Here is a 144,179-nt window from a genome sequence, read left to right on the forward strand (position 1 = left end):
AAGCAGCTTACAGCAAACACTACAGACAATGCCAAGTACATTTAGAGTATAAAGAGAGGAAACAACTAGCAGAAACAAAACCACAAAAACCTTTGCAAGGTTACTTTTTACTAATTTCTCATCTGCTTTTAACTGTATTCAACCACATATTTGGGCTAAGAAATTACATGGTTTTTAATGGTACTGACTCTGGCCTCAGGCAGACAGACTTTTTAACTGCATGTTCTCAGAGGGTGAGGGTCAATGGGCTTCTTTCCAATGTTCTCTTTTCCTCTTTTTCTCAGGGCTGTGTTCTTCTACCTCTTTTCTTTATTTTACATACCAATGACTGTCGCAGTGATTGTCCGCAGCACCACGTTTTAAAATTTGCTGATGGCTCTGTTATTCTGTCCCTCCTCAGCAGTGATGATCCAGATCACAGGCAAGTGGTCAGGGATTTCACTGACTGGTGTTAGTCCTCTTTTTCAAAAGAAAAATGTTTCTAAAACAAAGGAGATGGTTGTTGATTTTTAGAAAAGACAGTGTAGTCAGTGTCTGTGGTTACTTCTGGTGAAGATGTCAAGGTCATGAACCAGCACAAACGAACCTGGGAACGATCCTGGACAACACGCTGACTTTGAAGCCCTCATAGACTCACTTTGTAAAAAGGCTCGTCATCAGAGGATGTATTTTTATTGGAAGCTTCCTGGTTTTAAGGTGGACTCTACTTTTATGAGAATGTTTTACTGAGTCTGTTCTTACTTTTAACTCCATCTTCAATCGAACTGAATTGCATTGCTGCAGGTTTCTTCATTTATTTCTTGTTCATGGCTTTTTCTGCCGTCACTTTTGTTGTCAACAGATAAGACGGAGTTCAGCCGAGGTGAGATAAGTTCACTGTGTCAGCCTCTGCAGGATACTTCAGTACCTTCAAAAACTCCTGGGTTTCCTTTGCCATGTGTTTTTGATCATTATTCATCTGTGCTGTGAGACACTGACCAATCAGCTTTGCTGTATTTGACTAAAAGTATACAACAAGCATGGTCACATCACAAACAAACATCAGTGACCCAGTGCATGAGACTGAATTCACTGTTTTGAAGAGGATGTTGAACTTGTCAGATTATGAGCTGTTCCAATGCCACCCCCATTATTTTGCTTCCACCATTCAAAATCCATTCTCTTGTTACTGAGCAAACTAGTGTCAGTGTACCAAATGTAGGCAAATGGACACCACCAGATGTACCAAATCTCTTGATATAGCCACTCCCAGTTTTCTCGTTCTCTCTCTGATTAACGAGCTTTGATTTTGCAGCATATGTACAACCTGTTTAACTTGCATTGAAACCTCCTCTGACTACATGTGGTCCTAACTGGACCATTATTGCACAATGTAAATATTATAATTTATAAAAGTGTGTATAGTGTATAGTATATAGAGTATAGTGTATAGTGTGAATTACTTTTTTTTATTTTTATTCTTCTTATTTATATGTGTGTGTATATATGGTTGCAGGTACAAAATACATTTCACTGTGCATTGTACTGTGTATAACTGTGCATGTGACAAATAAACACTATCACTATCACAGAAAATGGCTTCCAGGCTGCAAATGCCACACTTATTCCTCTCTATATTTTTAACCTATTTCATTTATAGAACAGGCCACATGCTTCTGTAGCAGTTTTTGAGGGAAATTTTTGAGCTCATAAAAATGTAGTTGGTCAGTGAGAAATGTGTACAGCACAGTGCAAATGTTTTAAGCAGTGTGTGTGTGTGTGTGTGTGTGTGTGTGTGTGTGGGGGGGGGGGGGGGGGGGGGGGGGGGGGGGGGGGGCAATTGGTTCTTTAGGGTAACCTTGCACACAGTTTTTGGAGGAATTCAGCTGGTAGGTTGTTCCAAACAACCAGATCAGGTTGTCGGCTTCCTCAAATCCTTCTGTCTTGCCATGTAATCTCAGATAGACTCAGGGCCTCGCTATAATCCTACAAAATCCCTGACTTTGTAGATGTATACCTAAAAGAAATGATGCCAGTTTGAAGGCAAAGGGTAGTAACACCAAATATTGATTTGATTTTTCTTTTGTTCACTCACTTTGCATTTAGTAAAATTGATTAAAAAAAATTATGATTTATATTTTTGAAAGCATTCTTAGTTTACAGCATTTTTTCACACACTTGCCTAAAACATTTGCTCAAAACTGTATATTAAATAAAGTTTTCTTGTCATATAAGAGCTGTGTGGCAGGAAGGACGGAGGACCCCAATGCAGGCTATGCCAGGCAGGGATTAGACTTAAAACCCACTTTATTTACAGGAGCAGAACAAAAGGCCAGACTAGTGATTAAAAATCACTGTGCTAAATACAATAGACTGAAAAAGCTGAGGGAACCCAGGATACACACAGCAGGGAACAACACGACAACAGGCAGAGAAAACACGGAACATAAATACACAGGAAGATAACGAGGGGGAGTGGGAACAACTGGGAACACAGGTGACGCTAATTACTATGACAAGCCCAGGGGAAGCAAAACTGAACACAGACAGGGACTGGACGACTATCAAAATAAAAGAGGAAGTAAGACGAGGGAACAGAGACGCAGACCTGACACAGAATCCAGGGAGCACACAAGGAACTAGAAATCACCTGGCCTGCGAGCTGAGGCTCAACATGAAATGTACAGAGAGGGCAGAAAAATGAGTTTTGCCAAACTTCAAATGATTTTCAGTTATTAGGTTTTTTGTGTTAGTCATTTTCACTGTTCACACGAATGTTGTATTCTTTCATTTGAATCTAAAGCCTACAAGTCTTTACATGTTCTTTTTACGTGAAGACAAAAAAGTTTTAGTGAGGTTTCGTCTTGTATGAGCAGAGCCCACAGACACACAGTACTGCATGGGCTCCGTGCTCAGAGTCTCCTACAGCAGCCTGTAACTTGAGCTTAAAATGATGAGCATTTTTTTTTTTTTTTAATGATTTAATTCTCTTCTGTGGAGCATTGATGTGAGGTTTCAGTAGGCGGCGGGTCAACAGCATCAAGTTCTGATACGATCAATAAAACCTCTCAGTTTCAGCTCTAGCTCTCAGCTGTGTCACATGATTTACTCCAGCAGAAAGAGCTTGTTTTAGTTTTAGAGCCACTAAAAATGAAAAAAAAAAATGTATTTGTAACTCCACTGTTGTTTTATGACCGTGATAATGCATTTGTTACTAACTTTAAAATCATCAAGAGCCAAAGCTTAAAGGCTGAAGATATTTATAAAGCATTACAGAATCACCTATATTAACACATTTATATGAATGCTGTTCTTACAAATGTGAGTTTCCTTTGCTTATTTCTATTTTATGCTGCTGTATTTTGCAGTTGTACTTGACTGCAGTGGAAATGTGCTCTTGCACTCTCTCCTCCAAAAATTGCTCTACATTCAAATGTTTATTTATTTCACATTTTTATTTATTAGAATTTTTACATTGTTGTTGTTTGTTTGAACTTTAATCTTATTGTTTGATTTTAGATATCAGTATTTCATTTAATTATGCCCTAACATTCAAACACGCACACACCATGGAAATAACAGGTAATAGTGTACCTCAGAACCAGCTGACCAGGTCATTGTTAGTACCTATTTTTATAACCATGGAAAAGTTCCACTGGTTATTTGTATTCATAGCTGCCTGACACGTCACCTACTGTTTTGGTTTCATGAGTATTCAAGTGAGACAATCTGTTAACAGTCTTTTCACTGTCTGCTGAGCTGAAACAGCCTGCACTTTCCTCCAGAGTTCACAGGCACCCAAAATAACAAACTTCTGTTTTAATCTGCACCAATCAGATCTGTTTTCTGTCCTACAGCAGACAGAAAACAGGAATACTTGCTTCAGAACCCTTAGAAAAAAAATCTGCTGTTACCTATCACTGATCACTTTGGCACGAGTTAATGAGGAAATGTGAGGAAATGATCCGGTTAGAAATAAGTCACATATTTTTTTCTTTTCTTTGTGGTTTTGGTCAGCTGAACCTGCGCTGCGCTTTGCAGATTTAACCAAACAATAGTCTACAATATAAAAACATACTACAGTTATTGTGGTTAGTTTACAACTATACAGTGTAAATGTAATAAATGTTAATGTGCATTATCACAATAAATTTAAATTGTTGCTTTTATTTTGCTTTCTATCAGATGTAATTTTACATTAATTGGGAGTGTTCCTCTTGGTCACAGCAATAGGCATGTTTACTGACTGTGGCCAATTTATCAGCAGAAAACCTCACACATGAGCAAATCACAGGATCAAATGTAATAGTTTGCAACATCTCTGCATTTTACTTATACACATAGGAAATGCCTCAGTTATTCCAACATCCAATCAGAGGACTAGATTCATCTGACTAATGAACATCTTTGCAGTATGAGTTCTGTACCTTTGAGTTTCGTGTCAGGGTTTTATTTGTAGTTTCAGACCTCCTTAGTTTAGTTATTCTTGGTTACAGTTTAATGCATTCCCTGAGTCCTGGTGTTTTAGCTCGCCAAGTATGCATCTGTCATGTCTAGTCACATTTCCTGCTTTAATTTGCTCGCCCTCGTCTCGTGTGCATTGTGTTCTGTTTTGAAATGTGATTTATGAACGACCTATTTTGTTACTGAAATGACTGCATACAGAGTAAGGCAGAATAGGCACAGCTTTCCAAAGTTTCCACAGGAGTGATGATGGCTTAAAAAGAGAAAGTGAAATAACAGAAGCTGAATATCATTTCCCCTGAAACGCTTACTTTGGCTCAAGTTAAAAAAAGATTTGGAAATCAAAGTTGATATGACTAAAGTAAGAAAGCATGTGGAGGACAAGAAGTAGTATTTTGTTTTCTTTACTTGAACTTTGTGAGCATTTTGTGGCTTATGATGTGTAGTAGCAGTAGTAGGGTTAAATTTCCTGACACAGCCAGGCCTTCACTTGTGTAGTTATTCAGATGGACTCTGAGGTTACAAAACGTGTTATGCACCGTTTTCAACCCTCCAAAAAAAAGACACTCGCTTCTATCTGTACTCAAAGAAATCCCATATGAGATTCTGCTGCTTTCTCCCAACTTTTGCTGTAGTCATTATTTTGCAGACTGCCGTGGTGAGCAAACACACACACACACAGTGAGATGCCATATGGCACTCCCAGCTAAAACTAATAGAGTGGTTAAAAAAAAAAGTGATATTTATTTATTTATTTTTATATCAATCCACAAGGTATGTGCTATATTTTTACTACTCTTTTGTTAGTTTTGTAAACACAATACAGTTCCAGTTCAGTTAATGTTTTTTTTTTCTTTGAATTGCATCTTTAGTCAAGTTTTTTTTTTTTTTTTTCCAAATTTGTTTTCGTTATTTCGTTTAACAATAATAACCTTGCTCCAAACTTCATGTTGCCTTCATATTCACTCATTAACAGTGAGTAGAGAGCTTCATGGAATGGGTTTCCATGGCCGAGCAGCTGCATCCAAGCCTTACATCACCAAGTACAATGCAAAGTGTCCGATGCAGTGGTGTAAAACACACCACTGGATTCTAGAGCAGTGAGACGTGTTCTTTGGAGTGAAGACGCACGCTACTACCTACTGTCACTCCACGCGTGCGCGTCTTACATAAACAAACTTTGCAAAGAGAAAACCAACGCCAACTTGTGGCCTGGCATGGGAACTACATCGTTTTCATCGTTTCCATCGTTTCGCATGTCCTCGTGTAAACTTGGATCGTTTCTGAAACGCCATCGTGTAAACGAAAGGCTGAAACGCATCAAAACGACACAGTTTCCAGTGAAAACGGCTTCGTGTAAACGGCATCTTAGTTCCAGTGAAAGGAACTCTTAAATGATTCAGTGACATTTTAACAATTTGATGCTCTGAACTTTGGGAACAGTTTGGGGATGGCCCCTTCCTGTTCCAACATGACTGCACACCAGTGCACAAACAAGGTCCATAAAGACATAGATGAGAGAGTTTGATGTAAAAGAATTTGGCTGACTTCAATGTTAGCAGTGCATTAGAGTAGAAGCAGGCCTGCTTGGCCAGCATCAGTGTCTGACTTCACACTTTGTTAGAATAATCAGAAATTCCCCCAAAACACACTCCTAAACCTTGTGGGAAGCCTTTTCAAAAAGAGTTGAAGCTGTTACAGCTGCAAAGGGTGGGCTGACATCATATTAAACCCTATAAATTAAGCATTGAATGTGTGAGGGCAGATGAGTGAACACTTGGCAATACAGTGTGCATAGTGTCATGGCAGGCAAACCCATAAATCTTGGTTATTTTTCATTTAGTTTAAAGGAGTGACCCTTTTCCACACATTCAAGATTGTCACTGGCTCACTTTCAATCACCTTCAGATGAAAAAAATAAAAGCAAACATCACATTCCTTGGTGTTTTAGGGAAATTTCATCAGGAAGAGAACATCAAAATAACTCAAATAAAAATAAATAAACCAATAGTGGAGGAGCCAATTTTCACTTTCAAAATGACTTTTTCTTATAGTTCAACCTACAAACTTCCTCATTTCCCATGCACTGCAGGGATAAAATCAGCTCACAGTGTCATGCCCTGTGAGGGCGGTCCCTCCATGGAGCTGCTCCACACCTGTTCTCCATTGAGGCAATCAGCACAGCCTTCTTAAGATGACAGCAGACCTCGACTCATTGCTGGATCATTGACAGAGTTACAGTCAGTGTCGGCTCAGTATCAGGCTAATGACTTACCTGTTCCATTTGTCTTATCTAACTCCTCGTCTCTCGCCTCAGGTCAGCTGTGGATTCCTGCCCGCGCTCCATCGCCGCCACCGTCTTGCCCCCCCGCTCCTGCGGACCCTTGGGACCACCGTCACTCGTATTCCTCGTCGGAGGCAGCCTCTCCTCTCCCTCAACAACTCTCGCCCCTGCTCACTTCCCTTCGCACATTCTATTGTTAATAAACCTGTTAACGCTCACCCTCCTTGTGTCTTTTCGTTCTGTGGACGTGACACACAGTCTGGTCTGAGAGAGGTTTTGCTTTGCAAAGGGTCAGCAACAGTCCTCTGCAGGATGGGCTGTGTGACTCAAAATGCAACTGCTTGGTACTCGGGGGTGAAGGTCTGCTGAGAGAACTACTACAATTACTAAACAAGAAAAAAAAAAAAGAAGAGATACATTATTAAAATATCTCCATAATTCATATATAGACCTACACCACAGAAAGTGAAGAAAAGTTTCATCCAGATTTGTTCCTCATTTTAGCTTAACCTTTGGTTTACTCCTCTTGTATTACTGAGTGACACAACTAGGAGACAAAGTCATGAGAGCAGGGATAATGTCCCAATACTGTACAAAGAGGCGAAAATGGACTGCAGAGGAAAAAAACTAAAACGTATCAACTCTTAAACCTGTTGTAGAACGTATTTAGAAAGACACTGCGAGAGTTAAAACACACAAATAAGTCAACGTGCAAGCAGTTTGGTAAAAGTAAACAATCAGAATATGTTAAACAAAACTTTTTTTTTTTTTATACCAGTCAGTTTCTGAGGTATCTCAGTCTTCTGATTTCCACTGGGAAACAAGGTGAAGATGCACGTGCAGCTGCCTTCATCCTTCAGGGTAACATTGATAACTGGAGAGCTCCATTTTTGGCATTAAAACTCCCAATATATTTAAATCCTTCATCACCTCCATTGACAAACAATAAAACTGTCACTGTGTAGTTTTTCTCTAGTCCACTTCTGCCAGGTAATCTGTGTCACGACATCACTGGTATCAATGACACAGTAAGAAAGCGGTACCTCCTTGAACCACTGTCACACTTCCACCAATCATATGGAGAGCAATGCATATTAGATCATGGGTGGGCAAATAATTGTGGAGATAAGGACACGCACAATCCAAAAATGTAACAAACATGTAAAAAAAAAGTAAAATCAATATTAATTTACAAAAATTCACTTCTTGTTCTGCTTTTAGTTTTATTTCATTTGCAGGTTTTCAGTTCATTTTTTTTCTTGTTCAGTGAGAGAAATCTAGTCTGTTTTCAGTTCAGTGTCTGAGGTGGGAATATGAAGCACAGTGGACAGATGATCAGCACTGAGAGTGAGTCTGTGTCTGGATTTGTTAAATTTCATCACTCAGTATGTTTGTTCACATATGAGGATCCAAAAAGAACCAACGCCTTCTGAGCAGTCATGCTGACTTGAAGCGTTCTGCCAGTGATGAAATAAAGTGCAACAAACTGTCTGTGATTCAGTGCTCTTGCCCTGATGAAGTAAACTACTGTAGTTACAGCATGGTTTATTTTAGCACCGACTCCCACAACACCTCCTGGTGTCTAATATAAAAGAGCAATTTCACTTCTGGGTTCATTTCAATCACTTAATGACCAGCAGATGGAGACAGTTTCTCTGTTATGCCACCTTTAGCGTAATTGATAACTTGTGTAGCTCTAACTGATTAAGTTTGAAATAAAAGGTTTATTATTGTTGGTTGTTGACATCACAAATAAATGTAAAAACTGAGTTCAGACAATCTGAGGAAGTTTTAAAGGATGAAAACATGTTTTTCTATTTATTAAGCTTGATTTTCAGATATTGCTCATTTGCTGTATAGTTCTTCTTTTAGGCCTACCACTTCTTCATTTGTCCTGCACTTGTCCAGTTTCCTCAGGTTTTTTTAAGGGTACTGCACACCATGCTGAGGTATGCCAATGTCTGCAGTTAATACCTCTTAGGGAATCACATTGCTGGTTCATAAATTGTATGCCTGTCAAACTGTTATCACTGGCATTTTTGTAGATTCAAAGAAAGAAACTGGTAACTATTATAAAGTGCCAGTAAGTTTTCTGTTATGTGAATCCACAAAACCGATTCATTCCTTCAGTTAGGTGTCTTTTTTTTTTTATGCTCAAATGATTCATAGGTCAGTGTTAAGTGGCTTAACAAACAAAAAAACTCTGGAATTGTTCAGGTAATGGGACTGGGAAGACGCTGCACTTCTGCCTGAGACTGACATTATGTCTTTACACAGACAAAGCACTACCCCTTCAGAAATATCAGCATTTACACAGAAGGGACTGAGGGAGAAACCTTGATTTTTGAACCTGACTTTAAAAAAGAAATGCTTTGCAGTAAAATAGGATAAACCTCCATTCCTCCAGCTTTTCCCAGGTGCTCCAAAGTACTTTTCACACACCGACTCTGGGTGGATGCAACCCAACCACCCTCTGACCAGCAGGTGGAATATCAATAAAAGAATCAGTTGTTCATGTCCAGCATTCAGCAACCCAGAAGTCTAGGTCTAGAGAAGATTGCAGTCATGTAACCATAACCATCTACAACCCCAAGACAGCTGATGCTGGCACTTCTCAGAAGATATCAGAATCAATTGTCATTACATGTCAGACATGTAACAAAAAGAAGCTGTTGACGAGTAGGCAGGTTTACTGTCGAGGTGACTCGGCTCTCTCTTGACTAAACAGTCCTGATAGAGATATAATGTTCATCAGCAAGGTTGCGAGGCATATAAGTTCACACAGATCACAAGACAGGACAAGGTGGGGGCGTAGAGCATCCGTTTACATAACATCTCCTGGAGATGATTTAGATATGTGGCCACCATCCAAGGTCATCTGGAGAACAAATTCCAAATACCACAATTGTTTTGGTACAGGCTGTCATAACTGATCGCTGACAGACCTTACAGATTTTCTGGTTACCTCTCAGTGGCGAAAAATCCAATTATCTGAATTTTTTGGTTCTACTCCACCGCGCAGAAACAGACACTCAAACACTCCTACAGATCTAATCCATTTCGATTCAGCTCTACTGAGTCTGAGTTCGTTCAGCTTCTGCATCCCTCACAGGCAGCCTTACTAAGCTGCCCAGGATAAACCGGGTATCCCCACGTCCAATCAGGAGAAAAACCTGGTATCAATATATGCCACGTCCACAACTGACAGTACAGCCAGGCACTTCCATCCTCCACGGGAATCCATAATGTAGCCAGCCGGGTATGTCAGTCGGACCAAAGGAAAGAGGTGTTTCTCCTTTTCCCAATCTCCTCATGGTGAGAATTTGATCAACAATAGTGTTGAGAGACCAGCTGACCAGATCCATTATTTAATTTCCAGTTCGGGGACGTGTGAAGAGACGCTCTACGCAGCAAAAAGCAGCAGCAGGGTAGATAACGAGGGAAGGAGAGAGAGAGGAAAAGAAAGCGTCCGTCTCCACCGAGGGCAGGAAGAAATAATACATAATAGGGTTAGACATGAGTGGAGCTCATATTAATCTACTTTTTGTTTGTATTACTCAGTATTTTAGTCATTGTCCTGATAGTACACATCTATTGATTTGAAAAACTGGGTAAGTCTAACTTTAACTCACTGTTAACTCAGTGTGTTACAGATCATCACTCATACTGTACATACCCTCATGAATTCAGCTTCGTTATTTTTTAAAATGGAAACACTGATGAATAATCACCAAGAACCTTCAGTGTTTGAGTTGGTTTATTTTACAGTCTCCAAAACACCACTGAAGTGCAAGGTTACATTACGAAATGTTGTGTGTCACAGTGTGGCAGGCAGGGTTGGGTCTGAATGCAGGACACATGAGAACTAAGCTGAACTCAAATAAGCTTTATTGCTGAAGGCTTCACATACAAAGTCAAAAAAACAAACAAACAAAAAAACATGAATTACAAAAACACTACATTTCTAAGTCTTGGCAGAGCTGGAGGCAGCTACTCTATTGCAAAAACTTACAAACAAAAGAGAGAAAAACTTACAAACAAAAGTGCACACACAGGTTACTTGGACATATATGACGACGCAACAATGAACTAAGGAATACTGAGACCTTAAATACACACACACGCTAGGTAATCAGGGAGACAGAGGGAGAGAGACAGCTGGGGACGTCGAGGCACAGGTGAATAGAATTACACCAATGAGACAAGGGGACACAAAGCAGGACACAAGACGGGCAAAAGAAGACAGGAAGAGAGAACAAAACAGACACAAAAACACAGAGACACAGCGAAAATAAGAACAAAGGGAAACCAGAATGAAATACAATAACTAACTAATAACAGGATTCAGAATCTATAAAACTAGGAATCTAAACTATAAAATGTCACACCACAGCAGAAATACAACAAAAATCACACCGAAACTCAGGAAAAAAAACACAAAACACTGGTTAACCAGCTCAGGACCATGACACTGTCTAAAAGGCTTTTGTTTGCTCTGCAGTCTTCACTGGAACATTGTATTATGTTACACTTCTGTCTGCAGCACCCCTGAGAAATTTTATTTGACACATACAGTCAAAGTATCAGTTTAATCATTCTTCTGGTCAAACTCATGTATAAACCAAACCCACAAAGAGGCTGTGAAGTTAATGAGGAATTTAGTTAGCCAAAATCAACCAGTGTAGAAATGAATATAATCAAAATACCTCTATATCACAAGATTTGAAAATGAATAACCTCTTCATAAGAAATAGCCCTCATTTCTCTTGTGACAAAGCCATCCACATAATTACATGACTCAGATGAGTTATAAAGCTTTGGTCCAACTATAATTCAATATCATGGATCATTGGTGTGCTATACTGAGGAGGAGGCAGTTGTAATATGTATGTATGTTTATTTACATTTCAAGAAAAATGAAAATAAAAAAAAAAAAAAAAAAACAACTCAGTGATGTAAAACATTATGAAAAAAAATTCAGCAAACAAAAACCCATAAAAATATAAATCAAACAGTAAATGGTCTAAAACCTGTAAACACACTTTAATGGTTTGTTTTCACAAAAGCTGCCACATGAAAAAATGAAATGAATTCAAAACATTTGAGACACTAGTGTATATCATAAAGCACCATTGTAAAATAAAGTTTAAGCCACACACTATGCAGTTTTTTGCCTTTCCAACAATCAACAAGACGTAGTTTCACCTCAGTTTTTCTAGACTAGTTTCACTAAGAAAAAAATACAAACACAATGTAACTAATGCTAAGAAGGATTAGGATAACTTGAGCTAAATTTAACAGATTCAAAAACACACAAGTACCCCCCCCCCCAAAAAAAACAAAAAACAAAAAACAAAACAAAACAAAACAAAAACAAAAAAAAACCTTCTCAACAGATTTAACAACATCGACTTGATTAGTCAGATAGTCAGATAGTAGTCAGATATTTGGTCATGCTCCCCAGAGGAAGAATCAGAATCATGCTTCTATCCTCCTCTGCTGTAAAGGGTGGCTGTAACTCAGAGGTAGAGCAGGTCACCTACCGATCAGAAGGTCAGCTGTTTGATTCCTGGCTACTCCAGGCTGCATGCCAATGTATCCTTGGGCAAGATATTTAACCCCAAGTTGCTCTCCGATGCAAGTGCTGGAGTGTGAATGTTAGATAATAAAAGCACTTTGCTTAGTTAATCATGGAAGTGCTTGTGTGAATGGGGTAAATGTAAACATGTTGTATAAGCGCTTTGAGTGCTCAGACAGAGGAGAAAAGCGCTATATAAGAACTAGTCCATTTAAAGTGTAGTTTTCAATAGTGGCTGTGGTACCATTGTGGATATAAAAGGTACTGCAGGGGGGTAGCTTATACAAATATCCACAGTATTCCTGACTTCGCGCCATTACCCCTAATTCATAGCGGAAGCCAGTATTTTGCTTCTGCTTGCGCTGTTGTTTATGGTTGCGGGGTTACACACTTGCCGTTCATTTAAACATTTTGACACCGCAGTTTCTTTTACCTGGCGTAAATGGTACCACATCGGAGGTGGATACATTGCAAGAATGTTTTAAAAAGCAGCGAGGACAATTCAGCAACAGTGTCTCACCCGTCACTTCTCACTGACTGGGTAAATGACATGAAATTATGGCCCGAAGTCAGCTACATCGAAGGTGTTGGCGAGGAATCACATAATTATAAGAGCACCAGATTAATTTAAAAAAAAAAAAAAACATTGATATTATTAGTGAATCTGACATGAAAGTGTTTTATTTTATGCCAGTAGATGTTTAAAATGATTTAGTCCATCCATCCATCCATCCATTCACTGGGGGCTGGAGCCTATCCCAGCTGTCATAGGGCGAGAGGCAGGGTACACCCTGTACAGGTCCCCAGCCTGTCACAGGGCCAACACAAAGACAGACAACCATCCACACTCACATTCACGCTCTCATTCACACCTATGGGCAATTTAGAGTGGCCAATTAACCTAACCCCAGTAAGTGCAGCATAGTCCAAAGATATGGACTTATTGGGGTTAGGTTAGGTTAAAATGATTAGGGATAGATTTATTTAATGTTCTGTGGAGACCTTTTGTTGAATGAAGTTATATAGAAGATGATGTAGTTGTAATTTCAGAGCTGTGTGCAATAAGGAATTTATTGTCACACAGGCTGGGTTTTATTTTCCTGTTGGAAGTGTTCTATGGATTTTTTTTCCCGATTCCTGAACCGGAATCCATGACTTCCTCCGTGAAATGGAGGTGGTGAGCCACCCATGGATTGAACAATTGGGATACTGACGGAAAGCATCGTTCGTTCCTGCCCTGGTACTGGTGAACCAGTTGCCTGCGGTAGGACTGAAATGAAAACACTCAGACACTGAATGTCTCACACCAACCATGTGAGGAAATGGAAAGAAGAGATGCCAGACTCAGTTTACTATTCTTCAGACGTGGCGGTCTACATACCACCGTGCTCTAACGCTAAGTTAGCTTTAGAGGAGTTATACGGCCTGATTAGCGGGCAGATGAATGCCAACCCGGTGGCGGCCGTGATTGTGGCGGGGGACTTTAACCATGTTGAACTGAAGGCTGTGTTTCCCAAATTTCACAAGTCCATAAACTTTCCCACCACAGACATTAACATTTTGGACCAGGTATACTGTAAAATCCGTGGTGCTTACAAGTCTGCAGCAGCTCCAAACCTGGGCATGTCTGACCACATCTCAGTGGAACTGATTCCTGATTACAACCCTCTGGCCTGCAGAACAAAGCTGACCACTACAACAGTGCAGGTTTGGACTGAGGAGGCCTCCTCTGCACTTCAGGACTGCTTTGAACACAGACTGTATTGTGTTCAGGGTAAGGGCAGACCTGGAGGAGTATACATCGTCTGTACTCTTATATTCAGTTCTACACTGATGATGTTCTCCCTGTCAAGGCCATCAAGGAGTTTCTCAACCAGAAACAGCACAGTACGGTCCCTGCTGAAAGCCCGGGATACTGCCTATAGGTCTGGAGATTGGGCCCTGCTATAAGCCAGCCTATCAGAACTGAAGAAAGGAATTAAGCAGGCCAAGCTCCGATACAAGCAGCGCATCAAGAACACTTTAATGGCAACAACCCCTGGAATATGTGGAGGGGCATCAGGACCTTGACGGATTATAAAAACAGCAGTCAACTGGCCAGTCATCACCCCACCTTGCCCGGCACCTTAAACAGCTTCTTTGCACGCTTCAACAAGTTGGGCAGCAGAGAGGCTACGCATCTCCCCCAGCTGGAGGAGCAGCACCAACCCCTTGTCCTGCAGCAGCACCGGGTGAAGTCCACCCTGAGGAGGATCAACACCCGCAAGACTTCAGGACCGGACACTGTGTTAGGTCAGACTCTGAGAACGTGCACTGACCAGCTATCAGGAGTGTTCCAATCTGTCCCTGCGCCTGGCCATGGTTCCTGAGTGCCTCAAGTCCTCAATTATCATACCGGTACCGAAGAAGACGTCCATCACCTGCCTGAACGATTACTGGCCTGTCGCTTTGACCCCGGTAATCATAAAGTGCTTCGAGCGGATTCTTCTGAGGTATATTAGAGACTCCATCCCTGCAGACCTGGACAGCTTTCAGTTCGCCTACCAAGGGAATCGGTCAACAGAGGACGCTGTCTCCATCACCCAGCACACAGCCCTGACCCACCTGCAGCATCCCAACACCTGGAGAGGAAACAACTGGCCTGGGTGGTAAGAACAGCACAGGGCATTTTAGGCTGCCCCCTCCCAGACCTTGACTCTATATATGCAGGCCGGGTCAAACAGAGAGCCAGAGCCATTGTCATGGACCCCAGCAATCTGGGCCACACTGTTTGCACCACTACTTGGTCATTCTCTGAATTCGGTGCAATTTGTCCCCACTGATCAACATTATTCTTTCACTGAATATAAAACAAATGAAAATAGCCACTAACCGCAAGTTATTTCTACTAATATAAAAATTTGCCGGTATTCTTTAACCTAAAAAAAAGAAATATGAGAAAAATATATGAATTATTTATAAAATAGTACTTTTTAATCATGTCCGCCAGTTTTGTTCAAGCCCGTAACGGCATACCAATTCCCCCCCCTTTTAAAAATAATGGTTCAGCTCAACTTCCTCAGTATCCAGGAAGTGACATCGTTCAAGTCTTTTCCCGCTCACACTGTAACAACTGGTAAGTGTTAGCATACTATTTTACCTATATTTCATTGTTTTTATCCACAGACTAACATCGTCAAGTTCAACCTTTCAACACTGTAACATGCATAAATTATATTTACTATTTTTTGGGGGGGGGGGAGCAAAGAGTTGTTTTGGAAAAATACATTAATTTCTTGTTTTCCTCATGCCATATGCTGCTTCATACTCTAGCTAATGTGGACTTATGGATATTTTTTAGCCAAAATCTTCAACCCCATAACATTCAACCCCGTAACAAACTCCACTGTTACGGGGTCGAATTGTTATGGGGTTGAGGGGTCAGGTAGTCAAGCAGCCCCTTTCCTCTGAAGGTTATTTCATGATTATTATTTTTAGATTGCGGCTATCGGATGGCTAAATCAAATGCAGAGAGGCAAAAAGAGTTCAGGGCAAGAAGAAATGCAGATACACAGAAAAGGGAAGAATACCTTAACACCAGCCACATTTCCTCGGTCTCATTTTGCCAGCTACAACCCTTTTGGGTTGTCCCCCCCCCCCCCCCCTTTCAGACTGTGACACATGTCAGTGCAGGTTACATGAAAACCTGAGCTTTCTGGCTGAAAAGCTTTGTCAGCTTAAGCTTATTGAATCTTCAGATTTAGAGAGCTTCAGAACTTGTGTGCTATGACATTGGCAGCAAGGCTTGCATGTATGGAGAATGTGAAGACTGCAAAAACAGAATCATTCCCCTCTCAAGCTCAGGTAGTGGTGCACAGAAGGTGACCAATATGCAGTGGGTTACAGAAGACAAAGCAAAATCAAATAATGAAGAGAGTTGGGTCGCTAAAATAACAGTTAAAAAAAAAATTGAGCATTCAAGAGGAGCTTGCAGAGAGGTTTCACACAAACCTCACTAAGTTTAAGAGGCATCTCTTCAACGTCAGGCATCAGTATGCCTACTAATGTGGACTGCGCAGCTGCATGGCAAATGATGAATGCCTTATCCACAGTGACTTCTCTGAGAACTTTTCCTGTAAGTACAGCACTGAAATACAGTCAGCGCACTTTGGATCATCCCACCAACAGGCCACACTTCATACAGGGTTCATTTATGTTGGCGGAGCTCAAGAACCAACCTGCTTTACCTTCATTTCACCATCCAGACATAAGAGTCCAGGTGCCATATGGGAACATTTGAAACCTGCACTGGACTATGTGCAGACCACACACCCAAAGGTGTCTGTTGTGCACTTTTTTAGTGATGGGCCCTGTACACAGTACAGGCAGAAAGGAAACTTTTTTCTCTTCAGTACAGAGCTTGACAAGCGAGGACTGAGAGGGACCTGGAATTTTTTCGAGTCCACCAGATGGTGTTGGTGCTGCCTTTAAGAGATCAGCAGATGACCTCTTCAACCATGGCCGGGACATCAACAATACCTATGAGCTTTTCAAGGCCCTGTCTGAGATGGACAGTTCAATCAAACTGTTTTATATTGAAGATGAAGCTGGCACTGCAAAGAATGCCGTCCACCATTCCACCAGTCCCCAGAACCATGCACATCCATCAGGTAGTTACTCTTGCTCGAGGGGAGATAACATTGCAAGATGTTAGCTGCATGTGTTCCACTTATGGAAAGCTTGAATGTGAATGCTGGAACAAACAGCATTTCAGCTTTCTCAGGAAAGTCCCAGCTACTGCATCACAAGGGCAGAAACAAATCAATTGGGATGACCCAGAGGTAATAGGGGAGTGGTGTGTGCTCACTTATGATAAAGCATTGTATCCAGGAATAATCCTTTCCATAGACGAAACAGCGTTCAAGTCAAATGCATGCACCATGCCGGGATAACCAAAAACAGATTTTTTTGGCCTCTACGAGAGGATGTACTGTGGTATCCATTCGATGATGTTCTTGAGCTCATCCCGTCGCCTCAACCCGTGGCAGGATGTGATTCACGTCACATGCAAATTCAGAGAGATCTGGGACAGACTGTCTGACTAAAGAATCATAAATAGGAACAACAGATCAGATAAGAAAATAAACCATCCACATTCACTTTCATTCATCAAACTTATTAGTTCAGAGTTTAGTTAATGCTCAGAGTTAAGCACATAAAATTATTTTAATATTACCAGTTAAAGGTGTAACTGTGTTGTGATGTCAGTAGTTACATTGTTAAACTGATTCTAGTGAAACAGATTTTGTATACAGCATTCAGTCTATGCTGTCCTTCATTTTTTTTCTTCTCACAAGACAGATCCGTTCAATCTAAATGTGATGTTATTTTTAAACAATGATTTAATAAGTTAGTTTACACAAGGGACAGGTGATGACAAAGGAACTGGAAGAATTAGTTGATGATGTTTTAGAGTTATACTCACACAGGAATGAAATTGTCCCCTTACGGGGAGAAATTAAAACAACGTAAGGAACAAAGAAATAACTAATAATTTTTGGGATTTCATTTGTAAGGTGGGAAAACATCTTTTCTCAGAGGTTCAAATAGTTCTTCAGTAGTTGCAATGTTCAGAAACAATATTTTTTGAGGTATATTTTTCAGTAACCTGAGAACCCAAAGTGCACCAAATTCTGAGAATCACCATCAGGAAAGCGGTACAGGAGCATACAGACCGAGGAACAGTTTCTTCGCCAGAGCTGTCAAAGCCATCACCCCACACAGCCCCACACACAAACCTCACACACCTCATCACCCTGCAGTTACTCACACTCTGACATCTCCCCCAACAGCAACACCCACACACTCACCCCCCCACTGCAGACCCCCATGGCACTCAACCCCCCCCACCCCCACCCCCCCACGGCACTCAACCCCCCCACCCCCACACCCCCAAACTGCCACACACCTACTTATCTCCAGCTGCACACATAATCCCTCCCACCTAATAAGGGTGAGGCTGGAAATGACTTTTCTTCCTGCACTATTCTGCACATTTTATTCTAACTTTAACTTATTGTGTATTTTACTGTTGTTTATGTATAGTGTATACACATCTCTTTAAATGGTGGAAATGGAATTTCAATGGAAATTTCGCTGAACGCTCAGTGACAATAAAGTAATCTTAATCTTTGGAGATTTGAGTAATGGTCTGAACTTGAGTGCAAGAAAGGACTTGTGATTTTGACATTGGGTTTGTTATATTGTGTTCATTATGGAAATTGTTTATGCTGGTGATTTTTGTTTTTTTTCCACTCTTCTTTAGGTTTTCCTTGGAGTGTAATACTGCTGTTCTGTGAACTACTGTTTTTGCAACCCTGGGGTGGAATGTATTGAGGTTACCAGTGTGGGAAGTATTTTGAGTTTTTCTTTTCTCATTGTTATTGTTATTGTTATTTGTATTTGTTCAATAAGGTTATTAAATTTTCCTTATATCTCCAACTGTTTCATTGGGCAACACGCCTATTCTGGTTCTCCCAATATGAACCTAGATACCGGTCAAACTATCACGTTCAGGCATGAGTGGTACTGGCTACATAATTTATCACTATTAAATATTTGCAATTACTTTGTAAGATCCGCACAGTACTCAGACCTTAAAAAGAACAAAGCTGAGGGATCTATGTTGATATAAACAATAAGCAGTAAATCAACAGATATGTGAAAACAACATGAAATAAATAATTTGTCTTCCTCTGATCTGTTCTGAACGGAGTTGTCATTAGTCGAGGAGGTCAGAGTGCCTTTTGGAAGTTGAAGTTGAGTTTTTCTGAAGCGCTTCTAACACAGGATGTGAGTTTGACCTTTGGAACTGAACATGTCTGTTCCTGCTGACTTTGTTGTCTGTCTTAAGCTTGTATACACATAACAAAACAACACATAATGGATGATCAGAGGATTTGACTGACACAACCTTTGAAGCTTGTGTATACACAGCAGTGAAATATGCTTGTTAGCCTTTAACGTTTTGGAAAGTGAAGCACCTTACAACAAACGCTGCAGGCAATGTCAGAGTACCTTTAGAGTATAAACAGAGTTTTTTTTTTTTTAAATAAAGATTTATAGATGTTCATGTTAATTGCAGAAGTAATGTCTTCTAGGCTGGTCCAAAACTATGTAAGATCACAAACACTGAAAGTAGACTCCAATCTCATTGTATATACTGTATAATGACAATAAAGGCATTCTATTCTGTTATACTGAACAGTCACATGACTGTCGTCACAACCAATATGAAAAATTCAGGAACTGTTTTGGGCTTCTGCAGTGTACTGATAATCCATCTGTTGTTTCAGATAAAAACACTGTGCCTTGAATCGTCTGCGGTTTAACGGTTCACATTTATCAGTAAAGAACAAAAAAAACTGCCATCATCATCAGCCATAACTTCACTGTGTAGCCAGATGGATCAGCTGCAGCTTGGAGCGCACAATAACTGTCGTGGTGCATTTCAAAGGTACAGTGAGCAATAAAGGACAAAATGTAAAAAGTATATGAATAGGTGATGTGTCCAAATTTCCCTGCTAATGTATATTATAAACTAAAAACTCCCACTGTTACCCCTTAAGGAAAAAAAAGAGCTGAATTTCAGTAACCACCTGTTCAAGATGTTGGCAGCAAGGAAGGAACAGGCACTTAAAGCCACATCCTAAATGCTGTTGCAATGAGGGGAAATAAGTTAACGTGCCTGTTTCAAAATACACTGCCTGGCCAAAAAAAAGTCACCATCAAGAAAAAAGGTCACACACTAATATTTCGTTGGACGGCCTTTAGCTTTGATTAAGGCATGCATTCACTGTGGCACTGTTTCGGTAAGCTTCTGCAATGTCAATGCAATGTTGCATTAATTTTTCACCAAGATCTTGCAGCGATGATGGCAGATTCTGACCACTGTGCAAAGTCTTCTCCAACACATCCCAAAGATTCTCAATGGGGTTCAGGTCTGGACTCTGTGGTGGCCAATCCATGTGTGAAAATGATGTCTCATGCTTCCAGAACCACTCTTTCACAATTCGAGCCCGATGAATCCTGGCATTGTCAATCTTGGAACATGCCCGTGCCATCAGGGAAGAAAAAATCCATTGATGGAATAACCTGGTCATTCAGTATATTTAGGTGGTCAGCTGACCTCATTCTTAATGTTGCTGAACCCAGATCTGACGAACTGCAGCAACCCCAGATCATAATCCAGTTAGCGACTTTTTTTTTTGGCCAGGCAGTGTATTAAAATCATATTTCCCACAACAAGCAGGCATCAGTACATATTACTGTAATTTTAACATAAGGCATGGTAATTTCAATTGATGTATGATAAATAAAATTGAGACACAGATATAAAGGGACGGCAGCAACCTCACAGTTAGAATAACATCTGAAAGGTCTGGGTTCGATTCCACCTTGGCCCAGGCCTCTCCCTCTCTCTGTGTGGAGTTTGCATGTTCTCCCCGTGCTTGCTTGGGTTTGCTCCAGGTACTCCGGTTATTTAAGTAGCCAATTAACCTACTGGGGTTAGGTTAATTGGCTACTCTAAATTGCATGAGTGTGAAAGGTTGTCTGTCACTCTGTGTTGGCCCTGCAACAGGCTGGCGACCTGTTCAGGGTGTACCCTGCCTCTCGCCCTATGACAGCTGGGATAGGCTCCAGCCCCCCCGCGACCCTGAACAGGATGTGCGGAAGTGGATGGATGGATATAAAGGAACACCAAGTACCTCCACCTATAGTTCATCTGTTTAACCAGCTGACTCTTGAATGATGTTGTTGGAGCCTTCAGTCCAGATGTTGTCCATCTTCTTCCACAGCTGTCACACAGGTTCCTGATGCAGACAATTCAGAGCATTTGTTTAAAATTGTATTTAAATTCCAAAGAACATTCAAAGACTTTTAGTGTATCTGCAGATTTTAGAAAGAACATTTAAACTTCCATAATATTCAACATACATTGAAAGAAAGAAATATTTTACTGCTATCAGTATCACTTCTTTCAAGAAGGGCAGATTTAATAAAAGAACTTGTATATAACTAAATGATAAATATACTTACAATAACTTCATAGCAGAGTTTTAATTTAAATTAAGTCATTATTACCAAAATATTTTGAGGGACATATTTAACTTTAGATGAAACAAAAAAAGAGCTATGACTCATTTCAGCACATTAACAGTTACTGACCTCTGGCTCTCCCTGCAGTTCTTCTTGCTCTTGTCCACCATCACCTTCAGCTCTCCTGGTTGATTGAGGTTCTCTGTCACCATGTGTGGGGAAAAACCTAATGCCACACGAAAGAATGACACAGTATGCACAGTTTACAGTTAGGCCTCGAAATGTTTGCACAGCAACAGTTTTCACAGTTTTCCCTCCGTTACACCATCGCAATAGATTTGAAATAAAACAATAAAGGTATAATTCAAGTGCAGACTTATTTTTAATTCAAGGCTTTTAACAAAAATACTGCATTACCTGCAGCTGACATATAACTGGACAAATGAACATAATCATAAACAGACTGTCCAATTCAAATACTTTATGGAATCCATGAGTGAAGCCTTGAACTGTTGGGCATCACCAAAGAGTTTCCTCCTTTGTGATTCTTCACTGCAGACGTCTTTTATTTCTTGTTCGTGGCTCTTTCTGCCTTTACTTTTGTCTTCAGCAGCTAACATGCAGCACAGTCAGGGTGAGATCAGGTGACTCACTCAGTCACTGCAGAATCCTCCACTACCTTCAAAAACTCAACCACATGTTGTAGGTTCAAAGAAATGGCTTCCAAATTGCAAATGCCACGCCATACTTTTTACCTGTTTAATTAATGAAGAAATCGTGAATAAGCAATCTACACAGCTTTTGAAGAAATCATCCAATGAATTCTGAATCCCTTAAAATATGGACTGTGTATAAAAAGACATTTTTATTCAACACCTTTGAATTATAGAGTCTGCACTTCAGTTTAAACCTTAAACACAGTCTTTAAAATGAAAATTGCTATATATTATGTTACATATTAGGTACACGCAGGATAATGTTTTGAAGTACCTTTGAAAATTTCCATATTTATAAAAGCACCATGCTGCAGCCCCAACACCATTCAGGGACAGCAAAACACCAAATAAGGCCCATGCAGCAGAGCATGCTTCTACAGGGAGACAAGAATGGAGAATACCATGAGAATGAGATGATATATTGTTCTTTATTCACAGAACTTTAGTTTTATATTTCAAATCATGTATGCAACATATTCATAAAACTTTATTGTTTCAGGTTCTGAGGCATAAAAGTAAATGAGACAAACTTGATATGACTGTGAACAGAACCTATCACATGATGATATCATGTATCATGTATTGCACTGGGTGGCGCATCAGTCATCCATTTGTTTACTTGGCTCTATGATAAAGGATAATGTCACAATGAGAATATCCACAATAAGCTCAAATCCAAAAATCAGAAACAAAATTTAAAAAAAGAGTTGGAAAGCTGCACAGCTAACTCCAAACTGTCCTCACCTGATGCCACATGCACATAGAGCTGACTGTGTTTTCTTCCATATGTGTTAGATGCTTCACACTGATAGAGGCCATTTAGATCAGAGGTCGGACTCAGCAGTTGTAGCTTTGCTCCCTCTACTTTGACAGCAGACTCTGGCAAAGACTGGCCAGCTCTGGAAAAATATGAACAATAATTTAATTAGGTCTTTGTGTTAGTCATTTTCCTTACTCACACAAATGTATTCTTTAAATTTAATCTCACTTTGATTGTTTTTATTAAAAAAAAATCCTATAGTTTTAATAAAGTTTTGTACAGTCTGCAAGTTAAGCAAAATTTTGAGCGATTTCATCCACATTTATATATTTTTTTTAACATCTTCTGTGGAGCATTGATATAAAGATTGAGTAGGCTGTGGCTAAATAGCAGGAAGTTCTGATAGCAAATAGCAAAAAAAACTTTCAGTCACCACAGCATCTACCTTTTATGTTACATCATTTACACAACACCGGTAGCTGGAAAAGATCAAGTTTTCAGATCCGAACATTTGCAAAGAAAATGTTGACCTTGATTGGCTCCAAATGTTTGTGTGTGCAGATTTTCTCTGATCTGAACTTAAACAAGAACTGCTTGAGATCCAGACTAAGTGACTCCCACTTATCTGACATTTTGCACTGCTCTGGAGCCACCTGCCATGTGTACCTTTGTGCCCTTCACATTAGTGTCAGTAGCTTACCCGTTGCCCTGTTATCACAATTACACAGCAGTATTTTACAGTTAATCTGTTTTAAGCTTCTGCTGGAAATTCAGAGAGCTTTTATGCTCTACATTTGGCTACTTCATGTTTGTTTGCTGCATGGAAATGAAAGTATTAAATAAAATTTATATGCATCTTTTATGCTTTTAAATAATGGAAGTTCTGAAGTCAAAATTAGTGTACACATTTTTTAGTAAGCCTTTTATTTTATGTTAAATAAATTAACATTATGACAATGATATGACCACCTGAAGGAACTATCAAAATGATCAAAGAAGCACATAAAATGCAAAATGGTAAGTTATTAAATTTTTTGTCATACACAAAAGCGTATACATGCTACATCCATGTGCTGCAGATTATTTTCTTAGCACACACAATTATGCATCTATGAGAACGGGGGTGGGGGTGGAGGGTGAACACTTTTTGAGTGTTCACACTAAACTTTCATCTAATATTGTAGTCTGCACTTTATTTTCTTAAATTCACTCCGAACGCCACTAAAATATTCGACTAGTGTGTGCTACGTGTTCATCTAGCTGTAAATACACTACCTCTCTTTGGTGCCGTTTACACGAAGCCGTTTTCACTGGAAACGGTGTCGTTTTGATGCGTGTCAGACTTTCATTTACACGATGGCGTTTCAGAAACGATCCGTGTTTACACGAGGACACGTGAAACGCTGGAAACGATGAAAACGATGTAGTTCCCATGCCAGGCCACAAGTTGGCGTTGGTTTTCTCTTTGCAAAGTTTGTTTATGCAAGACGCGCATGCGTGGAGTGACATAGTAGGTAGTGCGGCAAATTGTTCATTACTTACAAAACAGCCAATGTGAGAGGTTTTGTGTGGACTGACAATGAGGTTGGATCGCTGCTGCACACAACGCTGAATTACAAAACGGTAAAAACACAGGAAAAGCAAAAGAAGCACTCGTGAATCCGCGAGTACTGTTTATCAATTTGCGCGTGCACAAAAAACTGTGGCCGTCGCAACCATAATGCGCATGTGCGAGTCGAGCGTTTTCAAATCACCCCGGTTTGAAGTGTTTACACGAGAACGCAAGCCGGTGCGTTTCTGAAATGCTCCACTCTGGACCCCGTTTCCGAAACACATCGTTTTCACTCTGTTGTCGTGTAAACGCAAGGCCGAAACGCATCAAAACGACGCCGTTTCAAAATGAAAACGGTCTCGTGTAAACGGCACCTTTGTCTCTCAGGCTTTTTAATCAGACATAAAATTCAAATAGCAGGAGTCTCATTCAAATGGCCAACGGCACACCTCTTTCAGAGCAGGTTACTTAAGACAAACAAAAAGAAGCCTTGAGAACTTAATTAAATATTTCAGCTGACACCAACATTCAAAAGTACTTTACCTGCTCCAGATAAATTCTGCATTTGGGTTGGCTTCTGTCACACATTCAAATGAATCCTGTGAAATCGCTCTAATGTTCACTTCTGTGGGAGAGACTGCAAAAAACAGAGAGAGAGAGCTGTGTTAAGCTTGAACTGAGGAAGACAAAGCCATAAATCGTTACTTTTCATTGAGTTTAATGGCAAAAAGGTTGTCACTTATATTATTTTTTAGTCTAAGGAGATTGTAAGTTTTGTGGGAATTTCAGAAGAAACACACCACAGATGTACCATATCACTAAAGAATTGTGAATGAGTCTTCTTTATCTTCCAAAATAACTTTGCTTTTGCACATAGTTTGACCCACAAACCTCCTCCTCTGTCATTTCCTACTATAAACAAGTCTGAGACACCTTTTACATTGTGGCATGGTGTCTTGTGTCTTGTCATGCCGGAAGTAGTAGGCCATAAATTGATGCACATGATCACTTCCCCACCAGTAATCCGACTGCCTTAAGAGGTTTTTGCTGTTGTCAGTTCAGTAGCTTCACCTTCTGTGGAGTTTAATCCTGGCTTTGTCTGTGTACTGCTTAAATATTTAATTAGATAATTAAAATTGTTAAGTCAACAGTGACACAAAAGAAGACGACAAATAAACTACATGAGCAGCTGATACCTACAGTAGACCTGTATGGTGAAGGGCAGGGTTACTTCTGTAGACAGGGAGTCACCGCTGATGACACACTGGACCAGGTGACGGTTAATCTCTCTCGTAGGTACGCCAAACAGAGAGCTGACTGTGGTGGTCGTACCGTTGTCATACTGGGTGGAGTTTGTTGTCGTTCTCACTTTTTCTGCCAAAGTACCAGTGAGCCACCTCACCTCTGCAGGAGGCCTCGAACCAGCAGCCGTGCAGGTAGCAAATAAAACCTCTTCTGTACCCAAAGTGGGAAGATTGTCCTCGACGCTTGTGGAAGGAGGCACTGGGAGAGTTACAACACAGAAACAAGTCAACATGCAAGCAGTATGTTGAAAGTAATTATATCAATGTCTTACATACACCCAAAAAATGTTTTTTTAAAAGGTGGGGTTTTTTTTACCGAGCAAGTTTAGAGGAATCTCAGTCTTCTGATTTCCACTGGGAAACAAGGTGAAGATGCACATGTAGATGCCTTCATCCTTCAGGGCAACATTGGATAACTGGAGGGTTCCGTTTTTGTCATTAAAATTTCCAATATATTTAAATCGATCATCACCTCCATTGACAAACAATGGTCCATCTTTGGGTATGATAGTAAGAAAATTGTCATTGTCAGGTTTTTCTCTAGTCCTCCTCTGCCAGGTAATCTGTGTCAGGTCATCATTGGTATCAATGACGTGGCACGGTAAGATAGCGGTACCTCCTTGAACCACTGTCGCATTTCCACCAATCACCCGGAGAGCTGAAAAGAGCATGAGATACCGTTAAATGTCAGAGCACAGCTGAAAAAGTAGAAACAGAAGAACAACCAAGAGGAATACACACTTAAAACCCTTTGACGACGAACGTGTCAAATGTGACGTCAGGACGCGTCTTTTTCTAATTACCGTAACTTTGCGAATACATGAGGTATCTCAAAAATTCGAACGGTTCTGGAAACCTGAGAAACTCCCCTTTGCGCCAAACTTAGAGTCATTATGGTAAACTCAGTTCCGCGTTCACAGGAAGCCCGCCTAACAGCCAGTCTGTTCAGGCATTCACTAGCGTGCACCCCCCACAGATCGGTCACAGAAAAACCCAGCGAAGAGCCGAAAAACGGAGAGGAGAAGCAAAAATATATCAAAAACATACTTTGAAAACGGTTCTCGTGAGTTATTACAGCAGCACGGAGGGTCAGAGATGGATTGGAGACCTGAAGACCAGCTGGCTGTATTCTGACACCTTTTTCTCCCGACCCGACTTAGCTTTTATTGTGCAGTGACTTTAGTGTAATCTTCAATTTTAGACGCGTTTCTGCAGTGCGACGCGCACAAGAGAGCACATACTCACAGGACATTTTAAGGCCTTTTTATAGTACAATAAGTAAAAAAAAGTCCAGGCGGACAATTTGAGGCCTAGGTGTGAAAAGCGTGTTATCACACTACAAACACTGAATCATCGAGATATGTCTGTGAGACAAACAACGTTAAAATCAGATAAAACATCTGTCAGGGCGGAGTTTGTTGTGCCCAACACCACTTGTTTTTTGCACTCATGATGATTTCATGTACTAAACCTATCTGGTCCTGTGCCAAAAAATACTTTCTCCCTAAACCTAAAACTGGAAGTGTCACCTTCAACAGCAAGAACTGCAGTCAAGCGCTTGTGCTAACTGTCATTGAGTCTTTCCCCTAACTGGGGATGAATTTGGCCCACACTTCTTTACAGAACCGTTTTAATTCAGCCACTTTGGAGGATTTTCAAACACAAACAGCCTGTCTTAGGTCACCCCAAAGGATCTCAATCAGATTAAGTCAGGACTTTAGCATTAAGAAGTGGACTTGCTGGTGTGTTTCATCACTGTATAAACCACGTGAGGATGACCTTCAGGCAACATTTTGATAAAGAGCAGAATTCATGGTTCCATCAGTTATGGAAAGTCATCTATATCCCGAAGCAGCAAAGCAGTCCCAGACCATCACACTACCAACACTGTTGGTTGTGTTACAGGCAGAGCCTTCCCCTTTGGGATTGCAGCCTTGCGGGGGATGTATTCCAAGTGAGAGGTGCCATGTGGTAGGCTTAGAGGGACCGCCCAGGTGTTAGTTGTCCTCCGCGCCGCCCTGTGTTGTGTGTTGCGGGCAAGCGCAGGAGAGGGAAAGAAAAAGGGTGTTCGGTGGCGGATGAAAAGAAATAAAGTTTTGTTGCTGAAATCTTGGGAGTTGCTGTCTTTCTACGCCTGGCGGAAGCTGACCCGCTGTGAAGAAGCAGGCTTGTTACCCATACAAGCCGAGTGCAGAATACGCCAGAGGTCTCCTTACTACGGTTGGGAGCCGCGATCTGGTCTGGCAACAGTTGGCAAACCCTGCAGCCTCTGTGAAAAAGGTCCAGAAGCGACTGAACTTCCATCAATGGACACAATTTACACACAACAATGCAAAAAGAAGGCACAGCACATCAACAGAGACCCACAGCATACAGGTTGAGGAAAAGTGGAGTATCCTCACACACAGGATCACTATATATATATATAGTATATATAGTATATATATATATAGTATATATACTATATATATATATATATATATATATATATATATATATATATATATATATATATATATATATAAAATAAGAGTATATGCTACAATTAGGGATTAAAAATGTGAAATTGGTAAAGTAAAAACCTATTCAAGCATGAACAACTTTCTACATACCGTCAGCTTCTCTGGTGAACAGGAGCGCAGATATTAGCACCAAACCACAGGGTATCACTGAGAAATGATGTGGCGTTAAATGATCTCGGTAATTACCCATGAAAAAACAAACAAAACGACGCTCGATACGCTTCGACAGCGTGTGGAGCTTCCGATGCACAGATGTTTCCAAAAACTGCTCCGAGATGTGATTCAAAGTAGTGGTTGACGGATCGATCCAAATATCAATATCGATACCAACGTTGGTATTGATATTAATCAATGTCAGTGTAATGAGATCTCCTATATGCAGCGCTGCGGTTTCGTCAACGATGCGAGACGACTAAGTACTGCTTCTGTCACAGCACAGAGCAGGTACACTTTGCTCCTCACCTCCCCGCCGTTTTTGGCGTTATACCGTCATGTGACACGTAACATATTTTACTTAAAGGAAAAAAATAATTAATTGAAATCAGTCTGTTTTTATGTGTAATGTCTTTGCTTATATTGGTAAACAGACTGTAGTCAGCAGGATTTATGAAGGGTTTATGTATAAAATGAAGAAATGGACTATTTTGCAATTTTATGTTTATAGAACTGTGATGTTATATTTATTGTAAGTTCTGCTGTCCTCTTAGCCAGATGTCTCTTAAAAGACATTTTTAATGTCGATGACAGTTTTTACCCTGATTACTAAAGATTATAAAGGTCACTTTGCCAAAGCCCCCGTTTGACCATCACTAGTCCAGGTGTGGTTCAAAGCAGCGAGGAATGTTGATACAGGTGGCTGCTGACCTGCTGGGAGAGGGCAGGAGCAGCTCTCTTTACCTGTTGGGGGAATACAGGTTTCTTTGTGTCTTTTTAAAGCAGCTAGAAAAGAACGAACATTAACATAAATAAATAATAATAAACCTATGATTGAATGTAAAAACCTGAAAAGAAAAGAAAATGATCTGGACTACAGATTTGTTTAATATGTTGCCATGAAGAGACCATAGCATTTAAATTTTTAGATAGTATTATTCCAAGTTCACACAACACCAATGACATTCATACTAAAACTCTTTATGACTTAGATGGGTAGTAAAGAAGACGTGAGAGACACGAGGTTTTCCTCCAGAATTCTAAAAATAAATGAATAAACAAATTCTTCTAATAAACCTTTATTCAATAGATATGAACAAATAAAACTGGCTGATCAAAGAGAAAATATTAACTAATATTAGCCAAGCTCGCTCCTTATAGGAAAATGCTCATTTTTACTCAATCTGTTTTTTGTTTATATAGGTCACAGGCGGAGTTCTTTTTCCTGTTTAAAATCCATTTCACCAAAATGAGAGAGTACAGTAGAGCTTACACTTTCCTGCTCCAGAAAATCAGCATCAATAGTAACATCTCTCACTTTTCAAAATACTAGGATCTGTGTCAACTAATACTCTTTGCTGCACTAACTGGGCTTTTAAAGCACTAAGCATGCCTTTGTTAGGGCCTGTTTTGTTGCATTTCCTTCTAAATGTTCTGTCATTTTCTAACACAAAACACCCTTCCCCAGCAATGACGTTCCTCACAGGCGATGTCAGAAAGTCTCTTTATATTTCAGTTCTATTGTTAAGGTTGTGGCGGTGATGCCCGTATTGTTTAGGTTCCAAGTTGCTCTTCTCCTTTGGCCGTAAGTGAGGGGGTCGCAGGTCTTTACGACAGTGCCTCACGTGATGAATGCTGCTGCCATTAGGCACATTACTCCGTTAGTGATGGGAATTCCGGCTCTTTTCAGAGAACCGGCTCTTTAGGCTCGGCTCCCAAAGAAGAGCCGGCTCTTTCGGCTCCCAAGTGGTTCCTTAGATTTTAATTATAAAAAGTGTAAAATTAATTACTAATGTAAAAACATACATACATACATTATATCAAATGTTTCTTTATATACTCTACATATAATAGAGTGCTCCAAATACAAATTATAAAACAAAACTCAAGGAAAATCAAGGGCCTTTGAGGAGTCTATCCTGTTTCTCCTACTTGATATGACCTGCCCTGTTTTGTTCTTTTAATTGCACTGATGGATGAACTATTCGTATACATCTGTGCAGATTGTTGTGGAGCCTGCTTGATATTAACTGTTTGTCCTATCGAAGAAATTCAAACGGTTCCGGAAAGCCCAGAATTTGCTCTTCACAGCCATATAGGAGTATTACAGTATTTGTTGCCTAATGTCTGCAAAAGGCGGCACTTTTTAAGTACACTGTGTCTCGTTCGACAGGTTTGTTTAGTCTGGCCAAAATGGCGTTAATGTCCATTGTCATTGCCTGGGTCATATAGATGTCCTTATTTTTGCCATGTTCAAACTAGCACTGTTAGTTTTATGTAACCAAATTATTTAGTTAATTATTAGACAGGATGATTTTGCTTTCCCACATTGGAAATTTATATGTATATTTTTCTTTTCCTGTTCCATTTAGAACCACACCCTACACCCACACTACCATGCCTGCATACTCTTTGGACCCCACTCCTGTGTGCCATGCCATGCAACTTGTATGTGAGCCATCCCTTGGACAAACATTAAAGTTTATCTGGAACTAAGCTCTCTGTGCCCTACTCTCTGACTGGAGTCCCTGTCCTGAGAGGAGCTATCAAACCAGCCTCCTAGAGAAACCTCTCCAACAGGCAGGCATTTAAAATGTGTGTTATCTTGTTCTGCACAAAATAAACTAACAATGAACCAATCAGCCCACAAATGGACTGTATTACTTATAGAGAAAGGTCTTTCTCTTCTTTCAGTTCCAGCCACTTCTATTAGGGATTGTCACAGTGGATATTCTGCCTCCATCTCACCCTATCCCTAGCATCCTCCTTCCATGAACCTCCTCTGAGTTCTGTCTCTTTTCCTCCTGCCTGGCAGCTCCATATTCAACATCCTTTGCCCAGTATATCCACTACCCTCCTCTGCACATGTCTATCATCTCAGCCTTGTCTCTCTAACTTTGTCTCCAAACCGCTCAGCCTGAGCTGTCCCTCTGATGTATTCATTTCTAATCCTGTCCATTCTGAGCAGTCCCAATAAAGATTTTAGCATCTTCAGCTCTGCCACCTCCAGCTCCGCTTCCTGTCTCTTTGTCAGTGATACCATCAATACATCATAACAGGTAACACTACAACAACCGACAGCTGGGTGGTTGGCTCAGCTGCCTCTGTGTCCCACAGTGTATGGAGGTGTGAGGAAGCACAAGACAAACATCAACTCAATCCTTTTACTACCAAAAAACAAACCAACTAACCCTAACCCAACAAACCCTAATAACACTACACTGGAATTCAAAGATTTAGTAGATTGTGTAGAATTGGAATTATGTTATAGAGCATATAATATTTAATTGCTGCTTAATATCCATAAGCTGTTTAAAATGAGGGATAATAGATACAAATTAAGAGAAAATTATATTTTTGAACAACTCAAAGTTACAACCAGCATGAAATGCCAGTGTGTTTCTGCTACATGGGTTAAACTTGAATGACAATAGCTCTCTGTATCACAAGACTTGAAAATGACCTCTTCAAAAGACATATACAGAAATAGCCCTCATTTCATAACTGAGGCCTTGTGACAGAAGCCAGTCACATGATTACATGACTCAGAGTCATAAAGCTTTGTTCTGTTAATCTAATTTATTCATAATGTCCAACTAGAATTCAATATCATGGATCATAAGTGTGGTATACACACTAGATATAGGTGCACTGAGGAAGAGGCTCTTATAATATTTATGCATCTTTATTTACTTAAAAAAAAAAAAAACTTAGCAATGTAACAAACTCTGAAAACAATTATGAAACAAACTTCAGTTGTGACATTTTCATCAAACAGGAACAAAAAAAAACAAAAAAACTGTAAACCAAACAGACTTTAATGATTTAATATTTTATAAAAACCTGCCAGACACAAAAAAATTAAAATGTAAAACTTCTTCACACATTTCAGACATCACATGATTAAAAAAACTGTAAATCATTTACATAAAATGTGTTTGGAATCATCACCGTTAAATATTTCCAGTATCTGCAGATTACTTTACACAGAAATCAGACCTTAAAGAACAAAGCTGAGGGATCTACGTTGATATAAACTGTAAGTAGGAAATCAACAGACCTGTGAAAGAAAAATGAAATAATTTGTCTTCATCTGATGTTCTGAATGGAGTTGTGATTAAGCCTTTGAAGATTTTCAGATTTCAAATATTCTTTAAGTTTGTGAATATCTGCCCAAGTGGCACCATATTATTTCTAGTAGACTCTGAAATAAAATAAAAGTTAAATTAAAGCCCTGTGCTTTTAATCATCTGCATCTCATTTTAACTACTGATGAAAGCAGTTCAAATTGTTGGTGGAAACACAAGTACAGATGTTAATTACTTGTTCAAGAAGTTGACAGCAAGAAAGGAACAAGCAGGTAAAGATGATGCTGATGGAGGAATTTAAATAATATGAGTGTGTGCTGCTGCTTAAGCCTTTAGGTTTCTGCGTGTTCGTTTATCGAACAGGAATGACACAAAACAGGAATAAGGAGTCCAATTATTATATTTAATAAAGCCATTTCAAACAGTTTACAGATTAATCTGGTTCAGAATTGTCGGAGCTGCCTAATGTAACCAGTCGGTGCAGCTTCACACAAGTCTGACACCGCTCTCTATCTCAGTTCAACTTTTATACACAGACTTAGACACAGTTACAGTTATTAAAATATGCAAGATGTTGCCTTGCACATGTAGCATGGTTATCAGTTCCTTCTTCTGTGCCCTTCACTGTCGCCTGTTAACAGCCTCATCTGAGTCCTGTAGACACAAAACATCAGACCAAAACACACATTCTTTTCCAGTAAATCATCAGCATGTGATTTTGTTGTTTCTCTGCTATGCAGTCTTATTTCTGTCTGCTGTGCAGTGTTATTTCAACACCTTCACCTTGTTGTGAAGATTAATGCTGTGATATGCTACTTAATACTATATTTCTATTTAAATGGTTATATTTATGGTATGTCTCGTGTGCAGCTTATTTACATTCCTTACTTCACTGACCATCTTTTTCTTCCACAGCTGTCACACAGGTTCCTGAGGCAGACAATTCAGAGCATTTGTTTAAAATTGTATTTAATTTCAAACTGAACATTCAAAGACTTTCAGTGTATCTGCAGATTTTAGAAAGAACATTTAGATTTCTATAATATTCAACACATGTTAAAAAAAAAAAAATTACTGCTGAACTTCTTTCAAGAACTTGAATATAACTAAATGAGAAATATACCTCCAATAACTGCATAGCAGAGTTTTAATTTAAATTAAGTCATTATTACCAAAATATTTTGAGGGACATATTTAACTTTAGATGAAACAAAAAAAGAGCTATGACTTATTTCAGCACATTAACAGTTTCTGACCTCTGGCTCTCCCTGCAGTTCTTCTTGCTCTTGTCCATCATCACCTTCTGCTCTCCTGGTTGATTCATGTTCTCTGTCACCATGTGTGGGGAAAAACCTAATGCCACACAAAAGAATGACACAGTATGCACAGTTTACAGTTAGGCCTGGAAATGTTTGGACAGTTTTCACAGTTTTCCCTCCGTTACACCATCGGAATAGATTTCAAACAATCAAAGTGTAATTCAAGTGCAGACTCTTAATTTTAATTCAAGGCTTTGACCAAAAAATACTGCATTACCTGCTGCTGAAATATAACTGGACAGATAAACATAATTATAAACGAACTTTCCAATTTGAATGGTTTATGGAATCCATGAGTGAAGCCTTGAACTGTAGGGCATCACTGCAGTCTTCAGTTATTTCTTGTTTCTGCATTTACTTTTGTATTCAGCAGCTAACATGCAGCTCAGTCAGGGTGAGATCAGGTGACTCACTCAGTCACTGCAGAATCCTCCACTACCTTCAAAAATGCCTCAGTTTCTTTCACAGTGTGTTTATGGTCATTGTCCAACTGTACTATGAGGCACTGAACAATGTTTTACTGTATTTGGCTGAAATCAAAATATACAACAAGCTACTGTAGGGCTGAAAAATTGATCAAAATTTAATCTTGATCCCAACTTTGGAGTCCCACAAATAAATGAACATGATCAAGTGATACTGAAGATGCATTCATCTGACAGCTGTTCCCTGCACCACATATCTTCAGGTGTGTTGGATGTTGTCTGGATGAGTAACACTATGTTACAAGACAGATGCACAACAGATAGCAGGCTGTCGAAACAAAAAATCTGATGTCTGATACAGCAGAGGATGAGAAGCTTTCCCCTCGCATTGATCATCATGTTGTCTCGAAAAAATTTCATATTTAAGACCAGTGATGTTAACCAAGAAAATATGGACTAATGGAACCAATGAACCAAAGCAGAAAGAGTGCTGTAGAGTTGCTTCAGCACCACAAAGCAACACAACTAACTTCAACCACCTGAAAACACACCACAAACTCCATTATGATGAATTCATGAAGGCTAAAAAAAGACATGTCTCTCACACACACACTCTCTCTCTCTCTCACACACACACACACACACACACACACACACACACACACACACACACACACACACACACACACACACACACACACACACACACACACACACCTCCCCCATTACACGAGATGCTGTGCAGCAGGCACCCAAAACACAGGACTCACAGAACAGGACTATTGATAGATATAGCAGAGGCAGATGTGTAAAGAATGCAGTGCAGTTGAAACATAGCTTTACTGCAGATCCATACAGGGAATAAGAAACTGCAGCTACACAGGCCGGGCAGGTGCCAGGAATAAACTAAACTAGGAACATAAGGTGCAAAGAAACACACAGCAAGGAGGAAACTACTGCAGACAATAACACAACAAGGAACTGAAGAAGACACAGACAATATATACACAAGAGATAACGAGGAGAGGGGGAACAGCTGGACAGAATAACACTAACAAGACGGAAGCAAAACTGAACACAGCACACATGAAATAGGAGACTGGCAAAATAAAGCAGGAAACACACACTTGACAACACTGAGAAGCAGGAACACAGAGGAAAACCCAAACCACTGAAATAAAACGAAATACTCCAAACTGAAACACTAAAGAAACATTCAAAGTACCTTTGAAGATATCCTGATTTATAAAGGCACCATGCTGCAGCTCCAACGACATTCAGAGAAAGCAGAACACCAAATAAGGCCCATGCAGCAGAGCATGCTCCTACAGGGACACGAGAAAGAAGAATGTGATGAGAAAAAAGTTTAAGAACACAACTCAATCCAAGTTGACCTCACCTGATGCCACATGCACATAGAGCTGAGCGTGTTTTCTTCCATATGAGTTAGATGCTTCACATTGATAGAGGCCATTTAGCTCAGGGGTCTGACTCAGCAATTGAAGCTTTGCACCCTCAACTTTGACAGCAGACTGCGGCAGAGACTGGCCAGATCTGGAAAAACATGAATGAGGCTCAACATGAAACGTACAGAGAGGGCAAAAACAAAAATGTAAGTGGTGCCCAAAATTCAAACGGATTATAGTTATTAGCTCTTTGTGTTATTCATTTTCCTTGCTCACACAAACATTGTTGCATTCCCTTGTTTTCAGTGTCTTCTTCAGGTTTCAGGTGTTTCAGGTCTGGGCGGGGCAGGGTTTGTCATCTGGACATACCTGGGCCCTGTGTTCCCAAACAAGAAATCTGAGGCAGGCACTTTCTTTTGCCTCCTACTGTGCACCAGTCTGCTTTCCAGTCTGCTCTTTGTCATATCTGTTTTTCTTTAGTTTTTTTTTTTTGGTTTACAACACAAACATGCTCACCCAACACTACTGAGCCCAGTGATTTTCACACCTCAGTTCCTTTCTACTTTCTGTGTTTACATTGGTTTAATAATTTGAAGACTGCAAACAGTGTGTTCTCCTTTTGTCACGGCCTTGTGAGCCAGGTTGTGACAACCTATATAAATGATCCAGCAAGTGTAAAGCTCATGATGACAGTTTTAGTACATTTTCATATCACAGTACTCTGTATCTATGAGCAGAGCCCAGCTAAGTCCCTGTTCAGTCTGGAACATCAGTCTGCAAGTTAAGAAAAAATATTATTTCTGTGGGACATTGCTATAGGCTGTGGCTAAACAGCATCAAGTTCTGATACCAGACAATAATACTTATCATTAACAGTCCATGGGCCTTTCACTCATGTCACATAATTTACACTAGCAAAAGTGTTTGAGTTCTCAAGCAGCTAAAAGATAAGATAATCCTTTATTTGTCCCACATTGTGGGAAATTTACAGTGTTGCAAACAGCAAAGGGACAGCAGAACACTAAGAATAGATAATATACAAAATCTGATAGAAAAATACTAAATTACTCTACAGCATAAATCTCTATAAAATTTATATACATTAGTATAAATGATTATTGTACATTTATTGCCTTTGTTGTTAATTAATGTAGCTTTAGAGGCACTTAAGCTGAAGCAACATTAAATGTTTAAATGCACAAACACTGCATTTACCAGGAGTTCCTCACATCTAATGGATGAACTACAGAGAAGCCAAGAAGGACCACTGAGTGACACTGGTGGCACAGTTTAATGTGAAGAGTTTATGCATAATAAAATAAATGGTGTAAGTAAAACTGCCTTGACACGTGAAAAATATTCTATTATTATTTGTAACTCAACAGCATTTGTTACTAACTTCAAAATAATCAATAGATGGAGCTTAAAGGCTTAAAGTATTACAGAATCAATTATATTAACACTTTTACACAATTTCTGTCCTTATAAATTTCAGTTTCTTTTACTTATTTCTATTTTATGCTGCTGTATTTTGTAGTTGTACTCAACTGTGTATGAACAAAGTGCATTAAAGTCAGGTTCAGTTTCTGATGTGGAAATGTGAAGGACCGTGGACAGATGTCATCACAGAGAGAGGGTCTGTATCTGGATTTGTTAAATTTCATCACTGAGAAAGCTTGTTCATACACTACAGTCCCAAAAGTATTCACTCACTCATCCAAATCATTGAATTCAGATGTTTTAATCACTTTCATGGCCACAGGTGTATAAACCAAGCACCTAGGCATGCAGACTGCTTCTACAAACATTTGTGAAAGAATGGGTCGCTCTCAGGAGCTCAGTGAATTCCAGCGTGGTACCATGATAGGATGCCACCTGTGCAACAAGTCCTAACGTTAAATTTCCTCGCTACTAAATATTCCACAGTCAGCTGTTAGTGGAATTATAACAAAGTGGAAGAAACTGGGAAGGACAGCAACTCAGTAGTGGTAGGCCACCTAAAATGACAGTGGATGCGCAAAAGTCATCAACTTTCTGCAGAGTCAACTGCTACAGACCTCCAAACTTCATGTGGCCTTCAGATTAGCTCAAGAACAGTGTGTAGAGAGCTTCATGGAATGGGTTTGGATGCAGCTGCATCCAAGCCTCACATCAGTGGTGTAAAGCACGTGTTGGATATTTTTATCACTTTGATATTGGTATTTTTCTGTCATTATTCTATATCATTTATTAGTACCTATATTAATCACACAGACTGGATTATTGGTCACATTTCATATTGTCTGTCACCTATATTGACACACACACTGGAACACTGTATGCTTTAGGTGAGCGGAAAGGACTGAGGCCTGCTCAGCTCAGGACCTCATTTTTTTCTCTCAGTAAAACCACAATCATTCATATTTAGAGTCTCACCTTTATACACTGTGCACTTTTGACACTATATCACCAACTCATGGTCAAGTTGCTGGGAACTGTGTGTCCTGAAGTGGGGGTTGAAGTCCCACCTGGGTTAATTTGATAATGTAAGGGAGTAAATTTGTATACTAAGATAAGACCGCCCTAAAAGTGTTTCTAGTAATGAGAAATTATGGACAGCTGTGCAGAGGAGTGTTTCTGTGGGAGGTATTTTCACGTGGGAAAGTTGTTTGCATTGACAGCCCCAGAGAACTGTGTCATGGAGCCTCTGCAAAAGAATCAAACTAGTATGGTTCATAGTGGATTGGAAGCACCGCTCTGTGCCTACCATCCTATGATAAACCAAGAGGGAGGGGTGAGCTTTGGGGATAAAATGCAGTGGTAAAGTTGGGGGGGGCAGCTCTTCTTGCTCCTCTCCTTGCTGACTCCTCCTGTTCTTGCATCTTCCTCTGTCTGTGTGTGTGTGTGTGTGTTTGTTTGTGTGTGTGTGTGTGTGTGTGTGTGTGTGTGTGTGTGTGTGTGTATATATCTCAGTCTTAACTATGTTACTATCTGTGTTTTGTGTAACTAAGATGTCTAATAAACAGCCTGCACCAGAATCTGTTCATCCCAGTGATTTATTGGAAACTTTGGATTTAATTGGGTTTGAATTTTCAGCCAAAATGAACATGGAGACCCTTAAAAATGTTACCAACACACGCCGCCACTGGATTCAGTGGAGACGTGCTGCCTGGAGTGACCAATCACATTTCCATCTGGCAATCTTGCTTCAGCATACCAAAACATTTTGGACAATTTCATATTAAACCCTATGGATTAAGAATGGGATGGCACTCGAGTTCATGTGTCAGGACACACTGGGGAGATTATATCTCTCGGCTGGCCTGGGAACGCCTCGGGGTCCCTCCGGGTAAGCTGGAGGAGGTGGCTGGGGAGAGGGAAACCTGGGCTTCTCTGCTTAGGTGTTCTCCCAGTGATGAAACAAGCTGTCTGATTCAGTGCTCTTGCCCTGATGAAGTAAACTATTTTAGTTATAACTAAACTATTAGATTTTTTTTAAAAATATACATTTACCTTGAATTTATTTGATTTTATTTTACAGTTTAACTGGAGCTCTGTATATGATGTGAGATTATATTTTTCCTATTGTGAAACATCCTGTAAAAACAGTGAGGTATAACTAACGTTGTGTTATTCAAAGGTTGCATATAGGAATTTTGGTGGAAAAAAATTCATCTTCTGCCTACACAATCATTTTAGATAGGAAATGTCAGGAAATGAATATTACAGTACAATATATAACTATAGAAAGTTTTTCCACTTTTACTTGAGTTAAGAAGTTGATTCAGTACTTCAACTTTTTAAGCACAAGTATCCGTACTTCTACTTAAGTAAAGGATGTCTGTACTTTTGCCTTATCTCCAGGTTAAACTTCTTTACCTGCTCCAGGTAAATTGTGCATTTGGGTTGGCTTCTGTCACGCACTCAAATGAGTCCTCTGATATCACTCTAATGTTCACTTCTGTGGGAGAGACTGCAAAAGATACAGAGAGAGAGAACTGTGTTAATCCTGAACTGAGGAAATACTAATGATGTCACAATAATGTTTCATATATGCTTGAATCCTATCATGGCAGAAGAAGCCAGAAATCTTGGTTACTTTTCATTTAGTTTACTTTCACACATTCAAGGTTGTCACTGGCTCACTTCAACTGAAAGGAAAAATATTAAGTTTCCTTCCTCTTTGGGGAATTCCACCAGGAACAGAACACCTCAGTCTGCTTTCACTTTAAATTATTTTGTTGGTTCAACCTTTGCCATTTCCCATGTAGACTACATGGATCTTATGTCAACCTTGACAAACGAGTTTGAAACAGTTTTCCCTTCATGACATAGCATCTTGTCAGATAAATAAATGCACACTGTCATTACTCTAATGAATAACCTTTGTCAATCAAGCCGTAATTAACTGGTACCACTGCTGACAGAGGTTGTCGGGTTTGCTGACTTTAGCTGCTGACTGTCAGTTCTGACCTGAACATCCGCATGTGTCTGAAAAAGGAAAGCTGACCTCATATATTGACCTCAATAGGCATCACGTGTTTTGTGCTGCTCTCGATTCCAAAAATAGCTCCCACACTAAGAAAAAGAGCTCTTGTATGAACTCGGCCCCGGACCACAAACTAGTGATTCCTAGTGTACATATTATTTATTAATGTAAATCACCTTATCTTTGCCTACATTTATATATTTTATTTGTTTTGTTTTCCTCACTGTTGTATATACACTCTGTGCCTGTCGCACATCTACTCTCACTTTGTTGTTTATTTTAAATTGTACTATTTTCTTGCTGCTGTAGCATAATTTTACCTTCCAGGATCAGTAAAATATCTATCTATATATAGTGCATATACAAACATACATTGCACACATGCAGTATACTGGTAATAGTGTATTGTACTATTAATTGTAAGTGAAGAAACACATGGGCACTTGGATCAAAGAGCAATAGCTTGATCCAGATTTCTTCCTCTGCCAAAGCCTCATACTCCTGCATGACTTTACTGAATTTGCTGCATTTCCGCTGATTCACATGACTCAGTCTTTAGCAATAATGGTGTACTGATGCCCTTTGTATCACGCTAGATGTTTTAATGTTGTTTTGACCTTTGCTTTGCTTAACTTTCCTTTGTTCATCTATTGTGAAATGTCACAATTCCATACAGGAAAAAACAAACAAAATAACCCTCCTTTTGAGGGTTTTTGTCTGTTTTTCTTAAAGATGCTGATGCAGGGTAACTGAGTGTGCTGCTATTACTTTTATAAACAAAAGGATTTTAACATTAATTTAAGGAACTATTTTTGTTGTATGGCCAGATACTACTGAGTAACCAATAAAGAGTAATTTATTACTTTCTCAAGAGATTTTTGCTGACATCAGTTCAGTAGCATCACCTTGTAGCTAAATTTAATCGTGGGTGTGTTTGACTGTGTACTTTTTAATATTTTGGTAAGTAATTAAAATTCTTAAATCAACAGTGAAACAAAAGAAGACAATAAATAATAAGCTGATACCCACAGTAGACCTGTATGGTGAAGGGAGACAGGGAGTCACCGCTGATGACACACTGGACCAGGTGACGGTTAATCTCTCTGGTAGGTACGCCAAACAGAGAGCTGACTGTGGTAGTCGTACCGTTGGCATACTGGGTGGAGTTTGTTGTCGTCCTCACTTTTGCTGCCAAATCATCAGTGAGCCACCTCACCTCTGCCGGAGGCTTTGAGCCAGCAGTCGTGCAGGTAGCAAATAAAACCTCTTCTGTACCCAAAGTGGGAAGATTGTCCTTCACGCTTGTGGAAGGAGGCACTGGGAGAGTTACAACACAGAAATAAGTCAACATGAAGCAGGGTGGTGAGAGTATCTCTGTCTCCATCTCGCATGCAAACACCCAGGATATTATAAATAAAAACTGTTTTTTTTATACCAAATACTTTGAGGGGTATCTCAGTCTTCTGATTTCCACTGGGAAACAAGGTGAAGATGCACGTGTAGCTGCCTTCATCCTTCAGGGCAACATTGGATAACTGGAGCGTTCCGTTTTTGTCATTAAAATTCCCAATATATTTGAATCGATAATCATGCCCATTGACAAACAATGGCCCATTTTTTGGGTACTATAGTAAGAAAATTGTCATTATGAGGTTTTTCTCTAGTCCTCCTCTGCCAGGTAATCTGTGTCAAGTCATCATTGGTATCAATGACGTGGCACGGTAAGATAGCGGTACCTTCTTGAACCACTGTCGCACTTCCACCAATCACCCGGAGAGCTGAAAAGAGCATGAGATAGTATAGTATTAAAGATCAGATCACAGCTGAAAAAGTGGAAACAAAAATAGAAGATTTATGGGCTTAATGCACAAGTTTACATACAGTACACTTGTACGACTGGTTCTTGTGCAGATAAGCAACACGATTACTTATTATTCAAAAGTCATGGCTGTGTTGTATATAGTGGTATAAATTCGGGTCAAAATGTAATGGATTCTTTTTTTTCTGTGAGTGCTTCATCTCTCCTGCAAACTTGAAATTAGTTGGGTAGTTTCTTTCTGAAGCATCGTGCCAACAGACAAATGCAGTCGTTTTCCTCCATGATCCAAGAAAATACATTGACTTCTGTTAAGTCTGGTAACACAACTCATTTTCTTTACTACATGTGAACCAGTCAATGTTACTGAGCTGTCCCACTGCAAAGGCCTGAGAAAATGACAATGAACTCCACCTCAACTCTCCTTGAAAGAGGAATGAAATCAATATAATTCTGATTCTTGCAGAGATATGTGCCCCAAAGCAATGTAAAACCAGCAATGTAAAACCCTGTTGGAGTCCAACACCTACAAGAAATGATTCCAACTTACTGCTGGCAATACGGACCAACAGGCCAGACACCCCATACTCCTGCAGCACCACCCACAGGATACCCCAAGGGACGCAGTCTAATGCCTTCTCCAAGTCCACAAAACACATGTAGAGTGGATGGGCAAACTTCCTTGAAGTGCTGGTCCAGTGTTCTGAGGCCAGGGCAAAAAACACATTGTTCCTCTTGAATCTGAGGTTCAACTAATTGACAGACCCTCCTTTCCAGCACCCTGCCATAGACCTTACTGGGGAGGCTGAGGAGTGTGATCCCCCTATAGAGCACACCCTCTGGTCCCCCTTCTTAAAGATGGGGATCACCACCCCAGTCTGCCAATGCAGTGGCACCTCCCCAGATCGCCACACAATACTGCAGAGGTGTGTCAACCAACACAGCCCTACAACATCCAGAATTTTCAGGAATTCAGGGTGAATCTTAACCACCCCAGAGGCGTTGCCACCAAGGAGTTGTTTAACCACCTCCAGTGATGGGCGAGTCATCCCCCCATTTGCTATGGGAGATCCTAAGATAAGATAAGACAAAACTTTAATGATCCCGCGACAGGGAAATTTGTGCATTACAGCAGCTCAAGTACACATATACATCAAAACACTATATATATTTGTAGCCGATAATTTTTATACATCATACACAGTATGCATTATGGGTGGGAGTGCAATAAAAAAAATGTGCATGCACTATATGTAAGGTGCACTGTATGCATAAAGTGATGGCAGTGGAAGTAAAGTGTCCAAGTGACTCATGACACGATGTGTTATACAATTTAACTGCTGTTGGGATGGATGACCTGCGAAAGTGCTCCTTCCTGCAGCGAGAATGTTTCAGTCTCTGACTGAAAGAGCTGCTCAGTGCACCCACGGTCTCATGCAGAGGGTGATGGGGGTTGTCCATGATGGATGTCAGCTTTGCTAACATCCTCCTCTCACCCACCACCATCACAGACTCCGAGGACATCCCAGCGCAGAGCTCGACCTCCACACCAGTTTGTCAATCCTGCGCCTGTCCCTTACGGTGCATCACCCCCCAGCAGACCACGGCATAGAAAAGGGCAGATGCTACCACTGAGTCATAAAAAGTCTTTAACAGAGCCCCGCAGACACCGAAGGACCGCAGTCTCCTCAGCAGGTGGAGTCGACTCTGGCCCTTCTTATACAGGATGTCAGTGTTTGTAGTCCAGTCCAGCTTGTTGCTGAGGTGAACACCCAGATACTTGTAAGAGACCACTGTCTCGATGTCCTTTCCCCGGATGTTCACCGGAGTGTCCTCTAGCCACTCAGGCTCGGGGGGCAGGTCCATCATGCTGGCTTTCCACCAGAAAGCCAGCATGTTGTTGCCCTGAGGCAGCAAACCAAAAACTGTGGGGGGGGGGGTATTATTATCAGGGACCCCCAAGCTCCAAAAAATTAAGGTGAAATATTTTTTTCCTCTTAAGATAAAAATTCATGCCATAGAGGATTAGTTCAAACCGGAGGGCTCAGTTCCAGGGTTAGGTGTCCAAGGAGGTAAGAATGGGACAGAAACACAACTTTAAATCCTGCTACACATTTTTAACACACAAAATTGATATTAAAAAATTTATAAAAATTGATGTCAGAGTGCAAAATCTCGTGTTTCGTGTGTATGTGTGTGTGTGTTTAGATACATAAAACCTTTTGTCAGTCTTTGAATTCAAATCTGACCTTGACCCTTAAAAATAAGCAGCTGTAGAGCACAAACAGGTTTCTCTTCTACTTTTTAATTAAACTAGAAACTGCTCACACGCAACAAACATGTCCTTCAAATGTTTCACGTTGGGTAGATTAACGATGCAGCACAAAACGAGACAAAAGCAGCAACAACAACAACAACAAAATTGACGTACCTTCTGTATCTGCACTAAGAAAGGCTGCAGTCAGCAACAACACAGGGCGGATCATGGAGTCACGTTATGACAGCAAATTGTCGCAGTAATTGCTACAAAGGAAAGTGGCTCCATCTATCCGCTGATCATTGCTCAGCAAATTTAAAAGCATATTTACACATTCGACAAAAAAAAAAAAATGTACACATTCGACGTCCGGGAGAAAGAACTTATCCAAAGATTGTTAGAACCAATAACTCTTCGCAAACACAGAAACACAGACAAAGAGCCGCTGTGTCGAGACTGAAGGGACCGAAAGCAAAAGAGCCGACATTCCCATCACTAGCAAGCAACGGTGGGAGAAAAGTACGGAAGATATTGCAGTATGCGATACTGCAAGACTGGGCAGTTTTCAGGTGTACAGAGGGGCGGGCTGGGGTTGAAATCCAGCCAGGGAGCTTGGTTTATCCGATCGTTCAACGGACAAACCATAATTTTAAAACAGAATAACTTTATTTGCAGTATAAAAACACTGTTTTTCAGCAGCATTTAAACAACTGTGTGTGTATGTAATGACAAAGCAAAAAATAAAAATCAGTCAACAAAACTTTATCGAACAAGCAGCTTATAAAAAAACAAAGCAGATATTTGGTTATATATTATGTTATGACCCCCTCCCCCCAACAAAAGGCGACCGTCGTAAGTTAAATCATTAACAAGCCCTTGAGCAGTACACTGGTCTCTGCGACTTTGTCTATGACTGCATCGTTGTCTGAAGCAGGGTTATAATAGTTTTGGATTTTACATTATAGTTTAGTTTTAGTTAGTTTTTACTTTTTTTTCTCTAATTCAGTTAGTTTTAATTAGTTTTCAGAGTGGTTTTGCTAGTTTTTATTAGTTTTTATTTTTGGTTTCATGCTTAGTTTTAGTTAGTTTCAGTATTAGTTTTAGTATTTTCATACCTAATCAGGTGCAAGATTCAAGGCGCAAAAGTGACTATTGTGTAATGAAAACTTGACAAAAGATACAGTTTAAAGAAATATAGTCAACAACCAACTGTTCACAAGACATGCTAAATTTGTGTAATATTAAGGACACACATGAGCATAATCAGGGAGAAACAAAGAAAAACATGAACTCCCAAACTCAATAAATTCTACAATAAACTCCACAATAAACTTCAGCATCAGTGCAGCAGATTAATAACGCCTACATGTGGTGTTAAACAAAAACAAACTCTTTGAAGGAGTCAAAGCTCAAATCCAGCTGCATCCTGATGTTCTCACCACCTGAAGCTGCTTCTGTTTTGGAGCTAGCTTGGTTAGATGCTCGCTAATTAAACCTGCAGGGTCTTTGCGGCCTCTGTACACAACCTACAGAAGTTGCCGACCTCATGTCCGCATTTATGCTTGTGTAGCTGGATTGTGTGTGTTAATTACCTTGTGGTCGTGTGCAGGTGTTTGTACTCAAAGAACCTCCATACGGGACTCGGCAGACCGCAGCCATTACTTTGCGGACCAGCGCGGTGAGCGCACGCACATGCGCACTCACACAGTTGTCCTGTGGCGCTCCCAGCTTAAACTCGGAGAGCGGAAACAATGATTTCATATCAATCCACAAGGCTTAAAAAACCCCCCAAAAAAACAAGTAAATGAAAGTAAGTTTATCGATTATTTCAGTTAGTTTTAGTTAGTTTTGTAAACTCACAATTCAGTTTTAATTAGTTATCGTTTTTTCCTTTTAATTATAGTTTTTATTTATTTCAGTTAACGACAATGTTTTTTCAATTTCAGTTTTCGTTATTTCGTTCGTTTTCGTTAACTATAATAACCCTGGTCTGAAGTCTAAAGTCTTTCTCTGTCAACATTAGCAGAAATGCCTCAAGATGATCCTGTGTCAGTGTGGTCAGTTTTTCACAAACTGGAGTGTAGACAAAGTCCTCTCACAGGCCTCTTGACAAGAAGATAGGGTTAGCAGGAACTTATAGGCTAGTCCAATGACATGATAGGCATCAGTCAGTAGGTTGTATTTGGAGAGTATGTGATAAACACAAATTGCACAGTTTTTACAGGAGATGTAACTGGTGTTTGTTGGCTCTATGTCTTCCACATTTTCTGTCTCTTCTGCAGTCATAACTGTGTATGACTCCAAATGGGGCAACTTAAGTCTCCCCCAGTGGCTGGCAAGCCTACAGAGCTCAGCCTTCAGCCTTCCAGGTGTGGCTCTAAAAATATTATTTTTATTTTAACACAAAAACAAATGAACAAAACACTGCAAACAAATCTACCAAACACACCCATAATAATAATAATTTAATATATTTTATATTTTTTTAAGCTTCAGCAGGATGCAGAGTGGAGCAGCTGAGAATGAAAGCTGAAAGGGGAAAAAAAAAAAAAGATCGTTCCTCCCATCACTGTCTGCACCGTCGAGAGCTGTAGCGCGAGCGCGGCTGTGCTTGATTGGGTAAAAAAAAAACAAAAAAAAAAAAACGACCGGCCATTCCGGAAACCTCCCGATGGCCACCACGCCCCTGGGTGTACATGTTCATGTGTGTATTTCCCAGCTCTGGCCGGGAAATACACACATGGCTCACAGGCTCCCACAGGGAGAACTGGAGGGAGTGGCTGTTCCCACAACCCTGACCAGTAGAAAATGGATACATAGATGCATCGTCCAGGTCTTATTAATCCTTGTCTTCAAGGCCATTTGACAGTTACTGGTGCCGAATACTTTACAGGGAAATGACAGATATTTAGATCTGCGAGAGGTGATTTTTTTTTTCCAGAGAGAGAGAGAGAGTTTTGATAACTTGAAGTGTATGTACTTGACAATTATATTATTAATCAAATGAGAAAATAAAAATAGCATACTAATAAAAAAAACACTCTGAAGGGCCACTAAAACAATATAAGTAAAACACTGTCAGTATCAAATCCTGACTTGTTATTGGTACATTTTGGTGTTTTTCAGACTCGTTATTCTTCCTGATGCAGAGAGCAGTTTAAGTGAAATATTCACTAAATCAATAAAAAGGAAATGACCAAAACTATAGAAATTTAAGCGATGTAGGAAAACCAAGAGATGTGTGATGTGTGAACTGAGTTTTCTGGCAGTGCACCTTATGATCACCCAGAGACCGTTCATGCTTGAAGTCTCCAAGTGAAGCTTCAGGTAATGGCACTGAAGTAATTAATGATTTATTTAGCCCCTCTGTTTGGTTTGCACTTTGTAGACGATCTCTGCACCCTGTAGCACAGTCAGCTGCACCAACACACTGTTCACTTCCATGGAGAATGAATCATTTAAATTGAGGTTGTAGCCTGGATGTGTCAGTTAAGAAGAACTGTTAGTGTTATAATACTGTAACATTTCCCTTATGAGTTATCAATCTCATACAAAATATCTTTCCAACTTGAGCAAAGAAGCAGAGGAGACGTAGAAGCATCAATGCTTTATTTAAAAACTGTAGGCTACATATTTTAAATATGCTTACTCCCATTTTATATGCAATTTTACAAGCTTTATCTTTATAAATTTTGAGGCTAGAGTTTGCATAGTCTTTTGGCAGTTTGCCCAACTGCAGTCCATGCACCTGGTGACCATCCATCATTGTTTGCAGTTTTGAAGCTTCCAGCTGTTAAAATCCAACCATAAATCTTATCAACGATGGGAATACGTGGTGAAATTTCTTTACTCGGGTAGCAATAAATGTTTCCAAACATTCAGTCCATTTACTCAGGTTTTCTGTTCCAATTGCTCATTAATAATTGACCAGCACACCTACCAAAGCAACTACAGTAAGATTAATTAATGAGTAAACCTCCTAGCTGCACAGTCCTGGAAAATGCTACAACTTACTGTTTCTTACTGGCAATTAAATACAAAATAACCACAGCACCATGAATATCTTTGGTTTTCTTAAAATGAATTTAAAAACAATAATAAATACAACAGAAAGCAGCATCTTTTATGAGTGACAAGAACTCCCTGATAAGTCACTGAAATTTAAAAAAAATGCACTTTAGATTTGATTTTGTATTATTGGTTTCCATTCAAAAAGTGAAACGTGTATATTATATTCATTCATTACATACAGACTGATATATTTCAAATGTTTGTTTCTTTTAATTTTGATGACTATAACTGACAAATGAAAACCCCAAATTCAGTATCTCAGAAAATTTGAATATTGTGAAAAGGTTCAATATTGAAGACACCTGGTGCCACACTCTAATCAGCTAATTAACTCAAAACACATGCAAAGGCCTTTAAACGGTCTCTCAGTCTAGTTCTGTAGGCTACACAATCACGGGGAAGACTGCTGACCATTAACATCTTGCACAAGGAGGGCAAGACACAAAAGGTCATTGCTAAAGAGGCTGGCTGTTCACAGAGCTCTGTGTCCAAGCACGTTAATAGAGAGGCCAAGGGAAGGAAAAGATGTGGTAGAAAAAAAGTCTACAAGCAGTAGGGATAACTGCACCCTGGAGAGGATTGTGAAACAAAAGCCATTCAAAAATGTGGGGGAGATTCACAAAGAGTGGACTGCAGCTGGAGTAGTGCTTCGAGAACCACCACAGCTGTCGCATTCCTTGTGTCGAGCCACTCTTGAACAAGAGACAGCGTCAGAAGTGTCTCGCCTGGGCTAAAGACAAAAAGGATTGGACTGCTGCTGAATGCTCCAAAGTTATGTTCGCTGATCAAAGTAAATTTTGCATTTCCTTTGGAAATCAAGGTCCCAGAGTCTGGAGGAAGAGAGGAGAGTCACAGAATCCACTTTGCTTGAGGTCCAGTGTAAAGTTTCCACAGTCAGTGATGGTTTGGGGTGCCATGTCATCTGCTGGTGTTGGTCCATTGTGTTTTCTGAGGTCCAAGGTCAACGCACCCGTCTACCTGGAAGTTTTAGAGCACTTCATGCTTCCTGCTGCTGACCAACAGGACTTGGCACCTGCACACAGTGCCAAAGCTACCAGTACCTGCTTTAAGGACCATGGTACCCTGCTCTTAATTGGCCAGCAAACTCACCTGACCTTAACCCCATAGAAAATTTATGGGCTGTTGTGAAGAGGAAGATGTTTCACTTTTTGAATGGAATTACTGAAATAAACCAACTTTTTCATGATATTCTAATTTTATGACCAGCACCTGTATATTTCTATCATCAAGCAGGCATCAGTGCACATTACTGTAATTTAGACGTATGGTACCAGCAACACATAAACTTCAATATAAACTAGGAGAACATAAATGAAATGGAAACAGGGATATAAATGGACACCAAAAACTTCCACCTTTTGTTCTGTTCATTAACCAGCTTTCTCTGCGGTGATGTTGGAGCCTTCATGTTGCCCATCTTTTGCTTCCACAGCTGTCAGAGAGGTGCCTGAGGCAGACAATACAGAACATTTTTTTAAAACTCTGCAGTGTATCCGCAGACTTTTGAAAAACTTCCATAATTCAACACATATTAAAAATAAATAAATATTTTACTGCCAAACTATCAATTCTTTCAAGAAGGGCAACTTGTACATAACTAAAAGAACTTGTACATAACTAAATGATAAATAATATATAAGTATTTAAATAGTTTTAATTTAAATTAAGTCATTAGTATCAATACATTTTGAGGGACATAAAAGGGAACTACAAATTAACTGTTACTGACCTCTTGCCCTATCTGCAGTTCTTCACGTTCTTGTCTGTGAACATCTTCCGCTCTCCTGGGAGGGGTCAAGTCAGGCTGCCCACCATCACGCGCAATATTAGGAAAAAACCTAATCACACACAAAAGAACGGCACAGTACGCAAAATTTACAGTTAGGTCTCGAAATGTTTGGACAGTTTTCCCTCTGTTACACCATCACAATAGATATGAAATAAAACAGTCAATTCAAGTGCAGACTCTTAGTTCTAATTCTAATTTCTCCTATCTCATTGTACATCCTGTATAATGACAATAAAAGGCATTCTATTCTATTCTATTCTATTCTATTCTAACACTTTCAACAAAAATACTGCATTACTGGCAGCTGAACTGGGACAGATAAACAATTATAAACAGACTGTCCAATTTAGATACTTTATTGAAGTTTCCTCCTTTGTGATCCTTCACTGCAGCCGTCTTCAGTTATTTTAAGTTCATGGCTCTTTCTGCCTTTGCTTTTGTCTTCAGCAGCTAAGATGCAGCTCAGTCAGGGTGAGATCAGGTGACCGACTCAGTCCACTACCTCCAAAAACTCCTCAGTTACTTTCAGTGTGTTTCTGGTGATTGTCCAACTGTACTATGAGGCACTGAATAATGCAATGGTTAGGCAGAACAGTGGAGCTGTATGCGAGTATGACTTCGCTCTATTGTTTCATGTGGCCTATTGAGGTCACTGGAACAAAGGTGTGAATGGGGGTTGAGACGTCTGGGAAGGGAGCTCAGGACAGCACTGTAAGCGGGGGAAAGTTGGTGACGTAATCCACCTCCTCTGTTCAGTGATGGTTGTTCACAGTGGACATAGATAGCTTCTTTCACTCCTCTTTCAAACCATCTGTCTTCCCTGTCCAAAATGTGAACATTGGCATCCTCAAAAGAGTGCCCTTTCTCCTTCAGATGCAGATGTACAGCTGAGTCTTGTCCTGTCGTTGTCGCTATTCTATGTTGTGCCATTCGTTTGTGAAGAGGCTGCTTGGTTTCTCCAATGTAGAGGTCCGAGCACTCTTCACTGCACTGGACAGCATACACTACATTGCTGATCTTGTGTTTGGGGGGTTTGTCCTTGGGATGAACCAGTTTTTGCCTTAGGGTGTGAGTTGGTTTGAAGTACACTGGGATGTGTTGGAATATGATATATGCTACATACATTTAGATGTCATGCTTGGAGAAAATTCTTCTGAGTTTCTCTGACAAGCCTGCCACATAAGGGATGACAATGTTCTTCCTCTTGTCCTTCTTATTCTTTATTCTCTGTAGTTTGTGTTTGGCCTTCATTCCTGTGCATCTTAGCTGATTTGATGAAGGCCCAGTTGGGGTAACCACATGTTTTGAGGGCTTTCTTAATATGTGTGTGTTCCTTTTGTTTCCCTTCTGCCTCAGAGGGAACACTTTCTGCCCGGTGTTGTAGGGTCCTGATCACCCCAAGTTTGTGTTCCAGAGGGTGGTGGGAGTCAAAGAGGAGATGCTGGTCTGTGTGTGTGGGCTTCCGGTAAACTTCAATGTTGAGGCTTCCATCTTCCTTGATAAGCACCGCACAGTCCAGGAAAGGTAACTTGTTATCTCTGGTGTCCACCCTGGTAAAACGTATGTATTTATCCACTGAGTTAATGTGACGAGTGAAGGCTTCTACTTCTTGGGTTTTGATTTTGACCCAGGTGTCATCTACATATCCGTACCAGTGGCTAGGTGCCACCCCTTTGAAAGAACCAAGAGCTTTACTTTCCACTTCCTCCATGTAAAGGTTGGCTAGGTTGGGAGACACTGGGGAGCCCATGGCACATCCATGTTTCTGTCTGTAGAATCCATTGTTGTATTTGAAATACGTTGTGGTAAGGTAGAGGTCTAAAAGTGCACAAATCTGATCTGGGGTGAAGCTGGTTCTGTTCTGTAAGGAGTCGTCTTCCTGTAGTCATCTTCTGACGGTCTCCACTGCCTCAGTTGTGGGTATGCAAGTGAAAAGTGAAACCACATCAAAGGACACTATGGTTTCATTTGGATTCAGTACAAGATTATGGACCTTGTTTGTAAAATCTGTGGAGTTTTCAGTGTGGTGGGGTGTGTTGCCAACAAGTGGTGATAAGATGGTGGTGAGGTGTTTGGAAATGTTGTAGGTGACCGAGTTTATACTGCTGATAATGGGTCGGAGTGGGAGTGGGAGTCCATAAATGCATGGAGTAGTTTCTCCAGGGTACAGGCGGTAGTAAGTGGGGCGGTCAATGGCGTTTTCCTTTTCAAGTTGTTGCAGGCAGCAAATGACTTTTTTCTTGTAGTTGCTTGTGGGATCACGTCTCAAGACGTCATAAGTATTGTTGTCACTGAGGAGTGTAGTAATTTTGTTGTGGTAATCTGATGAATTCAGCACAACCGTGCACCTCCCCTTGTCAGCTGGCAGTATGGTGATGTTTTGATCCTTACTTAGGGCTGTGATGGCCTTCTTCTCCTGAATGGTGAGGTTGGATGGAGGAAGTCTTGCACTGGAGAGGGTGGCTGAGACTTTCATCCTGATCTATTCTGCTTCAGGTTGGGATAGTTTGTTATTTCTTATAACGGTTTCTGTTGCTGTGATGAGGTCTACTATGGGAAGCTGTTGTGGGGCTATGGCAAAATTGAATCCTTTGGCTAGCACATTTTCTTCTGGTTTGGTGAGGACCCTGTCTGATAGGTTCTTCACCCACTTCTCTTGGTTTCCATTGCTTATGGTGTCTTCCTGTTTGTTAACAGATGAATGGTATGTCTTGGTTTGCAGAGTTTGAAATTTACGGAGTTGTCTTTCCTTGCCTTTGATGTGTTGTGTGAGCTGGGCTTTGTCCACAAATGTAAAAACTTCTTCTACGATGGTGTGAGGTAAGAGTGATGAGCGTTCCTGTCTTGTCTGGTGGATTTTGTTCTGGAGTGCATCTATGGTGAAATGGACCTGTCTAATCCTTTCACTCAAAAGGTGGTTCTGTGCTCTCCATATAATTTGATCAGCTCTATGTCCTTTTACTGTGGACCCAAGGTGCAAACTCTTGGGAGCCAGTCTGGACTGTCTGCATCTCAAGTTGAAATGAAGGTGGTTCCTGTAGTCCGCTAGTTTTCTTGAGTCCCTTTCATACTCCCGCTCCAATTGAAGGGCATTCCTCCCAAAGTGCAAGGCAATATGTCTGTGTAGATTCTCAGTCATCCAGGTCATAGTAGTCTCTGGAGCTTGAAAAAAAGGCGACTCAGTCGAATCTACACCTGGATGACTGAGAATCTACACAGACATTTAGAGTCTTAGTTTGTTTAATGTTCCTTATTTGTTAGTTATAGTTATTCATAGTGTTTCTCTGTTCCCTGTGTGGTACCCCTGTGTCTGTCCTGTCCCTCTGTCATGTCTCCGGTCTTATATGTTTTGTTGTGTTGTTTATTTCCTGTGGAGTGTGTCAAGTCTGCATTTCTGTCTTTGTCTAGTTGTTTCCTGTTTTACTTTGACAGTCCATTGTCCCAGGTCCTTTTTGTTTAGTTTTACTTCATTGTCTCATCTGTACCATTAGTTGCAGCTGTGCCCTCACCTGTTCCCTAATTACCCTTCTGTGTATTTATTGTCTCAGTCTTCCCCGTGTCTCTTGTCAGATTGTTGTTGTCTGATGGCTGTGTCCTGTTCTCTGGCTCCCTGTTTCTAGCTATATTCCAGTTTAGGTTATTCTGTCAGTTTGCTTTGTATCTCGGTCCTTTTTTCCCACTGCACTTCTACTTCAATAAATCCTCATTTACTATCACTTCTACTTGCCATCTCTGGAGTCCTGCATTTGGGTCCTCACCATCTTACACAGCCACACAACCCATTCACGTACTGTGACATGAACTACAGCTGAGCTGAGCTAACTAGTACGTTTTGTTTTTCATAAAAAGTACCAACACTGTCAATTTGGCCACTCCTAATATTTGTACTCCTTCCCTGATTAATTTGTTTAGATTTTGCAGCGTATGTACAGCCTGTTTAATTTGCATTGAGACCTTCTTTGACCACATGTTGGATGTTCGCACAAACAGCTTCCAAACTGCAAATGCCACACTTGGAATCCTCTCCATACTTAAGAACTAACCAAGGAGCAGTCCACACAACTTATAAGTGAACTGTCCAATTAATTTGGACTGTGTATAAATACAAAAACATTTTTGTTCAACACCTTTGATTTAAAGAGTCTGCACTTCAATTTGGACACTAAGCACATATGCTTTAAAATCAGGAGTATTATATATTATATAGATGCAGGTTAATGTATGAAGTACCTCTGAAAATGTCCGGATTTATAAAGGTACCATGCCGCAGCTCCAACAACATTCAGGGAAAGCAAAACACCAAATAAGGCCCATGCAGCAGCGCATGCTCCTACAGGGACACAAGATTGAAAAATATAACCAGAATAATATCCCAGAAAGTTGATTTTGTTCATCTGGATGCAGTGTTTCCAGTGGGGGACTCATCAAAGTGCCTTCTCCTGTGTGTGATTTAGAGATGGTTCCATGTGCAGCTGGAGGTGACAAAACTGGAGATGTGATGTTCCTTGGGTGTGAGCAGGATGGACAACAATTGAAATGATTACATCAAAAGGACAGCTTAGGATGAGTGTTTTGGAGACAAAACAGGCAGACGAAGGTTAGCAGATATACTGGACAAAAGGATGTTGAATGCAGAGCTGCCAGGCAGGAGGAAGACCCCAAAGAAGATTCATGAATGCAGTGAAAGAGGACATGCAGAGGGTTGGTGTGACAGAAGACGATGCTAGAGACAGGGTGAGCTGAAGGAAGGGGATTTACTGTGATGACCCCTAAAAGGAGCAGCCAATAGACAACAACATAACCAACACATTCAAAAATACTGGCAGCTACCCCTCAGGCTCCTAGCAGTAGAATCTCTTTTAGGTTGAGGGGTAAGAACACCCTTGTGCAACAAGTTCTGAGCTACAAAAGTAAAGCAGACAAACTTGATACGAGCATGAATCACAACTGCACAGCCACATCCACACTGACCTCACCTGATGCCACGTGCACATAGAGCTGAGCGTGATTTCTTCCATATGCGTTAGATGCTTCACACTGATAGAGGCCATTTAGGTCAGAGGTCAGACTCAGCAGTTGTAGCTTTGCAGCTTCTACTTTGACTGCAGACTGCAGCAGAGACTGACCAGATCTGGAAAAACATGAATGAGGCTCAACATGAAAAGTACAAAGAGGGCAGAAAAATGTGAGTGGTGCCAAAATTCTAATTAATTTCAGTTATTAGCTCTTTGTGTTAGCGCTTTCCTTGCTCACACCAAGATGTCATAATCTGTCATTTTAACCTAAATACAAGATCAAACCTCACTCACAATTTCTGTTTCTGTGAAGACAATTTTGTTTTAATAAAGTTTCGTATTGCATTACTTTGTATCGATGAGCAGAGCCCGGCTAACTCTATGTTTGCAGTCTTGTACATTGGTCTGTAACTTGAGGATAAAATTTTGAACAATTTCTTCGATATTTTTAATGATTTTAGCATATTTTGTGGAAGATTAATATGAGGATTCAATAGGCTGCATCTAAACAGCAGAAAGTTCTGATGGCAGACAGTAAAATCAATGAGTGGCATTTTAATATGAAAAGAGTTGAGATAAAATATACAGTGTAAATAAAACTGCCTTACCATGTGAGAACATATTATTATTACTGTAATTCCACTGTGATTCTCTGAACATGATAATGCATCTGTTACCAAAAATCACTTTAAAATAATCAGGGGGTGGAGCTTAAAGGCGTTTGAGACATTTTAACACATTCACACAAATTCTGCTCTTACAAATTTGAGTTTCTTTTGTGTATTTTTATTTCACGCTGTTGTATTTTGCAGTTGTACTCTTGCACTCTTTACTCCAACACATTTATTTGGCAGCAACAGTTAAAAGTGAATATTTTACAGTTGAAGATATGAACACATTCTCCACTGCTTGGTATTATTTCATGTTTTAATTAGTCTCACTGTTTGAATTTAATAATTGGTTTATTTTATATGATGTTTGGATCAAATTTGACCTGATTTCAAAGTTTAGGTATGTATATAAAGTAGCATTTGATTCTTTTTTTTATTAGAACAAGACTTTGTGATTTGTTGTTATCCTCAGAAACAGCTTTTTTAACACAAGATGAGAGTTGCTTAGTGCATGAATGACAAACTTGCTCCCATTAGGTGTGTTTGGGACCTTACTGTGGATGATCAGCTCCACGCCCAACTCTGCTACTGCCCTTATAAATATTATAGTCTACAGTTTATTTTCCAAACTTCACTCCCAACATTACTGAAAGTGTTTTTACTAATGTGTGTTACATGTTATATAGCACTAAATAAGATACCCCTCTCTCTCTCTCAAGGCTTTTCTAACACAGATTACTTAAAACAAACAAAAAGCAGCCTTCAGCATTGAAATGAATGTTTCTTCTTTACCTGCTCCATGTAAAGTTTGCATTTGGGTTGGCTTCTGTCACACACTCAAATGAGTGCTCTGAAATCACTCTGATGTCCACTTCTGTGGGAGAGACTGCAAAAGAGAGAGAGAGAGAGAGAGAGATTCAGGGAGTGATCCTTTCACACATTCAAGGTTGTCAAAAGCTCACTTACAATCATGTTCAACTGCACTGCATGGATCTTATGACCGGGAAGATGGGAAGCACAAGGAACTATTTTGTATAATGAGTTTGAAACAGCTCTTACTTTTTGATTTGGTGTCTTCTCATGCTGGAAGCAGTAATCCATAAACAGATAAATAGTCATCAATAACTCTCAAATCATAACTGATTGGTACTTCTACTTCACCATCGCTTGGATTGCCAACACATGTCAGCTGCATCATTTTAGCTGCTGACAGTCAGCTCTGACCTGAACATCTGCAGGTCTCTGAAAAATGTTAAATAATGAATGTTAAATTGACTCTTGTTGACACCTGAGCTCAGGTGAACAAAGCTCATTCGAGGCAGCTGAAACCTCCACGTTCTGGCTATATTGACCTCAATCATCACTTATTTTGTGCTGCTCTCAAAAGTTCACAATAACTCCCAGACTAAGGCTCTTTGCAGCAGGAACTGCTGAATTTATTCTTAGGTTTCTATTTTAGCAAAATGTCTGTTTAGGTTTTTCATTAGCAAATTGTAGGAATTAACGTAACTTATAGTTGAAGTACATCAGTAGAATTCAGCTGAGGCGGGTAGAGTGACTTTACTGGGTGGCCACCGAGGCTCATCATGAGGCAAACTCATGATGGCAGGGAAAATGTTGCAATCCCACAGAGGGAAAAAAAGAAGTAAACAAACATTTAATGTTACTTGTTGTAAGTATGTAAAATATTTTGAGGAATTTGTCTGTTTTTATGAAAACACTGATGTAGAATATTGTAATATTAGATTAAATAATTTAAATACGTAAATCAAAAGTGACACAAAAGAAGCCAAATCATGAACTACATGAGCAGCTGATACCTACAGTAGACCTGTATGGTGAAGGGCAGAGTTACTTCTGTAGACAGGGAGTCACCGCTGATGACACACTGGACCAGGTGACGGTTAATCTCTCTCGTAGGTACACCAAACAGAGAGCTGACTGTGGTGGTCGTACCGTTGTCGTACTGGGTGGAGTTTGTCGTTGTCCTCACTTTTTCTGCCAAAGTACCAGTGAGCCACCTCACCTCTGCAGGAGGCCTCGAACCAGCAGCCGTGCAGGTAGCAAATAAAACCTCTTCTGTACCCAAAGTGGGAAGATTGTCCTCGACGCTTGTGGAAGGAGGCACTGGGAGAGTTACAACACAGAAATAAGTCAACATGAAGCAGGGTGGTGAGAGTATCTCTGTCTCCATCTCGCATGCAAACACCCAGGATATTATAAATAAAAACTGCTTTTTAGGCACTGGGAGAGTTACAACACACAAGTCAACATGCAAGTAATATGGTGAAAATAACTCTGTCTCACACACAAACACCCAGAATATTAAAAAACATTTTTTTTTTTAATACCAAATACTTTTAGAGGAATCTCAGTCTTCTGATTTCCACTGGGAAACAAGGTGAAGATGCACGTGTAGCTGCCTTCATCCTTCAGGGTAACATTGGATAACTGGAGTGTGGCGTTTTTGGCATTAAAATTCCCAATATATTTAAATCGATGATCATGCCCATTGACAAACAATGGTCCACCTTTGGGTATGATAGTATAAAAATTGTCATTGTCAGGTTTTTCTCTAGTCCTCCTCTGCCAGGTAATCTGTGTCAGGTCATCATTGGTATCAATGACGTGGCACGGTAAGATAGCGGTACCTCCTTGAACCACTGTCGCATTTCCGCCAATCACCCGGAGAGCTGAAAAGAACATGAGATACATGAGATCACAGTTTTGGCTTTCCATAATTAAATGAACATGACGTGATCATGATGAAAATGTATGTTTTCCCGGCAGAACGCAAAGCAAAAGCTTTCTTGCAATTTCTTTAAAACACTCATTTATTAACGCTATCAACAACATGGGAAGTAACAGCTGCTACGAAGTTATGCTCAGTTATGCGTCCAGTGCGTGTGTCCGTGTGACGTTAACATATGGTATAAATAAGTTGCTGCTACGCTGTGGCTCTTCCTCTAAAGTGAGTCTATGCTAACTAATCTCTGTATATTTTTAATATAGATATAATCCAGGTAATGCGGAATAACAGTTTGATGTAAGCTTGCCTTTGTCTGATAACAGCAGACTAACATTAGCAAGCGTAATGACTAATCCTGAACCTGACACGGCGTTAGCCTTAAACCCTTTGATCTGTAGTTACATCAGCACCACGAGCAACGACATTGGCAACATACTGTCAGCTTCCCTGGACAGCAGGAGCGCAGATATCAACACCAAACGGCAGGCTGTCACGGAAAAATGGTGCGGTATTAACATATAAACAGAACTGTCCGTGAAAACAGACATTACTGCTGCCAGGAGAAACAAATATCCACACACCGCAGCACCTACGCCATCTTACACTTTGGAGACAAACGCTGATGGGTCGGTCGTGAACGAACCGGCTCTTTGAAGTGAACGAACGGAGTTGGTTCATGATAGTGAACCGTTTCTTTATTTCTTTTCGTTCATTTCGTTTTCTTTTTTCTTTTTTTTGTGGAAGCCGCACGTGATTGGTTAAGATGAATGGTAGCATATGATCGTCTACACTGAGCGGGAGGGGAGGGTCCACGGACACTGCACAGTGAGTAAACCAACACCAGAGAGGGAGGGGCTCCTGCAAAATTCGCTGGGAGAGGGGAAAGAGCCAGAGGAAGTTGCACATTACATCGAGGCTACACGCAGGAATGTTGAGGAAAATGAGTGATGAAAAACGTAGTACTGACTGGACACATTTTAACCTTTTACCTCCAAATATGTTGAAGGAGACCTTCAAAAGTGCCGCTGGCACTTCCGGCAACAAATGCCGTAATACCACTCCATGACTGTGAAGTGCAATTTCTGAGCTTTCAGGAACCGTTTGAATTTTTTTTGATAGCACGAATGGCCGCAGAGTTACGGTAAAAAGCCACTTGATCAAGTTCCTTTGACCAGCTGACTCTGCGGTCTTAATCAGCTGTTCGTGGATAGTAAGGTCAGGAAACCCGCGATTCAGCAGCGGTCGCCTGGCGTTAAAGGATTAATGTGATAGAGTGTAGACTGCAAATTTAAAATTTAATATCGAGCAGGCTCCACAAACAACCTGCACAGGCATATATGAATTGTTCATCCCTCACTGCAATTAGAAGAACAAAACAGGGCAGGTCATCAGGCAGGAGAAACAGGATGAACTGCTCAAAGGCCCTTGGTGTTTCTGATTTCCAATCTTTTGTTTTATAATTTGTATTTGGAGCACTCTATTATATGTTGAGTATATAAAGAAACGTTTGCTATAGGCCTAATGTATGTTTTTACATTAGTAATTCATTTTACACGTTTTTAAAATTAAAATCTAAGGAGCCATTTGGGAGCCGAAAGAGCCGGCTCTTCTTTGGGAGCCGAGCCTAAAGAGCCGGCTCTCTGAAAAGAGCCGGAATTCCCATCACTAGACGGCTCTTGAAAATAATTTGCGCAACTACATCTCTATATACTTATGGTAACCTTTTTTTTTTTCTTTTCTTTTCTTTTGTCGCTCCTTTGTTGGGATAAACATATCTCTAATCACTTTGGGACAAAAACATTTAATGTGATATTAAGGAAATAATAACAAAAGACTGCAAATTATTTGGCAGTTTAGTCTCATTAATTGTGCTTAACGTGGGTGTACGAAAACACGAGAATTAAAAAAAAATGATTGTAAAACAAAATTCTTTAAAATAGAGGCTCAAATTTGATCTTATTACTGAAAATATAATATTATTAGGTTATTTGTGAATGGGAAATTCTTTTGATGCTGTAGTCATATAAACTGAAAATGATCTCAGAAGCGATAACATGTTTACTGAGCATATGGAGGTGTTTGCAGAAAACAATTTACAATTTTTGCAAAAGTGAACAGGATATTATATGGATTTTTGGAATAAGTTCAAAATGCTGCAGCCATATAACTTATAAAAGGATCTCAGAGGCACCTGAAGACAACTTGAACAGGAATATTGGGTTAATAGTTGATAACAGTTTGAATTTTTTTTATGCAGTTATAACCGTGTACCTAAATATGATTATATGTTGGTATAATTATACATATTTCTTCTCAAATAATTACAAAATTGTGCCATTAACCATTTTAAACTAGTCTTTTTCATAAAGACATTTTGAGTAAGAGGATGAGACTCAGGCGCAGACTTGGAAAATGTTCACAAGTTTATTTACGATCAAAGGGGGCGTTTCCATATGAAGCCCGTGTCGAGTCTCATGTTTTTCTGAATATCACGAGTACCCCCCCCCCCCCCCCCCCCCCCCAAAATCACGTGACTGCCTCGTTACGTGCCTGGTTTCTTCCTGAGTAAAAATCTATAAAGCCTCCCACACAAGCACTTCCTGGAACTGTTTATCTACAAACACACTCCACACACTGTCTATATACAATACTTCATTGGTGTACCACAACCGATCTATTGATACTTTGATATACCACGATCAGGATGGATTTATTTCTTCTGGCTTTACAATACAAATGGAGATTTTGACATGATACTGATATGATTATGCAAAAAGATCTACGAACCAACATGTAACATGACAGTAGGAATGCTGTACATGAAATGTCCAGCTGCTGAGCCTCCCCTGAAACAAAAACAAACACACAAGATAGTCTCTCTCTCTCTCTCTCTAACAGTGGAGAGTAAGACTGAGTGAGCACACATGGAGGACCACAACACTAAATGCTTCTAAATGGTAACTCTGTCTGCATCCTTTAAAACTTGCACAGTTTGTCTTAATCAGTCTTTACATTTTCTATAATATAACCAACAATAATGAACCTCTTATCTCTAACTTACTCAGGTAGTTACCCAAGTTATCATTTTGTTATGGCTATAAGTTGTGGCATAAAGGATAATAAATTCTCACCATCTGCTGGTCATTTAATCATAAGCTGGTGAATCATTCATCTACATTTATGCTGCGCATTCAAACCTTGTTCAAAAGAGAGAAAAAAAAAGTCTGACAGCAGATCAAGTTTGCAAAAACCTAATGTTGTCAAAACTGATTTACGCAAGAACATCAGTCGTATTAAAAAGCACAAACACTCCCCTCACTCCCGTCCCCAGCCTCCAACTGGAAAAAAGACAGTCTGTGCGGACGAGCACGGCTCAAATGCAAAAAATATTATTAAAATATTAACTATACAAAGATGGCTATAGAGGTTTATTTGTAAAGCTGAACATGCTGCTTACTCAGTGAGGTGTTCAAGTAAAACTTTAATTATAGTAGCCCTTCAATTGTCATCATTCTCTGATCCACTCGCCACCATCTTGCTTGTTTCTCCTCTCTCCTTTTTCACTTCCTCTTCATTTTCATTAAGTGGTTTGTTTACTGTCATTAGGCTTGTTCAAACAGAACCACACACACCACTTGCAAAGGGAGTAAGTGGAGTCAAGTCTCACCTACTGCCATTAAAAACACTGCATGTTGCCACTGCTGTACTTCATCTTACAGAACCAGCCTTTACCTTTTACTTTCTTGTGAGGATGATGTTTGAATAAAACTGAGCAGTCACATCAATAATGGAAAGCATTTAAGTTCAATTCAAACGTTCACAAGCATGACACAAGAGGCAGGACTAAACAAAACAGGACAAAAATATGTTAAATCTATTTATCATCTTTTAGATTTCCAGATTTTTAAAAAAGAAAACCAAAAGCAGAAAACTGTATCAGGCTACAATCAGTTTGGTAGGCTGAGTGGATTTTAATGCTGTTTATGCAAATCCATTTGGTTTTGTACCCCTTTGGGAAATAAAGCAGCAGCTGAAAGTACCTATGTGTAGGCCTGATGAATCTTTTCTTCATTATTTATTTTTTACCAGACTGTAGATTTGTCATGATGTATTGCTGAAGCTATGAGTTTATTTCATATAGAAAATTATATTTAGAAACAAATTAAAATATAATAGTGCCCATTTATGTTAGGTTATATGGGACAGTAAATGCAGGCTAAACCGGGTCGTTTGCAGTGTTGTGGTACAGTTTACAGTGGTGGACTATGTTGGACTGGTGCAGGGCAGACTATGATATCAGTGGTCACTGCTCAGTTAGCTCCTGGCAGCACGAGAGATATAAAAAAGAGAGATGGGACTCTGAAAGGATTCTAAATAAAGATTTATGGGAGAATTTTGCAACATCAAAACTGGTGGTAGAGCTATAACTTCAAGGGGGAAAAGTTTTAAAATGTTATTTGTGGGCAAAGTGCATCCATCCATTCACCCACCCTATTTTCTTCTGCTTATCTGGGGCCGGGTCAATGGGGCAATTGCTTAAGCAGAGAGGCCCAGACCTTCCTCTCCTCAGCCACCTCCTCCAGCTTATCCAGCGGAACACCAAGGTGTTCCCAGACCAGCCGAGATATCATCTCTCCAGCGCTCGTTCTTTCTGTAGCTACCCAAAGCTCGTGATCATAGGTGAGGGTAGGGATGTAGGTTGACTGGTAAATTGTCAGCTTTGCTTTCATGCTCAGCTCTTCATCATAACGGATGAGCGCAGCATCCGTATCACTGTAGCTGCAACCCAATCTGTGTCTCAGTCTCCCGTTCCTCTTACATGTGAATAAGACCCCAAGATACTTAAACTCCTCCATTTGGGGCAGCAACTCGCTCCTGACCCAGAGTGGGCACTCCACCCTTTTCTGGCTGAGGACCATGCCCTCAGACTTGGAAATGCTGATTCTCATTCCTGCTATTTCACACTTGGTTAAGCTGAAGGCCACCACCTGAGGCAGCCAACAGAACTACATCATCCACAAAAAGTAGAGGTGAGATTATGAGGCCACAAAGGTGGATGCCTTCCACCCCTACACCTAGAAATTCTGTCCATACAAATTATGAACAGAGTCTGTATCAAAGGGCAGAATGGGTCACCATATTTGTTTCTTACTGACAGCTCCAGGACTGAGTACAAACAGTGCACACATTTGACGTAGAGCTCGAGGACTGTGAGGAATTTGACAAAGTGTAGGGGATTTTATTTGTGGACTCTACATTTAACTGATTTCACAAAGAAGCTCAACACAAGAGTCGGCTGTCATTCTCAGGTATGAAAGAGAGAAGACAGCAGGTGGGGTCGCAGCAAAGGTCTTGGAAGAAGAGAACAGTCATGCTGATTGGCATCATCCTCAAGGCCCCTAACAGAAAATGCAAATCAAAGTTACTTTTACATTAAACATGGGCAAAGTTTTGAGAACGATAAGAAAAAAATAAGATCCACACGTCTTCTTGGTGTCATGCAGTTACGCACCATTTTCAAGCCCCTTCAGTGGTTTTGCATGAGTCCCGGGAGGCTGGAAGCTCCTGAGGTGTTCAGCTTTAGTGCAGTTTAGCTTCCACCTCAATATGCAGCAGTTACACACAACACAGAAGGACAGAAACCTTTAATTACTTTTAATGTGACTTACATGCATGGGGAGTGCCTCACAGTTTAATGTGAATTTTAACCCTTTATAGGTCACTAAAGTCAACCTTACAGTGTTATTGGAGGACATATGAACTCATTACTTTTGTGACATTTTTCAAAATATTTCATTTTCATGTCAAAAATCACGTTCAGTGAAGTTTCTGTATTTGGTTCCTCAGTGAACAAAAAAAAAAGTCCAGGTTTTAATATAAAGAAGTTTTAATATAAAAAATACAAAAAAAGACATATATGGTGAAAGGAAGATGTATTTTAGTACATTTCAACAGATTCATTACAACATCACTTTTTAGAACATTAAAATGACCATATGCTTCATATAAAGTGTGTGGAAATGACCAAAAATAGCTACTTCTCCTATAAAAGGTTAAGGATGTGTTACTGGGTCTCACTTTCTCACCAAAAAACTGAATGAAGTTATGTCTTGGCTGTTAGGTTTAAGGCCAAATTAATGTTTAGGCTGGGCTAAAATTTTGAATTATGCATTTAGTTATGATGGTTAAGGTTATGGAACGAGTCTATACAACAAATGTCCCGTGAGTGTGTGTGTGTAAATGAGAGAAAGGCAAGGCACCATTTATGTAGTAATGCTGACTAGACTTTAATAAAAATAAATCTGAAAATAATTTAAGGTTTGGAGTTAAAATGCACACTTTTAACTAACGCTAATAAGGATTATGAGGGATTCAGCTAAATTTACCCTGCTCAAAAATACACAATTAAAATACAAAAGCTTGTGGGCAATGAAGGCTCTGCAGGCGGGCAGCATGAATACATTCTGAGAATATGGACTGAATATATGAAAACATGGAATGCCATTAAATATATTCTTTAAATTCGACATTATACTAACATGATCACACAAAGAACACCTACTTTCTGATCTGCCACCCAATATTTGAATCAATGACAAATCTGGTGGAAAAAACTACTGATGAAACAATTGAAGTTTATTAATTTGCAGTGCACTAGTGATCCAAAGGAACAACACAATTTCTGGGCTCTATGTGCCTGTATAGACTGGCCACTGCTCTCCAGCTACAGTGGTAGAATTTAAGAATACTCAACAAACCAATTTCAGCAACATGGGATCGGTCCACCAAGGCCTTCACCTTTGACCGGCATCTGATCCACACTGCACTGGACCTCTATGACCCCTCCAGCAGGTGGTGAATCCACTGGAGTGCTTGCACATGTGGTTTTTTTACTGTAGGTTAAGCCATTCCAAGCCCCTCCCCTGGGCATGGCTCCAGGTTGGGGCTGCAGTAACTGAGATCTGGGACAAGATAACTTGGTCCACTTTTGCATTTTTCATCATAGAGGTCTTTTGAATCCCTCTTGGTCTGGCCTATGAGCCTATGAGCAATTTGCCTGAGACCCTACCAGAGGCAAACTCCCCTGATAACACAGCTCCTGGGATCACTAGGGCACACAAACTCCTCCACCTCGATAAGGTGTTAGTTCATGGAGGGTTGTGTAGCCCATCCAATGTTTCTGTTTCTTTTATTTGTACCAAAGCAGGTGAAATAGATTCCAATGGTTTGTCCTTTCTAACCGGACAGACTGACATCCCTGAAGTTTAACTGATAATTGAGCGTTCCCTTAATTTTGAGCAGTTCACTATTATCAAATTTCAGACAGTCTCAACAAAACCTACCAGCATCATAAACTTTGCAGAAATAAGTAAGCTAGTATTTGACAGAACTATCAGTTACAGTCTGTATCATTATCACACAAGAGATAGGAACAATTTCCATAACAGTGACATTATATAAAGTTGTTCCCCTATTTGCCTATTCGCCCTATTTCACCTATATGCCATACACAAATAAGTGCTTAAAATATCCCTGTTATCTCACAACTCAATGACAGTTGATAAAAGCTGGACAATGGTGTTAGTCAGCACACTCATTTAGACCCATCCATGTTTCAAATCAGTTGATTGGATGGATTTAAAGGTCTGGACCAGGTCAAAAAAATATTAGAAATTAAGACAGTGGTATTGCACTTGCGTGACTTAGAATTTCTTGTTTTACTAAGTGTACTGTGTGGTCTTGTATTTATTTTTATAGTATTAAAAGCTATATTCATTACTTTTATCATTTTAGAAACTATATTTTAAAAGTGATTTCAGGTCACAGTAGTGAAGATAATCACGGTGCACAGAGGTCACCAAATTTCTGCAGAGTCAATCACTACAGACCTCCAAACTTCATGCTCTTAATGCTTCAGCATACCAAGACATTTTGGACAATTTGGTTCTCCCAACCTTGTGGGAACAGTTTGGGGATGGCCCCTTCTTGTTCCAACATGACTGCACACCAGTGCACAAAGCAAAGTCCATAAACTTCCCCTGAAGTTACTGTTTGCTGGGTAAACTAGCTGAAAGTCATTTTCTTTAAACCAGTTCAGCTACAATTTATAACAAGAAACAACAAAGAAAAACCTGTACAGCTTATATTAGCGTCTGCAGGATACAAAAAAGAAAAACCCCAGCAACATAAAGAAATCAGTTAGTGGAAACAAATTGCTTTATTTAAGGCAATGAATTTTGTTTGTATGTTAGGTTTCTTTTTCTTTTTCAGTTTCAGGTTTTATCTTTCAATGTCATTTTTGGGCATTATTCTGGCTCCATGACTGATCAGAGAAACCTGAACCTCCTAACTACACTCTCCTGGAAAATACTTTAGCTTATTTATTTATTTATTTTACAAGCAGTTAAATGAAAAAAAAATTATTAGCAGAATAAAGATCTATGATTTTTCTTACAGTTACAAAAATGATTAAATAAATCAAACAGAAAGCAGCAATTTTTTTTTTTCATTGTGTCTCATATACAGACATGGGCAGTTCTGTACTATTATAGTATTATGTACCATGTGGGAACCTTACTGCCTGAGATTACAGAGTGAGTGTGTGCACCCTGAGCTTTGGCTGCTCAGTAGAAATTTCAGGGGGATTGTGTGGTGTGAATGTTTGTGCTGTCTCGGTGATGTATTAAAGCTGCTGTCTGTGTGGGCTTATGTGGTGCACTGGTAATACATCTGTTTCATATAGAAGCACTGTGGTCCTTTGTAGCTTCACAGTTCATGTTATCAGGCAGAATAAATAACAATCACAGAAAAACTGTCATATTCATATCATCAACCAAAGCTTCAATCAGACAGCCAGACCAACTGCAGCCTTTGGTGCTTTTCAAAGTGTTAGGGATTTTTTTTTACTCAATGAAAAAAGGACAAATGTTTAAAATTAAACTCCAGCAAGTTAATTTATAAGCAGTAGATCAACCAAATAATAAACAATTAAATAATACATTAGACAGAGAGCAACAGACAGAAAGTGCTGACTAACTTCTCTGTCTCAGTGCATCTTAGCTTGAGGTTCGGCCACAGAACGTACAATTAAAGCATCACCAACGTCACCATGTTCTGTCATTAATCTGGACAAGATTGCTCTGTACTAATTAAATTGAAACATCAGGAGAGAAGATGTGCTGACTCCACTGCTGATGAGAGAAATCAGGGTCATGAAAAACCAGCTTGGACAAGACCGAATGACGAAGGCCCCAGAGCTTATTTATGTTTAGATAAGTGGCAGTATAAAGACATTATGGTTAGTCAGGAACATGGGCTCAGAGGGAGAGAGAGTGCACAGACAGAGGCCTGTCTCATCCTCTGAGTTCCCACATGCATGTGTGATTTTTCTGATTCTTTAATATATTAAATGTCTTACTTTTTTAAATAAAGTGTTTCAGGTGTCTTCCTTCACAAACAAACCTATTACCTGTCAAAAGGCATAATGAGCAATATAGGGCAAAATGTAAATGCTGAATTTACAGTAACCACATTAATACAACAGTTTTGAACTGCTTTTTAAAGCAGTTCAAAACTGTTGGTGGAAAACACAAGTACAGATCTCAAATAGTTCTTGATGAAAAAAAAAGAAGGGATAGTTAAAGCCCCATCTTACATGCTGTCGCAGTGACAGGCAAGGGCAGGGAAATGGATACCAAGTACTTCCATCTGTTCTTCATCTGTTTGTTAACCAGCTGACTGTTGGTGGAGCCTTCAGTCCAAATGTCCATCTTTTGCTGCCACAGCTGTCAGAGAAGATTGCTGAGCAGACAATTCAAAGGATATGCTTAGTTCTTTCAAGAAGGGCTGAGTTAATCAAATGTTTTGTACGTAACTAAAACTTAAATATATCTTTCTTATAAATGCATATCAGAGTTCTACATTAACTTAAGTTGTTAGTGCCAACATATTTTGAGGGACATATTTAACTGCCCCGCAACCCTGAAAAGGATGAGCAGAAGAAAATGGATGGATATTTAACTGTGAGGGAAACAGATGAGAACTAATTATCAAATTAACTCTTACTGACCTCTTCCTGTTGTACTTCCTGCTCTGCTCTGTCACTATCTTGTTCATTTCTTGGGGCACTCTGCCACAAACCCATCAAACTATAGAAAACAATGACACAGTATGCACAATTTTTGGACAGTAACACAATTTTGCTTCTGTGAGACACTGACCAATCAAGTTTACTGTACTTGGCTGACACTGAATTATATACAAGTATTGTCAAATCACAAATAAACATCAGTGACTCCATATACGAGACTGAATTCACTGTGTTTTAAAGAGGATGTTGTACTTTTCAGATTATCAGCTGGTGCAAATATTTCCGTACATTGCATTATGTGTGTAGGCTTTAATATCAGTTATGCTCAGAGGTGGGAAGTAACGAAGTACAAATACTTCGTTACTGTACTTAAGTAGATTTTTCAGGTATCTGTACTTTACTTAAGTATTTATTTTTCTGACTACTTTTTACTTTTACTCCCTACATTTTTACGCAAGTATCTGTACTTTCTACTTCTTACATTTTCAAACAGACTCGTTACTTTTTAACGTCAGAGAGAAGTTTGCATTTCCGGTCAGTGCGCCTTCAAACATAAAACGATTTGAGCCTAAACGGAGGAATAATAACATATAAGAGACAATCGTACTGCGTATCCTTCATCACCGGGCTTATCTCGTACAAAGGGATTAAATACGCAAACCCATATAATTTATGTCTCATTTATAGCGCTATAATCAGGGGTCACAGCGGGCCGGACCGAGTCCGTAAGTTGCGCTGCGGCACATAAACAGCTTAGCTAGCGCTACTGAAGAGGAGCGAGCATGAAGGGAGTAACGTGTGGCAGGTAAATGCAACGTTTCTAAATGCTCAACAAATATCAGCAAACACACAAAGTGTGTGCAGTTTGTCACACAGTGTGTCTGCTAGCTAAAAGAAGAGCTGCTGTATTTCAGGGAGAGCAAAGAGAGAGAAGTTCACTCAGAGATGGAGAAAGAGGACAGGAGAGGAAGAAGAGAGGTTAGATTTAAAGGTAAGGACTGGAAAACAAACTGAAGTATGCTGACTTTGTGTTATTCAAAGATTGTATGAAAATACTGCAGTTTAGTGTGTAATAAATAGGTTAGCTTGTTGTACTGTATTTACAGTAAAGCTCTGTGTTGGACTGGAGCACAGTGTTTGTGTTCATGGTCAGAGTTACAGGTTACATCAGTGCAGCAGAGATGAGTTTGAATCTGCTGATGCTGAGATTCATTCACTGAATCCAACATTTCTACAGCCTGTATGCTGTCAGTGTAGGGGATGGAGATCAGCTCAGAGAGCTGTGAAATACTGGGTGTTTAGGTGGAGGCACAGTCACCCTCTACTATGGAGGACACAGAGAACAGAGCTGTGTTTAAATTCCCTTTCACAGTTTGTGTCCTACATAACAGATTCAAGCTGAGTGCATTCATTAGAATTAAAATTTAGATTGGAATAACATTTGTATTCTCATGTACTATTTTATATTATTACAATAATATATAATGAGGTTCGGTTTGTTTTACACAAAAATAGCAGGTAGAAACATCCTCCAAAGAACTACTTTTACTTTCTTACTTTGAGTACATTTCAGAGCCTGTACTTTTTTACTTTTACTTAAGTAGAGAAGTTGAACCAGTACTTCGACTTTTACTAAAGTATTTTTTAACATAAGTACTTGTACTTCTACTTAAGTACAGAATGTCAGTACTTTTGCCACCTCTGGTTATGCTACATATAATGTTACATGTTAAGTGTATGCAGGGTTGTTGTTCGAAGTACCTTTGAAAACGTCCAGATTTATAAAGGTACCATGCTGCAGTCCCAACAACATTCAGGGAAAGCAAAACACCAAATAAGGCCCAAGCAGCAGAACATGATCCTACAGGGACACAACAATGAAGGATATAATGAGAATGAGATGATATATTGTTCTCTCACACTTTGATTGCATTTAGTTCTATATTTCACATTTTGATGACTCATATAGTAGTACTCAGATAGAAACAACATGCAACATCTGTACCCAACACATTCAAAAACTTCCTCCAGTTGGAAACTTCAGAGGCACAAAAGTAAATGAGACAAACTTGATATGACCATGAAAAGCGCCTAACTGGTGAAATTAACTTCAATAATATCATGAGTTGTAGTGGGTGGAGCATCAGGCAGCCATTCATTTGCTGACAGACTGTAGATTACAGCATCCAGTTCTTTAAGCTAGCTTCTCACCAAGAAATTCTAATCTCTTCTTTTGACATCATTATAAAACATCCACAGGGAGCGTCCATGTCGCTGCTCTTAGTTTACATGTTCAAGTTTCTATTTATATCCTTTGATGGAAGTCCACAGAAGACAGAATAACATCACAATACCACAACATCCACAAAAGCTCAAATCCAAAAATCAGAAACAAATTCATAAGATTTTAACAAACTGCACAGCTAAATCCAAGCTGACCTCACCTGGTGCCACATGCACATAGAGCTCAGTGTGTTTTCTTCCATATGTATTAGATGCTTCGCACTGATAGAGGCCATTTAGGTCAGAGGTCAGACTCAGCAGTTGTAGCTTTGCACCCTCATCTTTGACAGCAGACGGCAGCAGAGACTGGCCAGATCTGGAAAAACATGATCAAGGCTCAACATGAAATTAATCAGAACCAAAACAAACAAAAACATCAACATGAGTGCTCAACTGTCATATTGTGAAGTTTGCGGATGACACAGCAGTGGTCGCATGCATTGCTAACAACGAGTCCAGCTACAGGCAGGAGGTGGAACACCTGGAGGGTTGGTGCAGAGATGATTGTGGACTTCAGAAAGGTCAGACACCCCCTCCACCCCCTCCACATTGGAGGATCTGTGGTGGAAGTGGTCCCCAGCTACAGGAACTTGGGTGTACACCTGAGTAACGACCTCACGTGGGGCAACAACACTTCCAGTCTGGTCAGGAAGGCACACCGGTGTCTCTACTTCCTCATGCTGGACTCAGAAGCTCAGTCTGCACCTCATTCTACAGATGTGTGGTGGAGAGTATCCTGTGCTCCTGTATCACTGAGGAGAAAGCTCTGCCAAGGGTAGCGAAGGCTGCACAGAGGACTGTTGGAGACATCTTCTCATCCACCACGAACATTTACACTGCCAGATGCAAGAAACAGGCCATCTGCATCCTGAAGGATCCCACACACAGAGCAAACATACTTTTTTCCCCTATACTCAGGCAGGAGGCTGAGGATACAGCTCGATATTGACTGGAATCCATGTGACCCTCAACTTTAACAAGATTTCCAGTACCTGCCCTGGCCACACAGCCCCACAGCATGATGGAACCACCACCAAATTTTACTGTGGGTACCAAGTGTTTGTCTTGGAATACTGTGTTCTTTTTCCCCCATGCATACCGCCCCTTGTTATGTCCAAATAACTCAATTTTAGTTTCATCAGTCCACAGCACCTTATTACAAAATGAAGCTGGCTTGTCCAAATATGCTTTAGCATACCTCAAGCAACTGTTTGTGGTGTGTGTGCAGAAAAGGCTTCTTCGGCATTACTCTCCTATACGGCCTCTCCTTGTGCAAAGTGCGCTGAATACTTGAACAATGCACAGTGACACCATCTGCAGCAAGATGATGTTGTAGGTCTTTGGAACTGCTCTGTGGGTTGACTATGGCTGTTCTCACCATCCTTTGCCTCTGCCTAGCTGAGATTTTTCTTGGCCTGCCACTTCAGGCTTTAACTAGAACTGTGCCTGTGGTCTTCCATTTCCTCACTATGTTCCTCACAGTGGAAACTGACAGCTGAAATCTCTGAGAGAGCTTTTTGGATCCTTCTACTAAACCATGATGTTAAACAATCTTTGTTTTCAGCTCATTTGAGAGTTGTTTTGAGGCTCCCATGTTGCCACTCTTCAGAGAAGATGCAAAGAGGAGAAACACTTGCAATTGGCCACCTTAACCCTTTCTCATAATTAGTTTCACCTGTGTATGTAGATCAAGGGTCAATGAGCTTACAAAACAAATTTTGTGTTCCAATAATTAGTGCTAAAGGTATTCAAATCAATAAAACAACTAGGGTCCTCAAACTCATGCACCTGCCTAATTTTGTTTAAATAATTATTGCACACTTTCTGTAAATCCTATAAACTTCATTTCACTTCTCAAATATCACTGTGTTCATCTGCTATATGATAGACTTAACTGAAATTGTTGATCTGAACAACCATTGATTTATAAACGAAAATTATCAGAGGCGCCCAAACTTTTGCATACCACTGTATGTATGTGTGTGTGTGTGTGTGTGTGTGTGTGTGTGTGTGTGTGTGTGTGTGTGTATATATATATATATTTTTTCTTTATATATTATTGTTACTTTATATTTATTCTTCTTCAATATACTATTTAAGGGTAACACTGCGACCTGAGGACAGACTTTCAATGACAATAATGAATCCTTGAAAAACACCCTGAAATTCCAGGTAATAGAGACAGCAGTTATGGAGGTCTGTCCAGCAAAGCAAAGGAGGAGTTCAGGGGCTCACCCTGAGCGGGTAGTAGGGTGAAAGAGCTTCTCCAGAGGTCTCAGGGACGGTCAATAGTGAACATGAAGAAGCCGAGTAGGAAGCTTATATTTGGCACGTAGCTTGTCAGGTGGCCAAGGAGAGGGACACTGACAAAGGTGGTGGGGAGACCACGGAGGCTGGGATTGATGGAGGAGATGGGACCCCTCCAGAAGCTTGAATGGCAGCTGGCAATGACGGAGCAGGACTGCAAACCAGCCGCTGAGGCTGGCCCCATTTGAGGGCCAAGCAGGAGCTTAGAGATAGTGAGAAGGCTGGCAGTGAAGACGATGCCCCTCTGGAGGCGGGTGATGAAGAGTGACTGATTTGGGGTGGGTGGTAGAGCAGGTCACCTACTGATCGGAAGGTCGGCGGTTCAATTCCTGGCTGCTCCAGGCTGCATGCCAATGTATCCTTGGGCAAGATACTTAACCCCAAGTTGCTCTCCGATGCAAGCGTTGGAGTGTTAATGTTAGATAACTAAAACAGTTAGCTTAGTTAATCATGGAAGTGCTTGTGTGAAAGGGGTAAAGGTAAATGTGTTGTATAAGCGCTTTGAGTGCTCAGACAGAGTAGAAAAGTGCTATATAAGAACTAGTCCATTTGGCCAACATGAGATTTGCTGAATCTGGCAGCTTGTGACACTTAGGAGACTGACAGATGGATTTGGGCTGTGGCTGTAGTGATGCGGATGCTACACCGGTTCATAGCGGTGAAGAGAGAGGTGAGCCTGAGAGCGAAGCTGTCGATTTACCTTTCAATCTATGGTTGGATGGACTAATAAAAATTATATAATTTTTTTCCCCCAACATTTTTGTGGTGAAAATGTCCATACATTTTTGTGTGACTCAAATGACTTTGAGATCTCCTTCTCTTTGTGGCTTTAACAAACAAATATTCTACAACATAAAAACATACTACAGCTATTGTGATTGCGTTCCAGCACCTATACCAGTGGTTCTCAAACTGTGGGGCGCTGCTTCAGCACTGATCAGATCTGAAACGGAAATACTAAGTCTGTATGCAATAAAATACAAAATATATGCTATTGATAAGACTAAATATAAATGCAACAGTTATTCAGTGAGTTTGTACAATGACAGCCATGCAGTGGATTAAATACTTGGGACTTAAAAATGGCAAAAAGACCTGTAAAGTTATCATTACCTAACATAAATCACTAATAAAATAGAATTTACTGTGTTAACTACAGACTTCAAGAGACATCAACATATACAGTAAACGTCCCCTTAAGTGGAGCCACATTTGTAAGGAAAATGCATTTGTGGGTTGAGCAGCAGAGCTGAGTATGCCGGCTGTGCCCGTGAAAAACATGCCAAACCTTCTCTGCCAAAGTCAAAAAGCTTATTCTGCAATTGCCTCTCATGTGGTGTTCTTGCTCATATTCCAAGGTGTAACATGGGGAGGTCTAGCCTGGGAAACCTTATTGGAGGCATGTCCTGGCCTGGATTCAAACGCCTGACCTATTTCTTCAAAGACAGTAATGTTATTGCTACACTAACCAGCTGACAGGCCTAACAAATGAAAACTAGATCATGAGTGTCGGCATTAAACCAGCACATGTGGCTGACTGAATAAACTGCACTGAGAGTGAAAAAGCAAAGACAACAGTAAAGCCAAAGGAGTTTCGGATATCACGCTGACTCTGTTCAGTCAAGTAAAAAAGAAAAAACAATCAGATTTCTACTTACATTTTCCTTTTCTATAAGAGCTGCAGTAGTGACCGTTTCATAGAGGCAGTACAGTGAAACGTGAAGCTGCTCAAACTGCCGAAATATTTTCAGTCATCCAGGCCATGATGGACTCAAGCACTTGAAAAAAAAAAAAGCAACTGGACTTCTTTCACTTTTTTTTAGACTTTCCCCTGTTATCCAAGAGGCTTCTTCAGTTTAACTTTAATTTCAGTTCCCATAACTGCAACATAAATGAATGTGTAGAATATGTTGTTAGTCTGAAAATAAAAGGCTTGAAGGTTTGCTAAATTTGTCCCAAAACAATTTTTTGACAGGTTTTTCTATCACATGTAATTACACATTAATTCAAAGTGTTGCTCCTCAACCCCTGTTCACAGCAACAGACATGTTTACTGTCTAAGTACAGTTTATCAGTAGAAAAGCCTCATACTGTGCATGATCAGAGCAGCAAATGTAATGGTTTGGCAACCTCTCTGTATTTTGTATTTACACACACATAGGCAATGCCTTTATTATTACAGCATCCAATCAGTTTGGGTGAAGACCCATTAGTTGATAATCCTGTGAATATTTTACTAAAATCGGCCCAGTAGTCTAGGAGACTGTTGTGATTAATGGAGGGCTGGGCAGACGGCAGATGCCTCATCACAGCATGAGCTCATTGGAGCTAAAAATAAGCTGGTTCCCTCCTGTTGGTATATTAATTACAGTTGAGGTGGTCTCTGAAATACTTTAATCAGGCAAACACCATGCGGTCTGTTAACTCCACACCCAACTCTGCTACAGTAACTTAAAACAGACAGGCCCACTGCCAATGAAATTTGAGGAACTTTGAAAGAATAAAGCCTCACAAACTCAGTACACATTTAAAATTTTCATTTGTGATTTGTCACAGGTACATTGATTAAACTATGAGCTCTGGAAACAGCCATCAGTTAAAGTTTAAATGCTGCCTTCTTTAATTGGCTGACCTCCTGATCATAATGCAGTTTATGTTCCTAAAGTATTCACACATTTGATTTCAAAGCCTGCAGTTTATTTTCTGAAATTTACTTAAAAGACCAATAAAACTGCTTTTAATAAGGTGGTATATAGCACTAAATGTCTCTCTTTGTCTCTCAGGGCTTTTTCAACACGGTTACTTAAGCATTGAAATCAAACAATTATTCAAACATCTTTACCTGCTCCAGGTAAATTCTGCATTTGGGTTGGCTTCTGTCACGCACTCAAATGAGTCCTCTGAAATCTTTTTAATGTTCACGTTTGTGGGAGAGACTGCAAAAAAAAAAAAATCCTGCAGTGAGGAAATAAACAATAATATTTTATGTGTTTAATTCCTATCATGACAGACAAAGCCATAAACTACATTTAGTTTCAAGGAGTGATATGTTTCTCCCACGAGTAGTTGTCACTGGCTCACTTGCAATCACACTCAACTAAAAACAAAAAACCCAAAACACATTAAGCTTCCTGGTATTTTAGGGGAATTCCACCAGAAACAGAACAGCAGCTCCTTTTTTAGTCAAATGTACCATGTTGTCTTGTGACGCTGGAAATAGTAGGCCATCAGCAGCTAAACAGATGCACATGATCAGCAACATTACTCTGCAGGATAAGTTTTGTCACTCAAATATAACTGATTCGTACTTCACCACCAATACCCTGTTTACTTAGCTGCTCTGCTAACAGTCAGTTCTGACCTGAACATCTGCACTCTGCTGAAAAATGATTAATAATGAATGTTATGTTTCAGTCTTATTGACAACTGAGCTCAGGTGAATGAAGCTCATTCGAGGCAGCTGAAATCTCCAAGTTCTGGGTATACTGACCTCAATAATCATCATTTATTTGTTGCTGCTCTCAAAAAGTCCAGAATAATTCCCACACTAATGCTCTTTGAGGCAGAAACTGTTGAATTTATTCTTACATTACAACAAGAAACTAAAATTATTGACAAAAAAAGTGATGCACACTATTTTAACAATGTATCTATACAGTGAACAGTACCAGTCCAAATGTTTGGACACATTCACCTATTCATATGAATGGGTGAATGCCTTTATATCAGCCTATTTTCATTTTTTTTTTACCTTTGCTTTACTCATTTTATCTTTCAGAAATCTAATATTGAGGCAAAGTCATGAAAGCAGGGAAAATGTCACAGTTCCACACTGAAAAAACAAACAAACTCCCGAATAAAGAGGGAAAAACTTGTCACCTCATAATTAAACATTTAATGTTACCTGTTGTAGAAAGTCTGCACAAAGTTTTGAGGGTTTTTGTTAAAAATACTGATACAGGGTACTGTAAAAAAAAACCTTAATGTACAGCCTTTTATAAACAAAAGTAGTTTATTATTAATTTACAAAATTATTTTTGTCACATGGCCAAATAATGATGAGTAACCAGTAAAGAGCAATTTTTGTTGATGTCAATTCAGTAGCTTCACTTTGCAGCTGAGTTTAATCTGGGTGTGTTTGTCTGAGTTATTTTTTAATATTCGATTAAATAATTTAAATACTTAAATCAACAATGACACAAAAGAACATGATCATGAACTACATGAGCAGCTGATACCTACAGTAGACCTGTATGGTGAAGGGCAGGGTTACTTCTGTAGACAGGGAGTCACCGCTGATGACACACTGGACCAGGTGACGGTTAATCTCTCTCGTAGGTACGCCAAACAGAGAGCTGACTGTGGTGGTCGTACCGTTGTCGTACTGGGTGGAGTTTGTCGTCGTCCTCACTTTTTCTGCCAAAGTACCAGTGAGCCACCTCACCTCTGCAGGAGGCCTCGAGCCAGCAGCCGTGCAGGTAGCAAATAAAACCTCTTCTGTACCCAAAGTGGGAAGATTGTCCTCCACGCTTGTGGAAGGAGGCACTGGGAGAGTTACAACACACAAATAAGTCAACATGCAAGTAATATGGTGAAAGTAACTGTCTCACATACAAACACCCAGAATATTTTAAATAAAAAGTTTTTTATACCAAATACTTTTAGAGGAATCTCAGTCTTCTGATTTCCACTGGGAAACAAGGTGAAGATGCACGTGTAGCTGCCTTCATCCTTCAGGGTAACATTGGATAACTGGAGTGTGGCGTTTTTGGCATTAAAATTCCCAATATATTTAAATCGATGATCATGCCCATTGACAAACAATGGTCCATCTTTGGGTATGATAGTATAAAAATTGTCATTGTCAGGTTTTCCTCTAGTCCTCCTCTGCCAGGTAATCTGTGTCAGGTCATCATTGGTATCAATGACGTGGCACGGTAAGATAGCGGTACCTCCTTGAACCACTGTCGCATTTCCGCCAATCACCCGGAGAGCTGAAAAGAGCATGAGATACTGTTAAAGGTCAGAGCACAGCTGAAAAAGTAGAAGCAAAAGCCAATCCTGAAGATTTAAAGGCTAAAGTTTACATACAGTTCACTTGTACACTTTGCTCTTGTGGGGATGAATAACAAAATTACAAGCATTAAAAGTCATGGCTGTGTCGTATACAGCAGTACAGACTCAAACCAAAATGTAATAGATTCTTTTTTTTTGGTCTGCGTCTACTTCAATCTTCAAGCGCCTTGAGGCAACTGTTTGTTGTGATTTAGCACGATATCAACAAAATTTAACTGAATTCATCCCTCAAGCTTAAAATTCATTTTGTTTACCAAATGGTCAAAAATAACAAGAAAATACACTGAGTTCTGTTATGTAAGTTGATCCATCTCATTTCCTTAGCTCCATGTGAACCAGTCAAGCTTACGTGAGTGTTCACACTCCACAGGCCTGGGAAAATGACACTGAACACACACCTGCACTTCACCTCTCCTTGACAGAGGAATGAAAACAATGTAATTCAGTAGCTTGATTCCCATTCCCGTCAGTGTGCAGTTAATCCATGACCAATGGTGTTGCATTGTGTGTTTTTCTATCCAGGTATGCTTTTACTGCACTGGTAGTGTGTTTGGTGTCACCGGGATCACACTGCAGCATTACGTTATTGTCAGTCAGACACCTTCCAGATGGAGGATCAAAATCTTATGGTACTTTTCTGCATTCATAATTCCATCAATTTTGACAAGATCTTCTGAACATCACAGGCTGAAATGGAGCTCCAAGAGCCTCCAAGACACTCACTGTTGTACCTCTCCTGACCTCCTCTGTACATACTAATGGAGATTTGAACTGAAAATGTCAGATTTACACACTTCAGTGTTTTGTCACTGTTTCCCTTCCTTAAGAACATCTTGACATCCATCCTCCCACTGAGACCATTTCTGATGAACCTTCAGTTAACAGCACACACTCTAACAAATGGACTTGATGCGTTGTTCAATAATTAAATATACCTATTTCCAATTTATTTATATATCTGTGTTATCTTTTTAAACCTAGTCCCCTTGAGCAGCCTGATAAATGTGTAGTGTACAGTTTAAGCTACTCCTTCCACGCGGTACGCTGCAATGTCCTGAAATTAGCATTAAACTACCTTGGCACGACACCTGTTCCGCATACAGCACAAACTAAATACAAACTTACCACTTTACAAAGATACACAAAGATAGCACTTTACAGGAAACTGAAACAGTGCGACAAACTAAAGTGATGCTCTGAGCATCAGTTCGTAGCGGTTGTTACTTCCTGTTATGTTGATAGCTGTAGTTAACTTTGCTCGGTTGCATCTTTTATAAGTTAATTAATGTTTGAAGGAAAGCAGCTGCAGTGGACAAATACAATACTCAGAGTTTATCGTAGCTACTGCACCCTTAAAATTGCAGCAAACAAAACAAACAAGTTTCCTTATTTGATGTTGGGTAGATTAACGATGCAACACAAAACGGGGAAAACATTTTCTGTAGGCTGTATTGCCGTCGACAAAAGCAACAACTATAAAAGACGAGCTACATACCATCTACATCCGTACGGTGAAGAACTGCCGTCAGGAACAACACAGTGCGCATCATGCTGTCACGTCGCGACGGCGAATTGTAATTGCCATAAAATAAATCAGCTCCATCCATCCGCAAACCATCGGCAAAGTCTAAAGGATATTTACACATTCAACTTCTGGGAGAAACAAGTCAGAAGTGAAAGGCTGTTGAACATGGCGATCATCGCTTTACAACGGAAATCAGATAATAATAGTTGACAGTTACTGAGGAAGAGCGAGAGAGAGAAAAATATATATAGATATAGAGCCCCGGCCACACACACACACTTTCTTCTACTATTGAAAAGTTTATCAGGGCAAATTGGTCCAGATTAAACTGTACAGTTTAATCTGGACCAATTTTCTGAGATACTGAATTTGGGGTTTTCATTAGTTGTCAGTTATAATCATCAACATTCAAAGAAATAAACATTTGAAATATATCAGTCTGTTTGTAATGAATGAATATAATATACAAGATTCACATTTTGAATGGAATTACTGAAATAAATCAAATTTTTCATTTTCTAATTTTATGACCAGTACCTGTAATTACACAGAATAACCAGTGTAGTAGACAGTGGTGAAACATGCTACTTAGCTCTATCCCCCCCCCCCCCCCCCCCAGAATGCAAAGAGAATTTCTATATTATTAAATAGTAGCATTTAGTTTCTAAAAGGGTTTTATTTGCACATCAGCCTTCACTGGAATAATACAATGTTAGTCCTACTCCAGCATGCAGCACTCCTGATGATTATTTGATGCATACAATCAATGCATCACTTTAATCGTTCTTCAGGTCTAACCTATGTATAAACCAAAGCTAAAAAAAAATGCTAACAAGCTTGTTACCTGTTTAGTCAGCAAGCACAGCCAGTATAGAAATAAAAAATAGTCAATAGTCTCATTTATCCATAATGTCCAACTGTAGTTCAATATCAAGGATTGTACGTGTTGGATACACACATGCATACTGAGGAAGAGGAACTATTTATGCATGTTTATTTAAAAATCAGCAAAGCAACATCATACAAACAATTAAAAAACTTCAAATTTGAAATTTTCAACCAAAAACAGAAAACAAAAATGTAAATCAAAAATATTAACTGATCTAAACAATTTACAACACAGAGGAAACAACACACTAATGACTAGATGTTCTACAAAAAGCTGCCACACAAAAAAATTAATCAAAATGTCTTCACCCACTAAAAACAGCAGTGTACATGGTAAAAATTAATTGTAATAAACACCTTTCCAACAGCATGAAAGCCTGAGAAAATCAAACAAAGAATCAAAAAACATGTCCATTTAATTTAGTTTCACCTAAGTTTTTTTCTAGTGGGGCGTGGCCCATAGTTTGAGAACCACTGTTTTAATGGGTAGTGTAAGGCCGTGTTGTCAAAGAGAGGGCCGTTTTACTGGGTCTCACTTTCTCACCAAACTATAAAAAACTGAATGAAGCTACAACTTGGCTGTTAGGTTTAAGGCTAAATTCAGTTTTGCATAATGCATTTAGTTGTCCTGATTGAGTTCAGGGAAAGAGTCCATACAACAAATATTTCATGAGTGTATTTGTAAAAGACAAGGCACAATTTATTTATTCATGCTGCTAGTTTCACTAATTAAGAAAAAAATGGAAATCATTTACAGTTGAGAGTTAAAATATACATACAAGTGTGAGTAATGCTGAGCCAGGTCAAGAAGAATTCAGCTAAATTTACCCTACTCAAAAATACCTTAACTTGAATGACTACATCTAAAGGCAGATTTAGCGACAATGCACTGATGTCATTGTCAAGTCAAGTAATGCTCCCAAGACCATATTCAAATACTGTACAGTGTATATATACAGTGCCTTGCAAAAGTATTCGACCCCCTTGAACTTTTCAACCTTTTGCCACATTTCAGGCTTCAAACATAAAGATATAAATTTTAAATTTTTTGTGAAGAATCAGCAACAAGTGGGACACAATCGTGAAGTAGAATGAAATTTATTGGATGTGTCAAACTTTTTTAACAAATAAATAACTGAAAAGTGGGGCGTGCAATATTATTCGGCCCCTTTACTTTCAGTGCAGCAAACTCACTCCAGAAGTTCAGTGAGGATCTCTGAATGATCCAATGTTGTCCCAAATGACTGATGATGATAAATAGAATCCACCTGTGTGTAATCAAGTCTCCGTATAAATGCACCTGCTCTGTGCTAGTCTCAGGGTTCTGTTCAAAGCGCAGAGAGCATCATGAAGACCAAGGAACACACCAGGCAGGTCCGAGATACTGTTGTGGAGAAGTTCAAAGCCGGATTTGGATACAAAAAGATTTCCCAAGCTTTAAACATCTCAAGGAGCAACATCAGTGTCTGACCTCACAAATGAGTTTGTGGAAGAATGGTCAAAAATTCCCATAAACACTCCTAAACCCTGTGGAAAGCCTTCCCAGAAGAATTGAAGCTGTTATAGCTGTAAACGGTGGGCTGACATCATATTAAGCCCTATGGATTAAGAATGGGATGTCACTTAAGTTCATACAGTACCAGTGAAAAGTTTGGACATTAAACTATTGACTGGTACTGTATGTATCTGAACAGATGAGCAAATACTTTTGGCAATATAGAATATGTTGACCTAAACTACAGATAGGAAAACCACAGATCTGTGAAAACAAGAATTTGACCTTTGATACTGAACATGTCAGGGATCCTGTTTTTGCTCACTTTGTAAGGTGAAGCAGTTACAGCAACTCTTGTAAACTATGTGAGTGTACCTTTACAGTATAAAGAGAGGTATTGTTGAATAAATAAAGATTTATAACTGTTGATAAATCTGCTGGTTGGTCCAAAACCATATAAGATTATAAACACTGAAACAAGACTTTTTTTATGGACAGTGGAAACTACGAGTCAACAAGACCTGAGAAAAAAAAAAAACTTCAGTCAGAATAATTCAGAATATAAACTGAATGCATGAAAACATGGAATACAATTAAACATATACCTTAAACATGACAACATTATACTAACATCATCGCACAGAACACCTACTGATCTACCACACAGTACTTGAGTCAATGACAAATCTGTTGGGAAAAAAAAACCTAATGATGAAACAATTAGTGTATTAATTAGCAGTGCACTGGTGCAAAGGAATACATTTATGGACTATTTATAGACTGGTCACTGCTGAACCTGGCTCCAGGATGCCCCCCAGTAACCAAGATGCTATCAAGGTAGAAGTCGTTTGAATCACGCTTGGTCTGACCCTTCACCCATGACCAATTTGCCTTGGGAGACCCTACCAGGGGGGGTAACTGCCCCCGACAACATAGCTCCTGGGATCACTAGGGTGCCCAAACCCCTCCACCTCGATAAGGTAGTGATTCATGGAGGGGTATGTAGGCATCACACACAAACCCATTCCCTGTTTGAAGCGTTGTTTTGTTGTTACCTCTCCAGTGCACATGCTGTTACTTTCATTTGTACCAAAGCAGGTGAAATGGATTCACGATGGTTCATCTGTCTTACCTGGGCAGACTTTTATGAAGTGTACGTCCTTAGTGTTTGCAGTTTTCAGTGTTTCATTACAGTTACTGTTGTGTTTACTGTATTCCCTCAGTGTTTCCTGGTTTTTCCTTCTGTGTCAATTCCCCTATCCTTAGTTTAGTTCTGTGTTGCCCTGTTTTAGTTGCTGTTTGTCACTTCCTGTTTTATTTTTAAGCCATTGCTTCATGTATTGTGCTTAATTTTACTCCCTCATTGTGTTGATTGTGTGTGCCTGTGCTACTTCTCTGTCTCCACTTCATCATAACCTTGTGTCTATATAAACAGTTGAGAGCTGTCAGCTTGTGTTGTCCTCATGTGTTCATTTAACAGCTGACTCTGGAATGACATGTTGGTGGTGCCTTCAAACACGTTTTCCATTTTTGGCTTCCGCAGCTGTCACATGGGATCCTGAGGCAGACAATTCAGAAGAACATTTGTTTAAAAACTGGATTTAGTTTCAAGCGAACATGCAAAGACTTTGAGTGCATCTGCAGAGTTTAGAAACAACATTTAAACGTCTATAGTATTAAATTAAAGATTAATTTTGCTTCTGAAATGTCCACTTATTTCAAGGAGATTTAATAAAATGTCTTGGGCATAGCAAAAACTATAAATATACATCAGATAACTGCATAACAGAGAATTTTACATTAAATGAAGTCATTTGCACCAACATTTGTTGAGGGACATATTTAACTGTGAGGGAAACAACAGAGAACTATGACACGTTTCAACAAATGAACTGTTACTGACCTCTACCTGACCCTCCTGTTCTCCTTGCTCTGGTCTGTCAATGTGTGGTTCATTTATTGGTACACTCTGCCAAAATTCCCCCAAACTATAGAAAAGAATGATATAGTATACTCATTTTATAGCTGGGCCTGGAAAGTTTTGGTCAGTAATAATTTTTACAATTTTCTCTCCATACATTACCGCAATAGATTTTAAAACAAGGTATAATTCAAGTGCAGACTCTTAGTTTTAATTCAAAGCTTTGAACAAAAATACCACATTACCAGTAGGTAAAACATACCTGAAGCATAACCATTAACAGACACCAAAGACTCAGTTTCCTCCTTTGTGATTCTTAACTGCAGCCGTTCAGTTATTTCTTGTTTGTGGCTCTTTCTGCCTTTACTTTTGCCTTGAGCAGCTAAGATGCAGCTCAGTCGGGGTGAGGTAAGCTCACTGAGCCAGCCTCTGCAGAAAACTCCAGTACCTTCAAAAACTCCTGGGTTTCTTTTGCAGGTGTTCTGGATCATTGTCCATCTGTACTGTGAGGCACTGACCAATCAATCTTCCTGCATTTGGGTGAAATTTAAGTATGCAAAAAGTATTGTCAAATCACAAATAAACATCAGTAACTCTACATGAGATGAAATTCACTGTGTTTTAAAGGGGATGTCGTACTTTTCAGATTATGAGCTGTTCTAGATTTTTCCATACATTTTCTTTCCATCATTTTGATATAGGATGAACTTTCATCTGTTTAATCTGTACAAATAATGCTGTTTTAGAGCTGGCCTGACGTTTTACCCCCTCCTCTCCAATATATAGAGTCTGACCTGGTCTTTCTGCTGTTACTGAACTAATTAGCCTGACTCACATTCAGACCTCCTTTGATGACATGTTGGAGGTTCACAGAAAAGCTTCTAACTTGTGCATGCCACACTTGGAATCCTCTCCATACACATTTAATTTATAAAACAGCCCACACTCTTCTGTAACAGGTTTTGAGGGAATTGTTCAAACATATTTGAGCCCCTGAAAATGTAATAGTTAACTGAGAACTATGCATATAAAGAAATATTGTTGTCCAATCCCTTGAATTAAATCTGAGAGTCTGCACTTCAGTTGCATTAGATTGTTATTAGTGTATGCAGGGTTACTGTTCCAAGTACCTTGGAAAACATCCAGGTTTATAGAAGTACCATGCTGCAGCCCCAACAACATTCAGGGAAAGTAAAACGCCAAATAGGGCCCAAGCAGCAGAGCAGGCTCCTACAGGGACACAAGAGGGAAGAATATAATGAGAATGAGATGACATATTGTTCTTTCTCACCGCCATGGCACTTAGTTTTTATATGACTCAGACAGCATTCACACACCATGCAACACCTAAACCGAAAACCGAAACTCTCCTGTAGTGACAAGTTCTGAGGCACCAAAGTAAATGAGACCCATTTGATATGACCATAAAACAATTATCACAAGCTAGGACAAGTTTTAGGTGGTGGAAATGACTTGAATATCATGTGCTGCACAGTCATCCATTCCTTAACTTGTCTGTTTGAAGCTGGCTGTAGATTAAACCAACCACTTCTTTAAGCTAGCTTCTTCCAAAGGCTTTCTATCCTCTCATTTGGACATGGTTGGGAACCCTTCATAGGTAGTCTAGATGTTCCAGTTTCTATTTAAGTCCACAGAAAAGAAAACAGAATAACATCAGAGCGACACAACATCCACAAAAGCTCAAATCCAAAAATCAGAAACAAATTCAAAATATCTTAACAAACTGCACAACTAAATTCAGGCTGTCCTCACCTGATGCCACATGCACATAGAGCTTAGTGTGTTTTCTTCCATATGCGTTAGATGCTTCACACTGATAGAGGCCATTTAGATCAGAGGTCTGACTCAGCAGTTGTAGCGTTGCACCCTCAACTTTGACAGCAGACTCTGGCAAAGACTGGCCAGCTCTGGAAAAACATGAAAGAGGCTCAACATGAAATGTACAGAGAGGGCAGAAAAATGTGAGTGGTGCCCAAAATTCAAATGGATTACAGTTATTAGCTCTTTGTGTTAGTCATTTTCATTGCTCTCACAAAGATGCATTCTTTAATTTTAACCTAAATCGAGCACAAAGCTCACTTAACAGGCTAAATATATTTGGGATTTTTATCATCTTCTGTGGAGCACTGATACGAGGATTCAACAGGCTATGATTAAACAGCAGCAGCAGGTTCTCATACCAGACAAAACTTCTTAGTTTCACCAGAGGATCTATCCAGCTCTCAGATATGTCACATGATTAACACTAGCAAAAGAGTTTGCTGTCTGAAGCAAATTAAAAGAAAAAAAGTCACAAAACTTTTAATGTAGCTTTATCGCTATTTAAGATAAAGAAACACTAAATGTTTAAATGCACAAACACATTTACCAGGAATTCCTCACATTTAATGGATCAAGAGTGAACTACAGAGAAGCCGAGAATGTAAAAAGATCTTGTGCATAATAAATTATACAATGTAAATAAAATTGCTTTGCTATGTGAAAAAATATTCATGTTATTTATAATTCCATTGTTTTGAACACAATAGTTCATTTATTACTAACTTTAAAACAATTGAGATGGAGCTCAAAGGCTGAAGATACTTAATGAAGTATTACAGAATCAGTTACACTAACACATTTACTCAAATCCTGTTATTACAAGTTTGAGTGTTTTACTTATTTCTATTTTATGCTGCTGTATTGTGAAGTTGTACTCGACTGCAGTTCTTACAGTGGAAATGTACTCTTGCACATTACCTATTGTGTACTGATCTGAGTGCGATTAAATGAGGCTGTCTGTCAAACAAAGGAAGTATAATTTTAAGGATAGTTGAAGAAAAGCTCAGAGATCCAAAGTAACATGATATTCAGAATCCACATATATCGTTCCCTCTAGGTCTATATGTTGTCAATACAAACAATGGCAATAAGAGACATTTTTAAATAGCTCTATATAGCTTTATTATCACTTTGACCTTCAGATGAATCTATTGACCTTGAAGGAGAGGTCAGAGGCCAGAGGTCAAATGTGACCTTACATTTTAAATCTTTATACGGTACTTTCTAAATGTTGACAATAAACATCACAATTGTAAGAATCATAGTTTATGAATTATGAGGCTTTTTGTCTATTTTCGACCAATAAGTTATTAAGTTGACCTTGAAGACCTTTGGTGGATGTAAACCAAATGTTAATGGATTGTTAACATGAACCCACTCTACACCGCTACAAAGCAGATAAGCACACTCTTTGTCGTTTGGTGGTTTGTCAGCTTGCAACTTTGTGTCGGAGACCACGCGCTTGCCCTCCAAAGCTTAGAATTGCTGACAACTCTGCTTGCCCATTAGGCTGGATGACACACCAACAGCCAGCCTCGGGGTAACCCATTCTTTTGACGGGGCCCTGTAATTCCATCTTTTGAGGTTTCTCCCTCACATTCCTTTTTGGAAGAGCTGAAGTGCTGCTGGCTGGATCCTAAGACCTTCTCCCATCACAGCAGGGAAGCCATGACGTTAGCCTCCATGCACAATGTGGAAGCACATGGGCTGGACCACACGCCACCTGTGAACCAGTGCATTATTTTGTTTACATAAGATCTTGACTTGTGGAGCGTGAGGCGCCATATCCCCACTGCTTAGTGCCACTGGCAGTCATCCAGGATTTCATGGAGCCATAGTTACCATTGTAACGTCCCATTAGTATCTTATCGCTGTGTGCACTCTCAGTTTGTGACAGAGGCTTAACAAAATAGAGGGAACACAGGGGATAGCAGACTAAATAAAACACACAAAAGATATAAACAATACTAAACACTAAGGCTATGTTCACAGTGCCACCTGAAGTGACCCAATTCCCAATTTTTTTGTGAAATCCAATTTTTTTTGCGTGGTCGTTCACATTTCCAAATATATGTGACTTGGATGTGCTCTGTGTGTGAACTGCAAACGAACCTCCAAGTGTCCCACATGCGCAGTAGAGGGCGCAATAACACCATACGTAGCGAGCGTGCTCAGTGTTTGCAGAAGTAAGTTTGTTTTTCTTCCCACTTCTGCGTAACAGGACGCAGAATAGTGACGTTTGTCGAGTATCAATGACGTGCAGGTCGGATGAATGCGACCTGGCCGTACAGACACAGGTCGCATTTGAAAAGATTGAATGCATATCAGATTTAGGACCACATAGCCAAGTGGCCTGGGTCGCATTTGAAAGAAAGAAAAAAAAAAATCAGATCTGTGTTGTTCATACTGTCATGAAAAGATCAGATACAGGTCGCATAAGGGCAAACCCCCCCCCCCCCCCAAAAAAAACAGATTTGGGTCACTTCAGGCTGCAGTGTGAACGTAGCCTAAGAGAACCCAGTCTACCAAAGTAGTAAAATACAACAATAAGGACCCTAAGAGACTACAGAACCATAAACAGATTAAGAATTATGCAGAAAATATAATTAACAACCTTAAAAACTCAATTCCTGGATCAAACACAGAGGACCACGACAAGTCTGTGCGCTTTCAGACAAGTTTGACCTGGCCTGTTTGTTGCATACTGCATTTTACTTATACTGAACTGGACCTCCTTCTGCGTTCTCATTTTTAGATTTTTGTTTTTTCAATATTTTCTCAGTGTGGGCCCACACATAAACAGGCATGTCTCCAACAATAACATTTTCTCCCACTGTCACATTCCAGTCTTCCAGTTTCCAGTTATGAGAGAGTCCTGGTATGCATGCTTGAGACTAGACTTCTCTGAGCATCTTCAACCAAAACTCAAATATTTCTGTTGTTCCCTGCTGTTTCCACTCTCTCTTGTGTGTATTTAAGCCCTCAGTTTTTCTCTGTTCGTTGTTGTGGTAGCTGTGTGTTCCCTGTCTAGTGTTTTGCTTCTCTTAGTATTTCTCCCAGGCTTTGTGTTTAATCCTGCTATGGTTGAGATTTCAGGTTTTGAGTTTTTTGTATTATCTAAGTCACCTGCGAATAAAGCAGATTTTAGTTTAATTCTATTGTTTCGCGTCCTGCATTTGGGTCCTCCCTTTCCCTGCACACAGCCCCAACTGACAACTTCCAGTTTGTAGCTCTGCTACATTGTTTGCTAAAAATACTGCTACTGTGTTTGAGTTAGTATATTTTTATGCTGGATGCCCTTCCTGACGCAAGCCCAAAGGGATTTGTGTCTACACGCGCGCGCGTGCCCGCTCACATACACACACACAAAATGAGAACTCATGAGTTTTAGTTCATTGTTATGTGAAGAACCAACAGTGACATTATAGCATCTACTTAGCCAGAACGTCAGTGCTGTCGTAGCTTATCTGCCTCAGAATCCATCACTGTTCACAGTTAATGTAATCCTGAAGTACAGAAACAAAATGATAAGTTTTGTTGGCCCTGGTTGGCTGTTGTGCACTAACTAATGAAATTTAAAATCCACTGAAAAGTAAAGTAAAGAGTCTTTCAGCCCTGTAATGAAGACCTTCATTACGTGTTTAGGGGAATATGCACAAACGGTTTTAGCAGACAAGTAAAGGAATGCATTAAAGGTTTGACATGTTTTATTTGTGTTGTAGATTCCTGTTTGCAGTCTCCCAGCTGTTACTGGTGAAGGTCTGCCTAGGAACAAATGTTTTACTATGGCAGATTAGGTAAATCAACAGGGACTACATCTTAACCTTTATAGAATAAATCTTTTAATGGTTGGCATTTATTGATTTTTTTAAATAAAAGGGTAAACATGTAAATTGAGATTGCTTATCTGTGCTCTCTCCAAAAGGTGTTCCGGCCAAAAGAGTCCCCAGGTTCCTGAGAGCCTTTTAAAGGTTCCAGGTTATACCAAGGAATTGAAAAGGGGAGTGAATAAGCAATTACCAGTTGTTGAAAACCTGGCCACCATTGTGCTGTACAGTTTGGTTTTTGTGTGTATGTTATGAACGTTGGTGAATAAAACACCTGTGGGTCAGCAGGTCACAACTGCCTCAAGCCTCCTATTTCAATTCAGCCGCTACGGTCATCCTAACAAGCCCCCTTTTCCACTGACCGGGTGCTGGTGACGGTGACAGTGTTTGTCATTCAGCATTTTTTCCACAGTGCTCGGCCGAAAAGCTGGTCTGGAACCAAGAAAGCTTTATGAAAGCGGCAAAAGGGCGTGACTCTGCCGTCTCAACATGAAGTTTTCTACTGCTATTTCACCGCATGGTGTGTATTACATGAGAAAAGCGATGTGATTTTCACGGCTGTGAATTAAGTTGGGCCCTAAGGCTGAACTTGCTGCTTTGTATCAGTTCATATCACAGATAAAAGGATGCAAAGTGTGTACTTGTCGTCACAGCATTTTACCCATCACCCACCCAGTTATTGTCCTGGAAATCAGATAGGGTCACTGGGAATGAAATATACATTGTTTCATAAAACAAAGACTCACAAACAAAAGTAACCCATCTAAAAAATACCAATACCAAAACAGCAGCAATTCTCTACTTTGTAACAGGAGTGCAAAAAAAAGAAATGCTAAATTGTAAGTTCATTTTCTGTCATATACAGGGGCGTATACATGCTCCATCCATGTGCTGCACATTCATTTTCATACTAAACAGAATATGAGCAGCATTATTCATCCAAGAGAAATGGAGAGTTGGATGTTTTGAGCTCTGTCGTGGTCTAAAAATGAGTTTGGTTAGATTTGTTTTAAATTTACTGTATGTCACAGTTTATTTACTCTCAACACTACTTAAACTGCTTTTACTAATGTGTGTCACATGTTATATATAGTGTATCACAAAAGTGAGTACACCCCTCACATTTCTGCAGACATTTAAGTATATCTTTTCATGGGACAACGCTGACAAAATTACACTTTGACACAATGAAAAGTAGTCTGTGTGCAGCTTATATAACAAAAATGTATTCTCAAAATTACTCAATATAGATCCATTAATGTCTAAACCAGCGGCAACAAAAGTGAGTACACCCCTAAGAGACTACACCCGTAAATGTCAAAATTGAGCACTGCTTGTCATTTCCCTTCCAAAATGTCATGTGACTCGTTAGTGTTACTAGGTCTCAGGTGTGCACAGGGAGCAGGTGTGTTCAAATCTGTAGTACAGCTCTCACACTCTCATACTGGTCATTGAAAGTTCCAACACGGCACCTCATGGCAAAGAACTCTGAGGATCTTAAAAGACGAATTGTTGCGCTACATGAAGACTGTTATATAAGCTGCACACAGACTACTTTTCATTGTGTCAAGGTGTCATTTTATCAGTGTTGTCCCATGAAAAGATATACTTAAATATATGCAGACATGTGAGGGGTGTACTCACTTTTGTGATACACTGTAGTCCTAAATGAGATCCCTCTTTCTTACTCAGAGCTTTTCCAACACAGCTTACTTAAAACAAACCAAAAGAAGGCTTGAGCATTGAAATGAAGGCTGAAACCATTATTCAAACTTCTTTACCTGCTCCAGGTAAATGCTGCTTTTGGGTTGGCTTCTGTCACACACTCAAACGAGTCCTCTGAAATTGCTCTAATGTTCACTTCTGTGGGAGAGACTGCAAAAAACACAGAGAGATAACTGTGTTAATCCTGAAGTGAAGAAATACTAGCGAACAATGTTTATAATGTAATCTGTGTTTATGCAAATATTATACAGTGTGTTTAGGTATATAAAGAAAATGCTTGTATGAATGTGTGTGTGACTGGGTGAAGAAGATTTGTAGTAAAAAGTACTTTGAGTTAGAGTAGCAAAGCACAGTCTAGTCTTTAGTAATGATGGTGCAACCAGGCCTTTTGTATCAGTCCAGATTTCCTCATCTTGTCTCGACCTTTACTCCAATTTAGCTTTCAGAAATCCTTTGGAAATCTACTGTGACAACATAATACTGAGTGATACAACTTGGGTCAAAAGTCACAAGAGCAGTGATAATGTCGCAATCCCATACAAGAAAACCAACCTCCCTGAATAAGGCGGGGGGGGGGGGGGGGGGGGGGGGGGGGGGGGGGGGGGGCATGCTACCTCTAAAATTAAACATTTAATGATACCTGATGTAGAGACTATCTCCAAAGTTTCCAAAGTTTTGATGACTTTTGCCTGTTTTTGTTACAAACACTGATGTTGTGTATTGTAAAAAGAACTGAATGTGCAGCCATTACTATTATAAACAAAAATATTTTATCCATAATTTATGAAACTCTTATTGTTGTAACATGAGATAATACCGGTTAACTGGTAAACAGTAATTTGACTGCCTCGGGAGCTTTTTGCTGAATTCAGTTCACCATAAACTTCTGTGGCTCCATTTATCCCTGGGTGTGTCTGTGTACTATTTTAATGTCAGGGTCCTATTCCAGGAAGCAGGTTTAGCTATTTTTCTGTTCCAATAAGAATGAATAGAATAGAATAGAATAGAATAGAATAGAATGCCTTTTATTGTCATTATACAGGATGTACAATGAGATTGGAGGGCCACTCCTGTTCAGTGCCATGCAACAGAAAATCAAATTCTCTAAAATAAAATAAGGGAGTTAATGTCAACTTATTATTATTATTATTACACCAAGTTGGTTGCCCATTCAGTCAATCCACTCTGGTGCTGACCCTATTCTGACTATTATCAGTATCTCAGTAAAACATATTTGATATGGCTGTAAGAAAGCATCATCTATCAGTGAAGGCTGAGATGAGACTGAATCATAAATGGCTAAACTGGGGAACATTAAAGAGAATTGTTCAGTAAATCTCATGAAGCATTTTATCCAGTAATGTACGAAATAATTAAATTTCTCTATATAAATAAAAAAGTAAGGTTGTTATAATGATAATTACTAAATCACTATTGGAACAACAAAATAGTCGCAAACTGGTCATAAAGTTTTGATTTTATAAACTGACTTCATGGCAGAGCCGCCTGGAGCCGATTACTATCAGGGTGCCTGATGTCACAGGTCTGTCAGTAAACTGTGTTGTGGTCCTGTCAGGTTACAGCTGGATAATCACACTTAAAGATCAAATGTAAAATTAGGATTCCAGCTAAATGATATTGAAAAACAGTATAAAAAATATATTTTATATCAAACTTTTATTTTATGTTGAAGACAGAGGAGCACGAGCCAATCAAAATGACTCTTTTCTTCCCTCCTGTTTTTAAGATAAATATCACAGTCAGCACTGATGTGTTTATAATCCTCAGTCCTCTGGATTAAAGGCTCTGCTCTTTATTTACTCGTTTTCATGTGTGGGAGCTCCACTGATGATGGCTGTCTTTCTCTACTCTCAGGGTGCCCATACTCAGAGTTGATTGAACTTATTCTAATCAGCTTTTCTGGAAGGACACTCAGGCCCCGTTTACACCACACGGTTTCAAAATGAAAACGAATACATTTTGATGCATTTCGGCCTCCCGTTTACACGAGAACAGAGTAAAATCTCTACTTTTTGGAAATGGGCTCCAGAGTGGAGTGTTTCTGAAACGCTCCAACCTCCATTTCTGTGTAAACGGACAAAAACAATGCTTTCTGGAAACAGGGGCACTCGCACGTGCGCACTATGGTTGCGGCTCCTGTAGCCACACCACCAACTTGTGGCCTGGCAATAGGAACTGCAGCGTTTTTACCTTTCTGTGTAAACGGAGATCATTTCTGAAACGTCTCCATGTGAACACGTCACTTTTTGGAAACGACACCATTTCCAGTGGAAACGTTGTCATGTAAACGGGGCCACAGAGTTGTCAATCTCAAAGTTTATTTTCAAACTCAGTTGGCTGAATATGCTTCCTAATCAAATAATAAAAATACTTAAATCAACAGTGACACAAAAGAAGACAAACTACATGAGCAGCTGATACCTACAGTAGACCTGTATGGTGAAGGGCAGGGTTACTTCTGTAGACAGGGAGTCACCGCTGATGACACACTGGACCGGGTGACCGTTAATCTCTCTCGTAGGTACACCAAACAGAGAGCTGACTGTGGTGGCTGTACCGTTGTCGTACTGGGTGGAGTTTGTTGCCGTCCTCACTTTTTCTGCCAAAGTACCAGTGAGCCACCTCACCTCTGCAGGAGGCCTCGAACCAGCAGCCGTGCAGGTAGCAAATAAAACCTCTTCTGTACCCAAAGTGGGAAGATTGTCCTCCACGCTTGTGGAAGGAGGCACTGGGAGAGTTACAACACACAAATAAGTCAACATGCAAGCAATATGGTGAAAGTAACTGTCTCACATACAAACACTCAGAATATTTTAAATAAAAAGTTTTTATACCAAATACATTTAGAGGAATCTCAGTCTTCTGATTTCCACTGGGAAACAAGGTGAAGATGCACCTGTAGCTGCCTTCATCCTTCAGGGCAACATTGGATAACTGGAGCGTTCCATTTTTTCCATTAACATTTCCAATATATTTAAATCGATCATCACCTCCATTGACAAACAATGGTCCATCTTTGGGTACGATAGTAAGAAAATTGTCATAGTCAGGTTTTCCTCTAGTCCTCCTCTGCCAGGTAATCTGTGTCAGGTCATCATTGGTATCAATGACGTGGCACGGTAGGATAGCGGTACCTCCTTGAACCACTGTCGCATTTCCACCAATCACCCGGAGAGCTGAAAAGAGCATGAAATAGTGTTAACAATCAGACCACAGCTTAAACAACAGAAAAAAAGAGCATCCAAGAACATTCAGACTGAAATTTAACATTTTTTTTTTTTATTTTATGGTTGTGTTGCATACAGTGGTACAGTTTCAGTGTGTGTGCTTCATCTCTCCACCAAATCTTTAAATTAGGCTGAGTAAGTTTTGCAGCATCTTCCCAACAGAAATTACAGTGTTTTTCCTGCATAATAAAAATAGAGGATTTGGCCTCCCACCAAAGTAAAAATCACTAGGATAGTGATAAATATTTGTAACCGTTTTCTATGCTGACTTCGGTTAAGTAAGGCGACACATCTGATTTCTTTGTGAACTAATCAAGGTTACTGCGCAGTCACACTGCAAAGGCCTGGAAAAATGATACTGAACTCAACCTCAACTCTCCTTTTAACAGAGAAATGAAAACAGCATAATTCGTGCACCAAAATAACGTAAAGCCAGCGCGCCCTGGTTGCAGTTTGGACTGATAATCTAAAAGTTAAACAACTCAAAAGTTTATCAGTTGCATATAAATCCTGTCCTACTGAATTTTAATTCAGAAACATGTGACCATCAAAATGAATAAGTCCACTGTTTGGATTCATCCCTTATTCATTCATTTTTGAATGACATTATATGAAAAACGAACCTCAGTGAGCCAGACCCATCAGGGAGTAGGAGGAGTTTGTGAGGGAATAACAAAGACTTGCACGTTAATTTTAGAAAGTTCTTTCTTTCACCCCAGTGCAAACATACAAGTAGAAACCATCAATTTCAAGTTAAATATGTATATGTAACAGCTAGATAATAAAGAGTATAGCACTGTGTATTCCGCTTTCCACTGTAGCTGCTTAACCATCGTATTTTTATATATACTCCAGATATAAGGTTAATCCAGAGCGCTCAGTTCGAGGGGTTAAAAAAAGGGAAAGCAATGCAATTTGCTGCTACACATTTTTAACACGTTTAAATACATAACCATTCAAAACTGATGTTTAGGGTGCAACACCTGAATGCCCACAGCTCGCTTTTTGTTTAAAAGAACACGTCGACATCCACGCGAGACGGGGGGGTATTCAAAAAAATGTTCCCATGCAAAAAGACGTCCTTCAAACGTTTCCTTACTTCATGCTGAGTAGACGAAGCAGCACAAAATTAGAAAAAAACATTCTCTGTACTACCTTCGACAAAAACAAATAAAAGAGGATCTACGTACCATCTACATCTGTGCTCTGAAGCAGCACCGTCAGCAACAACACGGTGCGTATCACGGAGTTGCATCGTGATGGCAAATTGTGGCAGCACTTGCCACAAAAGGAAGCAGATCCATCCATCCTCTAATCATTGCTCAGCAAATTTAAAAGGATATTTACACATTCAACTTCCGGAGAAAAAAGATGGTTAAAACACGTGATTCAGCCAGCGTGGCATAACAGCCAGAGAAACAGGGATGGGATATGTTGCAAGGCTGAATGATGCCACAAGGTGGTGCTTCTTCCTTGTTGTGTGTGTTGGACTGAGAACCACTGCAGAACGCCGCTGATGCTTCCAAGAAAATCTGGTTTCATCCCCATCTTGTGCATCTTATTGGAACTCCTTTGTGCAGAATGTTAATTGGGAAAAAGTTTGGTCTCTCCCACACAAGTTTTTTCTCACTAATAAAATCAAAGAAGTTTCTTTTAAATTAATTCATAAATTTTATCCAACTAAGCACTTTCTTCAGAAATACAAAGCTGATATTGATATTTCCTGCTCTTTTTGTAAGCTCTACCCAGAAACTTCTGTTCATCTGTTTTGGAACTGTACATGCTCGAAGAAGTTTTGGAAAGACATTGTCACTCTTATATCCAACTATATTCAACCAGATTTCCTCCTTTTTTTTTGAAAATGTTTTGCTTGGTATCACAGATTTCAAGGCGAAAAATTCCTCTCCCACATACCTTATCAATCTAATATTGTTGCTTGCTAAATTTCATATTCATAAAAGTAAAATAATGCACAGGAAACCACTTTTTGACCTCTTCGTAACAGATGTAAAATTGTATCTTGACTCAATCTCAAACTCGGTTAACAAAAAGGCTATAAAAAAAATAAGTATTTGGAAAGACTATAACTTATTGTTGTAACTCGCATTTATTTGTGTAATTTCTTTTTATTTCTTTTTAATTTTTTTCCCCTTCTGTTCCGTTTTGACAGTTTTCTATCTCTTTATTTTATGACTATATTCCTCTTTCATTTTATGTCCTTGTTTATTATTGTACACTGTTCTTTCATGACTACTGTTACTGTGACACTTTGACGATAAATAAAGCTTAAAAAAAAAAAAAACGCCGCTGATGCCCACCCAGCCGACGTCTTGGAGCGCGAGCTCTACGTTGTGACAAGCTGATCGCGGGACTCTCTGTGCCTATTGTCATGTATGAGCTGGCTATGTAGAGCCGTGGAGACCTGGCGTTTGATGGTCGTAAGTTCTGCCAAATAAAGGCACTGTATTCGGAATCTTGTCGGCTATGTTTATGAGTTACCCAGGCATGGCTAGTGCTAGCCCTAGCTAACCTCGCTAGACTCTCCACCCGCACCAGGAGGAGGCGGAACCAGTTGCCATGCCTTAGCTTCCTCTCTCAAAGCAAGCTCTTAACGTTGTTATGCAATCTACTTTTTAATAGTCTGTATTCGCTGCAATAAACACTGAAAAACAAAAGTTATCGTATCGTTTTTTTAAGTAAATTGAATGAATTTTAATACTAATTTCAGGACACTGCAGCGTACTGCGTGGAAGGGAAGCTTAAGCTGCACTACACACTGTTTCTCCCTCTGCCAACATCTGTTCCCCCCTATAAAATGCACACTTATTGTCCTACCATGACTGCTTTTATTTGATGAATAAAGTAGAGAATGCCTAATAATCTTACTGATTTTCAAAATGAGTCCTTTTTCCTACCAAAAACTAGAGGGGATACACATTTTATCAGGCTGTGTTTCTCCGTCTGCCAAAATCTGTGCCCGCTGGTATAATGCACAATTGTCCTACCATGATTGATTTTATTTGCGGAATAAAGCAGAGAATGCCTAATAATCTGGGTGATTTTGGCGCGTATTACTTTTTCCTACCAAAAACTAGAGGGGATACACATTATATCAGACCGCGGTGAAGTTAGTTTCAAGTTGGATATTGGATATTCAAGCTCCGCGGAGTTAGCGGCATCTAGCTCACGCTTGATCCGATTCAGGGACTCAGATTTCGGCCAGCCGCTCTCTGCCGCTCCCTCTTCTCATGCGCGGAGGTGCACTTAGGGACTATCAATAAATTTCCGAACCAAACACACTTGAGAAACAAAAATAAATAAATTGCTTATCTTGTGACCACCTGTGACGAAACTAATATCAAATCATGCCAATAAATTACATCAGTGGGGTACACAAACTTTTTTATTCCATTTTAAGCCTTTTTATATCTTTTAGGATTTTTTTTATCCAAAAATTGTGATTTTTCTTCAAAAGCTTCCAGGCCATGTGACCCACTAACTCAAAATCTGTGTGAAATTATTCTACAACACTAGTCAGATGAGGCACACTCATTTTCTTTCCATTTTAAGCCTTTTTATATTTTTTAGGATTTTGTTTATCCAAAAATTGGGATTTTTCTTCAGTAGATTCCAGGCCATGTGACCCACTGACTCAAAATCTGCGTGAAATTGTTCTACTGCACTAGACAGATGAGGCACACTCATTTTCTTTCCATTTTAAGCCTTTTTATATTTTTTAGGATTTTTTTAATCCAAAAATTGTGATTTTTCTTCAATAGCTCCCAGGTCATGTGACCCAGTGACACAATACTTTTAAATTATTCTAACACAGTCTCTTAATAAAGTTTTAAAAATTCACATTAATGCCATGATGATAGACGAAAACTACAGTAATTTGAAGTGACATGTAGTACAAATACTTAACACTAGGTGGCTCTAACTCAAACCATCACAACAATGATGATTTATTTCCAAGGACAGAGAAAAGCGTGGAAGTAAAAACTAGTATTTGGCAAAGCATTTTTCCACTGTTACTAATAATGGGTCATTTTAGAAAAGCACAGAGCCTTAAAAACACAAATCTTTGGCAAAAAGCTGGGGGTGTACATGCCATTACTCAGTATTGTATTTCTTTGGGTTTTAGTGAGGAAGTTGTAACTCATGAACAGTGGTTATCTCTTGTTATTGCTCTGTTTAAAACGAATAAGAAAAGTTATTTAAAGTGGCTGAAGGTCATATGGTCTGCAGATCGACAAGGAATTCGGACAAAGGTGCTTAATGCAGGTAATGTTGTTACATTTTATTAGCTTGTATTTTGATTTGTACTAGCCCCTAAAGGGACATTGAAAAAAAAAAAAAAATTTCTCGTGTGCACCAGATAGTATCTCATGCGCACGAGATCAGCTAAGTACCAGATAGTATGTGATGTGCACGATAAAATATCTAGTGCGCACGAAAAATTTATTTTAGATGTTATCCTTCAATGTCCCTTTTTTTCTTCAATGTTCCTTTAGGGGCTCTGTATATTTGTGTTTTACTGTACGTATGTGTGTAAAACAAAAATCTGCACCTAATAACATTTCATTTCGGATATGTTCCTCGGTAGGTAGAGAAATCAGTGACGAGGGCAATGTTAAGGGCTCCATTACAAACAGTCAGTGAGAAAAAAAAATGAAGTAAAGAGTAGTACAGGACAAGAAGTTTCCTCTGACTACACAGGACAACATACCAGTGAGGACAGGGACCAGTCACAGGGCAAAACAGAAATCCATCAAAACCAGCCACTGTCAGAACAGCAGACAGGAAACGAGGACAGAACAGAGGACACAGATGATGGAACAGAGAACAGAACAGAGGACCTCGACCTCGACAGCTGCATTTCGCAAAGCAAGAAAAACAAGGATGGAGAAAGTCAATATGTATCAGAAGCTGAGGAAATGATCACTGATAAAAGTAACAGCATTGTTGGAACGTCACCTTTCACACATACTTTTCAAGTGATACGAGACCAAGCAGAGTGTGACTTTCTGTCTGATGATTCAGCCAACACTACAAACCATTACTTTTGTCCTGGTATAATTGATGTTCTGCTGAAAAACTACATGGGGATCATCCCACTGTGGAGTGGTTTGTTGCTTGGAGATCTGACACGACATGAGACACCAACAACCGGTGAAACAAACAAAACTTGCAAAACCAGAGAAACAAACTGACATGTGGAGCTATGGTTTGGTTTGGTGAATCGAAACATCCTGGGAAAGAAGAAGTACCTCAGACCGGCAGAGTTCATCTCCAAAATGTTTTCCTCTTTACAAGGACGACATGTAGAGCACATTATGCAGCATGATCTTCCAATGAAAGTTCTTGACAAAGCCTTCACAGTTTCTAACAAACCTGTAGATGATCATGAAGAGAAATGGAAGAAGAGGGAAAGTTCTGCTGGTCAATCTAAGTCCAAGTCCAAGTACTTCAATCCCCCGAAGAGAATACAAAATCCTAAACCTTCACAACACACTAAAGCAAAGATCAAAGGAGCAGATGCCGATCAGCATAATAAAGAATCACAGGTAAATATGGTTTGACCTTTGAGGCACTATTTTTGTTAGACTTAAACAAAAAACTTATTTAATTTAAGAAAAATTATGTTTGACCTAAATTTTAAATAAGTTGCATAAGATGTGGTTAGCATAAGATGACATTACTATTAACTATTTAGATCTGTACCTATACATGTCAAATTTACATGGCTTATATTTTTTCTGGATGTGCATATTAATGTCAGTTAAACAAGTAAGCCACAATGCATCTTACAGAACCACATTAACAGATTTTTAAAATATTTTTAGGGTACAGTATTACACATTTGAAATCCTAGGTTTATTTTAATGATTTCATTTCTCTGTTTTGGAAACTTTACGTTTATCCTCAAAGACATGTTCTATCTTTGAAAAACTGTATTAATTATAATCTGAGAAGCAGAAATTGAAAGGTCTTAAAGGCGCATCAAAAAGTAGGTGAATCAGTTGTAGTAGACAATGAGTAGGTTGATGTTAAATGTATAGATAGGATAAGAAATTACTTTATTCATAGCTGTGCAATTTTCATATTAACAAGTGGAACTTGGTCTTTCAAACAAATGACACGCTTTAATTTCATGACAGTGACATGGTTGTTTTGATTTGCATTTACATTGATGTTTCTATACTACATGATTAAAATATGTATTCATTTCAATATGTCAGTTTAAAAATGATCCTAACGTGTATTGTGGTCGGCAGAGAATGAATTGAGAAACAATAATTGTGACACCGGCAGAATGGACATGTTGAGGGAAGCATTTGCTGTATGTACAACTACAACTCGCATAGGAACAGGGAAAAAAATTAAAATACATACTGTGGCTATTAGTAAATTTATCCTTAAAGACAAAAATTCTAAAACCATATACAAAATATGTATTTCAGAAGATCACTCTTAGTTGTTTTTGGAAAATATCTAGTTTTACTGTATAACTTCTTCTATATGAGCTTATTTGTTCGTGTATCTGATTTCCAGTTAACTCAGCTTTGGAAAAAGAGGGATACAGAAGTTGTTGTTGCAGTTGTCCCTTCACAAATTAGGGGTCGGAGCTTTGTCATCCACCATTCAGAGCTGTGCTCTCTTCGTCCACATCAGTGGTTGAATGGGGAGGTATGTGTATGATTGTCTTTTTTCATTTCGTTTCACAGATTTGCATGCAAATCTGAATATTTGCCGATATGAATCTTGAAATGACCGAGACTTTTGTAGACACTTAATGTAGAACTGATGATATTACTTATGCAGATCATTGAAAGCCTGTTTCATGTGGCTGCCCATGCATCGGGAGTGGTGGACACCATTTACATCCTCAGTCACTACACAGCTGGTGTGATTTTGTTTGGGGACAGAACAGAGCTTCCTCGCCAAAGTTTACCTATATATATATCTTCGTTTGTTGCTATATTGTGTCAGTTTAAGATGAATAAATAGAACTTTTATGTTTACACATCAGCTACATCAGCTTCAAACTTCCTTTACAAAACATTACATAATACATCCCATACTGTATGTAAACCTTGTTCTCTGCTGGCCACTACATAACATACCTCTGAGTAATGTTGATGTCAACCACTTAATCAAATTAAGCTCACAATATTGATCAAATTACACCCACATTAATTTAGGTCACAACATGTCACTTCTCTGTTCCTTACTTAATAAAATCAGTATCACTGCAAGTTTAACCCCCCCCCCCCCCATCTCTATAGAGGACAAGGTTATCCACCCTAACAGGTATAAGCGGGTAATCCATTAGTTGAGGTTTTTCATAACACCTTTTTGACAGAAAGTGTACTTGTCACTAAAAGAAATTATTTACATGTGTGTAAAGATTAAAGTTGAGATATGAGCTTAAAATTTGTCTTCAGCATTTGACATGGCTTCTTAAAATATATATCAATGCTATTCCAGGTGAACTTTGACAACTATGAAGCAGTTCTATCTTTTGTGCTGGTGAACAACAACCACTGGAAGTTGCTGGTTTGTGGTTTTTCCTTACATGAAATGAATATATATATATTTTGGTTTGATTACAGCCGGCCATATTGACATAAGTTTCAACAACATTGTTCCCTGTTATGTTACTTTTCCTTTGTTGGTGTCTTTCAGTACATCAGTACAAATGCCAGCACAGTATTCCTAATGGATCCTGCACAACTATCATCAGAGCTCGAGGACTCCAAAAATGCAGCTAAAAGAATACAGTAATTCAAGCTTTAATACATGTCTAAAGTTATTTTAGAAATAAAAAGATAACTTGCAAAGTAATCACATAGCTTTTATTGAATATCCCTGAAACTAAAGTGGTTGTCATTTTGAGAAGCTGATAGTTGCATAAGAGGGGGGCATCAGTTGTCATGAATGGAATTACAAAATACAATTGCTCTTATACAAATCATTTCATTTGTTATCCAGGGAATACTTCAAGATGAGAAGGACATGCCACGGCAAAACAGATTGGGTTGGGATCCGATGGAAAGGGGGGGCTATGAGACACCCCATTCAACAAGATGGAAGCAGCTGTGGAGTCATTGTAGTGAAAGTACATTGAGGAGTTAATGTTTTGTTTTGTGCAAGTATGGAAGGTGTGAACGTGAAAATAACATTATCATAGGGAAATGTAAATTACAATCAAATAACAGTTTGTCTGGCTAGACTGCACACACATTTGTGGCCTGCTGGAGGTCATTTTTCAGAACTCTGGCTGTGCTCCTCCTGTTCCTCTTTGCACAAAGGCGGAGGTAGCGGTCCTGCTGCTGGGTTGTTGCCCTCCTACGGCCTCCTCCACGTCTCCTAGTGTACCGGCCTGTCTCCTGGTAGCGCCTCCAGCCTCTGGACACTACACTGACAGACACAGCAAACCTTCTTGCCACAGCTCACATTGATGTGCCATCCTGGATGAGCCGTCTCATGCTACCACGAGTGTGAAAGCACCACCAACATTCAAAAGTGACCAAAACATCATCCAGAAAGCATAGGTACTGAGAAGTGGTCTGTGGTCCCCACCTGCAGAACAACTCCTTTATTGAGTGTGTCTTGCTAATTGCCAATAATTTCCACCTGCTGTCTATTCCATTTGCACAACAGCATGTGAAATTGATTGACAATCAGTGTTGCTTCCTAAGTGGACAGTTTGATATCACAGAAGTTTGATTTACTTGGAGTTATATTGTGTTGTTTAAGTGTTCCCTTTATTTTTTGGAGCAGTGTGTGTGTGTGTGTGTGTGTGTGTGTGTATATACATACATACACTTCATAATACAATTCATCATAATATTTAGTTTATTTCCTAATTTGATTACAGTGTTCGATGACCAGAGTTGCTGTGCAATGTGTGCTGCCTACAAACCCCCAGTTTCGGGACCTCAAATGACAGACTGGGTGAGAGTATGAGTTGTCAATGTGAAAATCTGAAGCATGCTGTAACTCTAGGTACTGATAGTCGTAAATAACATATGCCAAGCAAGTAAACACCCTACTGTGTGACAGGAGAGGAGTATTTACTGTATTACATACCGCTAAACATATATACGTTTTCTGTTATATTTTAACAGATCCAGTGCGACAGGTGTGACAAATGGTTTCATGCCCTGTGCCTAGACATCAAAAGTGACCAATATGAAAAGGCAAAGAGAGGCAGCTGGAAATGTCTTTTGTGCACGTAATGAAAAAATCTTTCTACCCTGTTCAATGTAGTTCAAAAGAAATAATTTGAAATCATATGTAGAAAATAAAACTGTACTTCGTTTCAATAGCATTAAGGCTGTGCCTCATCTGTCTAGTGTAGTAGAACAATTTCACACAGATTTTGAGTCACTGGGTCACATGGCCTGAAAGCTATTGAAGAAAAATTACAATTTTTCACATAAAAAATTGCTAAAAACTGTAAAAAGGCTTAAAATGGAAAGAAAATGAGTGTGCCTCATCTGTCTAGTGTAGCAGAATAATTTCACACAGTTTTTGAGTTAGTGGGTCACATGGCCTGGAAGCTACTGAAGAAAAATCACAATTTTTGGATAAAAAAATCCTAAAAAATATAAAAAGGCTTAAAATGGGATAAAAGTTTGTGTACCTCACCGATGTAATTTATTGGCATGATTTGATATTAGCTTCGTCACAGGTGGTCACAAGATAAGCAATTTATTTATTTTTGTTTGTCAAGAGTGTTTGATTCGGATGGGATACCCAGATGGGATTTACATCCAAAGTAATTTGAAAACTACCCTGCCTAAATTCCAACAGCATATGAAATGTCCCACAAAAGGTCTTAACATATTGGATCACATCTACAGTAACATCAAAAAATGATATAAAGTCTCCACATTCTCCCTATTGGGCCTGTCAGATCACCTTTCCTTTTTTCTTGCCCCACCATACAGACCTCTCACCGACAAAACCAAGTCCAGTGCAAGAGTTTGTAAGACATGGCCTGAGGGAACTTCCAGCCAACTCCAAATCTGTTTTGAACACACACTCTGGGATTTATTTGGTCAGGTGGACATTACTCTGTACACATCCTGTCCTGTTTCACAGTGTATTAGATGCTACCCTCACAAGGATTACCAGGGAACATCTGCTGCAGGAAAAGAAAACGGCCTTCACGTCTGTCAACAAGGACTGATACAGCACTCTCAGGTCCAACTTGAAGAGAGCGGTTAAGGCAGTTAAGGGAGACTACAGGCAGAAAATAGAGGGACAGATAGCATATCAGCTAGGGCACTTAGAAACTGTGCTGGCCAGATGCCAGAGGAATTCACATGTAGTGTCTGTCTACATGTAGTGTACCCAGCTGCTTTAAATATCTCACCTTAAAAATCATGTATCAACAGATTAAATGACTTCAGACCAGTAGTTCTCACATCCAATGTGATCACATGCTTTGAGAGGCTGGTTCTGTAGCACATCCAGACTACACTGCCACCCACCCTGGATCAGCACCAGCTCGCTTATAGTGATAATATAGTGATATTATCACTATAAGCTGATATTATCACTATATCACTATAAGTGATAGTATAGTGATAATATAGTGATAAACACAACCCTGCACAGTGTACTGTCTCATCTTGAACACCCCAGAAAGGTGTGAGGCTACTGTTCTTGGCCTTAAATTAAAAACTTTTGCGAGATCTCACAAAACTTATGCAGGGATTCATGAAAGTGCATCTTTTTTTCTTCTCCCATGTCCCTTTTGGTTGCTGTGAAAAGGAACAAAATAACATAACACTATAAATAAGGAATACAGGTCAGTGTAACTGGCCTCAACCCCTGCATTCCAGTCATACTAATTGGGCCATCCTAATAGTGCAGAACAAGGAAGTGGATAATAAATTCTCAACGATTCTCAAATGCGCCACAAGATGGCATCAGTAAATAAACTAAACATAACCACAAGACACAGAGGTATTTTGAGCAACTCATGTTCATGTTATGCACACCAGACTTGAGAAATAAAGGTTAGGCTGTTCAACACAACAGCTCTGTGGTTCATGATCATCCTGCAAGATAGAAATTAGAAACAGAAATTGATGGCTGTGAAAGCAGAACCTTTGGGTCCAGCTCTTCAAATCACAAGCAGTTTACAGTTTCGGGTTCCATTTTTAAAACAAGCTTAATCTGAATCAATCAAAACTTGACATAAATCCAGATTTAATGGTGGCACCATTTTGAAGAACAATAAACTGTCAGAGTACAAGAATGATCCAGAAAATTATGGGATTTTATTGTCTTTGTTGGCATATCTTGGAATGGTGTGCAGGATGTCCTTAAAAAACTTGAAGAAATTGGACAAGTGGAGGACAAGAGGTGAAATGGCAGAACATCTGGGTCTTCAGATGATCCATTCATCTAATCTGGTCTCAATAGAATCCATTCTTGAACAGGTCAAAACAAGGCTGAGGTGTGCTAAATTACACATGCACTGGACTAAAAATCAGTGCCAACAGTTCTTATGGAGTGATGAACTTTTTCATTCAAATCATTTTCATTGTGCATGGAGGAGGTCAGGAGAGTGGTACAACATTAAGTGTAGACAAGCATCTGTAAAACACAGTGGAGGCTCTCTCATTGTTTGGGGCTGCATTTCAGCCTTTGGTGTTAAGGATCTTGACAATATTAATGGAAATATGAACACTGAAATGTAAAATCAGCTCTGTGAATGCAGTAAAAACTAGGGATGCGCCGATCCGATATTCAGTATCGGTATCGGTCCGATACTGGCCTAAATTACTGGATCAGATATTGGAAAGAAATAAAAAATGTAATCCGATACATTAAATAACATTTCGCTCAGATTAGCTGCATTACAGTCCTCCGTCGTCTTCTTCTTCTTGTGGGTTTGCAGTTGAACAAACCAGCTTAGAGCTGCATTAACACCACCTACTGGAATGGAGTGGGGGATCAGGAGTTAGAAAACATAGTGATGTGCGATACCACATATTTTCTTTCTGATCCAATACTGAGTAATATTCAACCTGGTATTGGTGATACCAATCTGATACCAATACTTTGTGCAAAAATCTTAAATGAAATAAAATAAAAGGGCAAAACAAATGATAGGGCTATTTAACACTGATTGCTTAGTCTTATTTAGATTGAACTTTATGCAGTCTCTCCAAAAGCCTACAATACCGGAACACAAACATTCCAGTCACTGGGTGACTTATATTAAAATTGCCAGTAAAAATTTTGAATAAATAAGTGCCACAATAATTGTATGTTTGTTGATATAGCTATATTTTAAAATGATCATTTAACAAATAACACAAAGTAGACTGATAATAAATGAGCTAAATTTTATTGGTAAAATGTTATTTTTTTTATTCATCTTTTCAAGTATATATTTTTTTATATTTCGCCATAGGAGTTTTTATCACAATTGCTCTGTATTATTTAATAACACCTGTTAAACCGCTTTCAGTTATCTTACACTTTAGGAAAGCTTATTTGAATAAATTTTGGCTTTTTTACCTCTGAGATTATCTCACGTAGGCATGATACAAATATTACTCCAAGCTGAAATCATGCAGCTGTGTTGAAGCATGTGTTTATTTCGTTACTTGCCCTATCTTAATTAATCTGTCCAACTCAAACAGTGACCATGCTTATCGCCCATTAAAACTCTATATTTCCCTTCTCTGTACCTGGATATTACCTGCCTGCAACACCACAGGACTGTAGTGATGGGTCGTCGCGAACAATCCGGCTCTTTGAAGTGAATGAGGGGAGCCGGCTCCTGATAGTGAGCCGTTTCTTTTTTCTTTTCGTTCGTTTCATTTCATTAAAAAATTTTTTTTTTTTTTGTGGAAGCTGCACCTGATTGGTTAAGATGAATGGTAGCATATGATCGTCTACACTGAGCGGGAGGGGAGGGTCCACGGACACACTGCACAGTGAGTAAACAAACACCAGAGAGGGAGGTGCTCCTGCAAAATGCGCTCGGAGAGAGGAAAGAGCCAGAGGAAGTTGCGAGTTACATAGAGGCTACACAGGGGAACGGTGAGGAAAATGAGTGATGGAAAACGTAGCAAAGACGGGCCACATTTAACTTTATACATCCAAACATGTCGAACGAGACACAGTACTTCCAGTCACAAATACAACTACATGACTGTGAAGTGCAATTTCTGAGCTTTCAGGAACCGTTTGAATTTTTTCAATAGCACGAATGGTCATGGAGTTATGTTAAAAAGCCAGCTGATCAAGTTGCTTTGACCAGGTGACTCTGCGGTGAGATGCTAAGTTTTAATCAGCTGTTCACGGCTAGTAAGGTCAGGAAACCCGTGATTCAGCAGCGATCGCCTGGCATTAAAGGATTAATCTGATAGACAGAGTGTAGACTGCAAATTTAAAATTTAATATAGAGCAGGCTGCACAAACAACCTACATAGGTATATACGAATTGTTCATCCCTCAGTGTAATTAGAAGAACAAAACAGGGCAGGTCATCAGGCAGGAGAAACAGGATCAACTCCTCAAAGGCCCTTGGTGTTTCTGATTTTCAATCTTTTGTTTTATAATTTGTATTTGGAGCACTTTATTATATGTTGAGTTTATAAAGAAACGTTTGATATAAGCCTGATGTATGTTTTTTTACATTGGTAATTCATTTTACACTTTTTTTAAAAAATTCAAATCTAAGGAGCCATTTGGGAGCCGAAAAAGCCGGTTCTTCTTTGGGAGCCGAGCCTAAAGAGCCGGCTCTCTGAAAAGAGCCGGAATTCCCATCACTACTGTCCTGCCCTAACAGCAGCACCTGATGTTTGGCTCTCCTCCTCGGTCCGCGTCATCATGTATGCCTCCTATGCAGTATTGTGGTGTATTCTGAGGTGTTTAACGAGGTTTGTTGTGTTACCACAACTTCTCGCTGTTTTCCCACAAACAGTTTGCATCTTGGCTACTTGTGGAGCTGAAATAGCTCCACATGTGACCCAGGGCCGTATTACCGACCGGGCGAGTGGGGCTGGCGCCCCGGGGCCCATGGATCCAGGGGGCCCAGGGGGGGGCCCAACAACAATCCAGATACCGATGTCGATGCTGATTGCGATAGAGACCTCTATTCTAGGATCTTCTTTAGTTGTACTTCTTTAGTCTATAAGGGTTAACTGAAATGGCCTGGGGGGAGTGACAGCAGTCAGAGGGCCCTCGGCCACAGGACATAGGAACCAGAGGGCCCCTGGGCCATGTCGTACAGCAACCAGAGGGCCCCTAGGCCACGGAGGACGGCAATCAGAGGGCCCCTGGGCCACGGGGGATGGCAAAGGGCCCCTGAACCACGGGATATGGCAACCAGAGGGCCCCTGGGCCACGGGGGACGGCAATCAGAGGGCCCCTGGGCCACGGGGGACTGCTATCAAAGGGCCCCTGAGCCACGGGATATGGCAACCATAGGGCCCCTGTGCCACAGGAAACGGCAATCAAAGGGCCCCTGGGCTATGCGGTACGGCGACTAGAGCGCCTATGGGGACAGCAATCAAAGGGCCCCTGGGCTACAGGATATGGCAACTTCGACTGTTCTTGACTCTGCCAATTACGAACTGTGAAGGGGAACGGTCATTCTCCAGAATGGCTCGAATAAAAAATGAGCTCGGAGCGGGAGGGGGGGAGGGGGGGCCCTTGCAATCTCCTTGCCCCGAGGCCCAGACCCACCTTAATCCGGGCCTGATGTGACCGTTTGCCATTGTATCTGTGTTTGAGTGAGTGAGCAGTAGCAGCACACTGCGCTCCGGCATTACGTCCTTACGCATTACACACTTACCATGCGGAAGAAAAAGTAGTTCCCATCATCCCGTCTCATTTAAGCAAGATCTCAATAATTTAGTTACTTTCTAACGTGTTCTTGATAAGATACATTATCTCAAATGACTGAAGTATTGAAAGCATTGATACTTGGATCTGAGAATCGATTTTAAAGATCAGGTATCGGAAGTATAGATATTTTAGGATCGATCCGCACATCACTAGAAAATAACCCCCTCAGATTCTATAAAGTTCTCAGTCGCTGCAACAGATTCCCTTTAACACTGAGTGGATGATCGCTGACATGTTTTTCCACGCCTCCACCACTCTCTGCGTGTTTGCGTGTTGTGCTCGCTGTGCTGAGAATTTCAGCTGTTATTTTTTTTCTCTACTTCAGCTCCCGGACATACTGCTAGCGAGCACAGCTATTAGCACTGGTGACCATCTGGTACCGGAAGGACCCCTTCCCCGTCAAAATATATTTTATATTTTAATCCCTGATTTGTGACTAAATATAGACCTGCAGTGGAAACGTATTTAGGAGAATGCTTGTGAATATAAAGCATTACCAGATTACACTCACGCAGCCCCCAGTTTTTCAACATAAACACTGATGACTCAGCTGAGTTCCTGAAGGCTCTGGATGTTGAAGGGCTGTCTTGGTTGACACGCCTCTGCAACATCGTGTGGAGATCTGGGGCAGTGCTATTGGATTGGCAGACCGGGGTGGTGGTCCCCATCTTTAAGAAGGGAGACTGGAGGGTGTGCTCCAACTTTCGGGGGATCACACTCCTCAGCCTCCCTGGTAAGGTCTATGCCAGGGTGCTGGAAAGGAGGGTCCGTCCGTTACTCGAACCTCAGATCCAGGAGGAATAATGCGGTTTTCGTCCTGGTCGCGGAACACTGGTCCAGCTCTTTATCCTCTCAAGGATATTCGAGTGTGCGTGGGAGTTTGCCCAACCAGTCTACATGTGCTTTGTGGACTTGTGGGAGTATGGGGTGTCTGGCCCGTTGTTGCAGGCCATTCAGTCTTTGTACAACCGCAGTGAGAGCTTGGTCCGTATAGCCGGTAATAAGTCGGATTTGTTTCCTGTGGGTGTTGGACTCCGTCAGGGCTGCCCTTTGTCACCGATTCTGTTCATAATTTTTATGGACAGAATTCCTAGGCGTAGCCAGGTGGCGGAAGGCTTCTTCCTTGGTGGCCTCAGAGTCTCATCTCTGCTCTTTGCAGATGATGCAGTCCTGTTGGCTTCATCAGGTGGTGGCCTCCAGCTCGCAGTGGAACGGTTCACAGCTGAGTGTGAAGCGGCCGGCGTGAGAATCAGCACCTCTAAGTCTGAGGCCATGGTCCTCAGCCGGAAAAGGGTGGAGTGCCCTCTCCGGCTCAGGAACGAGTTCTTGCCCCAAGTGGAGGAGTTCAAGTATCTCGGGGTCTTGTTCACGAGTGATGGGAGAAGGGAGCGGGAGATCGACAGACGGATCGGGGCTGCTTCTGCAGTGATGCGGACGCTGCACCGGTCTGTTGTGGTGAAGAGGGAGCTTAGTGTAAAAGCGAAGCTCTCGATTTACCGGTCGATCCTACCCTCACCTATGGTCACGAGCTTTGGGTAGTGACCGAAAGAATAAGATTGCGAATACAACCGGCAGAAATGAGTTTCCTTCGAAGGGTTGCTGGCCTCTCCCTTAGAGATAGGGTGAGGAGTGCGGCCATCCGGGAGGGGCTCAGAGTAGAGCCGCTGCTCCTCCACATCGAAAGGAGCCAGTTGAGGTGGCTCGGGCATCTGATTAGGATGCCTCCTGGCCGCCTCTTGGGTGAGGTGTTCCGGGCATGTCCCACCGGGAGGAGGCCCCGTGGTAGACCCAGGACACGCTGGGGGGATTATATCTCTTGGCTGGCCTGGGAACGCCTTGGGGTCCCTCTGGATGAGCTGGAGGAGGTGGCTTGGGAGAGGGAAGCCTGGGCTTCTTTGCTTAGGCTCCTGCCCCCACGACCCGGCCCCGGATAAGCAGGAGAGGATGGATGGATGGATGGACTCAGCTGTTTTACGTGCAGTCTGTCTGCACAAGGGCAAAGAAGTGGAGCCGGCGAGCTCAGATGGAGCGGCAGGAAATGTTTTTCTAGTGTCCAAAAAATGCTTTTTCGTCCCTGTAACCACCATTAAACCTTTACTGGGAAACAGCTGGAGGTCCTTCATCAACCACCTGATCAGTAAGTGAAGAAAAGAGAACTTTGTAGCTGCTCCAACCACCCTGTTTGTTTCACACAGGGAAAAACTGCAGTACGGAAGTTAAAATATGCAGATGAACTGTTAATATAAAAAAGTATTTCTCATCCAGTTACTTGGGTAATCAATATAAATAGAATACTCAGTTGCTAAAATAATAGATAGTTGCAGCTCAAATGAAATTTGAAACATGCCATAAGCCAATGCATCACCTTCTCACACAGGAGCAACAGGATTCAGGTGATAGTTATTGTTGTAAGTAAGTAAAGTTTATTTATATAACGTTTATCACAGACAGAAAGGCGCTATACAATAATTAAAACACAATATCACCCCCCCCCCGAAAACACCATGTCAAAAACATAATAACATTACCATATTAAAAGAAAAAGAATAAAAATAAAGTCAGAAACCAGAAAGCCTGGTTAAACAGAAAAGTTTTCAACTCTTTTTTAAATGACGCCACAGAGTCAGCTAAATGGAGCTGGAGTGGTAAACAGTTCCAGAGCTTTGGTGCCACTGCCTAAAAAGCTTTATCCCCCCTGGTCCTTAGTCTTAGGCCCTTTCACACCGGGCGCGCAAATTCCGTGCGAATGTTTCGTGCTTTAAAAATATTTTTCGGACTCTCCTGTTCTTAATGCAGCCGTTCACACCGACTGCGTCATTTCACAGGACGAATTTGCGGCATTTATTTTTTCGGATCAAGTTCGATTTTTCTGACTTTCGCAAGCGAACAAACAGGACTGACCAATCAGAGCGCTGCATTTAGCAGCATGTGAGGTCATAGCTCAAAACGCGCAGTGATGTACTGAATATACAGTGATGTGGGAACAATAAAATCATAATATTTTACCTCAGACACTCAGCTACACGCTGCTCAGGGTCAGTCGGCTCTCTGATATTATCCTCTGCCTCTTCACATGTGATCCCAACTCTGCCAACAACTCAAACTGTCCCACTGACATCCTGAAATATGCGTGAAAGCATCCGTGATGCAGCTTCAGCTCCAAGATCATACCATGAAACTCTCCCTGCTGCTGCTTTCTTATGAGTTGGATGAACCCATAAACTCTCTTTCTTCCTTCTCTTGTTTAGAAACATCAGGGCCTCATTACATCATCGCTTGATGCTGACTGCATTTTTTTTCCACTGTGTGTATGTAGGTTACACGACAGGTTCGTGTAACCTGCACAATAAAAATAGAGCTCTGAAGCTTGGAGAACTGTTCCTGACAAGAAAGCTGCCTAAGAGTGTCCTGGCTGTGTCTAAGAATAAAAGTGGTCATACTAAATATCGACTTTCAAGCTTGTTAGAATTGTAAAAATTGGTCTGGCCTCATATAGTGTATTTTTATGTATGTTTGCACATGGTTCAACAAGTCATTGAACCTATCTCTCTATTTTCCTAGAAAACAAAATGTCTCCATATGAGTTGTTTAAGAGTCATCTGTAAAATGTAGTATCTATAAATCATCGATTAAAATCTTCCTGTACTAATGTGTTATGTGGTAGCATAAATTCAAATTATGAAATAGTAACACATATAACAGATATAACACTGAAAATTGAACACTACCAGAGGACATTATAATACAAATATTTTTTTTTGAATGACTCTTTAGGACCTAATACTACTTTAATAAAGCATCTAGTTCTTCTAAATCTCTAATCATACAGGGGTGCATCAGCTGGGCCAAAGACAGCTCTTAAGCCTTCAAAACTAGTCAAATATTAGACAACAGATATAAACAATAATAGTAAATAATACTAAAACTCTGACTATTCAGGTCACATTTATGTCTCAAATAGTCAAACAACAACTTTCTGCCAGAAAAAACTGCTGCATAACTAATATCTACGCAGTGATCCACTTCTCACAGATGACACGCAAACTCAGACTAAAGAAGAGACGTTCCCACCTCTCACTTGAAAACAAAGGGTGGAGAAAGCAAAGGCGTGGCTTCCTCGCAGGTAAGACAGATCACACATATAGCGGGATGAAACGTTACTCTCTGGAATGTTTTAACATTCTCTGCTGTCTGCTCCAGTCTGCCACTGGAGCGCTGGCATGAATTTTTCAGTAGAACAAGATCTCGTCATTTTTTTCCTCCTATAACTGGAGAAGGACAAAAACCCACACTGGTAGACAGGTGAATAACAACATGTAACAGAGGTATATAACCTTTTTAAATGCTATGTTCTGTTTTCATGAAGTATGTCTCTCAAATAAGGAAGCAGCAAAGAGCACAATAGATGCTCTAAGTGGTTGAGAGAAGTTTTTATTTTTGATACATTTTATATATCTTATTTCTTTGTCAGGCAATGGTGGATAGGGAGAAGCCTGGAGACAGTGGGAAATGGTTCAGGTTTTCCCGAAACAGGTGTTTCGTCTTGATCCTGATATTCACAGGTATGTTCCTTATTTACAACATAAAAATAAAGGAAATGGCACCAGACTGGAACCCCAAAATGTGGATACAAAATCAATCAGCAGATTTGTGGACTCTCTTCAAAAGTCAGAGACAAAATGCATCCTCAGCCCACCCTGCGGCAAATGACAACTCAACTGCACTTCTTCAAACTGATAATAAGACATCAGCACCAGAAGTGAATACAGAAACACAAAACAAGACTGTGCCAACAACAACAGTTGCTTATGTGTCTCCTGCTGGATCGTATTTAGTCGAATACCCCTCTGACTACCACTTCATCATAAATGAGCCACAGAAATGTGAGAAGGAGAAGCCATTTGTGGTTCTGATGGTTCCCGTGGCACCCAACAACAGGCAGCACCGTGACATCATCCGCAACACCTGGGGGAGTGAAAGCCCTGTGCTGGACAAAGGGGTGAAGCTTTTCTTTTTACTGGGGCTGCACACGGGGACGGGGGAGGAGCAAGTCCAACAGCAGGTACTTCAGGAGAGCAAAGAGCATCACGACCTGATCCAGAGCAACTTTGTGGACTGCTACAAGAATCTCACCATTAAGACCATGGTGATGCTGGAGTGGCTGACTGCACACTGCTCCAGTGCTTCTTATGCCATGAAGATTGATGTAGACATGTTTTTGAATGTACATAATCTTGTCAGTATGCTTTTGAAAGCTAACAAAACAAATTACATGACTGGGCGTGTGGAGAGAGGCGCTACAGTACGGAGAGATCCAAACTCTAAGTGGTACCTACCTCCTGACATTTATGCTCCATCACAGTACCCTCGCTATGCTCTGGGTCTAGGCTACGTTTTGTCTTTAGACCTCCCTAAAAAGCTCACTGAGGCTTCCAGACATGTTAAAGCAGTTTACATTGAGGATGTGTATTTAGGGTTGTTAATGCAGCACCTGGGCATTCCTCCCACTGACCCCCCAAGCTGGGATTACTTCTTCTTGATTCCTTTGGTATATAATCGCTGTCGCTTCTCTATGATAATAGCCACCACAACTCATCCAAACACTGACCGTGAGCAGATTTGGAGGGACTTTAAAAAACCAGGCCCATTCTGCTATTCTAAAAAAAAATATAACATGAAAAAACAGTGCTGACTTTTCTCAATTCTTAAAAAAAACATACATGTTTTTCAAGACACAGTAGATTCTGATTCTTTTTAAATAAAAGTTTTTAAAAATAATGAAAATTTTAAGAGAGAAAGAAAGAAAGAAAGAGAGAGAGAAAAAAAGAAAATTTATAGTGATTCTTCGCTTCTGTGATGACAATGATGTTTTTTAAAGTTCAAATCAATAGAGGTCCTGTTCACATGAACACTTATCTCAAGGACTTTAATGTGGGGTAAAGTCCCTACAATCTAATGATCCATTGTGAGTAACACTTGGTGACACCAGGGAGGCAGAACTCTCCTAACCGGAAGAAATTTGATCGAAGAACTTTATTTAGCCTTTAAAATAAAAGTTACATCTGTGATGGGTTAGGAGGATGGAAATATGTTTTGTGGCAAAACATTTTGTTTTTGTAACAGAATTTTTTATAAATTGTGTACAATATTTATATTCATTATTTATTTTGCAACAAATATTGTTATGATATAAAATATGATTGCTTTGAAAACCATCCTAAATAATAATTTCACAGTTTTATAAAAGAATACGCAATAATGTCTGTTCAGGTTCTCAATCATCCAGGTCATGGTAGTGTAGCCCAGGTGACAAAACTGACTAATGAAAGGAAAATGGAATTAATAGGAGTGTATGCTTAAATTTCAAATGCCCTACTGCACTTGAATGCATCGTTCAGTGTATGCGATCCGACGCTGTTCAGCAGCCAATCAGGAATCACGCTCAGAAGCGTAGGGTGAAGTCGAGGCGCAAATGGAGAAGGTAGCTACATGCTGAAGGGAGAACATCTCGGTTGATAAAGTGAAGAGAAAGCCAGAAGCAATTAGCTTACTTGCTGCGAGTTCAGGAGAGAGTGATTCGGCAAAGGGAGACGAGTTACAGCAGCTGGTTTTGCCGTTCACGTTGGGAGCTGTGGATGAGCCGAAGCTAACAAACTCCGTTTGAAATCCAGAGCAACGGTGAGAACCACGTTTCGTTTAGCTACAGCTAGCTTGTTTCGGCTGCTGGAATTAAAGCTAATGAGTGAGCTATGGTGAAATAAGTGCAAACTGAATGTGTAGCTGTGAGTAGGCTGCAGTCACTGTGATTTATGTATTGTAATGTATGCTAAGAAGAGTTGTAGTTGTGTATTGTTGCTAAATGTGTTTTGTAAGCTCAAATTATAGGGGAACTCTATTCCTCCTTTGTAAATTAAAGCAGGTTAGAGGGCAATTTTTGGTGCAGTTTCTCTATTGTATTAATAGGCCTGTAATGCAAGGGAAGAAATTAAGCACACTTCTTTGATACCTCTAAACCAACTTGTATGTGTACTCGTTTTGTTTAAAATTGTTTGTTTATTCAGGTTGTGATAACTTTTCACAAGATTGATTTGAATTGTAACTTAGTAGAACATTGTTCACACGAACAGTAAGTAAGATGAGTGCTTGAATATTTAGTTCTCATGTTTGATTAGTTTTGAATTGCTGAATGTTGTACAACTAAAACAGAGATTTAACTGACTGAGGACATATGACCAAGGTTAAATTCAATAGATATGTTGATTTTGAATCTTTAATGATGCATCTAAGAATATGAAGTAATGGACATATACATGTATGACCTTATCTGTAGGTCAGGTTTTTTTGAGTGGACAAGAAAAACAGTCTTGAGGATCCAGCGAGACTCCGATCCAATTCGATGGCGAGCTAAAAGGACTTTGGAGAAAGACCCAGATCCAGAGAAGGAAAGAGTCAAGTACACACATATACACATACAGATCATTCAGATAGACTCAGCATACCCAGTACACCTGCAACACGGGCTGTCTTTCCCATAAGAGACTCAGACGGACAATTTCCTTTTTCATCCCTAGTGGGACTTGTGCACAATTTTCTTTTTTTTTGTTTTGGGGTTTTCAGTTAATTGATTGTAAGCCATGGCAAATTTTATTTTTATTATGTAACAATATAAGAGTTGCTACTCAATTTCATCTCTGTGTTCGGCTCATTATTGCTGCTTTATTCCTTGGCTCCACGAACCAGGTTCTTCTGATCTTAGGCCCACAGTTGTTCTATCAGTTATCTCACTATTAAATGTAATCTGCTCTAGTATCTCGGGAAATTGGTTACAGTAGTCTCTCATCCGTATTCCACTTTGACCTTGGGACAAAATGGGATAACCACGAGGGGTTGAGAATGACCGAGCTAAGATCCTGTGGGACTTCTGGATACAGATGTACAGATGATCTTCCTTGAGATGGAGGAGCCCAAGGAGCTGAGAGACAGAATTGTGGCAAGGCACAGATCTGGCCAAGGTTACAAAAGAATTTCTGCAGCACTCAAGGTTCCTCAGAGCACAGTGGCCTCCATAATCCTTAAATGGAATAAGTTTGCCCAGCCAAACTGAGCAATCGTGGGAGAAAAGCCTTGGTGAGAGAGGTAAAGAAGAACCCAAAGAACACTGGCTGAGTTTCAGAGGTGCAGTAGGGAGATGGGAGAAAGTTCCACAACTATCACTGCAGCCCTCCACCAGTTGGGACTTTATGGCAGAGTGGCCCGACGGAAGCCTCTCCTCAGTGCAAGACATATGAAAGCCCGCATAGAGTTTGCCACAAAACACATGAAGGACTCCCAGGCTATGAGAAATAAGATTGTCTGGTCTGATGAGACGAAGATTGAACTTTTTGGCGTTAATTCTAAGCGGTATGTGTGGAGAACACCAGGCTCTGCTCATCACCTGCCCAATACAATCCCAACAGTGAAACATGGTGGTGGCAGCATCATGCTATAGGGGTATTTTTCAGCTGCAGGGACAGGAACAGGATGACTGGTTGCAAAGGAAAGATGAATGCGGCCAAGTACAGCGATATCCTGGAAGAAAGCTTCTTCCAGAGTGCTCTGGACCTCAGACTGGGCTGAAGGTTCACCTTCCAACAAGACAATGACCCTAAGCACACAGCTAAAATAACAAAGGAGTGGCTTCGAAACAACTCTGTGACCATTCGTGACTGGCCCAGCCAGAGACCTAACCTAAACCCAATTGAGCATCTCTGAAGAGACCTGAAAATGGCCGTCCACCAACATTCACCATCCAACCTGACGGAACTCTACTCAATACTGAGCAAAGGGTCTGAATACTTATGACCATGTGATATTTCAGTTTTGTTTAATAAATTTGGAAAAAATTCTACATTTCTGTTTTTTTCTGTCAAGATGGGGTGCTGAGTGTACATTAATGAGAAATAAAATGAACGTTTTTGATTTTAGCAAATAGCTGCAATGAAACAAAGAGTGAAAAATTTGAAGGGGTCTGAATACTTTCGGTACCCACTGTATCTGGAATAGAATAGAATGCCTTTATTGTCATTATACAGGATGCACAATGAGATTGTATGTGATTTAGTTAAACTACAAGAATGTTTTAAAGACCTTGAGGTCAGAAGCAGGAATTTAGATCTAATTTTCTGCTTCTAAATTCAGATAAAAATGAAATTCTTGTACTCCGCTCCACAAATCTTAGAAATGTGGTGTCAAACCAGATACTTACTCTGGATGGCATTACTTTGGCCTCCAGTAACACTGTGAGGAACATTTCTAAAATTAGAAACATCCTTTCTCAGAGTGATGCTGAAAAGCTAATTCATGCATTTATTACTTCTAGGCTGGACTATTGTAATTCATTATTATCAGGCTGTCCTAAAAGCTCCCTGAAAAGCCTTCAGCTGATTCAAAATGCTGCAGCTAGAGTACTGACAGGGACTAGAAAGAGAGAGCAGATTTCTCCCATATTGGAGTCTCTTCATTGGCTCCCTGTTAAATCTAGAATAGAATTTAAAATCCTTCTCCTCACCTACAAGGTCTTGAATAATCAGGCCCCATCTTATCTCACAGACCTTATACTCCCATATCACCCCAATAGAGCACTTCACTCTCAGACTACTGGCTTACTTGTGGTTCCTCGGATACTTAAAAGTAGAATGGGAGGCAGAGCCTTCAGCTTTCAGGCCCCTCTTCTGTGGAACCAGCTCCCAGCTTGGATTCGGGAGAAAGACACCCTCTCTATTTTTAAGATTAAGCTTAAAACTTTCCTTTATGATCAAGTTTATAGTTAGGGCTGGATCAGGTGACCCTGAACCATCCCTTAGTTATGCTGCTATAGGCCTAGTCTGCTGGGGGGTTCACATAATGCACTGTTTCTCATTCACCTTATTTACTTTGTTTATACTCCACTCTGCATTTAATCATTACCGTATTTTCCGGAGTATAAGTCGCACTTTTTTTCATAGTTTGGCTGGGGGTGCGACCTATACTCCGGAGCGACGTATATGTGACATTTATAACACATGAACCAAAATACTCCAGCCACTTGACATCTCCGTGAACTGCAGCTTTAAGGCAGTCTTGCGTAACCTGTGGGCGCAGTGGATGGAGAGCACAGCTTAACGGCAACTGGGAGAATGCGCCACCCAACTTTCCTGGAAGTCATTGGATGGATCAAGAAAACATGGGCTTCAGTGACAAACCATCCTGTTGGGATTCAGAAAGGCTGGAATAATTGGAACTGCAGCTGACGACGAGTCTGACTAACGCGACACAGAAGAGGAAGCGGCGCTTCGTCTACGGAGTGTACGGAATTGTTTAGAAGTGACACCGAGGATGAAGAATTCAATGGATTGATGGTTTGGTTAACTTGTTAGTATGTTCTTTATGCTATGGTTATCTGAATAACTTAATGTTACGTTAACATACTGTAGCGATTCTCTTAGTTAGAGAGCGTGTTGATGTTGTGGGATTTCGGACTGTTCGGGAGGTTCGTGAAGGCAGCATGGAGAGAGAGAAAAAGACCGAGAGCTTGCCTGTGTGTGTGTTGCTGTTCCGCTGTTGCAGTTGTGGTTGGCGTGGCTGTGGCCTACAGCAGCCGTTTTTCTGTTAATAAAGACGACCTTTGTTGTGAATATCGCCGACTTTGGAAGTGTGTTTACAACGTTACAATACCGAACACGTGTTAGTTGTGCGTCATGTAGCTGAATGTGCTACGTTAGCATAACGTAGGTGTAACCGTGTTCGTCCTGTTCTTTAATCCATTATTATTTTAAATTGCCGTTCAAGATGGAATTTGTGCTCTGAGTCTCGGATTCTATCAACCCCCCCCCCCCCAAAAAAAGTGCGACTTATAGTCCAGTGCGACCTATATATGTTTTTTCTTCTTTATTATGCATTTTTTGGCTGGTGCGACCTATACTCCGGAGCGACGTATAGTCCGAAAAATACGGTAATTGATATTAATCTCTGACTCTCTTCCCCAGCATGTCTTTCTCTCCCCTCAGCCCAACCGGTCGCGGCAGATGACTGCCCCTCCCTGAGCCTGGTTCTGCTGGAGGTTTCTTCCTGTTAAAAGGGAGTTTTTCCTTTCCACTGTCGCCAAGTGCTCATAGGGGGTCGTTTTTTACTGTTGGGTTTTCTCTGTATTATTGTAGGGTCTTTACCCACAATACAAAGCGCCTTGAGGCAACAGTTTGTTGTGATTTGGCGCTATATAAATAAAATTGAACTGAACTGAACTGAAAGCACCACCAACATTCAAAAGTGACCAAAACATCAGCCAGAAAGCATAGGTACTGAGAAGTGGTCTGTGGTCCCCACCTGCAGAACCACTCCTTTATTGAGTGTGTCTTGCTAATTACCAATAATTTCCACCTGTTGTCTATTCCATTTGCACAACAGCATGTGAAATTGATTGTCAATCAGTGTTGCTTCCTAAGTGGACAGTTTGATTTCACAGAAGTTTGATTTACTTGGAGTTATATTGTGTTGTTTAAGTGTTCCCTTTATTTTTTTGAGCAGTGCACATTAGTATAGCACAAAGTTTAGTTAGGTTTGCTTAAGCATAGTTGGCAGTAATGTCCTCCAAAGAGTTATTTTTACTTTCGTACTCTGAGTACATTTCAGAGCCTGTACTTTTTCACTTTTACTTGAGTAAAGAAGCGGAATCAGTACTTTTACCAGAGTATTTTTTTAACACAAAAATCTGTACTTCTACTTACAGTAAGTACATAATGTCTGTACTTTTGCCACCTCTGGCATCTTCCTCCATGCTTATATTTCACCCTGTGTTCCTCCTGCTTCCTAAAGTACATGTTCACTGCAGCATTTACATCTTTTTTTGCAAATCCATTCTGAGAGGGAAATCGTCTCTCTCCTTAACACCATACCACTGTAAAAAACAAAACAAAACAAAATCTTTAATTTGCCAGTTTGTTTTCTATAAATTTTACAGAACTTTCCTGTTATTTTTAAATATGTGATATATCAATAAAATTACAAAAAAAAAAAAAAACAGCCAGTGAATTAACATGTCTAAAGTAAAATAACATGAACATGATTTTACTTTATTTTACAGAAATTTGAATAATTTGTTGAATCCTTTGCAGTCAGTGAGTGAAGTCTTAAACTCTTGGGCATCACCAAGGAATGAGTTTCCTCCTTTGTGATGTTTTACTGCACCTGTCTTCAATTTTTTCTTATTCATGGCTCTTTCTGCCTTTACCCTTGTTTCCAGCATGTAATACCACACTTGGAATCCTCTCCATACCTTCCAACTTTAATTTATAGCATAGCCCACACCCTTATGTAACACCTTTTGCAGAAATTATTTATATTTGAGCCCCTCAAAATGACTCAGCCACTGCAGAATACCACCTTCAAAAACATTGCCCATCTGTGAGGCACTGACCAATCAACTTTACTGTATTTGCTGAAATGAAAGTATACAGTAAGTATTATAAAATCACCAATGAACATCAGTGACCCAGTACATGAGATTGAATTTAATAAGGTTTTTATTGCCATGTAGGCTGGGTTTTTCTCGGATACCTTCGAAGCTCCCTGGAGTTGGACCCTAAATTTCCTTTTCGGTTAAGGAGGTGGCAAAACGCCCAAGGACCCATTCATTCCTTTTACCAAAAAAGCAACCCACCTATTCCTTCCCCGCCACTGGCAAAATGTTCAAATGTGGTAGGAATAACATAGCCCACATACTGTCATTGATTATTACTATTGGGTGAACCCAGGAAGAGACAATTGACATAGGACTTGACTAAATATTCTTTAACTTGAAGACACAGGCAGCGATGCAGTACTGACTAACCTCTGTATGAGGGAGAAGTGTGGCATGGATGGAAATAAGCCACTCACCCAAAAATATTTGATTTCATTATAATGTTCAAATGTTTAAAATGTGTTATTTTCTTTGGTTGTCACAAAACAAGTTGTGATCTTAGATGTAGTACTTGAAGATCGGATATTCCTTCGTTACACCTCAAGAGGGAGTATCTCCAAAAAGTAGCAAGTCTAGCAGTGGTAAACTGTCTAACAATATACTATGTCTGTATATGTTTGCAGCTAAGCATGTACAAAACTGAAGTTGACATTAATGTAATGTGTAATCCATAGAGTGGTATAAAATGTAGGAATGTTGGCGACTGATCTCCACAATGCTGTCTCTTGACTGTTTACTGATATCGGTGTAGATTAGCCATGGGGCTAACTGTTAGCCGCAAACGCCAATCAATGAGTGCATGTAGAGATCTTATGGCACAGTGGTAATTTTGTGCATATACCTAGCTGTAATCACAGTGAAATAAGACTGAAAATCGTGTCTGTTGATTTAATGTATTTTGCTATGTTTGTTGAGTTTAAGGAGGCCACACTACTCACTGTAAAGCAGTGTGCCGATGATGAACCCAGAGGCTGACAACTATGTAACTATGTCTGTATATGTTTGCAGGACAGCAGACTGTGTAGTAAAGGCGGACTCACAAAAACACACTGGCCTTGATTCATTTTAATTCAAGTGTGCAACATCTGCTCAGTTACCAGACAATATAACTGTTGACTGGAATGAAATTGAATTGTAATCAGAAACTCATGAACTTGAAAAGAAAGGACCTAGAAGAACTTAGTATTGAGTCTAATTGATACCCACATTGTGGTGACATATTTTTGGTTTGTTTGTTTTGGAATTACCATTCAGTTCTACCCCAGGATAATGTATGCCAAAGTACAATAATCATGGTAAACATTTTATTTTGACATAGTGAATGCAACCTTTTAAGCTGCTCATTATGATTCTGCATTGTCAAATATTCCAGCTATTTCCTTGTAATCTCACACATTCTAACGCCTACCTTTCAAACCTAAAAACTGGTCCACTCTTGTAGTTTATTTGAACCACCTAGCAGGTCTGAGAGTGTTACACTGGTTACAAGTTCACACAGGGTAAGTACGCTGGAATGGTCCAGGGCCGCATTCCAACACCTTCAGTAAATGAGCAATTAAGTCTGATGGGCAGAATAATAGATAATACTGTCGAGTGAGATAATTCTTTGTGTGCTGCAGCCTGGCACTGCTTCCAGCTGATGGCAAGAAGTAATATGAAAATGATAAGATCCCAACACCTCATTTGCACCTTCATCACATATTTGCCTTTCATCCCACTGAGGCAGTCATGGTACAGATACAAACAAAGTTTGTTTCCCAGGCCATGGAAATTTACCATCTAGGTAACCTGCTGAAAAGGAGTGAGAATGAAACAGCTCAAGAACAAAGTGTGTGTGTGTGTGTTTGTGTGTGTGTGTGTGTGTGTGTGTGTGTGTGTGCAGTTTCTGCAGGGAAGTACATATTATTAGCTAAATGTACTGCACTGTATTTCCTGGGGACAGAAACACAAAGCACAAGAACTAAAGACACAGCAAAATAAAACTAAGCACCAAACAAAGAGACCAAGACTAAGACGCATGAACTTGAAACAAGGACAGAAGATAAACAATACAAGAGACAGACTAAACAAGGGGCACCAAAGACTAAACACAGAGACGGGACTAGGACTGAACAAAGGGAAGCCAGGGCACACTGAGACAAGGTAAACAATAAATACAGTAATACAAAACTTCTGCTCAACCTGAAACACAGAATAATCCAAAACCAATTATAAACTAGGATTCTAAACTAAGAACCATGACAGAAGCAACTTCAACAAAACTAGAACAAACAAAAACACAAAACACTGGGCTGGATTATTGTTCCGGATTCCTGATTGTTATTTTCTGACTGATAAAATAGCCGGTGAAAAGTAGCCGGAAATGCACGAGGACTTAACTGGTTAATCACAACATTGCTGGCTGCGTGGACCCAACGAGTACTCACATTTCTCCATAGGTGCAGGTCAGGTTACGTCGCAGGTTCAGAGCGGTTTCCGTAGCTGCCTTGTGCGCACTTCTCAGGTGGACTTTGATGTTGGTGTTTTTTTTCCTGACTGAGAAGTGTTCCACACATGTTTTCATCATCCACCACAAGACACTCGTCTATCAGTGAAATCTTACTCAAAGAAACTCTATATGGGACTCTGCTGCTTTATCGGCACACCTGCTGTCTTTATTTTTCTGACCAGCGCGGTGAGCACACGCACGTACACAGTTACCCGATGGCGCTCCCAGCTTAAACTCGTAGAGTGGGAAAAATGATTTCATATCAATCTACAAGGCTTTTAAATAAAATAATAAACACAAAAAGGAAGGTCATTTTATTGCTAATTTCAGTTAGTTTTAGTTAGTTTTGTAAACTCAATACAGTTTTAGTTAGTTATAATTTTTTCCTTTTAATTATAGTTTTTATTTCTGTTGAAGAAAATGTTTTTTTCAATTTCAGTTTTCATTATTTCATTCATTTTCGTTAAGTATAATAACTCTGGTTTGTATAACACCACTTCAAAATACTTGAATGTCAAGCTTTCTCTCTGTAATGTCCGAATCGCCACCTGACAATGTTGTGATTCATGAAGACATATGTGTAAACCACTGGGTGATGTCACAGTGACCCATCTACATACAGTCTATGAGAATTACACACTAAATTTAATCTGGACAAAGAAACTATACTCTAAAAAATGTTAACATCTAAACCACTAGAATACTTTCTTTAAAGTAAAAATGAACAGAAAAAACAACTAGATTGGTTAAAAAAATCAAATCAAAATTTAAAATTCAACCCAGCAGGATAGCAAAGCACACGAGCTGGTGAGTTATACAGCATACAGGCAGTGACAGTAAGCAAATCACTGAGATTTGAGCTGTTTTTATAAACTGCCCAGTTGAGGTTGTTTATTCAGGTGTTGGCCTCTGGAGCCAAATCCCTGTAAGAAAAACAGAAAAACATGAGATGCTGTACACTCCCTATGTAAATGTACACCTGACCTGTGTAACTAATATTTAAAGTATATATTTTTTTTAAAAGCCCTTTGTAATTTCAGTTAGCGGACGAACAATGCTGGAATAATTTGCAATAAATTTCCGATAGTAGCCACAGAAGCCAAGGAATGCCTTCAAAGACTTAAGGTCAGGGGGTTCCCTCCAGTCTTTTACCACTTTCACTTTTTTTCTACAGTGACAATACCTGTCATGGTCCTGGGCTGTTTGCCCAGTGTGTTGTGTTTTTTCTGTGTGGTTCTGTTTTTTGTTATCTCTAATTGGGTTTTTTAGTTTCCTTACAGTTCAGATTCTCAATTTGTTATAGTTTTTGAATTCTGCTTTGATAGTTTTTGTATCCCATTCCTGTCTTCCCTTGTTCTTCTTGTCTTCCTGTGTCTCTGTGTTCCAGTGTCTGTTTGTGTCTTTGTCCCTTGTGTATTGTATTCCTCGTGTTGTGTCAAGTCCACATTTGTGTCTTGTTTGGTCACTTCCTGTTTTATTTTGACAGTCCCTTGTTCCCTGTGTTTAGTTTTGCTTCCTTTGTGCCATTAGTCTCATTTAGTTCACCTGTTGTTCCCTGCTGTCTCCACTCTCCCCAATTACTTGTGTGTATTTAAACCCTCAGTTTTTTGGTTTTTGTTCTTTGTTGTGTCATTGTCTGTGTTCCCCTTTCCTTTTTGTTTTCTAGTGTGTCACATTATGGATTAATGTCTGACCTTGTATTTTGGACATTGTTAAAGAGGTCCAGCATTAAAGCTTCCTTCAGTCAAGTACCTGCAGACACTCACCTGAAACAATGGGACCTTGTTAAACAAAAAAACGACCTAACAGCACTTCAAATCAAATCACCATGTCTCACCACCAAACCGCGCAAGGCCGTCAACCTTCACACTTAAACAATGTTGCTTCAGGACCAAGATCTAAGACAAACAACTCTGTAAGCCCACTTAATCAAATCAATGACTTAGCAGTAGCAAAATGACACAATGAGCCACCGAATTTGTCACGGTCTGACAAATAATAGGAGAGACACCAGTTAAACCAAATTTTACGTTTATTTGTCCAAAAACAATAATGCTCCATGAGGTGTGACAATCAGTACTTTCATTGTGTCAGTTGTTGGATGAATGGAGGGATGTTGAGTATGTACAGTCTTGCAGTATAAAACCTGATAAACCAAACAAATAATGATGGTGCCAGATTAATGGCGGTAAAACGCTTTCAGAGCTGAGACAGACAGCTCCTAAACGCTCCAGGTTAGACTGGCCAGGTGCTGCTCCCTTAGCAGGCTCTACCGGTTCTGGCTGGGACTGCGTAGGGCTCACAGCAGGCAGTTCTGAAACAGAACACCCAGCATAGACAGGAAACTCAGGACAGACAATTCTCTCAGCCAACTCTGTCAGCGACTGGGGCTGTGCAGCAGGGTGGGCAGCTGTCTCCTTCAGCGACTGGGGCTGCTCAGCAGAGCCCACTGCTGAGTCCAGAGGCTGAAGAAGGGGCCTGGCTGTCCTTACCCTTGGAACAGGTACGGGTGGTGGGACAGGCTGGGCCCTAGCCACCCCTACCCTGGGAATAGGAATGGGTGTGGGGTGCTCAGGCACAAGAGAAGCCTCAGGCAGAGCAGCAGTTTCTGGGATTGCTGGCAGAGAAACATTTGGAGTCTTAGGAGGACTTGGCGCTGGCCAGGACACACTAACAGTCTCTAGGAGGCCCAGCACAGAAACCGAAGCAGTCTTTAAATTTGCTGGCTGAGGAACATAAATAGTCACTAGGATGACCTGCTCTGAAATACCTGTTTCAGAGGGAGAAAGCAGTGGAACAACAATAAAAGCCATGAAATGCAGACAGGAAACCTCCCTGTTTGTCTCATCCTATAGTATGCAAATGTCTTAACCCATGTCTGATACCTTTACATTTTACATCCGAAGAGCCAGACGTACTTGTAAAAAGTGGTCTTCAGATTTTCTGAAAGTCTTTCCAAGTTTTTCTTTGGATGTTGGCTGCTTTTTGACTCATTTTCACTTCAGAATATTTTTTGAACCACTTAACACTGACCTGTGAAACATTCAATCATAAAAAAAAAGCTCCTAATTCAAAGGATGGACCAGTATCGTGTCTACACATAACACGCTACTTAGTAACAATCCAGTTTTAAATTGTCATAAAGTGGTTCCGATATTTCTGTGTGTTTTTATGTGTAATGTCTTTGCTTATATTGGTAAATAGAGTGCAGTCAACATGATTTATGAAGGGCTTATATATAAAATGAAGAAATAACCTGTTTTTCAACAATCTTTAGGAGTCTGTGCTATTGTACCTACATTATAATCAATCCAGTGCTTTTTGGCCACTTCAAATATCTTTATAGAACTGTGATGTTATATTTGTTGTGATTTCTGCAGCCTTCTGAGCCAGATTTCTGTTTAAAAAGACATTTTTAATGTCAGACAGTTTTTACCCTGAAAAAAAAAATGAATATATAAAAGTCACTTTGCCAAAAACTGATTGCAGCTTCCACCTTGAGATAGAAATGCTGTTTCTCACTCAAAATTACCTGATATCATTCATGAGCGATATGTTTGATATATGCTTCACAGATTATAGGTCAACAAGTCATTTACAGCTGTTTAAATACAGTAATCCATCACTACTTCGCGGTTCGCTTTTTGCTGACTCGCTGTTTCGCAGGTTTTCAATCAATATTAGTGTAAAATATTTATTGCTGTATTTTAGCGGGTTTTGGGGTACTCGTTCTTCACATGCGTAGTACGTGTTGTACAATAATGTATATATTTGGTGTATAAGTGTGTGGGGAGGGTTTAGTAGTGTATAACTACTAAAATAATGTATAAGTATTAAAATAAATATAGCGTCCATACTTCACGGATTTTCACTCATCGCGGGTGGTCCTGGAACGTAACACCCGCGATAAGTGAGGGATTACTGTACAGGGAATGATTTTTTTGGCAAATACCGAAAATTGCTTTTTGGCAGACGCAAGGGCGTAGGAATGAGTTTACTATTGGGGGGGGGACACATGTTGGAAACCTGACAGATCCGTAAATACTCTGAGGTGGGACAAATGCGCCTGTCTCAAATATTGGGGGGGACGTGTCCCCCCCCATCCCCCCCCGGTTCCTACGCCTATGGGCAGATGATCACTTTTTGGCAAAATAACAGCCCTCTACCACATACTGTAGTAGAGGGCTTTTCAACTTTTTCAGCTCTCCCCCACTTACTGGTTTGTACCAAAGTCCAGCTTTTGTTGTTTGGGTGCTGGGGGGCTCCTGCATTAGCCGCAGCTCTGCTTCGCTCCACCTGTTGCGACTCGCTCTGTAAGTTTGACTGCAGACTCCAGATGTTTCCTCATATTTGACGTAGTGTTTTTGAAGCTAGATAGCACTTTGTCGCCAGCACAGAGTGCACAACTAACCATGATATTGTCATCTTTAGCTGACGCAAACTCACAATAATGCCTGTCTTTCAGCTAGAAAACACGCATCTCTCTCCTCCCTCCATTGTTTACATTTGTGTTGCTGTGCTGTTATTGTCCTCATGCTGAAAACGGGGCCGTTTTTCAAACCTCAAGTACGCAAGTACGAACTTTCGTACCTGGCAAGTTCGTACTTGTCAAGTATGAACTTGCGGACTTGATAAGTACCAAGCAGTCAGTAAATTTAAGCTGGGAGGTGACAGAAACACTGGAGCTGAGCTGTGATGTCATCAAGCACACTGGTGTTCCAATTGTTGTTGTTGTGCCAAAAAGTGATCGTCTGCCAAACAGCAAGTACAGGGGATTATTTCTCAATTGGAACAGCAGTGTACTTGCTGACATCACAGCTCAGCTCCAGTGTTTCTATCGCCTCCCAGCTTAAATTTACTGACTGCTTGGTTTTAAAAACTTCATCTCTGAATAAAAACATTATACACGCATACACAGCACTGCTGGTTACTTTACAAAAACAGGTCAGATATTAAAATTATATTTTTATTCCAGAACACTTCCACCACTTACAGACATTTGTTTAGAATACAGTTAAATAAATATTAACATTTTGAAACATATAATTTGATCATTTCTGGAGCAGGCTTGTCATCAGTCTTCATGATGTCCATGAACAGCATCAGCATGCCGATGCGATGTTCCCATTCCCGGTGAAAAGGTTCTCGTGTTCCTTCCTGAGTAAAATATTTTTAATATCAGTTTTATTGATTTGCACAGGAACAAATGAAACACCAAAATAAACCAAACATCAGCCGTTAGAGGTAATCCGAGTGTATTATATCTGTGTTTAATTTCCACTCAGCAGTGAAAACCAGCAGGAGCTTTGAAAACGATGTGCCGGCAGTCTGGCGTTCTCCCTGCGTATAGCGACCATCATTTGGCCAGCGAGCGGACAGCTGCTATTAGAGCAGCGGAACGGACATCTCCGGAAACGTTGGAGCACATTTGAATTCAAGCAACATCTTGATAAACTGAGGAGATATTTGATGTTTACACATCTACATTCTCACCTGAAAACACAGCAAAAGTCTGTTTTGTGTCAAAGAAGCGGTAAAATTTCAAAATTTACTCACAGTTGTAGCTGCTCTATTCTGCCATTATTGGTTTTGAGTTTTATTCAAAATAAGATAAGAGATAAGATAAGATAAAACTTTAATGATCCCACGACGGGGAAATTTGTGCATTACAGCAGCCCAATACAGAGAAAAAATGAAAAGGATGAGTAAGAACAAGTAACTAAACTAAAAACTAAAATAGAATAGAATAAAATAAAATAGCAAAAATCTATACACATATACATAAGCACTATATACATAAATATATATATCAGTGTCAATACCCACATTTACATATACACACATATACACACATGTCAAAACACTATATACAGATATCAAAATATTATATACATTTGTAGCCGGTAAGGTACACAGCATACACGGTATGCATTATATGGGTGAGTGTAATAAATAAAATGTATCTGACTATATGGATAAAGTGATGGCAGTGGAGGTAAAGTGTCCAAGTGACTCAAATGCATTCTGGAATACTTTCTGCACCAAGTCCACATAAGTCACTGTGGTGGAAAAAATAAGTTGAGCTCTGAAACCAAACTGATTTTTTGATGATTTATTGAAAGTAAAGAATTAACTTTTGCAAAGTGATCAATACAGCACGAACAGCCTTCGCACCAGCATTGAACAAAGCACAGAATAACACCCATTCCTTTATACTATTGTGTTGATACAATCTTGTTCCAATAGCCATGGGGAGTTCAGGTTCCCCCCACCATGTAGCACCTGCATGATAACAAAATGCGCTATGGCCTTGGACACAGCCTACAGTCAAGTTGTTTTTCCCATCTTCACACACTCGGTCTTTGTGCTAGAAAATTACAATTACAGAGAAAAAGTACACAGAGGTTATTCGAGTTCAGAAACAAATTTTCCATTACAGTCACCACCATACTCGATAAAAGGGGTGGAGCGAGAACACATCCGTGTATTTTGAGCGAACTTGCCTTTATGCGTACTTAGGTTTGGAACAGTACTTGGGCTGAGAGTGATGACGTTTCACAAGTTCACGAGTACAGAAGTCCGCACAAGAACGCATATTGAGAAACGGCCCGGGACTTAACTGTCGCATCTGCCAGACGTCACTCCCCGAGACGCAAGAAGAAAGCAAATATATATCTTTGCACTGAGGAAAATTACAAAAATAGTAACGCACAGTGACTTGGATAAGTAACTTTAATCTGATTACTGGACTACAAATAGTAACACGTTAGATTACTCATTACCAAGGAAAAGTAGTCAGATTAGAGTAACGCATTACTAAGTGTTACTGACATCACTGGTGATGAGTCCAAAGACATAAGTGACATTGAACAAATAGCGCTGTTCTGCCAATATGTAAAGTTTGATGGACCACAGGAAGAAATGCTTGAGTTGATACCACTAAAAGGCCAAACACAGGGGGAGGACATCTGTGAGGCTGTGCTTGACTGTTTAAAAGCCAAAGAAATAAAAAGAACCCACCTGGTGTCAGTGGCTACTGACGGGGCACCGAGTATGACCGGAGCACACAGGGGCTTTGTGGCCTTACTGCAGAAGTCACTGGACAGAAAGCTGCTGACATTTCACTGCATCCTGCACCAAGAGGCATTGTGCGCCCAAACTTTTCCCCCAAAATGCACAGAGGTCATGAATGTTGTCATTCAGATTGTCAATAAAATAATGGCAAAAGGTTTAAATCACAGTCAATTCTGTTCATTACTGGATGAGGTGGAGAGCACATACTCTGATCTCCTGCTGCATAACAGAGCCCGGTGGCTGTCCAGAGGAGAGGTGCTGAAACGCTTTGCTGCATGTCTGGGAGAGGTGAAAACTTTCATGAGCAGCGAAGGGCTCACCTTTCCTGAGCTGAAACAGCCAGAGTGGCTGGAAAAGCATTTCATGGTGGACATGACAGCGAACCTGAACACGCTGAATACAACTCTCCAGGGGAGAGGAGGCACAGCGCTACACATGCTGGAGGAAGTGTTTGCATTTGACTGCAAGCTGGCAGTGTTTGCCAATGATTTACAGAGAGGCACACTCTCTCACTTCCCCTCTTTAAGGGAGTTCAAACAAGCTCACAGGGTGATAAATTGCAAGTATTTGCAGTCTGCAATCACCACAATGCAAGCAACGTTTGGGAAACGATTCTGAGTTCAGGGAGGAAAAAAATACACATTGCCGTTCCCGGTCACTACCCTGACCGTCGATCTAACCCTGTTAAATGTGACTGCATTTGCAAATGTAAGTCAACCCGATCTTGAGCTGGAGCTGGCTGACATAGCCGACAAAGATATATGGTGTCAAGTTCAAACGCTTGACAGATGAACTCAAAGATGTTGCCCGTCAGAAGGCCACTCTTGCTCAGAGTCACTCAACAAGTAACTTGCAATCAGTGATCCACTTCTCACACACGTAAGTATATCAGTTGGTTAGCTGGTGACACACAAACTTAGATTAAAGAAGAGGCATTCCCAAAGGCATAAGAGAATTTGCCACCTTTCAGTGGAAAAAAAAGGGGGGAGAAAACAAAGGCGTGGCTTCCTCGCAGGTAAGACTGATAACACTATACTGTGGTTACTTGCTGGTACACATATAGCGGGATGAAACGTTACTCTCTGGAATGTTTTAACATTCTCTGCTGTCTGCTCCAGTCTGCCACTGGAGCGCTGGCATGAATTTTTCAGTAGAACAAGATCTCGTCATTTTTTCCCTCGTATAGCGGAAGAAGGACAAAAACCCACACTGGTAGACAGGTGACTATCAACATGTAATAGAGGTATATAACCTTTTTAAATGCTATGTTCTGTTTTCATGAAGTATGTCTCTCAAATAAGGAAGCAGCAAAGAGCACAATAGATGCTCTAAGTGGTTGAGAGAAGTTTTTATTTTTGATACATTTTATATATCTTATTTCTTTGTCAGGCAATGGTGGATAGGGAGAAGCCTGGAGACAGTGGGAAATGGTTCAGGTTTTCCCGAAACAGGTGTTTCGTCTTGATCCTGATATTCACAGGTATGTTCCTTATTTACAACATAAAAATAAAGGAAATGGCACCAGACTGGAACCCCAAAATGTGGATACAAAATCAATCAGCAGATTTGTGGAATCTCTTCAGAAGTCAGAGACAAAATGCATCCTCAGCCCACCCTGCGGCGAATGACAGCTCAACTGCACTTCTTCAAACTGATAATAAGACATCAGCACCAGAAGTGAATACAGAAACACAAAACAAAACTGTGCCAACAACAGCAGTTGCTTATGTGTCTCCTGCTGGATCGTATTTAGTCGAATACCCCTCTGACTACCACTTCATCATAAATGAGCCACAGAAATGTGAGAAGGAGAAGCCATTTGTGGTTCTGATGGTTCCCGTGGCACCCAACAACAGGCAGCACCGTGACATCATCCGCAACACCTGGGGGAGTGAAAGCCCTGTGCTGGACAAAGGGGTGAAGCTTTTCTTTTTACTGGGGCTGCACACGGGGACGGGGGAGGAGCAAGTCCAACAGCAGGTACTTCAGGAGAGCAAAGAGCATCACGACCTGATCCAGAGCAACTTTGTGGACTGCTACAAGAATCTCACCATTAAGACCATGGTGATGCTGGAGTGGCTGACTGCACACTGCTCCAGTGCTTCTTATGCCATGAAGATTGATTCAGACATGTTTTTGAATGTACATAATCTTGTCAGTATGCTTTTGAAAGCTAACAAAACAAATTACATGACTGGGCGTGTGGAGAGAGGCGCTACAGTACGGAGAGATCCAAACTCTAAGTGGTACCTACCTCCTGACATTTATGCTCCATCACAGTACCCTCGCTATGCTCTGGGTCTGGGCTACGTTTTGTCTTTAGACCTCCCTAAAAAGCTCACTGAGGCTTCCAGACATGTTAAAGCAGTTTACATTGAGGATGTGTATTTAGGGTTGTTAATGCAGCACCTGGGCATTCCTCCCACTGACCCCCCAAGCTGGGATTACTTCTTGTTGATTCCTTTGGTATATAATCGCTGTCGCTTCTCTATGATAGTAGCCACCACAACTCATCCAAACACTGACCGTGAGCAGATTTGGAGGGACTTTAAAAAACCAGGCCCGTTCTGCTATTCTAAAAAAAATGTAACATGAAAAAACAGTGCTGACTTTTCTCAATTCTTACCCCCCCCCCCCCCCCCCCCCCCCCATTTTTCTATGCGCATATAAAAATACAAAAAAAAAAAAAATTCGGATATTCATGTTTTCTTTTAAATTCCCCTTATCTAACATTTTATTGAAATTGAGCTAACATTGTTGCACTTTATATTAAAAGTACATACTCTTCCAAAAATAAAAATACTGAAAACATGAAGCTTGAAAGAAAGAAAGAGAAAATTTACTATGATTATTCACTTCTGTGGTAACAACAGGGTTCTAGCCAGCAGTTGATCGTCCGGCGCTACACCATGCTGAGGTCGTCTTTCGCTGGGCTGAGATTGCACTAGATCGGTGTAATATATTATTATTTCACAGCAATTTGCAATGTACCACCTGGCACGGCCAGTTTTGTTCACAATGTGCATGCCCAATCTCGCAACGATACTGTTAACACTTGATTTTGCGGGGCTACAGAAAGCAAAATGGCGACCAGCGTAAACATGAGGGGAAAAAAGAGGAAAAAAGGAACTCAAAGGAGAATTTCGGGTTTCTTATCAGCATGACAAGGATTCAAACGTAGGGAGTGCTTTTAGCAGCTGATTGGATCGATAAAACATCTAGATTATAATGTTTTTTTCTGTACGCTTTTACGTGATATCTGCAAACCCATTAGTGGACGGAAACGGCACTCTGGGGCATGTTGAATGCATGATATGTAAGTGTAATGCTTCTGGTTTATATTCAAAAAGTATTATCACTCTGTCAATCTAATAATGCCTGAATTAGAGTTCTGCATCGATCCTATGTATGCAGGCTTCTAGCCAGAAATTTATTTTCAGCCCCGCGCCCCTCCCCCCTCGGACGGGGGGGGGGTGGGGGTGGTAATGCTAATTAGCAAGCTAATACTAACCGCTCAAAGCTGCCCCCAATTGTTAATTGACTGACAGTGCCTGCACATGCAACCAGAAACCACCTCTGAAGCCTAATCACAGTCATTGTGAACCTGTAGTTACATTTCTTGAAGTGCATGTCAGGTTAGGTTCTGAGAGGATTTTCGGTTATGTACGTAGGACCAAGCAGAACGCTACTCCAGGCCTTATTAGATCAATAGAGTGATAATTTTTGCATATAATCCAGAACAGTTACACTTATTTATCATGCATTTAATGTGCCCAAGAGTGCTGTTTACTTCCTCTAATGGGTTTGCAGAAATCACATAAAAAGCATACACAACAAAAACATAATCCAGATGTTTTATCCATCAGCTGCTAAAAGCATTTCCTACATTGGAATATCAGCCACGTTGTGAGTGACATCATCTTGCTGGGAACTGTAGTTTTTTCTTGAAAGCCTTTTATGGTGCTGGTGCTGAAAAGTAATGTTTGACTATGGCATTATGAATATAAGTGGGGCTGCAACTATGGATTATTTTAGTAATCCAGTATTCTATCGATTTCTCCATCAAGTAAGAAATAATTTTTCATATTAACAATTCATTTGCATATTTTAACTTCCGTAATGCGGTTTTTCTCTGTGTGAAACAAACAGGGTGGATGGAGCAGCTACAAAGTTCTATTTTCTTCATGCTGCTGATCAGGTGGTTGATGAAGGACCTCCAGCTGTTTCCAGGTTTTAAGGTGGTTACAGGAGCAAGCGCTGCTGCTTTGGACGTCTTTCGCTCCACCGCCTCAGAAACGGCTGGTCTCTGTGCGCTTGTTCAGACAGACTGCACGTAAAACAGCTGCTGTTGTGTTTTTTGTTGAAAAACTGGGGGCTGCATGAGCTTAATGCTGTAATGCTTTTTTTATTCACAAGCATCCTCCAAATTACGTTTCTGCTGCAGCTCTATTTTTAGTTGCTAATCAGGGATATATTCTGACAGAGCCCCTCGATACTGAGGAAGAGGGGGCGTCCGTCATCAAACGATCGCTAGTGCTAGGACAGTCCCACTAGCAAACTGTGGTTATAGTGATCGTTCTGGTGGCTACAGCTGACCTAAAGAAAAAATAACAGCTGACATTCTTCGCACAGCCAGCAAAATGCGCGCGCACAGCCACACATGCACACTCACAACACAATGGAGGCGTGGAAAAAACTTGTCAGCGATGATCCACTCGTGCTAAATCATGCCTGAAATTTTCATTTCCAAGCGCGCGCATGACCGTAGGGAGATCAGACGTGCACACTGTGAACTGTCCCTGCTCTGTGGTAGATTGCAAATTGCATTGAAATAATACAGGCGCAAGCAGCGATAAAAGCAGCGATCTAGCCGGGGCGGAGTCCGCGGAGCGGGATCGTGTTTGCTAAATGCAGTGACAGCAGAGCTCCGAAAGTGAAAGTGAAATCCTCAGCCCGGTGCCAGGGCATCTCAGCCCAGCGCAGCGCCTGGCGATCAACCGCTAACTAGAACACTGCATAGTATGTAACCAAAAATCCCCTCCAAACCCTACGCTGTAACATACAACGTAACCTGGCATGCACCTCTCGTGAAATGTGACTACACGTCCACAAGGATTGTGATTACTGCGCAGGCTGCAGAGATGATTTCCGTTTACATATGTAGGCCCCGCAAAGACTCGAAGCAGAAGTCTAATTCAGGCCTAGCTGTTCACTATCACTCAATTAGCAAGCAGCCCAGGCATTTAGCGTTTAACACTAGCAAGCTAATTAGCATTAGCTGGAATTTTTTTCTGAATACAACCCTGAACAATGATGTTTTGTTTTGTTTTTTTATTTTTAAGCCTGTCATGTCTGGCAGTTTTCGCAATCAGAACGATAATCTGAATGCACTGACGTACCAAACATATTTGCTTTTATAATGGTAAATGGACTAGTTTCTACTCAATCTGAGCACTCAAAGCGCTTATACAGCATGGTTACATTTACCCATGCACACCCATTCATACAAGCACTTTCATGATTAACTAAGCTAAGTGCTTCAATTATCTAACAGTCACACACATTCACACTCCCGACGGTTGTGTTGGAGAGCAACTTGGGGTTATGTATCTTGCCCAAGCATACATTGGCATGCAGCCTGGAGTAGCCAGGAATCAAACCGCTGACCTTCCGATCAGTAGGTGACCTGCTCTACCTCCTGAGCTTTTATAAGAACAGCTCTATAAGTTTTCTATAGGCTATTCTTGTTAATGTTTGTATTTTTATTTTTTATTTAGTTTATGCCAGGCCTGTCAGGCAATAAGGAAATGGATAGAAAAGAGGGATAAAAAAAAAGAGAGAAAAAAAGGGAGGGGGGGGGGCAAAGGGGAGAAAGAAAAAATACTCGAAGAAAATATACATACATACACACATTCACATATCTATACATATGCATATACGTATATACACAATTTTGCTTTTTGCAATAATGTGTGTATATGCGCCTCTGTCATGGAATGTACTCAATGAGGGTAAGAAACTGCAATCATGCCCCTCGTGATCCAGAGGCCAATAGGAAAGGACCCAGGGGACCCAGGCCATCCACAGCCCACTAGGAGCTCAGAAGACCTGAGGCCACACATCCTGATGGCAACCGCGTGCACACCCCAGAGGAGAAAGGAGGGAGACCCCAGGCGGAGCCCCCACGGCCAAAGGGCAAGAGTCCAGAGAGCCAGAGGCAATGAGCAGCTGCCAGAAAAAAAATGAATGTGAACAGACATGAAATCACTGACTCAAATTATTTTAACATATTTTATCACTAATACGAGAAAATAGTAGGAGTGGTAACTATCAGCAATGTTAAATATTATGTTGGCAATTTTCACATCTCCAATTACAACTAGATTGTTGAAAGCACTTTTATGAAAGTATTGAAAGTTAATTTTGTTGTTCATTGCAGAAAGATGGGGGAGTAAAACTTTAACAGGTATACTATGTATACAATCCATGTGCAAGTGTTTTGATGTAGTTGTAAAAGAAAAATTCCAGGGCAGTATATGATTACAGTTATAATTTCTATGAAAACAGATTTTTCTATTATTACCACTAATACATTAATCTCCTCTGAATATCTGTCCTCTGAATATCTGTCTAGAGCTACATTATGTCATGAAGTCATATATTATTTATTAGTCATTATGTCATTAGTCATAAATTATTTATCACTTACATTATCACTTACATTTATGATTGGTCCAAGGGCACCCTTTTGTTAGAGGTATCAGGTAAATGCCTCTGGCAGTTCATGAGATTGGTACCTGAAGGGCTTGCCAAGCACAGCACTGTGTACAAAGGGTGTGTGTTAATATGTGTTTCTCTATATGGGCTTTGTAAATTATGGAAATGTTTACGAAAAGTGTAACACTGTTGAGATAACAGAATTTTTTTGAGTGTGTGTCATGTATCAGCTGCCTACATTGAGCTAACCTGTTTTCCCAGCACATGTGTTCTCATACAAAGAATAAAGAGAAGCACAGAGAGATGAACAAGCATTTTTCCTCATTTTACAAACTATGCAGAGTTGAGGGGGTGTTTGAACTACAAACTATCAGTTATAGGAAGTAAATGATTACAGGAAGTAACAGTAAGAGGAAATAAGTATAACATTTCTTTAACTGGCAAAGCTGTTGTTAGCTGATACTTCAGCTGCTCTTCTGTCTGGTAATCATCTTTGGGCTTCAGTAGGGTAGCATCCATCAATCACATATATCAGACATATTTCTTGTGAGACTCATATGTTCTGTGTTATCTTGTGTCATATTCTCTCTCTCTAAAAAAAAACAAACAAACTGAAAATTGCCTGTCACCCAGGGGATAGCACAGTCCACTTCTAAAGCATCTTTTGATGACCTCTTTTGATGTAATTGACCTGATAATTATACACAATAGTCTGCATGGTCAGTAACAAATTCTTCATATACCACTTAAATAAATTATATATGTCCGTAAGACTGCACATTAGTTTTAAAAAATTTAATTATTTTGATAATTGTCAAAGTGCACAAACTTATGTTTCTGAAACTGTAACACTTGGTTAAATAGGCTTAATAGCAGTATGTTAAAATTCATATGTATTAGATTGAAATTAGGTTTAAGATATATATTTTCCGATTGTGTCCCGAGTGTTTTGATGGTATCAAAGTGGGGGAAAGTGGCTCTGACTACTTAGGGTCTTAGTGGTGGGAGTGACCCCTGCAAGCTTGGAATTAAAATTTTATTTTGTTTGTAATTTTTTATTTCTAAGTAATTAGTGTCATAATTAATTTGCCAACAATGAAAAAAAAAGAAAGAAAAAGAAAACTGATTTAACAGAATTTTTCTATAACTTTTGCAGAATTTTCCTATTATTTTGAAATATGTTAAATATCAATAAAATCACAAAAAAAGACCATCAATTTCGAGGAGCGGCTCTACGCAATCACTGTCCAAAGCTTGTGACTGTACACTGTTAAAAAAAATCAGGGAAATATTCCGTCTGTCAATGTCCCCATCTCCCCTCGCTCTTAAACAAGACCCTTTTGTCAAGTGTCAAACGTTAAACTCCTCCACTTGGAGCAGAATTTATGATTTATTAGTAGTAGTATTATATAAGATCTTCCTCACAGGAGATATGGGAGTGGGAGACTGACAGATGGATTGCAGCTGCAGAACTGTGGATGCTGCACTGGTCCGTCATGGTGCAGAGAAAACTTAGCATGAAAGCGAAGCTGTCAGTTTACCAGTCGATCTACATCTCTGCCCTCACCTATGATCACGAACTTTGGGTAGTGACCAAAAGAGCAATCACGCCTCCTGGGCACCTCTTGGGCGAGGTGTTCCGGGCATGTCCTAACGGGAGGTGGCCCCGGGACAGACGCAGGACACGTTGGAAAGAATATATCTCTTGGCTGGCCTGGGAACACTTCTGTGTCCTTTTGGATGAGCTGGAGGAGGTGCCTGGAGAGAGGTCTGGGTTTTTCTGCTTAGGCTGCTGCCCCCGTGACCTGGCCCCAGATAAGCAGAAGAAAATGGATTAATGGAGTATGTAACATCTGCAAGTACTAGCAAACTGTCAAGACAGCTTCCAGCTTAATCATCTCCTTCGAGCTTAAAAGAGTAGTCTAAAGCTTTATTGCATGCATGCTGTGAGATAAGCAAGGCAGTTTGAGGAAGCCAGTTATTGTTCCACAGCGGCACTGCTTTGATGAAATACCTGTGTACACTTTCACATTTTTATAGATTGAGAAACTAAGCAGTATATCTGCAAGACCATAAAATATCATATATGACTAACTTCTACTGTATGTCTGATACCATCAGAGGAACACTAATAAAATACGGCATGCACTGCACATATTAGAAACCTGACTTACAGATAAGCCAACGGCTGCCAGTTCCCAGCTGCCGGACGTCCCCCTCCTTCTCCTGGGGTATATTTACTTTCCACTCCAGTATGAACACATGCCTTTCTCTCAAATGCAGTGTGTCAACAAGAGCTGGCGTTTGGTTCACAAAGCTTTGATTTCTGTGGTTTACAAATGTTTTGAGAGCATTTCATGTTGACGTATTCGCACTAGCTTAAATATAGTTACTACAAATAGCTGAGTAAGTTTTGAAAATCTAAACTAGATGGATAAAATTTTAGTCTGGCTGTTCACACATTTTCCGCTGCAAATCAACCAAACTATTGCATGCAAGTATTCTTTTCATTAATTAATTTCAGTCAAATCTAATAAATAAATAGTTAAAAAAAAAAAAAAAAGCACTGTGCTGAGCAAGTTCGTACTTGCTAGTACGTACTTGACAAATATGGGAGGACGCATAGCAATGCGATGATTTTTCAATTGGGACATCAACGTACTTTATGACATCACAGCTTAGCTCCAGTGTCTTTACATTGGAAACTGCCCACTATAGCATAAAAATATTTAAAAATAGAATTTTGTTTTTGAAGCACTTTGGCAAAAATGCTCAGCTTTAAAAACTTCATCTCTCTGAATAAAAACATTATACATGTATGCACAACATCAGTTAATCAGAGTGCAACAAGGCTGCCTCAGTCTGCTGAGACCATGAAAGGCCTGTAAAGATGAGCAGATGATTCCTCTCACAGGCCGATATCCTGCTTACACATTGCTTCTTATTCATAATGCACTTTGGATGTCATCGTTTTGGTCCTACCTAGGCTCCTCGAAAGCTAGTGTGTATGGAGGACAAAAACTGACTTAATTACAAATAAAAGAAGAAATATATATTATATATATATTGTATATATTTTGTTTTCCTTTTCCTTATACATGCGTTTTCATCAAGAAATGTATATATTTTCTTTTTCGTTTTCCTTACAAATGCGTTTTCGTCAAGAAATATATATATATATTTTGTTTTGCCTTTTCCTTATACAAGCCTTTGTTCTTTTTACATTTCCGTGTCTCCTCTTTTTACTTTACCAAATGCATCCTGCTCCTTCCTGTTTATTGACCAATAGTAGAGGAGCTGGAGCAAGAAGGCAGCTCTCCTCATTTGCATAATGAGTCAGAAATGCATACATACGGTAAAGGAAAAGAGGAGACGAGGAAATGTAAAAAAAACAAAGGCTTGTATAAGGAAAAGGCAAAACAATATATATATATATTTCTTGACAAAAACACATGTATAAGTAAAAGGAAAACAAAATATATATATATATAAAATATATAGACCCCAGTCGTCCCAGTGGCGGCGGAGGCGGCTGGGGTCACTGGGACCCCACGACTCCCGGCTCAGCGTGACCTCCCCTGCGGTGGTGGGGTCGAGGTGACCCCAGGCCTAGCAATGGCGGCGGCGGGGGGGGTCGAGGTGACCCCAGGCCTAGCAATAGCCGCGGTGGGGGGGGGTCGAGGTGACCCCAGGCCTAGCAATGGCGGCGGTGGTGGCGGTGGGGGTCTAGGTGACCCCAGGCCTTGCAATGGCCGTGGTGGGGGGGTCGAGGTGACCCCAGGCCTAGCAATGGCGGCGGTAGTGGCGGTGGGGGTCGAGGTGACCCCAGGCCTAGCAATGGGGGCGGTGGGGGGTCGAGGTGACCCCAGGCCTAGCAATGGCCGCGGTGGGGGGGTCGAGGTGACCCCAGGCCTAACAATGGCGGCGGTGGTGGCGGTGGGGTGGGGGTCAAGGAGACCCCAGGTCTCCCAATGGCGGTGGCGGTGGTGGCGGTGGCGATCAAGGTGACCCCAGGCCTCCCGGCTCAACGGGACCTCCCCTGCGGTGGGGTCAAGGTGACCCCAGGCCTCTCAATGGCGGGGGTGGGGGATGGGGGGGTGTCAAGGAGACCCCAGGCCTAACAATGGCGGTGGTGGTGGTGGCGGCGGTGAGGGGGGGTCGAGGGGACCCCAGGTCTCCCAGCTCAACGGGACCCACTGTGGCCGGCGACATTCATTGCATGCGTGCTATTGCCCCCGCCCCCCAGTGGCCAGTGATAGTCATTGCACCGCGTGTGACGGGGACACTCGCGCGCACACACAGACACGCACGCACGCACGCGCACACAGACACACACTCGCACACACGGACACTCACACACACAGACACAGACACACTCAAGCACACGAGACCGGACCAGACCGGACCGAAAGCGAGGCTACGCAAAGACCGCTGCAATCGCAGGTCGAGGACTCGACGACGCGAACCCGGGGATCGCGATCACGATTGCCATCGTCATCGACTTCAGCATCACCAAACAACCGCTCGATCGCGATTGCGATAAAAAAAAAAAAAATCGCACTCGTGGGGTTGGCCGGCTTTGTTTATCGATGAGGTGACACGACGCGAAGCTACGATCGCCATCATCATCACCATCATCACCATCATCATCATCATCATCATCACCATCGCCAAACAACCACACTCGATAGCGATTGAGATAAAAAAAAACCCCAAAAAAACCCCAAAACCGCCCAAAAAACCGCGCACCACCGAGCGCGGACTTTGCAAGGCGATAGCCCCAAGCCGAGTTTTGCTCCCGTCACTGCGTAACAAACAACACACTAAAACAAACAAAGCGGTGTCACGCGAATCATAAAGGACCGTGACCGTCGACACAGCAGGCAGAGGAAAGTCAGGTCATGTCGCAAACGCGAGCGTTCGATTACCGGCGTGCGACGCGACCGCCGCCGCCGCCGCTGCCGGATGCTGCGATCCCGTCGCCTCGGCTAGCTGAGGCAATCGCGGCGATCATGTCGTCTCGCGGCCACACCGCCTCGGACAATCGGGGTTCCTCCTCGGGTTGGAGTTGCGGACCGCAGTCTACCGGCGAGGACCGGGCCGGGGACGGAGGGTACTATGAAGAGGGAGATTACGATACCGAAGAAGAAGAAGAAGAAGAAGACAATAAGGAGAGCGGAGGGCAGGATGAAGAGGGAGAACGCGACATGGAGGAGGAGGATGATGATGAGGGAGATTACGATACAGAAGAAGAAGAAGAAGAAGAAGAAGAAGGGGTAGAGGGTGCCAGAGGGCAGGATGAGGAGAGATATCGTGACACAAAGGGAGTTCGCAACATGGAGGATGAGGATGATGATGATGATGAGGGAGACTATGATACAGAAGAAGAAAAAGAAGAAGAAGGGGTAGAGGGTGCCAGAGGGCAGGATGAGGAGAGATATCGTGACACGGAGGGAGATTGCGACAGGGAGGATGATGATGATGATGATGATGATGATGATGAAGGAGATTACGATACAGAAGAAGAAGAAGAAGAAGAAGAGGAAGGTGCCGGAGGGCATGATGAGGAGAGAGATCGTGACATGGAGGAGGAGGAGGAGGAGAAGGAAGAGGAGAAAGAGGAATCGATGATGGCGTCGAATCGAGGGACGGTTACGTGGAGATTGACTCCGTTCTCCTCCGATCGCCGGCATCGTTCCTCGCGACGGCAGCGGCGCGTCTCGTCGTCTTCGTCGAACCCGGGTCCCACGGAGCGCGCCCGCGACGCCGTGTCGCAAAACTCGAAGGCTTCGGCGTTCCTGGCGTACTTTGAACCCCAGCTCGAGGACCGGGTGATCGCGATGACGAACCTGGAGGCCGGCAGGAGGGCCGGGGCGGGGAGGGG

General features: G+C 40.4%; 7 protein-coding genes and 1 pseudogene across 13 annotated transcripts; 3 read left to right on the forward strand and 5 right to left on the reverse strand.

Moving 5' to 3' along the window:
* Nucleotides 1-20,997: 20,997 nt before the first annotated feature.
* On the reverse strand, nucleotides 20,998-28,658 carry LOC115801103 (nectin-3-like). 2 transcript variants are annotated; one of them, XM_030758815.1, is made up of 8 exons: nucleotides 28,328-28,658; nucleotides 26,032-26,373; nucleotides 25,612-25,914; nucleotides 24,955-25,048; nucleotides 22,844-22,998; nucleotides 22,374-22,473; nucleotides 21,513-21,609; nucleotides 20,998-21,157 (listed from the first exon to the last, which is right to left on the reverse strand). In XM_030758815.1, the coding sequence occupies exons 1-8, from the start codon at nucleotides 28,425-28,427 to the stop codon at nucleotides 21,146-21,148; spliced, it is 1,203 nt and encodes a 400-aa protein (XP_030614675.1). In that variant the 5' UTR covers nucleotides 28,428-28,658; the 3' UTR covers nucleotides 20,998-21,145. The 2 variants fall into 2 exon arrangements, with proteins under 2 accessions (XP_030614675.1, XP_030614676.1); XM_030758816.1 differs by lacking the exons at nucleotides 20,998-21,157; nucleotides 21,513-21,609 and having other exon boundaries at nucleotides 22,406-22,724.
* Nucleotides 28,659-32,867: 4,209 nt separating this feature from the next.
* LOC115800419 (nectin-1-like) lies at nucleotides 32,868-44,747 on the reverse strand (annotated as a pseudogene).
* Nucleotides 44,748-49,372: 4,625 nt separating this feature from the next.
* On the reverse strand, nucleotides 49,373-65,356 carry LOC115800702 (nectin-2-like). The gene is made up of 9 exons (XM_030758200.1): nucleotides 65,224-65,356; nucleotides 59,029-59,118; nucleotides 58,028-58,369; nucleotides 57,501-57,803; nucleotides 56,469-56,562; nucleotides 55,027-55,181; nucleotides 54,281-54,380; nucleotides 49,991-50,099; nucleotides 49,373-49,708 (listed from the first exon to the last, which is right to left on the reverse strand). Exons 1-9 carry the CDS (start codon nucleotides 65,354-65,356, stop codon nucleotides 49,697-49,699), a joined length of 1,338 nt encoding a protein of 445 aa, XP_030614060.1. The 3' UTR covers nucleotides 49,373-49,696.
* LOC115800418 (nectin-2-like) lies at nucleotides 63,527-79,859 on the reverse strand. Of its 3 annotated transcripts, XM_030757763.1 has the most exons (10): nucleotides 79,677-79,859; nucleotides 77,758-78,099; nucleotides 77,348-77,650; nucleotides 75,948-76,041; nucleotides 70,960-71,114; nucleotides 70,277-70,376; nucleotides 68,495-68,573; nucleotides 68,081-68,226; nucleotides 63,938-64,026; nucleotides 63,527-63,824 (listed from the first exon to the last, which is right to left on the reverse strand). In XM_030757763.1, the coding sequence occupies exons 1-8, from the start codon at nucleotides 79,825-79,827 to the stop codon at nucleotides 68,179-68,181; spliced, it is 1,272 nt and encodes a 423-aa protein (XP_030613623.1). In that variant the 5' UTR covers nucleotides 79,828-79,859; the 3' UTR covers nucleotides 63,527-63,824; nucleotides 63,938-64,026; nucleotides 68,081-68,178. The 3 variants fall into 3 exon arrangements, with proteins under 3 accessions (XP_030613623.1, XP_030613622.1, XP_030613625.1); XM_030757762.1 differs by having other exon boundaries at nucleotides 63,938-68,226; XM_030757765.1 differs by lacking the exon at nucleotides 68,495-68,573 and having other exon boundaries at nucleotides 63,938-68,226.
* A 2,254-nt stretch (nucleotides 79,860-82,113) lies between these two features.
* LOC115800061 (nectin-2-like) lies at nucleotides 82,114-96,081 on the reverse strand. Of its 4 annotated transcripts, XM_030757313.1 has the most exons (8): nucleotides 95,843-96,080; nucleotides 94,260-94,601; nucleotides 93,851-94,153; nucleotides 91,461-91,554; nucleotides 85,784-85,938; nucleotides 85,141-85,240; nucleotides 83,993-84,077; nucleotides 82,114-83,647 (listed from the first exon to the last, which is right to left on the reverse strand). In XM_030757313.1, exons 1-8 carry the CDS (start codon nucleotides 95,958-95,960, stop codon nucleotides 83,636-83,638), a joined length of 1,209 nt encoding a protein of 402 aa, XP_030613173.1. In that variant the 5' UTR covers nucleotides 95,961-96,080; the 3' UTR covers nucleotides 82,114-83,635. The 4 variants fall into 4 exon arrangements, with proteins under 4 accessions (XP_030613173.1, XP_030613175.1, XP_030613176.1 ...); XM_030757315.1 differs by lacking the exons at nucleotides 82,114-83,647; nucleotides 83,993-84,077 and adding an exon at nucleotides 85,522-85,649 and having other exon boundaries at nucleotides 95,843-96,081; XM_030757316.1 differs by lacking the exons at nucleotides 82,114-83,647; nucleotides 83,993-84,077 and adding an exon at nucleotides 85,557-85,649 and having other exon boundaries at nucleotides 85,156-85,240; nucleotides 95,843-96,081.
* Nucleotides 96,082-99,146: 3,065 nt separating this feature from the next.
* LOC115801250 (uncharacterized) lies at nucleotides 99,147-102,952 on the forward strand. The gene is made up of 5 exons (XM_030759012.1): nucleotides 99,147-100,219; nucleotides 101,208-101,342; nucleotides 102,144-102,212; nucleotides 102,342-102,436; nucleotides 102,648-102,952. The coding sequence occupies exons 1-5, from the start codon at nucleotides 99,950-99,952 to the stop codon at nucleotides 102,781-102,783; spliced, it is 705 nt and encodes a 234-aa protein (XP_030614872.1). The 5' UTR covers nucleotides 99,147-99,949; the 3' UTR covers nucleotides 102,784-102,952.
* An 11,063-nt stretch (nucleotides 102,953-114,015) lies between these two features.
* On the forward strand, nucleotides 114,016-115,233 carry LOC115800704 (beta-1,3-galactosyltransferase 1-like). Its single transcript, XM_030758201.1, has one exon. It carries the CDS (start codon nucleotides 114,016-114,018, stop codon nucleotides 115,231-115,233), a length of 1,218 nt encoding a protein of 405 aa, XP_030614061.1.
* A 17,737-nt stretch (nucleotides 115,234-132,970) lies between these two features.
* Nucleotides 132,971-134,173, forward strand: LOC115800705 (beta-1,3-galactosyltransferase 1-like). The gene has a single exon (XM_030758202.1). It carries the CDS (start codon nucleotides 132,971-132,973, stop codon nucleotides 134,171-134,173), a length of 1,203 nt encoding a protein of 400 aa, XP_030614062.1.
* Nucleotides 134,174-144,179: the final 10,006 nt, after the last annotated feature.

This window comes from Archocentrus centrarchus, chromosome 21 (genome assembly GCF_007364275.1).
Source record: "Archocentrus centrarchus isolate MPI-CPG fArcCen1 chromosome 21, fArcCen1, whole genome shotgun sequence".
In the NCBI taxonomy this organism is placed as follows: Eukaryota; Metazoa; Chordata; class Actinopteri; order Cichliformes; family Cichlidae; genus Archocentrus; species Archocentrus centrarchus.

What these genes read in the sequence shown, in the direction of transcription:
- LOC115801250 (XM_030759012.1), top strand. Translation starts at nt 99,950, where the DNA reads ATGTTTTCCTCTTTACAAGGACGACATGTAGAGCACATTATGCAGCAT. An exon ending in ACAACCACTGGAAGTTGCTG is followed by an intron (nt 102,213 to 102,341) that starts GTTTGTGGTTTT and finishes GGTGTCTTTCAG; the next exon opens with TACATCAGTACAAATGCCAG. An exon ending in AATGCAGCTAAAAGAATACA is followed by an intron (nt 102,437 to 102,647) that starts GTAATTCAAGCT and finishes TTTGTTATCCAG; the next exon opens with GGAATACTTCAAGATGAGAA.
- LOC115800418 (XM_030757763.1), bottom strand. Translation starts at nt 79,827, where the DNA reads ATGTGTAAATATCCTTTAGACTTTGCCGATGGTTTGCGGATGGATGGA. An exon ending in GATTCCTCTAAAAGTATTTG is followed by an intron (nt 77,651 to 77,757) that starts GTATAAAAAACT and finishes TAACTCTCCCAG; the next exon opens with TGCCTCCTTCCACAAGCGTG. An exon ending in CTATGTGCATGTGGCACCAG is followed by an intron (nt 70,377 to 70,959) that starts GTGAGGTCAGCT and finishes GTGTCCCTGTAG; the next exon opens with GATCATGTTCTGCTGCTTGG.
- LOC115800704 (XM_030758201.1), top strand. Translation starts at nt 114,016, where the DNA reads ATGGTGGATAGGGAGAAGCCTGGAGACAGTGGGAAATGGTTCAGGTTT.
- LOC115800061 (XM_030757313.1), bottom strand. Translation starts at nt 95,960, where the DNA reads ATGGATGGATCTGCTTCCTTTTGTGGCAAGTGCTGCCACAATTTGCCA. An exon ending in GCAGCATTTACCTGGAGCAG is followed by an intron (nt 85,939 to 91,460) that starts GTAAAGAAGTTT and finishes ATGTTTTTCCAG; the next exon opens with AGCTGGCCAGTCTTTGCCAG. An exon ending in AAACCTGGATGTTTTCCAAG is followed by an intron (nt 84,078 to 85,140) that starts GTACTTGGAACA and finishes TCTTTTCTATAG; the next exon opens with TTTGGGGGAATTTTGGCAGA.
- LOC115800705 (XM_030758202.1), top strand. Translation starts at nt 132,971, where the DNA reads ATGGTGGATAGGGAGAAGCCTGGAGACAGTGGGAAATGGTTCAGGTTT.
- LOC115801103 (XM_030758815.1), bottom strand. Translation starts at nt 28,427, where the DNA reads ATGGGTAATTACCGAGATCATTTAACGCCACATCATTTCTCAGTGATA. An exon ending in GATTCCTCTAAACTTGCTCG is followed by an intron (nt 25,915 to 26,031) that starts GTAAAAAAAACC and finishes TAACTCTCCCAG; the next exon opens with TGCCTCCTTCCACAAGCGTC. An exon ending in CTTCACCATACAGGTCTACT is followed by an intron (nt 25,049 to 25,611) that starts GTAGGTATCAGC and finishes TGTTTTTTGCAG; the next exon opens with TCTCTCCCACAGAAGTGAAC.
- LOC115800702 (XM_030758200.1), bottom strand. Translation starts at nt 65,356, where the DNA reads ATGCCCAGGGGAGGGGCTTGGAATGGCTTAACCTACAGTAAAAAAACC. An exon ending in CTATGTGCACGTGGCATCAG is followed by an intron (nt 54,381 to 55,026) that starts GTGAGGTCAGTG and finishes GTGTCCCTGTAG; the next exon opens with GAGCATGCGCTGCTGCATGG. An exon ending in AAATCCGGACATTTTCAGAG is followed by an intron (nt 50,100 to 54,280) that starts GTACTTCATACA and finishes GTGTGTGATTAG; the next exon opens with GTTTTTTCCTAATATTGCGC.